Source organism: Hermetia illucens, chromosome 6, assembly GCF_905115235.1.
Source record: "Hermetia illucens chromosome 6, iHerIll2.2.curated.20191125, whole genome shotgun sequence".
NCBI classification, from domain to species: domain Eukaryota; kingdom Metazoa; phylum Arthropoda; class Insecta; order Diptera; family Stratiomyidae; genus Hermetia; species Hermetia illucens.
In genome coordinates this window covers 41,752,553-41,860,575 of record NC_051854.1, presented here as the reverse complement: position 1 = coordinate 41,860,575, position 108,023 = coordinate 41,752,553, and the positions used below count along the sequence as shown (strand labels likewise).

The following is a 108,023-nucleotide window of genomic DNA, read 5'->3' as shown; positions in this document are numbered from 1 at the left end:
ATACTGGTTCCGTAAAAAAATCACTCAGGTTTTTGAAGCGTTTTCCAGTAAGCATCATCATTCCATTTTCTTTTATGAAACCCTTTAGTTTTATGGGTATATAAGGATTTATAGCGCAATAGCAGTTGGGTTCATGTAAGCTTAAATAATATAAGCTGCAACTATAATATATATAAATATATATAACTATAATTTTCAAAATTGTATGCCGAATAATCCGAAACGATTCCATGTTCTCTAACGCTATCTGGTAAATGGAGCAAACTATGAACATTGTATGTAACACTGTTTTGTCCGTATACCACAGGAAAGTTTTGTACGAAATAATTAATCATCTCCTGAATATTTGCGATATTTAGCCGATAATTCTTTGGACATAGTAAAAGTCGGTAAAAACAGTAAAGTAATAAAAAATGATAATATAAATCGACATGCACATTGTCCTTGAAAACCACAATTCCAGTGTATAAACCGAACTGTCTGAACTCTGTTGCTTTGAATCTTTGAAGCTCAGAAAGGATACTTCTCGGTTTTCTGGAAAATTCCTTTGGAATAAAGGGCCGCAATGAGACCAAGTGATCCGATATCTTTTTTTTCTTTTCTTTGCAGATCTTGTAAGCAGTCTTGTTCTCAAATAATCGGATCAATATTTTTCTGATTATTCCCAAGAATAAGAGATGCATGACATCTAATGGGAACTGCGATATCATACGAACCCCAATCTTTTCCAGTGGTGTTTTTATGTTTCGAAAGCATTTCTTGTGAATTTCTGGAAAGATTCTCTCGGAAAAGTGGTTATCAGTGACTATCTCGCCAACTTCTGTTTGAAAGGTTGTTACTCCTTCAATAGATTTCCCCTTTTGTGTACATCTTATGCATCCGTTTAAAGCTGTGTGACCTACTGTACCACAAATAAATGCTTTGGCAGGAGCGTCGCAAATAAATGCTCTAATTTCAAATCTTAAGGTTCTCCCATTTATTTCTACACCGTTTTGCGTCAAATTATTTACTTCGGTAACAAAGTCGAGAAGATAGTGTTTCAGACTATTTGGTTTACTTGGTCCAAGATATGTCCCGATGAGGAATACTTTAATGGCATTTTCATTTACCACTTTCCCAAGAATAGGCCATACACCTTTATTCGAACTTTTATACAAGGGCAATCCATCGATTCCGATGTCCAAAACGACTTTTTCCCGGTCTTTAAACAATTCTTTTACTTTTTGAAGTTGTTGACATATTCCATAATGCCTGTACTCCCCAGGAGGTACATCTTTTACCACATTTTCGGTTGAATTTCCTATTATGGTTTTAGTAGATTTAGGTACATCTAAATGTTCTATCCTGAGAATTTTTAACAGCTCATCAAAAGCCTGCCTTGATGGTGAATACTTTATGTACCAGCTCCTTAAATTATCTTTCAACGATTTTGTTCCTGTTTCTTCTAGATTATCTTTAATTTGCGAGATCTCTTCTACAACCCTTACTCTTTCCCGAATTTCAATGTCATTTTCACTAAAATGTGAAAAATCACTTGCTTCATCATTTACTAATTTTTGTTGCAGACTTTCCCTTTCTTCTTTAATCAAACGGGACATAGTTCTTTTACTTCGACCAGATCGATTCATTGCTGTTAATTACTATCTTACTATATTTTAGCTAATTATTAATTTTGTATTAAATTGGTACCTTCTTACGTTCAGTAGATAATAATTTTATATTCAAATCACTTTTCTTTCTCTTAACAAACTTTCTTTCCTGCACTTGTCAGAACTTCAAATATGTTATTAAAGACGACGTTTGATTGTTAACTTGCAAAGCTCTGAAAAATACTAACGCGTGAAATGTAATTATTGCATCAGAAATGTTTCTAACGGAAAATAATTTCATAACACTTCCTGCACGCGCATGCAGCATATTCTAACATCGAACTCATTACCCACTGCATTACATTTAATGTAATTTCAATGCAAAATGGAAGTAATTACTAGCGCCTAGCAATGGAATTAATTCTAGCACTAGTTACCAATGTAATTCCTTGCCACTTTTCCTTGTGGGACGTTGCTTGTCCCGTGTAACAGTGTCCATAACCAGAACAAACGGGAGTGGTGAGAAGGCGTTTCCTTGAAGAACACCAACAGAGACACGATGCGCCACACTTCGAACTTTACTTTTCGGTTCGTGGTAGAGCAACCCAGCAACCCAGCGCACGAGTTCTTCTGGCACTAGATGTTGTCGTAGAGGATACCAGATGAGTTCGTGCAGCACACGGTCAAACGTAAACACCTCTTCGAAATCCAGCAATGCAATGTAAAAAGGGAGATGCTTCTCACGGGGTATCTCCATGAGTAACTGCGCAGTGTGTATTACGTCAGTAGTCCCGCAGTTCTTTAATAAACCCAGCTTAATTCACAGTTATTTCAACGATTTGGCGGTTGACAAAAATACGTTCAGAAATCTTCATGGTATGGGACAGCAACCGGATTGGACGGTAATTTGAACATTCAACAACATATGACCCTTTTTAGTATAGGTAATTTGAACATTCTGCTGGACTACCTACCTTCCATATTGGAACTGTCAGTCAGATGATATTCTACCTTCCTGAATAGCCCGATTGAAGAATTCACTGAACGACAGTATTTTGCCTCAATTTTTCTCTTTCCAGAGCTGAAATCCGATATTGTTAGGCTTTGTGGCTTTCCTCGATTTCATTTGTTTTATTACTTTCTCGGCGGCAATGCTTGTGGACGCCATCTATCCGTCGCAACTCGTCGGTGGGTAAGCAAAGTGCCGTTACTGTAACGCAACAGAAGTGTTCGATATCCTGTGTGCGTTGGTGTCGGCTTTTGGCAAGTCAATGCAGATCTCTCTCTCGCCATTCCGAGTGTCCAGTTTATAGTAACAATTTTTTTAATGGACCGCCCGGGTGACAGCGATAACTTTCTTTGCTTCACGGCTGACATTCTTATAAATTTGCCTATTGGCCAGCGTTTTATTGTCGAGAAACTTGTGGTAGAAATGTTTTTTTTTTTTTGCACGGACCCTTCTTTTAAAGATCGTCATTCCAAAGCCAAGTATCTCGGTTGATGAACCGCTTGGCTTGGTGTCCCCGAAGGTTGCATGGACCGTTTTGTGGAACGCGTCTTTTACTTGGTTCCACAATTCGTCCACACTCGTAATGGTTGGTGATCATGTAAGTGAGATCATTTGTTCTTTCTTCTTACGAAATAGCCATCATTTAATCCGCGGCGGGCCATTTCATATTGAAATTTGTACACATTTTATTCACACCACATTTCACTTTATAACTTTTTTTCTACAAAACCTTAAAATGATCGTTTCGACGTGTACGGTACAAGATTGCCCTGTAAACATACCTACCTACAAACATACGTACAATGCTCATATTGGTTGCATTTGCAAAACAGAAATCTATCCACTACCGCACCGCATCAATTAACCTTCCAATATCGCCCCCCAATTGAGTCGACTCTCATCTCTGTAAATCGGATATGTAGCGTGCTCATTCTGCCGTTGAGATTGTGCTGATGTGCTATCACATCAATTAAGGTGGATCGATGTCGCATCAAAAACATGGTAACATCAGGTAGCGGGGGAAGGATCCAAGCGAAAGTGGAAACCCGCCGTTACAAGTGACACCTAGCCGCAGAATTATCGACCTGCAACCAAAGGAAAGAGCGCAGAAGAAAGACGGTGATCCGCTAGGGAATCAGAGGCACCTAAGGGGAAACAAGCCAAATTACTACTACTAACTAGAGCGGAACTAAAACTATGGGAGGCAGGAAGCCTGTGCCCCAAGTGCACGCGTCGGGAACTGAAGCGAAACCTATGAGGAACGAAAATGGTGAATGGATCAAGATCGTTAAAAAAAGCAAATAAGAAAGCAAAGGTGTAAATTCGGCCATAGACTATGTGTACGCACCTCTAGCAAGGGTAATTTCCGCGGAGATACTAAACAAGTCGGGAAATCGGAAGCTGCACGCTTCAGGTATGAAAGGTTTTGTGTATTTCTTTTATAGAAATATTTCAGTGTGCCTTTGTGCCATTAGTACGTAGCACGTAATATATGCATATATTGTGTGAAAATATCCACTTTCAAGTGATATTGACATTCAAAGATTTGAATTTGTAAAGAAGCGATAACTTTGACCTATTATAACTTTGTTAGTAATAGTGCGATTTCCGCCAAACTTGTTAGGATAATGCTCTATATTGCTGAAAAATTTCATGGTACTAGAATGAATATTAGGGAGATTTTCCAGCCAATTACTAAAAATTATAGTAATATACTAGCATTAACTTTATTCGAACAGATATCGGTATGCACGGTACCTTGGCACCTAGGCACCATGCAGCGACAACCTCCTGGTTTTTTTTTCAGATATTTCAGTTGGGTAGATTCTGAGAATGGGTCCGTTAAATAAATGACCATTTGTGACCAGCCGCACTCCTCACCTTTCCAACAAATAACAAAACTAAGACCGGCTTCGCAAATTACTAATCGAGGCCTTTCATTTGATACCCCACCTGACTATATTTGATGAAAAAACATTTACACCCCCTTTGGCATGTATAGGAATATCCGCCCCCCCCCCCCTGTATGCGTGAGGGTTCACAGTTCCCACCTTCCCACCAAATTAGGTGTGGATCGCTACAACCGTCTCCGAGAAAATTGCGTGTGATAGGCAGACAGACAGACCCCCTGTGGGGCGTTGCCAGATCTCCCATCAGGTGCGACCACAGTTAGCAATATGCCCAAGATTGGGGCATACCTATTAATTTATAAATATGTGTTCATGCACTTTTTCTTCTGATTGTGCACGGGCTAGTGCTTGCTCACCTCTGGATACCCATAAAACCATCATGGAAGATGAGGGAAGGAGGAAAGCTACGATCCAGGGGCTCGTAAACTTTTGGGAGTAAGCAAACGGGCTCCCGATCATCGATATCCCTCGACCGTAGTGCCTTTTTGGTGGACAACTTAGCTACCGTGACATATAATGGTACATATGATTTGGATCTGGAGAAGGTTTTCAAGCGAAGTACGACCTTACCGAGAACACCAGTAACAAGACCAAACAAAGATGAACTGAAGGCAGATCGTTGTACGACAAAAACCGTGATAACACCCTCCGCATATATTGAAGAGGCGCGGCAGCAGGAGGTACTTCAAGACCAAGAAACAGACCCATTCAAAAGGAGCTCGTCAACTATGAGATCTCGACGAATGTCAAAGATGGTAAAGGATAAGTAACAGGCAAGGTTAATAAACGCCAAAAGTGAAGCAGCGAGAGTCCCGATCCGGAGGAATTATCCTTCTTCAGCTTGGGCCAATAATAGTTGAGCGTCAGAGTTTATCAAGCACGTGCACAAGCTGCACCAAGTCATAAAGAATATGGCGCTATGGGCTATTAGAGTCCTTTATAATCACAGATCAGTCACAGATGGAGAAAAAGAATAATAAGGGTACGCCAAACCCTGCTATATCACCAGTGTCACAAGCGACCCAAGTGACGGAGAAAATTTTACTGCTTTGAAGGAGCAATTCAAGTTGGAAGAACTTGCAGAAGCTGTTGGCGGCCGGAAAAGTTCGGATTGGATGGGTAGTCTGCTGTTTAAGTGAGCTAACTTCACTAAAGAAGTGCTTTAAACGCTTTATGTTTTAGCCCTCCGCGAAGACATGCACCAGATCAGGTCGATCAATGCAGGAGACGTGGAGAGAAAGTGCCAGAAGTTGGTATTTCTGCCTAAGCCTGGTAAACCTCCAAGTGAACCATCTTTATACAGACCCATATGTCTTCAGGACATTGTGGGGGAAATGTTAGAGCGGGTCATCTATAATAGATTACTCCCGATTGTTGATTCATGATTTCAGATCGGCAGTATGGGTTCCGTAAACCCAGGTTGGTATTCCCGCCTATCTCGCTGCTATCGTCGATAGTTATTTAGCTGAAAAGGGGCTCTGGTATAATACCGATGACGGACCCCAGGAGTACGTTGTTACCGCGGGTGTTCCTCAGGGCTCCGCATTGAGCCCACTACTGAAAACTGGAGCATCATGCACAGCGATGTACTTAATCTTCCTCTTCCGGAGGAAGCCACAGTGGTGAGTTACGCTGACGTCATAGGTTGTTGTCCCAAAGCATTTCGAAGTTGCTGAGTTATACTTAGCCGAGGCAATTGGCTGAAGAGTTCTGGTCTGACGCTTGCGGGGGGAAGAACGAAAGCGGTCTTAATCACCAAGCGCCGGAAGAGAAATCACGGCTGTATTAGAATCGGGAATCATATCATAACTTCAAAGCCGACTATCAAATACTTGGGAATGGTAATAGACAGGAAGTTGCCATCAAGGAGTGGTTGAAGGGACGACATGGTGAGATTAATCTCACCCAGTTTCTCACGGGGCACGGAGGATACCGCCAGTACCTGCACAGGTTTAAACTGGACGCCTCACCCGACTGTCCAAATTGCGATGGAGTCCCAGAGGACCCAGAGCGTGCAGTGTCCAAGATTTGTGGAAGAAAGGAAGAATCTAGAGGAGACTCTAGAAAAGGTGCTGGTATCAGAAAATCTGGTGCCGAGAATGGTAGAAAAGCACGGTTAAGTACGCCGCTTTGAGAAAAATAGCGACGAAGCTAGAGTGAGCTGACTCCGACCCGTGATTTAATACCTTATGGTGGTTCCGCGGGGCAGGAGGGGGAGAGGGAGAGTTGTGGATGGCTTTAGTGAGTAAAAATTCCTCAAACTACTGTGTCCAGGCCAGTGTCTTTTGAAGATTTCCACCTCCTAAAAAAAGACAGATAAACGAACAGAGACAGTAAACCGAAGAAAGAAGAAATTTAAAGTGCGGTAGGGATAACGGCAGGAGTCGCCTGACTTGATGACTGAGCCAAGCTCCCGTAATGGACAGCACGACAAGCGACACCTCAGCAGGTTCGCGTATGCAGCGGATGAAATTGGCTGACGATATGAATCTCTTTAGTATCCGCTTCTACTACGAAATAACTGGGGGGAGCAGGTACAACATCCTACCGTCCCTTGTTGCACCTGAGAGTCTTTGAGCGCTTCCCGCAATATGCGCACATGATTGCAAAGCGAGTTCCAGACCAGTGCCGCATATTCGACTTTGAGGACATCGCGGAAACTGGTGACCAAGCGTCGATGATACCACGCCGCATTGGAGGCAGCAGTGCCAGTACTCGCTGAAGCACTCACCGTCCAGTTGAAGAGAGCGTGTTTTGAATTTTGAAATGGATCCTTTGCATAGACCAAAAACTCCGAGAATTCTTTCTCAAATCAATGATGAGATTGCATATTGACTGTATGATGATATGTCGCTTCTGCAACTACAATCAATTGTGTATTATGGTGCAGTTACGGCTATCACATTACACGGTCAGAAAATTCAGTTTCGCGTAATTGGTTTGAGTGACCGAAGGGATCCACCATGGAAAATTTGTCTGGAGCGTCGGCGGGACTCACTACGGCGGCACATTGCTAGGCTGGTTCAAATCAGCACTGGCAATGCCAGCAGATGGATGCAAATAAAGTGCAAAGGGTTTACCGGAACTATGCCATCCCCAGTGAGATGCCGGTAGTTGAAATTCAGGACACACTAAAGCAGAAACTTTCTGTCATATGCAGTCGGTTACGACGGTATGGCGAAAGTCACTCCAAGTGTGTTCAGAATGCAACGTACGCGAAGAACCGGCGGAGCTTTTTCAAATGACTCAACGAATCCCAACAGAGTGTCCAGATAGTGTAGTTTTTGGTAACGGAAGCGAAAGAATATTGGAGAGAACTTTGAGGCTTACTCACCCAACATGCTGAGTGGATCACCACTGAAGGCACCTGCCATGCGACTAAGCCTGGCATAAATTTTGCGGATGTTACGCAAGAGGAGGTTCAACGAGCCATAAACAGCTGGAAGAACTGGAGGGGCCAGGTCTGGATCGGGTGTAGAACTTTTGGTACAAAAAGTTCACCAGTATACGTGGTTGGTTGACACATATCATAAACAGGTCGTTAATCGGCAGGAGGAATTTCTACCCTTCCTCAATGTGGGGATTACCAACCTTAACTCTAAAAAGGACACGATGCAGGACCCCGCAGACATAAGACCGATTACTCGCTTACCAACCCTCTACAAATTCATAACGTCCATTACTAGTGGAAGGGTCAACGCGCACCTCGAGACGAATAACATTCTGCCCGAGGAGCAAAAGGACTGCCGAGTCGGGTTATGGGATTACAAATAGCAACTCATTATCGACTCGGTGGTTGTAAGACAAGCAACTAGAGACCAAAAAAATCTCTTCAGTTGCTATTTCGATTATTCTAAGGCCTTTGACAGCGTTCCGCACACCTGACTAATCGGTGTACTACTGACAAAGGTTGTGTCCCATAATTTTATACCTTCACAAAGTGAAGTGTCATCAGATTTCTCAAATTTCACGCTCATACACTGAAACATCGACATAAAGTGTCCCTCTCGTTGTAATCCTGCCTTTCTTTTAATAGAATCAATTAGTAAGTACCCCGCGACTCGGGGAGAACCATAAACTTCCTGTATTTGGCCGAAACGGCTATATGCCTCCATAAAGATTCCAATGTAGCGGTTTTCTTTTGGGCCATTTCATTGAAATTGCGATTCGCATTTTCTCATAGAACGTGCGCTCCTTGTACAGAGATGAAGCTGACCAGCAGCTAGCCGATACCCTGTCTGAATATAGGGCTGATATAACAGCGTTGCAAGAGATGCGATGGACAGGGACCGGTTTCCTGGAGAAGAGCCACTACACCATATATTATAGCGGTCATCCAGTAAACCATGTGCTCGGAGTAGGTTTCTTAGTCAGCCAAAAAATGAAACCTGCTGTTATCGGCTTTGAAAACATAAGCGAACGGCTATGCACTCTGCGCTTGCGAGGCAAGTTTAGAAATATAAGCCTCATAAACGTTCACGCCCCTACAGAGGAGACTGCAGAGTCGGAGAAGGATACCTTCTACGAGGCAGTAGAAAGAGCCCTCGAAGCCTGTCCCAGATATGATATCAAAATCATACTTGGGGATTTTAACAGCCAAGTAGGGAAGGAGCCCGTATTCAGGCGATACGTTGGCTCCCATAGCTTACACGAAAAAACAAATGATAACGGACTGCGGACTATTCAATTAGCAGGGTCACACGAAATGGTTGTTGGAAGTACCTGGTTTGCGCGGAAAGCGGTCCACAAACATACGTGGGCCTCTCCAGACGGGACCACTTTCAACCAAATTGACCACGTGTTGATCGAACGCCGCCACCTCTCAGCCTTGATGAATGTCAGAACATATAGGGGGGCCAATATAGACTCGGATCACTATCTCGTTGGCATGGTGCTCCGAGCTCGAATAACAATACCACCTAGAATCCCCTCTGACAATCAGGTGAGAGTGAGCACTGAAGCCATCCACAACACAACCCTCCGCGACACCTATAAGACGGAAATGGATGCCGCAATAACCGCAGTCAACAGAGGACCTGGAGATGAAGCATCAACAAATGATCTTCACAATCACCTGAAGAACGTTTTCATGGATACGGCCACAAACAAACTTGGCCCCAGCCGCAAAAGGAGTCGGAACGGCTGGTTTGACGATGAATGTAAGCTAGCAACGGAACGGAAGAATGCCGCATACCGAGTAATGTTGCATTCTCAAAAAAGGGGGGACGCGCAGAGACTTATCACGAACTCCGACGAGTGGAGAAGCGACTTCGCAGACGGAAAAAGGAAGCCTGGGAGAACCAACAAGTCTATGAACTAGAAAAGTACAGGGAGCAACCGCACCAGGCGCGCAAGTTTTACCAACAAGTCAGCAGGATGAAGCCTTATACACCTCGATGCTCATCCTGCCGAGACAAAGAGGAAAATCTGATTTCCGACAGAATGGGCATATTAGAGCGATGGGTTGAGTACTTTGATGAGCTACTGAACAACCAGAACATCGGCGAGTTGGAGGTCCCGCCAACTGAAGACGACGGACAAATACTGCCACCACCAAGTTTAGCAGAAACAGTCTGTGCAATTCATCGGCTAAAAAATCATAAGTCGCCAGAAGCCGATGGAATTACAGCCGAATTGGTTAAATATGGAGGCGACCAGTTACACCAAGTGGTTCATCAACTTGTGCTCAAAGTATGGGACAGCGAATCAATGCCTGACGATTGGCAACGAGGCATTATCTGTCTCATACATAAAAAGGGAGATATCATACAGTGCAGCAATTATAGAGGTATCACGTTGCTGAGTACCATCTATAAGATATTCTCCACTATCTTACTAGGCCGGATAGCCCCATACGCCCAGAACATCATTGGCCCATACCAAAGAGGCTTCACTCCAGGCAAATCAGCAACAGATCAGATTTTCTCTCTGCGGCAAGCGATGGAAAAACTGTTGGAATATGGACAACAGTTGCACCATCTGTTCATCGACTTTAAAGCCGCCTATGATAGCATAGCCAGGGTAAAACTGTACACGGCCATGAGAGAATTCGGTATCCCGACGAAATTAATAAGACTGGCTAGGCTGACCTTGACCAATGTGCGAGGCCAGATAAAAGCAGCAGGATCACTCTCAAGACCATTCGATATCAACAACGGTCTACGACAAGGGGATGCGCTGTCATGCGTCCTCTTTAACCTGGCCCTCGAGAAAGTGATCCGTGATGCCGAGGTAAATGCAAGAGGTACGATCCTCTTCAAATCCACCCAACTACTGGCCTATGCTGACGATATCGACATCATGGGAAGAACGACCCGAGATGTACAAACTGCCTTCATCCAGATCGAGAAGGCGTTGATTGGCGCGAGATCTTGGGCTGCACATCAATGAAGGCAAGACAAAATATATGGTGGCAACGTCGGCACCGAAGACGAATCAACCAACAACATCAAACCGCACTGGTGAAACACAAACACGAAGAAGAATAAGGATAGGAGAATACAACTTTGAGACCGTTGACAATTTCTCCTATCTAGGGTCGAAAATCACAACCGATAACAACTACGATGATGAAATCCGCGGACGGTTGTTGTCAGCCAACAGAGCCTATTTCAGCTTACAAAGACTGTTCCGCTCGAAACGTCTCACCATAGGGTCAAAGTTCTTACTGTACAAGACTATGATCTTGCCAGTCCTCATGTATTCCTCGGAAACTTGGGTTCTTAGCAAGAAAAATTGCGAACTCTTGGCCGCGTTCGAGAGAAGAATCCTCCGAAGAATTTTTGGCCCCCTACTTGAGGATGGACGATTCCGTAGCCTACACAATGACGAAATCTATGAGCGATACCATGACCGTCCGGTTGTGGATAAAATCCGGCTCAATAGGTTACGGTGGGCGGGTCACTTAATCCGTATGGATGAGGATGATCCGGCCCGGAAAGTCTATAAGGGCAATATCTATGGTAGAAAAAGAAGACGAGGCAGACCCTGCCTAAGATGGAGCGATGGCGTGGGTCAGGACGCCAGACAGCTTTTAGGGATATCGAATTGGTGGACCTCGGCGCAAAACCGGGATGTCTGGAGTTCCTTATTAAGGCAGGCCTAGACCGGATACCGGTTGTTGCGCCGTTGATGATGATGATGATGATGTTTTCTATAAGGGAGTAGCAAAGTGATCTCCACTCTTACTCGAAAGCGTTAGGCTTACGTCAATGTTTCTTTGCGACTTACCCTCGGGATATTCTGTTATGACACAATTTTGAATGAAGAACCCGTGGACGTGTGGAAGATAAGACGAAAGTGGTAGTAAATTAGTGAGGCGTTAACAAAGGACAATAACTTCATTGCTGACTATGCATACACTATCCCCAAATTGCCAACCAGGGGGTCTTCCCAGATACACAGAGCTCAGAACAGTGAAGAAAGAGTGCAAGCTTCTCGGGAAGTTCTGGCGGGAGGTGCAACACATCTTATCGAATCGGCAACGATGGTGCATAGACGTGGTCAACGGACTATGCTCCAATTAAGGCACATTAGCAACTATATTCATTCACCTTTGTACTTCAATGAGCAACACAAATAGTACATTATTTTCGATATATTCACAGCTTTCTTTAATCCTACATTTTCTGTCACTTATGATAACTCACTTCTTAAATTTACATTCGACTTAGCCAATAAATCTACATAATTATCACAATTCTTGGTGAAATGTTTACGTTATCGGAGACCTTATCACGCATTCGATAGGGGGTTGAACATATGCAGTGACGATGCAGTCCCGTACTTGGTATTATTTCCTAGCGATATTGTGTAAGGGAAGTGTTTTGTACTTTGAAAGGTCCACTAGGAATCGTCACTCCGCCATTGCCTTCAGCCATTCCTGTGGCAATCCTTCGAGCTCTCCTGTCGCTGGGTTTCTCGTAACATGCACTGGGTGGTGAAAGTCAGTCGGAAAACTCAGAACCTCGGGTTGCGACTTTTTCCTGAACCAGTTCTTGAGCTTCTGATATGTGCTGATTGAGTGTTTTTTCAATTGTTCGTTCTTTATGCGCATTCGTTCGTGGAAGGTCTTATCAATTGGATAAACCTCGTACAAACACTTCACACCTTGGTCGTCTTGATAACCGGATTCGATAGCGCGCACCCACGATAAGGGCAGTCCTTCTAATGCACCCGTCTCTGAATTATGGTAGACATGAATCCGGCGTTGCACATCGACAGGATCACTTATTTCGGAGGCAACCGACACCCTCGAGCTGGAGGTTGTAGACTTCCGTTTGAAGCTCAACGTCTTCCGCTTGTCCCGTCTCTTCACTGTATCCAAGGAGTAATTTTGCGTTGATTCTGTTATCGAAATCACGTCATATTCACCTTGCATCGAATTATACTGTGAGTCATAGTACGAACTGCGGTTCATTATTCTGATCTTGTATGGCAGCTTTCCCCGGACACATAACACTCTTCACCTCACATACTTTTTTGTTTACTGAGTAATGTTACTCATTGCAGGAAGGTAGCTTCAGTGCACGCGAATGTAAATATGGAGTGACAAAAATTGAAGCCACTTATTTGGGCTTCAATGGAACATAAAACTTTCTGGCGATCACTTGTGTCGGGCCAATCGTAAACTGTGCAAAATTGATAAGATAAGATGTCGGAGGTTCGTTTGAGATATGCACGCCAACGTGAATTGCTTTAAATTTAGTGTATGATCAGCATTCCAGTGAAATTTGGAAAAAAGATAGATAATAGCCCAATTTGATTGTGGTCTGAATAAAAGGAGTCATATAAGATGAATTTTTAACACTAGTCAGCCTTTGAACGAATTTGTAATGACAAGATGGGGTGGGCGATGGTCAAATGACCATCTTGAATGGCCGAAGATGGCCAGGAGGAGAGCCGCCTGCAAATAGTGAAGCTCCACCAAAGTGCTCCGTCGACAGGTGCTTGCATGCCACCGTGCTAGCCAGGCTCGGGAATGGGGGGAGGTCTCCTCTCAGCATTTCGATTCCTCCCGTGTCATTGTACAAAAATTCACGTGTCCTTTCCGTGACAGTTCAGTGCGCAGTGATATTTCGTCCTAAAAAGCTCAAAATCAAATGATTGGCAGAAATGCCGCATGATACAATGCAATCGAATATTGAAGTTCTAGGCCGGGATCGGCAAGAGCAGGAGCTAGCGAGACCGAAACCGGCTCATTGGGTTGGCAGCTGATTAGCGGGATTCAGCACAGGAGATCGTTTTTGTCTTTAACAAAGTTCATTGGTCAGAAAATATTCGTACCTTGGTAGGTTACGTAATGGTACATTGAAAGTAAAACTGAATTTGTAAAGTGAAAAGTAAATAATATCATCATCATCATCATCATCAACGGCGCAACAACCGGTATCCGGTCTAGGCCTGCCTTAATAAGGAACTCCAAACATCTCGGTTTTGCGCCGAGGTCCACCAATTCGATATCCATAAAAGCTGTTTGGCCTCTTGACCTACGCCATCGCTCCATCTTAGGCAGGGTCTGCCTCGTCTTCTTTCTCTACCATAAATATTGCCCTTATAGACTTTCCGGGCAGAATCATCCTCATCCATACGGATTAAGTGACCCGCCTACCGTAACCTATTGAGCCGGATTTTATCCACAACCGGACGGTCATGGTATCGCTCATAGATTTCGTAATTATGTGGACTACGGAATCGTCCATCCTCATGTAGGGGGCCAAAAATTCTTCGAACGATTCTTCTCTTGAACGCGGCCAAAAGTTCGCAATTCTTCTTGCTAAGAACCCAAGTCTTCGAGGAATACATGAGGACTGGCAAGATCATTGTCTTGTATAGTAAGAGCTTTGACCCTATGGTGAGCCGTTTCGAGCGGAACAGTTTTTGTAAACTGAAATAGGCTCTGTTGGCTGACAACAACCGTGCGCGGATTTCATCATCATAGCTGTTATCGATTGTGATTGTCGACCCTAGATAGGAGAAATTATCAACGGACTGAAAGTTGTATTCGCCTATCTTTATTCTTCCCCTTTGACCAGTGCTGTTTGATGTTGTTGGTTGGTTCGTTTTCGGTGCTGACGTTGCCACCATATATTTTGTCTAGCCTTCATTGATGTGCAGTCCAAGATCTCGCGCTCCTGCTCGATCTGGATGAAGGCAGTTTGTACGTCTCGGATGGTTCTTCCCATGATGTCGATATTGTTAGCATAGGCCAGTAGTTGAGTGGACTTAAAGAGGATCGTACTTCTTAAATTTACCTCAGCATCACGGATCACTTTCTCCAGGGCCAGGTTAAAGAGGACGCATGATAGGGCATCCCCTTGTCGTAGACCGTTGTTGATGTCGAATGGTTTTGAGCGTGATCCTGCTGCTTTTATCTGGCCTCGCACATTGGTCAGGGTCAGCCTAGTCAATCTTATTAATTTCGTCGGGATACCGAATTCTCCCATGGCCGTGTACAGTTTTACCCTGGCTATGCTATCATAGGCGGCTATAAAGTCGATGAACAGATGGTGCAACTGTTGTCCATATTCCAACAGTTTTTCCATGGCTTGCCGCAGAGAGAAAATCAAATCATGGCAATCGATTGTCTTAAAAGCGGTATGAGTTTCAGCGCGTCCATCCCACTGTAGATACAATCAGCACAGCGACGTGCCTGACAAAAACGCTGTGAATTTTGGAAGATGCTCAGCTTTGGACCCAAAGTAAAAGTTCAATGAACTTCTAGGCGACTAAGGCTCGTCCTATTTCCCGAGGCCAAAGCGGTAAGACAGTTCCATGGTGGAACCGAAAATTACAAAGAGTCAGGAAATCAAACAGACGGCTTCTAAATCGTACTTGTAAAAGCGATAAGACTGAAAACTGGTTAAACTTCCGGAACTTACAGGGTCAATATAAGAGGCTCGTTAAGTGTTCCAAACGAGATTCCTTTAGAGCGCACTGTGAGGAATTTGAAGGGGAAAGACAGAATTCAAGGTTGCATAGGGTCCTTAAAAAAGATGAGTTAGGCAGGTTGGACTCCAATAGAAAACCGGATGGTACTTTCACGAACTCCAGACTGGAATCAGTATAGACCCTCTGGAAGTACACCATCCAGGAGAACTGGTGAGAGGAATGGAAGGGTTGGCGGTTCTTGCAACCCCCCAACACGCAGGTGTTACAAGGTGAATTGAAATACAGCAAGAGCGATTGTCACCAATGAAAAGAAGAGAGTTAATACTTCAAATCACCTGCATGAATCACATCTGTTCAGCAATGCTAAAGGAGGGTACAGAGCACTTACAGCAACTTCCAAGAAATATTTTTCGAGGGTGTCTTGCTGTGGATTACGTACCTTCCTCTCCGCAGAAGGTTATGGAAGTCTTCATACCCAAATCTGGAAAAGATGACCATTCAAATCCAAAGAACTTCAGGCAAATCACCTTAACATCACTTTCGCTGAAACGTTTGAAGAGACTGGTCGAACGTCGAATTCGTGATAAGATGCTGAGGTCGCACCTACTAAATGAAAACAGATCCACTTACCAATGTGGAAAGTCCTGTGGGTCTGCTCTTCATTCTTCGGTTTCAAAGATAAAGAGCGCAACTCTGAAAGGCGAGTATGCGACGATGGTGTTCATGGACGCCTTTTTAAAATCTCTATGATGACGCCAGAGAACATGGTGTAAATAAAACTTTAATTAAGTGGATCTATGCTATTACTAACCCAAAGATTGATGTGTACGGGAGTGAGGGTTTATCGCTACCTAACAAGGAGGCTTGTGAAGAACAAGCCTACGAGGAAATTATGGAGCACCCGGAGAACGAAGGTGAAAGGCCTCCACATCTATAGCTGCTATGCTCCACCCAGCGCTACACTTGCCGAGTATGAGCAGATGCTTGTCGCTCTGGTTTCGGATGCAAGAGGACCTTGGCTGACCATAAGAGCAGATGATTTTAATGCGGGGGCTCTTGAATGAGACAGCCGGACAACTAGTGTGAGGGGATGTGTTCTCCTCGAAGCATTTGCCGAGCTAGACGTGATACTGACGAATGTTGGGACCTCATACACTTTGCGGAGAAGGGGTCTGGGGTCAATAGTGGACCTGACATACGTCAATGCCACTTTCGCCAGTAGAGTCGCTTGGCATGTTAGTGAGAACTATACTTACACCGACCACCAGGCAATCTGCATGGAAATCAAGAGCTGATCGAGCTCGAAAAAGAGTTCTCGCAGAATTCCGGCTGGACGACGAAAGCTTTTGACAGGGAAACGCTTTCTGCGGCGCTCCAACCTAACATATCCTTGAATGGTACGGCTAGAGAGATAGCCACCCAACTCACCCGAAACCATTCGGAGGAGCAAAAAGAACTGCTCAAGCAACTTTGTGACCATGTCGACATAAACCCTTGGGACGAGGCCTACAGGATGGTAATGAAAAGGCTGCGGAGATCACCCCAGGTGATCTGTCCGCACCTCCTGAAACAGATTGTTACCACTCTGCTCCCTCACCACGAAAACAGAGAAAGGCAAATTGTTGTCCAGCTAAGGGTGCGTAATACTTTCAGTAACTGTGGAGGAGCCGCGGGAAATATATGGTAAGTTCGATGACAACAAGGCCCCACGTTTGAATGGTATTCCCAACCAAGCTTTGAAACAGGCAGCGAAGACTAGGCCTGACCTTTTCGCTAACACCTTCGAGGCGTGCCTAAAAAAAGAAGTATTCCCTGTCTAGTGGAAAAAGCAAAAGTTGGTGTTGCTTCCGAAACCCAAGGCTTGTCCCCTCAGGTACTCATTCACAGCTGACTCGACTGGAATCCGATGTCAAATCACGATACAAATTCCACTGCCACCAGTGAGATTCGAACCGCGACCTTCCGTACGACAGCCTTGTGCTCTAACCACGCAGCTATCCGGACATAGGGGAGGGATGAGCACCTCAAAGAGTATATTTTCACAGCCCAGGTACCACAGGGATCGGTACTTGGTCCCCTGTTGTAGAAAATCATGTATAATGGGGTGCTTGCTCTTCCCGTCCCAAAGGGGACTACGATTATAGGCTTTGCTGATGACCTAGCTGTGGTTATTAGAGAAAAACACCTAGAAGACGTGGAGGTCTACGAGACTGAAACAGTAGCGCGGTAAAGTCCTGGCGGAAGCGGTCTTAGTAATGAATCGCAGGAAAAATAACTTTGTGAAAGTGGAAGTTGTTGGATATACGGTCGTATCAAAGCCGACTATCAAATACCTGGGGGAAATAATTGACATCAAATCGACCTTTAGGGAACACCTAGAATATGCATGCCAAAAGGCAGCCAGTCCCACCGCGGCACTTGCAAAAATGTTGCCGAATATTGGTGGGCCTAAACACTGTCGGAGGTTGCTTCTAGCTGGAGTGGTGCGTTCCATCCTGCTTTACTCGTCACCTGTGTGGGCAGAGGCGCTTGCAAACTCTCAGAGACTGAAGCTGGTGAACTCGGTTTACTAGCTGATGGTTTTGAAGGTTTGCAGTGCTTTTACAACCACATCAGATGAGGTAGTATTGGTGGTGACAGGAATGATACTTGTCGACATTCTGGCCAATGAAATGAAAGTGATGTACCATGCAAGACGTATGGAGAGGCACACAGATCGTATAAAAGGGCCAAGGTCAGAGTCGCATGATCTCTGGCAGCGCAGATAGACGCACAGACTCACTCCCACCATTAGGGTAAGGCTTGAGCGGGAGCATGGAGAGACCAACTAACACATTACCCAGTTGCTGACGGGACACGGTAGTTGCTACAACCAATATCTGGGTTGGATGATTCTCCGAATTGTCCTAGATGCGATGGCATATCGGAGGATTCAGAGCATGTGATGCTTCACTGCCCAGGATTTGTAATGGAGAGGAGGAACCTAAACCAAGTGCTGGGCAGGAGCGTGAGCCCGGTGAACTTAGTTGCGGAGGCGCTAAGGCCTGAGAATTGGCTTACGGTTTGCTCCGCAATCGTGAAAATACAGGAGGAGTTCCTGATGAAGCAAAGAAAGAAGAAAGCCGAAAGGTGGAGAAGGACGAGTGCCTAAGGGCAAACCTACCCCACGAAGTAATACCTAAATGGTGGTCCCGCAGTTTTCCTTTCCAAGCCATAGAGTCGCTTTCATCAGTCATACGCCTGACAGTGCCAATCACGCAGTGATTCGCAAGTTCAATCCAACTCGATTCCAGTACAGCATAAGAAACTACGTCTCAAGTTGATTTTAAAAACAGAATATCTCAACGGATTATATCTCACTTCACGAGCAGCCATTTTTATGCGTAACAATTTTAATCTGCGGAACAGTTTCCATCTATTCGTTTGGGAAACTACTCAAACAGTTTCTCCTTCGCCTTTCTATGCACACAAATTAGAACTACTTTTTAAGGTTTACTGTCTGTCTTCCCCCCTCCCCCGATGGAAGGTGGAAAGCTTCAAAAGCTACGTTATATGGGAATCTTACCCACTAAAACCAACTCCTTCTCCTTCCACTCTCCCCGCGGGACTCCCATTTGGTATTACGTCGCGGGGCTGGATCAGAATGTTAATGTGTGTGTGTGTTAATGTTCCTCGCGTTCATTCTTTCGGATGACTTCTTACTGCTTAAGCTTCTTTCCGATGGCTGCAATCACTTTTTCGACTTCGGTACATATCCTCTTGGCTTTCACCATAAGTTCCATGATATTTTCGGGTGTAGAGTGCTCCCCGGTTGTAGCTTCTAATGTAGCCCTTTGGGCTTCGAATCTGGGGCAGTGAAAAAAGACGTGTTCTGCGTCCTCTGGAATATTTTGACACTTTGGGCAATATGGCGAATCATCACGCCCAAATGGATACAGATATGCTCGATAGCCTCCGTGTCCGCTCAAGAATTGAGTTAGGTCGAAACCTACTTCACCGTGAAGTCGCTCGATCCATTTCCGGATATCCCATATGCTTTTGTGAGTCCAGTGGCCTTTTTCTGACTCGTCCCACTTCTCTTGCCATTCCACGACAGTTTCAGCTCGTGCGAAAATGCATTATGCTAGTTTCGTCGAAGTCCAATTTTCAGAGTTTGATTAACTCATTGAAGGCAATTTTGATGACCTCTTCTTTCCTCAATTGTTATTCCGCCAAAAAATTATCCAAATGCTTATTATAAAAGAGTGGTAGTCGGTTGGTGAAAGGACCGGTGAATATGGTGGATGAGGCAGAGTCTCATACTGTAATTCGTTCAACTTCCCCATCAGCTTCTAGCCATTGTGCTGATCGGCGACGATTGTCGTATAATATCCACTTTCTGTGCCAAAAGGGATCGCTTCTGTTGCGGGAGAGTAAAGAACTGCAAATTTCTATTCGAAGCGCCATGTTTTGCTCCGTAAGGGCATACGGAACCCATTTGTCGAGCTTTTCACCTTTCCAAGTTGTTACAAGTGCCGGGAAACTGTCGAATAGTGTACGCCCAGTTTCTCTGCAATGTCTCTCACAGACTGACGTGTGTCTTTGAAGGTTTACGTCCCCTGACGGGAATTTTTCGAACCGCCGCCGTGTGGTTCGTTCGCTTGCCGTATCAGCTCCAAATGCGCTGTTAATGTTTTTGGTCGCCTCCGCCGCTTTATGACCGAGTTTGAACTCATACAGAAAAAGTATACGTTCTTGGCTCTTTTCCATCCTTTTTTTCGTTTCTATTCCCTGTTATCCCAACGATGGTCAAAGCTGAAATGACTCCTTTTTTGTCAACACATTCAATTTATCGATCATATTTGGTTTACGCATAGCTTATGACTAAACTTAATACTAGACTTATCTCTAACAGTTAATGTCGATCGTATGGGCGATTAAATATTATGAGTTTACCGTTGCGATAGCTGCTGTTCTGAGAGGACAGGGTTAGGAGGTCTGTAGAAAGGGAATAGTGTCGGTATGAGGGAATCGTGTTATGGTTGCGTATGTGGGAGTAAAACTGGATGAGGTTATTTTCGTGGGTTTGGCTTCTGGTGAGGAATTTGGTTAGTGAGGTGAAGAAGATCTGGTCTATTCGGGAGCACTTTATCTCGTCATAGACGGCTTGGTTGGAGTGGAGATTGGATTGGGAGTGGGATAGGCGAAAGAACCTCCTTTCACGCGCTCGTAGACGCTCCATTTGGGATGAGGAGACGTCGCACCATGCGTCGAATCCATATGTGATTAGGGGATGGATGAGCTGCTTATAGCAGTAGAGTTTGACTCTGGGGGAGATAGCCGAGTCTTTCTTGAGGATGGGCCATAAGGTTTTTAGTCCTGTTAGGGTTTTTGAGATAATGGAGTTTACCTGGGGCACATGTGATATGCGGGTATTGAGGGTTATTCCCAGGTATTTAGTGGATTGGACGGAGGGAATGGTGGATGTTCCGATTTTGATCGTGAGGTTGCGGATGTTGGCTAGCATCTTGCGGGTCAAGGTGGCTCTACCGCAGAAGACGATGGCTTCACATTTGCTGGGGTTGAGAAGGAGTTTCCAGGGTTGGAGGAATTTGTTGAGGGTTAGGATTATGGTATTGATGCGGTTTTGGGCGGATTGTATGTGTCAGGATGCTGTGTAAAGAATCAAGTCGTCAGCGTATTGGATGGTTTTGACCGTTTGGGGAGAGTTGGTGGGGTGTTGGAGTGGTATATCGACGGTGTATAGGGAAAATAGGGTTGCTGACAGTACTGAACCTTGGGGGATGCCTGCTGGAGGATTGTACGGGTCGGATAGGCTATCGTGGATACGTACTCGGGATTGACCGTCGGACAGGTAGTTAATGATGAATTTGCATAGTTGCGGATGAAATTTGAAAGTGTGGGAGAGTTTGTAGATGAGGCCTTCGTGCCAGACTGTATCGAAGACTTTTTGGATATCAAGGAGGCAAGCGGTGGTGGGGATGTTGCTAGACTGAAATGACTCCTTGATTAAATGTAGGACTATTTATACTTCAATATTCAACACCAACAGCGCCAACTGGTGGTGGTTTGATACACCAAAATCGCTATTAACTTCACTTGATTGCCAAAACGGCCATTTCATATGCAACAACCTAATAATTAGGTACTAGCACTGATGAAGGAGGCTCGTGGTCTCTGAAACAATTGTATACGGAAGACAAATAAAAATATTTACAATATAAGCAATAATAGTTCTTTTCTTAATTTATATATTAACTGTGTCACAGGGGCCGAGACAGAAATCAAAGTCTTTAACTGATTTACAAGAATTGTTTATTTCACGTTTTAGACACGGGACATATTGTGGTCCATATCGGTCGGCGTCTCGAACTCGACTCTTTTGCTACCCATCATTGTCGCGATTGCTCGTTTGTGACAGTTCGGCCACTCCTGACAAATCGGACTCCTGGCCGGGCACGTTCCCCGGGTCTTCTTCGTTGTCGCTCCCACCGGTATCGTTGTCGAGGAAAGGTGCAGCTGTGCACCACGGTTTAAGATGTTCGGCGTGGAACACCGAATTAAAGCGCCTTTGTCGACGTTGGAGACCTTCGATATCTTCAACGACGTATCGGTCGAACCTTAAGAGTTTCGAAATTACATACGGCCTTCGATATCGCGGCTCCAGCTTTCGAGAAAACCCCGTCGAAGGAGCAACGTTGGTAATCACGACCAGATCACCCTCCTGATATTGAGAAGGCTTCTTGCGCTGCCTATCGAATCGCTGCTTCCATTTTGTCTGCTCGGCTTCAATCGCTTTAGTTGCCCTTTCCCGTCGGATATCGATACTTTCTTGTGAATCGTTCGCTTCATCGTGGATGGCTTGTACGAGACGGTTATGAATAACGTCCCGCAATCGAAAATCGAATATGAGATCGTTCGGACTATATTTGGTCGTTGCATTTGTATTGCTGTTCAAAGTCCACTGGATGTCGCGGATAGCTGTGTCCCAATCTGAATCGCTTACACAGCTGGCTCGAAGACATTTGCAAACCGTTTGATTAATTCTTTCAATTGAGCCGTTGGCTCGAGGTGTTCAAACAGCTGTTTGAATGTGTTGGATCCCGTTTAATTTACAGTATTCGGCAAAGTTGTGAGAAGTGAAAGCCGTGCCTCGATCGGTGACGACAATAGCTGGTAGCCCAAAATACGAAGTCAATTCATTCAACGCTCGTATTACTGGCTGGGTGTTTACGCTACGGACGGCTTTTAAGACTGTAAATTTAGTAAAAGGATCGGTGATCCCCAGGATATATTGATTTCCTCGTGACGTCTTCGGCAGTGGTCCTACATGATCCAGGTGCAATCGCATGAAAGGAATAGGTTTCACTGTGTCGATGTATATCTGCCCTTCGGCCTTCCCTGTCACCGTCTTATTGTACACGCATTCCATGCATGCTGATATATATGATTTGACATATTTTCTCATTTTCGGGAACCAAAAATCTTTCCTCAATCGATCTAAAGTTTTCTCCGCAGCTTCAGCTCATTCCTTGAAGAACTTTGACAATATTTGCTAACTTCATATCCTGCAGCTGGATGGTCGTCAAGAAATCGTGTTCATCGAGTTCCACCTTAAGGACGAGGTCGGCGACTGTCTTGGTTGGGTTTGGAGGCTCTACGGGTGCTCTGCTCAGAGCGTCTACATGTCGCATGCGGTCAGCACTTCAATGGATGTATTCACAATCGAATTCCTGAAGACGTAGCCACCATCTAGCAATGTGAGGATGTAACGGCGTTTTATTTTTCGTAGATGTTATTGCAGCACAATCAGTAATGACACGAAACCTCTTTCCGATCAAAAACATTCTGAACCGTTCCAGGCTGTCGACTATAGCTAGAACCTCTAGCTCATGACTGTGATATTTCGCTTCGGTCTCCGAGCACTTCCGACTGAAGTACATGACAGGTTTTAACCCGTTGTCGCTCTCTTGAAGTAACACTCCAGCAATTCCATTCGAACTCGCGTCCGTGTGGACTTCGTGCTGTCGCTTGACGTCGTAGATCTCTAAAATCGGTGGATGATAAAGAGCTCTTCGTAAGGTATCGAATGCTTCCTGTTCAAGAAATGTCCATGTAAATGGTTCCGCATCCTTCGTTTTCAGCAATCGAGTTAACGGTAAAGCTATCTGAGCATATCCTTGAACGAATCGTCGAAAGAAACTAGTTAGTCCAAGAAACCGTCGAACCTCGGTTCGATTACTAGGTGTTGGGAATTTCTGGATTGCATCGGTTTTCACTTCACCGGGTAGAAGACCTTCCTTAGTGATTCGATGTCCCAAAAAGGATACTTCGGTCGCTAAAAATGTACATTTCTTTATATTTAATGTCATACCGATTTCCGCTAATATTCCTAAGAACTCATCCAACGCTTCCAAGCCTTCTTTGATATTTTTGCTCGGTATGATGATTTCGTCAACATAAGATACTACTCGTCGTTTCATTCTCGATGTGATTTTTCGGATTTCTCTTTGGAATTTGAATGGAGCGTTGGTCAATCCAAATGGAACTACGTTGAATTCATATTGGCCTATATGAGTGGCGAAAGCCGTATACTTTTTCGATGATTCGGCAATCGGGATTTGGTAATATCCTGAAATGAAATCCAGCGTAGTAAAGAAGGAATTTCCGGCCAATTGTGCCCCTTGCTCTTCCACACTGGGAACTGGGAATGGTTCCTTCACTGTAATCGCGTTTAATGCTCGATAATCGATACAAAGCCGGTCTGTACCATCTGATTTCGCGACCAGTATGACCGGAGATGAATATTCCGACTCGCTCGGTCGAATTATTCCAGCTTTCAGTAGCTCGTCGATCACCTTCCACTTTCAATCGCCTCGGGAACGGAACCTTGTAAGGCTGTCGACTGACTGGTTTGCTGGTTGTAACACGGATTTCCATTTCGGTGGAATTTGAACGACCGATCGTTGATAAATTAGTAGAAAAACACTTATGCCATTTTTCCAATACTTCAGACAGTTGTTCTTTATCGATTGATGATATTGGTCCGGTTCGTATGTTCTCGAATTCCGATTTCATTTTAAATTCACGACCACGAATTGTGCAGCACCTACCTTCTTGCAGTAGAATATCGGTTCCAATGAGTATCGGCTTATCCATCTGCTCGTCGTCCACGATATACAAAACTCCCTCCAGTATCACGTCGTCAATTCTGATTGTTGCAATTATTTTCTTATTGCAAAGGTATACAGCTCCACCGAACCCTTTAAGTTGTTGTGCTGGCTCGAATTGTTTAATCTGTCCAATTCGTTGAGCCTCAGACTGTCTGATCAAAGAACAGCTACTTGCTGAGTCCACAATACACTCAAATTCATCGTCGCCTATTTCCACTGTCTTCGTTAGCAATTTGTTGTCTGTGTGTTGTGCTATACGATTTATTGTCTCTCGGCGGTTGGCTTCTGTTCGCGCGGCTGTCGGGCAGTCATTCTGCGCATGGCCAGTTCTATTGCATTTCACGCATCGTGGTCTTCGTTGCGGCTTCGGACAGTTCAACGACAAATGCCCTCTTTCGAAACAATTGTAACATAGCCTCGAGTTTTGATTTGCAGCATTCAGCAGCGGCGGCGATCGGAGTATATTCGTTCGTTCACCCCGAACGCTATTGGAACTATCGTTCGTTCCCGGATCGTTCGCTACGAATCGTCGTATGGCCACTAGCATTTCGCTCGGCGTGTTGAAATGCATCGTGGCTATGGCAGTTTGTAATGGTTTCATACAAAGCCCTCGTCGTATGTAATACACGATCGTTTCGTCGTCAAGCTTCGCCCGTCGTCCCATTGCGCAGACGCGGAAAAAATATTCTTCGGTTGTTTCGTTGTGTGCGCGACGGCTGCTATCGAGCCGCTGTCGCATATCTTCTGTCGTAAATCGACTGGGGAAATCTGCAATTAGCGCTTTGGAGAGTTCATCCCACGTTGCAAACGTCGTTTGCAATCCGTCAATCCATTGTTTCGCTGGGCCTTTCAACTTAGCCTGAGCGGCAAACAGAACGAGGTATTCCTCCCAGTGATATACCTGAGCCAATTTTTCAATTCGGTCGATGAATTGTTCGGCTGATGGGGACACATCGTCGAGCGGGTCAAATGTTGGTAGAATCCCGATAACATCTTGTGGTTGAAATACGTATTCCGCGGTCGGTTGACGTCATCGTCTCGTTGCGCCGTCGTAGTGTCGGCTCGATATCGCCGAAAGCCGTTGAATGAGTCGGTGCGGTAATACTGAATGGTGTGCGTTGATGATGGGCTTCGGCAATAGCATCGTCGTCTTGGGGTAGGACAGCTGATGGAACGGGTGGAACAGGTGGTACGGGTGGTACACCGACTTGGCCATTTTTAATGGCCGCCATTATTGACACCACATTTTCCACCAAAGCGGAAACCGTCTGTCGAAGGTCGTCGTCATTGTCCTCGATTTCGTTGTCGGACAATTCGATTTCATCGCTACCTTCACTGTCGATCAACCGCTTCACTAAATCCGGTTTTCGCCCGGCCGATCTCAACTCCCGGTCGCGCAGCAACTTCCGTAATACCGGGCACGTTAAATCTGCGATTGGGAATTTTTGTCGCGGCATTTTGCATTCACCGAAACCGAAAAGGAAGATCCCACTTCTGATCTGGCACAGGGGCCGAGACAGAAATCAAAGTCTTTAATTGATTTACAAGAATTGTTTATTTCACGTTTTAGACACGGAACATATTGTGGTCCATATCGGTCGGCGTCTCGAACTCGACTCTTTTGCTACCCATCGTTGTCGCGATTGCTCGTTTGTGACAACTGTAAAAAAAACACGGAGATTAGTTTCAACTTGTTATTTTACTAAAGATATGAAACATTAACTTCGAGAAAACAATTAGATATCTGTTTCTATAGGTAAGTAAAATTGCTCTAAAATTGCATTCAAAAATTCAATTCTGAAAGATTATAATCTGCCTTCATAATGAATTTCCCTAATCAATTAATTTTTTATTTCTCTAAAATATATCCAGTCATATATGTTTTAATCAGATTACATTTTTTCGCAATCAATATTTCTCGTAAAAACACTTTAATTTCCAGTTTAAACGGTTTTCTGAATTTAACGAAATATCTCTAACAACATCCAGCTCAACTCGACTGCCAAGCACCTCTTAACACCAACTGACATACCACATGGCACTACTAAACCACTCTCTACTCCATTCCTCTCGCTCGCACGCTCTTTGTCAGATGCCCGACCAGACCGATTCGTCACTTTATTTTTATCGTCCGTCGTCTTATATGTGTCGTTTTTTTATTCATTCGCTCCATTGATGAGACTTTCTGTCGTGCCACTCCTGTTTTTCGCGTTTCCCTTGTCCTTTCGCAACGAACCCGTCTGGAGCCAGCGGAAAAGTATGCTCTAGTCGCCGCGCGAGTGTTTTGTGGATATTTCCCGTTCGTTTTCGCACCGTGGCCGCGTAAAAAGTGAAAAACATGTCAACGTTCAACAGCTTCAAGGGTTGGTTTAGCAAGAAATCCCAGATTTCGGAGATTGGAATGCCCACGAACTTCACACAACACATCCATGTCAGTCGGAACTTGATCACTGGCGACTTGGAGGGTTTGCCGCCAGCATGGCTTCGGCAACTCAATTCACAGATCACGCAGGACGAACAGAACCAGAACCCGGACGCTGCCTACCAGGCCGTCAAGTTCTACAATTACTCGATCAAGAAGAAAGACAATGCGGACGTGTTCAAGCCGTTCTTCACGGAGCAGACAATTCACGAGGAGTCGGAGGAGATAGACAAGTATGTGAACCTGAAGAGCGCCCACAAGAGCCAGGACTCGCTGGGCGAGAGCCTGGACTCGTTCGGCGGGGAGAGCAGCGAGGACAGCTCCAACGAGCCGCCACCGCCGCTGCCCGCCAAGAAGTCCATCACCTTGCCGCCGAAGCCCCAGATCAAGCCAAAGCCGCGCAATATTTCGCCCCACATCCCCCTCTCGAAAGGCGTTTCCGACTTGCGGATCATCGAGGAAATTAACACAGACACGATGATCATCAAACCGGCGCCCGAGGACGATGACTCGATCCTGCGCCGTTCGAAGGACAAACATCCGCACAAATCGGACGAGGAAGTCTACGACGAACTGCGAGCCATCTGCAACCTGGAGGACCCAACAGAGCGGTACAAGACGAAGCTCGAGGTGGGAAAAGGCGCGTCTGGGATAGTCTTCATCGCGACCGACCTACAGTCGGCGCAGGACGTGGCGGTCAAAACCATTGATCTCAAGAATCAGTCATCCAAAGACCTGATCCTGACGGAGATCCGAGTCCTGAAGGACTTCAATCACAAAAACTTAGTCAATTTCCTTGAATCATACTTGCTCGAGCCCGAGGATCAACTCTGGGTGGTTATGGAATACATGGACGGCGGGCCGCTGACAGACGTCGTGACCGAGACAGTCATGAAGGAGAAGCAAATCGCCGCCGTGTGCCGGGAGGTTCTCTACGCCATCAGTTTCCTTCACTCCAAAGGAATCATCCACCGTGATATCAAGTCGGACAACGTCCTGCTGGGCATGGACGGCTCCGTAAAAGTCACGGACTTCGGGTTCTGTGCAAACATAGAAGGCGACGAGAAGCGACAAACCATGGTGGGAACCCCTTACTGGATGGCTCCGGAAGTCGTGACGCGAAAGAAGTACGGAAAAAAGGTAGACATATGGTCCATCGGGATCATGGCGATAGAAATGATCGAGGGACAGCCGCCTTATTTGAACGAGACTCCACTCCGGGCCCTCTATCTTATCGCGGCCAATGGTCGTCCCGACATCAAGAGCTGGGAGAAACTGTCCCCGAACCTGCAAGACTTCCTCGATCGATGCCTGCAAGTCGAAGTTGACAAACGAGCCACCGCTGACGAGCTATTGAAGCATCCATTCCTCCAAGATTGCAGCGAACTTCGAGCTCTGGTGCCGAACATAAAAGCCGCGAAACGAGTGCTGCGCCGCCAGACGTGATTAGCGGATCATTGACGTTGTGATCAAGAATGGATTTAAGCCGTGAGTATTGCCCAGATTTCATTTCTCATATTTGGAAATCGTTGCAAATGCAAAGCACATTGCGATCGGAAAATCTCCAATGAGGCGAAACGGAACTTTCAGTTTTCGAATAAGACTTTCTCCCACACCTTATGCAGTACCCATCGTAGTGGCCGCAACCGCATGAAGTAAACACTTGAGCTCTCCATCAACTTCGATCTAGTCAAGTTCCGTGGAAACGGTCGCAATGACTCACCGCCCAAGCAGAGCTCTCATATCTATTATCCGCGATTCACGCACGTTCTGGATAATGAGGGTCAAAGTTCAGCCACATAATCTGGGGACTGCCTGCAGAGGTACGCTAGATTCATCGTACTCGCGCCATGCAGCACTACTAAGTGTCTCAAATTACCTAATTTATGAAGTGCTCGGTGCTGAAAACTTTCCTACGCCATTCATTACCACCGAACTCCGTCTGCGACGTACATATCCGCAAATTCCGTCGGGAATTAATTTTACTGCTTGGAATTTCCTCTTAGTGATCGGCGCAGACGAGCTGGAAAAGCGCAAGCACCACGAGTAGTCGCGACGGCGGACAATGTAAAGAAAATTTTGAAAAATGAAAATGTGTCGCCTCCTTGAGTTTTTGGACAGTGGCAGGCGGCGACGGCAAAGATTACTTTCTAGTGCGAGACGTGCGTGTTTTTATTTTCTTTGATTTTCGTCTGTGCGCCCATTGCGTACCGACACCCAGTCGGCCAGTCAGCAAAGTCATTATTGTTATGCTGATCAGCAGTAGGCGACCTTCAGTTTTCTTGTTGTAATGGATATTTGCGTTCCGCTTGTTTGGTTTCCATTCGTTAGTGTAGTCCCGGTGCCTCTTAGTGCCGACTTCATTTGTGATTGGGAGTCATCGTCGTAGAAGCAAGCGCCGCTTGATATTAATTAGTGGGGGATCTGCATGAAATTATCTTGTTATGATGTTTTGAGCGAATCGAAGACTTGTGTACATCCAACGACGCTTTCCTAGGTCCCATTGCAGTTCGAATAAATTGTTTTTTATTGAATGAATGATTTTCCTGAAGCAACTTAGTTACTAATGATAAAAACTGCCGTCGTTTCGCATCTAGGGACGTTTCCTAAACCGGTTAAAAGCGGAATGGAACTCGATTTTAGACACATTCTGATGTTAAAACAATAATTTTAACAATAAAATCTCTCTCTGGACTTTCTCTATTTTGTACTCTCTATCGCGTACTAACACCAAAAAAAATATTCGCGATTGACACTTGCGTGCGTCCGACACGTAAGTTGCTCGCTCCGCCACAGCACTTCATCTCCAGTTGAAACCAAAGAGGGCTTCAGCGAGAAAGCAGACACATGGCCCGCTTAGCTCCGCTGCCGCAAGACAAAACGGACGCCTCCTCTTGGTTGCGCTTTCTTGCTGGACGAAGGGCTTTATTCGGGCCAATGAGACCCGTTTGACCGTGCCCCTGACGTTGAGGCTATAATGGTGTCGACCTTGTTCGAGGGCTTCGAAGCGACCTTCGTAAGGTGGCTGTAGCGAACGCCGAGAGGCATCCGTCCTAATCCCATGATTGATGGTGACTTCAGCTTTCACATTGCGTCCTTGAGCAGACGCAACAGACCGGTAGCGGTGAGTCCCGACCTGATGTCGAGAACAACGTCGCTGGGTAATCTTACATTCCCCCGTATACCAGCTCCATGGGACTTGCAGTAAATTCTTCTCGGTTGGCTGCCCGGAGGGTAAGTAGAATGAATGGCAGGACTTGCGACCTGGATGGGTTGTCTTGGGCCATTATTGCAGTCTTCGGCATCTTGTGCCACCTTTCGAGCGTCGCACGGAACTGTGGGTAGTACGCGGTTGTCCGGTGGCATTTGAAGCCGAGGAGTTCACCCAACTCTGCATTCCCTGGTCGGTAATTATAATTGCCAGCACACCAAAGCGTGGAATCCATTCTCGACAGAGGGCTTCAATAAAAGATTTTGCAGAACTGCCTTTCAGGGGTATCGCCTCAGGCCACCGCGTGAACCTATCCATGGTTGCGAGGCAATATCTAAAACTATACGAATCTCGCAAAGGGCCAATGATGTCGAGGTGAATTGTGTGGAAACGCTTGGTGGACCGAGGGAACACTCCTACTTCTTGCCTCACATGCCTTGTAGTGTTGCACTTCTGGCATGCGACTCATTGCCTGGCCCAAAAATTAATGTCCTTATTCTTGGACCGCCAGAAATAGTTCGCAGTGACTAGCCGATTTGCTGTCCGAATGCCTAGGTGCGCCAAATCGTGAACGGCGTGAAAGACTTCCTTTCGGAAATCGACCAGAAAATATGGCTTTGGTCCCTTGTCTGAGGTCTCGCAGTATATACTAGATGTTGAGCCGAAGTTAGAAAACTCCCTAAATTTGAATTCGGAGTTGGTACTCAAGCTCTGAAAAACTGCGTCCTCTTTCTGCGCCTAGGCGATTGCCGGAAATTCGCCGATGGCAGGGATCTTGACCTCAGCAACATATGGCTAAGCGCCAGTAACCACGTTATCTTTTCCAGGCACGTGTTGAATGTCGGGAGTAAACTGGTTAATACGCTCAAGTGCCGAAGTTGGCGGGAGGTCGCGTTGTCGGGCTTTTATGTCAAAGCAAAAATGAGTGGCTTATGGTCCGTCGACAATATGAACGGCCTGCCTTCAAGGGAATATCGGTAGTATTATATTTAATTGCGAGGCATGCCGATAATGACTTACGATCATAGGTGCTGCCACAGCAACTTCAGAAGCTCATCACAAACCTTATCTCCGGCCAACTGCTTCAACTCCCACAGCAGTTGGCTTGAGTAACTATCGCCTAAGGTGAACTCCGTCAGCAAGTGATTCAGCTCACTTGAAGAGGATGCCCTTTAACTTCGAGTAAAGTGTCCTCTGATTGGTTCGGATAAAGTCGATGCCTAGGAACTTGGCGAGACTGTTGAATAAGTTTGACTTGAATTGACTTCCTTGGTCCGTTGTGATGCGTTGAGGTACATCGAATCTTGCTATCCAGTGGTCATAGAGTACCCTGCGATAGTTTCCGCTGAAGTTTCTTCAACTGGAATAGCTTCTGCCCAACGTGTGCATCTGTCGATCATGGTCAAACAACCTTTTTCCCTCGGACGTAGGTAAAGGGCCTATGGTGCCGATGTGGACGTTCTCGAAACGACCCGCTCATGTTTGGTCGGAAGTGGCGTTGAGAAACAAGCTTTCAAGTAGCTCGGAAGCCGGGGTGGTTGAGCCCATAAAAGCTGTGGAAGATGCTTCTTCTGAAGTTGAGTGGCAGGTACGGCCTTGGATTTGAGGTTGGTTTACACAGAATAGAAGTTTCCCTTCCAGGGGTGTCCAACCATTGAAGTCGACGGTTCGAATTAGCCTGTAAATCCCGTAAAAATGAATCGTCTCTCAGTGCGCTGGCTAGCCTAGTTGGATCTCTACATAGACTTATTTCTTGCACCCTGTAGTGCATCGGCGACTGTGTTGTTGTTTCCGCATGGTGCCTTATGTCGATGGTGCACTAGCTAATGTAGATGAGTTGCCTGGTTCTCATTGGCCCGGTATTTGTCTTCTGGGTGAAGGCGAACTACAAAGGTGTGTGGTCTGTGCTGATGGTAATTGCTGAAAGTGACATACGGCACTGTAGATAGCTAGTTCTGATGCTCTGAGACTCGATGAATACCTTCGCATAGAACCCATCCCACTGAGGCAGCACAGTCTAATCATATTTCTGCTTTTGAGTCTGAATGACTTAGTAGTGTAGCCTTCTGAGGATCTGATTTGCATTTTTCGAGGGCATCTACGATAGAAGTTCAGCATCCCGAAGGCTGTTCGTAGCTGGATTACCGTCCCCGGGTGTGTATAATCCTGGATTGCCTGTACCTCTCTAGGTGGTGGTAACACGCCTTGTGATGTTACCTTGTAGCCTAGGAAGTCGATTTCTGGCTGTCCAAAATTTAATTTCGCTGAGTTGAGGTTAATTCCTTGCTCTGAGGAGCTGCTCGTCCTTCAAATTGTCTTTTGAGGCAATAAGCAAATCGTCCAGGTATGCCAAGAGGAATGTCGTTGGACTGTCTGTACTGCATTCCGGAGACCAAAACACATTCGAGTGAATTGGAACAACCCAAATGGCGTTATAATTGCTGTTTTGGGTGTGTCACCATCTACCATTGGAATCTGGAAGTAGACTCGTTCCAGATCGAATTAAGGGAATGTATGTTTGTCGTGCAGTCCTACTGTGTTGGGCACACCGTATCTTCGGGTATAGTGTGTACGTTCAGCTGGTGGTAGTCGCCGCAGGGGTGCCGTTCGCCTTTTCCACGATGTGCAGAGGATTCCACCAAAGACTGTTGGTGAAAAGGCGGAATAGTGTGCCAGCAGCGGTTTCCGCCGTTAACGTGGATGGTTGGAATTGGTAATTTACACGCAGCGGGACATCTGCGTGCTTCTGCGCCGAATTTATGATGGTAGTAACAGCAGCCATCAGACAATTTATTAATACGCGTCCTCGCGTTGTTTCGATGCGGCGTTCTCGATCGTCCTCGGAGTTGTAGTTAGGCGTGGGTTGTACTGCACAGAATGTGGAACATGAAGAGTCGCTCAATTTATAGGTTAAGGGTCCCAATTTGTTTGTTTTGAGCCTTATAGGATCTCCTGTGGTACATTTAGGATACGCTCGGAACCAGAGTGGTCGCACGAGATTGTCGGTTATAAGTAACTAGAGCAACACAAAAACAATAGTTTTTATTCAAAACTAAGATTAACAAAGAGGATTAAAACCGCTTTTCTCAAAGCGACGCGTCTCTTCTGCAAGTTCGTACTCTGGAGCAGTGAGATGACTGATATCAACGCCAGTGTATCAACAGGAGACGTTCCTCAGAGCGTCAGCAGCCAAGATCCAGCAAGCATGGAGTTGGGAAACGTAAGCCCGGCCCCACTCATTCCAGTTTTCTGGAAAGCGGACCCAATCCTCTGGTTTTACCAGCCTACTAAGCTTGCCAATCCCATGCTTGCTGGATCTTGGCCGCTGTCACTCTGAAGGATTTGGTAATATGCCTTGATTATATCTAAGGGCGAAACAATGCGGAATGGGGTATCGCCTGGGCATTTAGACGTCTGTAATCGCCACAAGGTTTCTATTCGCCATTGGGTTTAGGGACGATGTGAGGTAGCGAAGACCCTGCTTAAGAAATTCTTCGAACTCTTTCCGTGCAATTGCAAGCTGCCTTGATGGATACACCTTAGAAAAAATAAGGGAAACCCTAGTGTTGATGCGTGGCTGAACATCATGCTTAACTGACTCATAGAGACCACGCTCGGTAGTGATGTTGCATAAGGGGGGAGGGGGTGTTTTCCACCAAGACTGTAGCAAATCTTTATCACCATCCCAACTGCTTCATCTTGCACAGCAGTTGGCTTACCAGACGATGACCAAGCGTTACCCTTATTAATAAGAAATTTTGCTTAGCTATTCCACTCACTGACAGGCGTTTAAAAATCTGCTCCTTCAGCCTTTTGCAGTCTTCTAGCATGTTGGAGAGCGAGCTCAATCGTGACCCCATCGAGCGTGTGAATAAACCGTGTGGCGTCGACTAAAGCAAATTGTGCATGAAGCTCACGGAACCATAATGAAGGGTTCCTTAGCCAAAATGGTGGCAGCCACACTCCAATGGCAAGGTTATTGAGGGTCCTGCCTCGACTCGAAAGACCAACAAACAGCAGGCTGGTGTCCGTTCCGAATTCTACATTACGGATCATTTTAGATCAATGCGCCGAGTTCAGATCTTCGCGTCACCTGCTCTTCATCGTTTTGGGGAAAGCATTCGAGACCGTGAACAGGGAGTTTATTGGGCGTGATCTACACAGGAGCGGAATTATGCAGAATCTAATAGTTACCATCAGAACGACATATGATTGCGCAAAATGTCACCTGCTGCATCGGGGAAAACCTCAGAGGAATTTGAGATGCAAAACGAAGTTCGCTAGAGTTGCAACTTGTCACTGATATTATTTGTTCTTGTTATCCCTGACATTCTTCATGGTACCTTGTCCGGAGGATGTGGAGGAGTTGAATGGTCAATGGCATCCTACGTCAAACACCCTGACTACGCTGATGACATCTGTTTGCTCTCTCACCGGGTAATGGACCTTCTCAGAATGGATGGATTTGAAAATAGATGCAAGTAGAGTTGGATTAAAGATAAACTCAGGTTCTCAGTCTGGCGGGTCATCGTATTTACACTAAAGGCGTTCATCGATTTGTATATCTAGGAAGTTACTTTCTGCTGACGACAGCACCGAACAAGATCTAGTTGAGACTGTTCTGTGCTAGTGTTCCCCAGCGACTTGGGGCGGTGGGGCGTCAAGAGCACTTGGCGCAGAAAAGTACAGGGGGATTCTGGATGTCTCGGAAAGTCCTGTGGGGAACTGAACTGCATTTCAGTAAACCAGATAAAATGGCTCGTAGGTGGGGCTAACCGTATACATATATAAATAACAAGATTTCTGGATTAATCTCTACCTGAAACCCCACATTCGAGAACAAAATAGGTTTCCTTTTTGCTTCCGTTTTGTCTTCTTAGTTCTGTCCTTTCTTTGTTCACTGATCAAGAAATCAGAAATGGGCAGCGAAGTCCCACTACAATTTCTTTGGACGAATTGTATCGAGAGCATAACAGTGATGCCAAATTTGGTACTTCTAGAATGAACCCCTTTTCGGGTAAATTTTTCAAATAGAGAACGTGGAGTGGAAATTGTTTTGTTTAGAGATAGCCTGAAACTGATTAATCGTGATCGTTAGCCAATCTTAATATATCCGAACTGGCCAGAGTTGGGAGCATAAAATTCCAACTTACTGATTTTACCATTTAAAGAAAACAAATCCAGTTCAGTAGTGAGTCAATGCAAATATAAAAAAAAACACAGATCGCCTTTCCAGACATGGAGAAAGGAGCGACTGTTATCTTTTAGATCAATGAAAGTTCGCAGAAACAGCAATAAAAGCTGTTCCCGCCTCGCTTCCTTGAAAATGATAACAGCGAATGGTTTCCAGTTATCTAACTATTTCGAGATTGATCACAATAAGCAAGATACTGATAATAAGTGGAAAAGTTCCAATGGAATGCTATTGCGCGGGCTCGTCCCAAATCATTCTGGTTATGTTTACCGGTTGATAACATCGACCGTGATTATTATATTAAACCGTGTATTTAAGAAAAGTTCCCCTGAAGACAGAATCTAATTTCCATTGGAATGTTGCTGGTTTAGTGCGGAGAATGATCAGCTTTGCAATTTGCTCTAAATGTAGTCGATCACCCAAGCAATTTCAAGGGTTTGCTAGATGGGACGATGCATTGTTGTGTACCAAAATCAATTCGCCATATCTTCGGGGCATTCCGGTAGTAGGTCCATCAATGGTTATGGTCAATGGTTTAAATTAATCATTTGTTGGTGACAGCGTTGTGTATTATTGATTTCGCCGGACTTCAAGAGTTCATAATACACAATCCCGCTCTGGTCCCACCAGACGCAGGGCATGGTCTCTTTGCCGAAGCGATTTGGCCTTGCTATTGAAGGACCGGCTTTGCTACGTGAAGGCCATGATTTTTTTAGCCCAGAGTTTCATATGAATTCATTTTTCGGTCCCTGTCACAATAACATGCAAAAAAGATTTCCTTTCGTATGGTTGAGGCAGCAATTTTACGATTTTTCACTTGACATTCTATCTTGGTGACAGGTCCCGTGACAAGTCGACCAACAAAATGCATCTAATGTCGTCCGTCGTGTCGCTCTCTATGGTTCTGAGTGTTGGTCGACTATAAAAGACAAAGAACGGCGTCTAAGGGTAATGGAAACGAAGGTGTTGCGTTGGATTTGTGGCGTGACACCTTTTGATCACATCCGAAATGAGGATATCCGTGATCGATATGGAGTTGAACCGATCGTGGAAAAACTACTAGAGGCGTTTTCGATGGTATGGCCACGTAATTCACTTGCCAAGATTGGTGTGAACATCGAAGTCGATGGTAAAAGACCAAAAGGCCGGCAGAAATAACGGTGGCTTGATACGCTAAATGGAGAGCCTTGAAATTGCATCCAAATCAGGCATTTGATAAAATAAAATGGCAAAACCGATCCCGACGAGCCGACCCCGCTTGTGAACGGGACAAAGGCTGAAGCAAAATAAGATTGATCGTAAACGATTGCTGATTGTTTGTTGTGGGACATTTAATGCTTTTTCCAATCACTACTGAGTTTGTGTTGAATCTTCAATAATTTCTCCAATTGCTCGTCATTGTACTTTTGTGGTCTACCAATGCGCTCTTTGTCTTTCACATAAAAATCACCACTTTTGAATTTTCGAAACCTTGTTTCACATGTTTGCCAGGAAATGATGGTTTTCATCAGCATAAAACCGGACATGATTACTGAATGATAAGTCGAGAGTTATGGAGTCTCGTGAGATTAGGAACGTCACTTTTTGCTGCACTGACGTTTCGCATTTCGATTGGTACACATGTTGGATGTGTTGCGGACGCGGGTTGAACGGACTCAAGATAGCAGGTGACTGGTGCTGGGTCAAGTGTTCTGCGACTGCAGTCGGCACTGCCTTTGAGTTGGAATCAGAGGTTTAACCTCACTCAGTGATGAAGAACTTGGTTTATTGACTGGTGTGGAATGATTGCCGAAACTTAGCCCCTGGTCGAGGAGCTGCATGCGCGTTTTCTGGTGGCTGGGAAATCGTGGGTGGCTTTTCCACTGGAGTTTCTAGTTGATTGCCGAGGAACAGTTGCGTTTGCAAATCCGCATCCGAAATTCGTGATGTGCTGGGCCTTAGTTCGAAAGGCCGTGTTGTTGGCTGACTGTATTCCGATTGCGACATCGGACTGTCCACATCGTATTCCAAGAAGGCTGGTTTCAGCCCCAGTTTAGATCCTCCTTGAATAATGCGGGCAAAATGCGGTGGATGACGCGGTGAGGTCCAGTGAATGACTTTTCCAACGATCATTTTACGGCATCCATCCTAACGAAGATGTGTGTACAGGACTTTAATTCCTTGTGCACAAATGGTGTTCGGTTGTTGCGGTGGGCGATGGTCGTTGGGTGAACCTGTCTGGAGGTGCTGATGGATTTTGCTGTAAAATACGCTGGAATCTCTCTCGACTTCCAAATACAGGCACCATTCACCTAGTAACCGTAATGGGGTGCCGAATATCAGCTCTGCTAATGATGCGTTCAGGTCTTGTCTGGCACTTGCCCGCAGTCCGCGGAGAACCATAGGCAAGATCTCTACCCAGCTACGATTGTCTTCCAAGCACATGATGGCAGCCTTAAGAGAACGGTGCCACCGTTTGATGCCGGATAATATGGAGGTGTTCTGGTCCGCTTGCATCCCAGTATTTTGGCTAAGGCAGTGAAAAGTGATGATTCAAAATGAGTGCCCTAATCCGTGGTTATAGCTCTAGGCGTCCCATAGCGCGACATCCACGTCGCGACGAAAGCTTCAGCTACGGAATCAGCAGACTGGTCTGGCACTGGTTTGGCTTCCGGACAACGTTAGAATCTATCCAGCATCGTCAAACAATACCTGTACCCGCGTGAAAGAGGAAGAGGACCCACAGTGTCCGTCGGGCACCTCAAATCGCTGGTACGGGTTTTTTATATGCTACCTGACTGGCGCGCTGACAACGTACAAGTCCATTACATTACGTCCCTTCGCATGCCTGGCCACACGATAGCATTGAGCGTGGCACGGCCTCCCGGGTGCGAAACACCGTGCGCTGTGTCGAAAATGCGCCTTCTACACGCGACTGAAGCGAATAGTCGGATGTACGAGCGCAAAGTGTCGCAAAACAACATATTCCCGTCACTGACGTCTACTGGTTCCACTTTGAGTGATGTTGAATTGTCAGCACGCACCGGTTGGAGTTGTTGATCCTTTTCCTGTTTCGCTATCAGCTCCGCAGTATCAAACGTTCTTGGTGGAGAAATAGCGTCAACGCGCGAATTCGCTTCTCCCCTGATGTGAACGATGTTGGTTGAAAACTCGGCTATGTACGTCAGGTAGCGTACCTGACGAGGCGATGCAGTAGATGGCCAACAGCTCTCTGTCGAAAGTGCTGTATTTACGTTCGGAGGTTAAAAGCTTCCGCTGGAAAAATGCTGTTGGAAGCCAGCTGTTGCCGTGTTGTTGTTCCAAGACGGCACCTACGGCCACGTCCGATGCGTCGGTTACCAATGCAATTGGTGCGTTCGTTTGGAAGTGCACCAACAGTGTTGCGTTTGCTAGGCTCTTTGTACAACCCTTGAAAGCCTGGTATGCCTGCGTTGTCCACGTAATGGGTGTTCTGTCCTTTTTTGCGTTCCTCACTAGGCCGTTCAATGGTGCTTGAAGCGTAGCAAGATGGAAACCAAACGTTTGTAAAAATTAAGGACTTCCAGAAATCCTGTGAGTTCTTTGGCAGTGGTTGGACGTTTGTAATTCTGGATTGCTTCGACACGGGACCAAGATTCCACGTTCGTTAATCGTTTGACCCAGGAACTCCATTTCGCTGGTTCTGAATACATATTTCGACATGTTCATCACGAGACCGTAATCAGTTAGACGCTGGAAAACCTTGCCCAAGTGTTTGGTATGTTGCTCCGGGGTTTCGGATAAGACCAGGATATCGTCGACGTAAATCCGACAAAAATACTGCCTCTTCGTCCATGAAGCGGTGAAAGGTCTGGACGGCGTTCGGTAAGCCGAACGTCATTACGGTGAACTCGTAAAGAGAAAGTGGCATTGTCACGTCGGTTTTGGGGACGTCCACCTCGACGATTGGAGGAATGCTTTGTGAAGGTCAATCTTGGAGAAAACGCGTTTTTTGTTGTTCTCCTGGATGTGTTGCATTGGATATCGATCCGGGACTGTTACCGCGTTTAATCTCCGGAAATCCCCATGTGGCCTCCAAGTTCCTTCTTGGGGGCCAAATGCAGAGGACTGGCCCAAGGGCTGTTCGACAGGCGACAATAACTCATCTTGGCCATGTACTCAAACTCCTTTCTCGCTACCTCCAGTCGATTGGGCTTCAGATGTCCAGGTCTCTCTGCAACGGATGGTCCCTTGGTAACAATGTAGTGTTGGACTCCATGTTGGCAATTGGTTTGAACGGAGGGCTTCGTTATGTTGGGGAACTCTTTGAGCAGCTGCTGGTACGTTAAGTTGCCTGCTAATGTAAAAACGATCGATACTCCACGCAGGCCAAGAATCCACGCGACGATAAACTTCCAGCCGAATTCCCTGCGCAGGCCAAGGCTAACTGTGATCACTTGCTGGCCGTATGTGTTAATACACGATCGGTTGGCGGCGAAAAGTTTGGTGTCGCCCTGCTTTGAGTTTGCGTATATTTCGCGGTAGCGGGATAACTGATACGACCGCACCCGTATCTATTAAAAATTTCAGTCCGGTATGTTCGCCAAGGATATGGGGGCGACTTTGTTTGGCGGTGCTTCCAGCCGCCGAATCTGCAAGCGCCGTAAGAGCTAGTAAGGCTGACGCGGAGTTTTTGTGCCGACTTGCGCAGGAACTACGCAGATGATGCGTTTGATTAGCGTTATTTTCCTCGTCGGGAGGTTTCCAATGTGGGAGCTTAACTGGATCCGGTTAAATAAAAAAACTTAGTTTTGGAATTAACATAGAAAGGAATAGCATTTAATATTCGCAACTTCATTACAACTCCAAATACAATAAAGTATGCAATAACGACGCCAGCCGGTTGGCTGCACCAATTTGACTGTTATGTTGCTAACCGAATGGCACCTGAAGAGAGGTGCGCTTGAGTCGCTACACGTCTTTTTCCCCATCGCCATCTTCAGTCAAACAGGTAGACGGCTAACAATAGTCCTCATTTTAACAATATAGAAACTCGGATAATTATGTTATCTCCTTAAATATAGTTGCACCTTTGGTCCATTTTTTTCTTATCGAAAGAGTCCATATTTAGAAAGACAAAATATCGCTGGGCTTTTTTTTTGATAGGGTAGGTGAATGCATTTACGAACACAGTCTTGGACTCCCGATTCGATACGTCGTCGGACTACCAATTAAACACCTTTCTATTGTCAGAGGGCTAGTCCCCGAACTCTCCCGCCTTGCGGAGCCTTCAAATCCGGGAATTCCTTTCTCCAACGGGAGTGGAGAGGAGGAAGGGAACTGTCAGTTCAAGGGACCCCTGCCATCGGACTCCTCCACTGGTCGAGTTCTATCTTCTTAGCAACGAGAAGGGCCTGAAGGTAATGGGCAACACGGTTCGGCCTGTCAGCAGTCCTCAGCATCTCTTCGACAATGTTGTCTGGAGAGATATCCCCTGTGTTTAAATAGAGCTGCTGACGAACCCCATCCCACCTTGCACAAGAAAAAAAAGTGCGCTGGGCGCCGTCCACAACTCCATTGCAAAACACACAATCCGGAGAACACGCTTTTCCAATCTTGTGCAGGTAAGACTGAAAACTTCCATGCCCACTTAAAAATTGGGTATGAAAATAGTCAGTCTCATCATGCTTCCGATTCAGCCACGCACCTAAGTTGCCGATGAGCCGCGCAGTCCATCTGCCACTAACTTCATTTTGTCACGAGAGCTGCCACTCGTCTAGAGTGCGTTGCCGTTCTTCGCGAGCAATCACCTTCCTTGGCTCATCTCCCTTGCGCTTGTATATGGCCTGACGTTCCTTAGCAAGAAGGGCAACGGGGATCACTCCCACGATCACGCGCCAGCCCATACCTCTGCACCGTAAAGCAGGACAGACTGTGTTGAACTCGTCAAGAGACGTCGCGTGCTAAACGTAGGACCCCCAATGTTCACCATTAGCCTACTTTACGCCGAGACTCCTGCTGCAGCCTTGTTCGCTGCTGCTTTGATTTGCGCGAGGTACTTTACCGCTGATTTTGACTCGATTATCGATTCGCCGAACGATATGGGACGCAGGTTCGGAATTCTCTTTTCAGTCAGGATGACTACTTCGATTTTTTCCAGTGCAAAGTTGAAACCATGAGTAGTCATCCATCCGCTTACCCATCAATATGCCGAGTCTGCTTTGCGCCTGTTCGACAGTGCGTCCAGCAACAAGCGCTGCCACATCATCTGCATAGCCGACCAGGTGCGGCTCCTCCGGCATGTCGAGTTTAAGTAGACTGTCATAGGTAGCGTTCCAGAGGTCCGGCCCTAGGATGGATCCCTGTGCTACCCCCGACGTGACCTCCATCCACCTTTGACCGTCTAGTGTTTCATAGAGCAGGGAGTGGTTCCTCAGATAGTCCCTCAATATCCGTAAGAAATAGTTCGGCACGTGGAAAGTATTGTCTAGTGTGCCTAGAATGTCCTTCCATCTTACGGAATTAAAGGCGTTTCTGACGTCAAGTGTTACGAGGAGCACCACCCGTCGAGTTCGGCGGCTATGTGCCTCTGCTCGTCGAACGGCATCCACGACTTGCATGACAGCATCAATTGTCGATCTCCCTGCTCTAAAACCAAACTGCCGGGAAGATAAATCTCCGGCAGCGGGTATCGCTTCAGCGAGTCTACTTCTGATGAGCTTTTCGAGCACTTTCCCAGTAGTGTCAAGCATACATAGTGGGCGGTATGAAGACGGCAATTCGGGGTTGCCTTTCCTTTTATGTATCAGCGCAAGCCTTGCAACCTTCCAACGAGCAGGGAAAATGCCCTCTTTCAGGCAAGTGTTGAATGCGCCGAGCAGTAGGTCTGGCCGGTGTTGGAATACCAGTTTGTATACCTCCGCTGGAATACCATCGGGTCCTGTCGCCTTCCTGTTTTTCATAGAGAGGACTGCCTGTTCCAACTCTTTTATAGAGAAAAGTGAACAGTCCTCTGCGCTCTCCGCGCCGACGTCATCATCCCATACGGAGCCTGTGACATTCCTTCTGGAGCTCTGCGATTTCCACTGTCCACCAATACATGGAAGGTTTGTCGCGCCTCGATGTCTTCCTGGGCATGGAGGCCCCGCAGACCATCGTTATTTGATTCATAACTGAATTAACGGCAGTGTCAGCTGCGGCGCCACCGCCCCCAGGAGTACCCTCCAGCGTGGCCTCACCTGTTCCCAGAGTTTCGACAAACTTCCCGGTGTTCACTTTCGCGACGTTCCATGCACAGAAAGATCGCCGGGGTGGCGCACACCGAGAATTTGTGTCCACTACTTCGAAAGCAATGTATTGCTGGTCATTTACCGAGAAGTCTTCCAGAACTCGCCACCCGTCCACCAGCGACATCAGTGATTCCGACGCGAAGGTTACGTCTGGAATGGTTCCCTCGCCGTCCGGGCGCCGGAACGTTGGAGTGGATCCGGTGTTTAAAACTACCAGTCCTGTTCTCGTCGCTATTTCTAGAAATCATTTCCCTTTGGAATCTGTGTGAGGCATGCCCCATTCAAGTGTCCTAGCATTGAAGTCACCGCCGACCAGGATCCGCCCATCCGTGCTTAAGATAGCGTCCTCCAAAGCATGAAGCCTCCGACGAAAGTCCGGCATCGTCTCATTCGGCATAAGATAGACACTAAAAAACGTTGTTCCTGAACACCGAATCCAGACAAAGCCGTCCCCTCGGCCTTGGGTAAGAACCCTAAGGAGGGTGCCGTCCCGAACCCAGATGGCAGCGGTACCTGATATGTCTGGATGCTATGAAACTGGGTCCTTGTTTTGGTACTGCTCACTGATGAGTACTAAATCAGATTTGGTCTCCACAGCGAACTGCGCTAGCAGCTCGTGAGCGGTTGCACTCCGGTGCATATTGATTTGTAGCATGCGAGTCATGTTGCGTGTCCTAGCTCTTTCCAGTTCTGCTCTGAAAACTGGACACCGCCCCGATCCCGCAGTGTGCGCAACGCTCTCATCAGTCGCGCCACGGTCCCCGCATAGGACGCAACTTTCCTTTTCATTGCAGGTGTCCGCTTTATGACCTGCCTGACCGCATCTACGGCATGTTGCCCTTCTGTCAGGTCCCCGATAGTTTGCAGATGTGTGCCAAACATCTGTAACATTTGGTTGGGGTGGCCCGGATTTGTATCCTACACACTACCCAATCAATTCTTATTCTCCCGCTGTTTAGAAGCTTCCTAGCGGATTGCTCGGCGATTTCCACCACAGCAAGTTTTTGGCATCGGGAGTTCGCGGAGGTGATACCAATCCGGACATTGGTTACCTCCGGACATTCGTGTTTAATGGCCTCTTCTATCTCGTTCTTTTCCGTGAGACAGTCAAGGTCTCCGATTTCCAAAAAACACGTGGGTTCCAGGCTGGAAACCAAAGCTTTTTCTCCCAGAAACCCCTTGACTGCTTCACAGAACGTGACTTTATTTATAGTCTTCGGGCCTAGTTCGACTAAGACTCCACCACCTTTCGTTTTACGTATTGAAGACACTTCTGCTCCGTTGTCTTCGGGTTTAATTTTGTAACGGATTTCGATAAGGACTTCCGCAAAAGTCTTGCCTTCCCTCGGCTTAATAAGCAAAGCTGACGGTCTACTCCTGCTTCGTCTCCCCACCTTTTTTTTTTGGTGCTCCGTCCTTCGTGTCCGCCTTAGTTTTAGGCAGAGGCGTTGTTGTCTTTTGTTCCTCTTCGCCTTCTTCTTCTCAGCCCTGGAAAGTTCCTGAGGGAAGTCTCCTTCAGATGTCCCTTCCTCCCTTCGTTTTTTACCAAGTTCGCTCTGCAATGGGCTGTCAGCGATCCGTTTGGTACTCGCGGTATTCTCGTCGGGAAGCGCGGTTGTTTCTGCTTCCTGCGGATTTTGTCTTACTTTCCATGTCCATCTATAGTATGAAATCCTGTCCAGGAGCTCCTCCATTAGCCCGTGTTTCACCCACTTGCCGACGTTTTTGCTTCACAATTGCCGCGCATTTCTTAATAGGCCTTTCCTCTTCAGCTTGCACCAGAGTAGTGGACAACCCTCCCACTCGACTTATATTCGAAGCCATTTGGTTAGTTTCGGAAGTTTCCACAGTGCCTCTTTCCGCAATTATAGCATTGTGTGGTATGGTCTGGGTTCCTATCTGTGTTGCAGGTGCCGCATCACTTTGCGAGTCTTTCTCTCCGTCTGTGCGTCCCGATGTCTCGTCGGGTATTTCAGCCCTTGTTGTGCCAAGTCAATGTGAAGACTGGGGATCATGGCCAAAGTGCTCTTTACTTCGGCATTTTTTTACGGTGATAGGTGCTCTGGATTGATCCCAGAGGTTCTCGATTTTTAAGCTAGATCAACAGCAAACAGTGGCTTTGAGTTTCGCCTTCCAAACTGTCACTATGAACATGAATCCAACATTTATTGACGATTTCTATCGGGTAAACCCCTTTTTCGAGTTGAAACATTTTCTATGAAAAGAAAACAAGGGGCCAAAGATCAGCGTTGTCGTTGCCTCAACTTGGCTCTATTCAGCCGGACAATTAGTACTTTGGATATCTAATGATATATTGTTGTTTAAACATAATTTCATTGTGTAAAATTTTGCAGGCCTGAATGCGATAAGTCTCGTTCATGAGTCAAGACTTTAATCATTTGGATTGAAAGACTAGAAATGATTGAGTAATTTTACGTTCGATTTATCAATAAAATGTCATTGGACGTGAACCTTAACCATTATCGAACGTTTTGAACTGCTCTGGACATTCTGAATATGAAAAATTTAATTTTTATTTATAAACAAAAGTTTACATTTCAAATAGTTCTTGTTTACATATACATGAAACTCGAGATGATGAGTGATGTTTCCCAAAAATTAGCGGCAATTTCCATGATCTTGAAATTCATTTTTCACTCCGCGAATATTTCAGTGGAATCTGCTAATAATCAACGAAATGTTCCTTGAATTTTGTAAGCTGTTCTAGGAGAATTGTTTATGCTGATCTTAATATTGTCGCACGCAGTATTTTTTTCTGTGTCCTCCAAAATATGGATCGAATCATCTACAATTTCAATGTTTGATCTGAACTGTAGACCATGCCTGTTTTGCTACGCAAGGTTGCGCCAGTGGCTGGGACTCTCATCCATAAAAACCACCCCCACTTCTCCGCCCATATCCCCGGGGGCCATCGTGAAGTATTACTTCGCGGAGGCTCGATGCAGCTCCCATAGCTTTATGTGTCTCGCAGTTCTTGGCTTCGTTTACCACGCTCCGTGCGTCCGACATCAGCAACTCCTCCACGAGATTATGGGGTCCGATAAGTACGCTAAGGACGTCGTTCAGCTTCCCTCTTTTAATCGCGAATATTTCAAGTCCTCGGTCGGAACAGTCTGAGGACTCGTTCAATCCAAAACGATACAAGCACTTCCTGTATCCACAGTATCCCGTGAGGAAGAAGGTCCCATGAAAAAACAAGCTCCCTCACCAGATACTGTCCTATATACGTTCAATATCTTTAGAAAGGCCTTTGACTATATTTTGGCCCTCCAATATTAGCCATCACCTTTACTAGAGTTGAACCAGTCTTTGGTGCTCTCTCTCGCGCATGGTCCAAGTGTCTCTTGAAGCTCCATTTGTCATCGATAATTATCCCCAGGTGGGGACCGGGGGGTGTATGCCCTGAAAATCGAACTTTTACACTAGCACATGCGCTGCAGCACTGCCATGACATATTATGTAACTTGGAAATACCATTGGTTAGCTGTCAAAGCCACAAAGACAATGTATTTTAAAACTTCGAAAATTGGCGAAAAAAGATACTTTTTTGCCAAGATAACTTTTGCCGAAAGTCATCGTTTGCTGGTGAATGTTTATGGCTACGATGCGCTAACCAGAACACAGTATTTTGAGGGGTTTAAACACTTCGGAAGTGGCGATTTCAACAGGGAGAACAAACAGTGCCCTGGTCAAGAGAAACAATTTGAAGACGAAGAATTAGAGACCCTCCTCCTTGAAGATTCGTGCCGAGCGCATGATGAGCTCGCTAAAGAACCAGACGTGACACAGGCAACCATTTTCAGGCGTTTGAAAGCATTGGGGTTCATAGACAAGATAGGAAATGGGATCTCACACGGAACTGCTGAAGCCAAGAGATGTTGAAAGGCGATTATGCATGTCTGAAATGTACCTCGAACGATACAAAAGAAAATCGTGTTTGCACCGAATTGTTACAGGCGGCGAAAAAGGATATAATATGATAGCCCGAAGCGTAAAGGATCGTAGGTGAAGTCCGGCCAATCAGAAATATCGATGGCAAAGCTGAATATACACGGCTCTAAGGTAATGCTCTGTATTTGGTGGGATCAGAAGGGACTGATGCATTACGAATTGCTGAGATTAGGTCAAACCATTACGGGGTAGCACTAATTCGTTTGAAGCGTCTGTAATTTTCCATCATGATAATGCTAGGTCACATGTTGCTATACCGATCAAAAATTGCCTGGAAAATAGGCTGAAAAGTTTTACCTTATCCGCCATATTCATCAGACTTGGCGCCAACCGACCAACCATTTATTTCGTTCGATGCAAAACGCACTCTTTGGAACACGCTTTACTTCTATATATAAACTCATTGATTAATTAAAACATGCGACGATTGTGCAAACTGCAATGGAGTTCCAGAGGGCACTGCCTAATTTTTGTAGAAGAAAGGAACAACCTAGAGGAGGCTCTAGGAGAGGTGCTGGTACCATTCGATGAATGTTAGCATGTCAAAAAGACTGGGATGCGATCGACTCTATGGTCGCATCTACCCAGAACGAATTGCGAAAATTAGAGGAGACCAGAAAAGCGCGGTCACGTACGCCGCGCAGAGACAACAAATCAGAGTGAGCTGACTCCACCCCGTGATGTAATACATTATGGTTGTTCCCCGGGGCTTGAGGAGAGTCGGGGTGGTTTTCGTGGGTAAAAGTAAAAATCCCACATACTGGCGTGTCCAGGTCAGTGTCTATTGAAGATTTCTACCTCCTCAAAAAAAGACAGACAAACAGATAGATAAATTGACAGACAGGCAATAAGCCTATTTTAATAAAGTCTCGTTTTACACAACACCTTAAAGGAGGGGCGAACTAGGAGCTTTGAAGTCCATATTCAGGGAGAACCATCGAATGTTACCGAATGTGAGATGGAGGCGCTATAGCGATCAAGCTCAACTTCAGAAAACAATTACAGATAGGGAAGGAAGTGCTTTTTCTGGTAACGGCAGTAATGGGACAAAAAGTTCAACATCAGATTTGAGTGTGGATCCCTTCATGGAGGAAAGCCGCCAGACGTCAAGGTTAGATCAGATCAATTGCTAATCCAAATTCCCATCTTCTCCAGCATAAGCAGCACCCAGTTTATAAAGCTGTTTAAAAGGGCGGTAGCGAACTGTCCGGCAATTGACAACATTCGGAAATGGCAGTACCTACTAAGCCATCTGCAAACGGAAGCGAAGAAGCCGTTTCGTACGCGTAGTTGTTCAGTAGTAACTATAAATCTGCCTATCTGATTCTGGAGGAACAATTCTTGGATAGTCTCGAAGCTGCCTGTAAATACATGGGCGTGATCCTTGACTTAAGTAGACACGGCTAGAGGTCTTCTGGCGTCATAGTAGACTTGTACAGCATATTATGACGCTGCCTCGCTTTTTCAAACAACCCGATGCGGTCCAATAGTGGTCCATTTAATTAGAAGAAGTCCTCGAGAGTGCTAAGAAAGTAACTTCTGTGAACTGAACTCCAATAGATACAACCTCAATCGGTGCAAATTCAGCCCTAAAGGAAAAAGGCATGTTGGAAATATCGTCAGAAATTTTTTCACTGCGAAAACTGCCTCTTCAAGCTCCTTTATGGCGTTTCAGTTCAATGCAAACTATCTGACTAGGGTCCCAAAGTGTCTGGCTCCTGATACACGCCCCAACTACCAGTTTAGCAGAATTAGCCTCAGATCACCTAATTCGGCAGAGAACAGTTGACAGCTCCAAAGGCTCTTAGTGAGTCCTGGCGTGTGCTAACCACTCCTCCTTTTGGGTTTAACATCCAAGTTTATCAAAAAAAGAGTTGACTGATGGCTTCGTCCAGTAGACGACAACAGAGGAAGTAAGTTGCTTACCAAGTGGTCCGGTCCGTCATCAAGCAGATGTGGACTCAGGACTCCCAGCATCCTAAAAAAAAATCACTTCGACCTGGTTTAGTTCTGAACTTACGACGGATTTCACTTCAATATAATTCGCAGCATTATTGTCAATGACTTCGCGATTACCAACCCAAATTTTAACAATATTGTCACCTCCGTTCTTTTCGTTGCCAGGTCCAATTTCACCATTCGTAACCATGCTTTTATGACATGAACGATTTCAATTCCATAAAATTCCATGTGCCCGGGGTGCTTTGCAACTACCACCACCGCCAGTTCGTCTGTGAAAGTAATCAACGTTGCACGCGAAGGCCAAGCACTCCATCTTCAATACGGATCCTTGGGGAACACCTGCTACCACATTTTCCTCTTCCTTGAGAGGCAACTCCCGGTTATTCGAGCTAAGTAACCAGTTTAGCCAGGATGCCTCTCATCCAACCTCAGTTGGCCGAGTTAAATTTATTCCTGATATCTAATGCTATCACCGCGCAGCGCTTATAGCCGACGCCTCCCTAGTCAAACCCAAGCCCGTTGCTATTACATCGACCGTAGAACGGGCTCTACGAAATCCATGCTGCCACTCCGATAGACTGCTAGCTGGATGAACGAAAGCAGCCTCGTGTATATTAATCGTGTCTAAAAGACAGGGCGATATGAAAAGCGACCTTAGCGCCGTCTCGCAAACCCAAAGCGGTGCAGATACTGCCTGTAGCAACCACCGTGTCCCGTGAGGAACTGGGTAATGTGGTAGTTGGTCTCCCCATGTTTTCGCTCAAGCCACACCCTAATGTTGAGAATGAGCCTGTGCGTCCACCGACCTTTCGTAGACTCGTCCCATCTGCGTTGCCAGAGATCAAGCGACTCTGACCTTGCCGCATTTCTGCGCTGTGCATGCCCCACCATATGTTTTACATTGTACAGGAAACTCATTTCTTTGGCCAGAATGTCAACCGGGATCATGCCTGCCACCACCAATACTGCTTCATCTGATGTGGTTCTAAAAGCACTGCAAACCCTCAAAGCCATCCGCCGGTAAACCGAGTTCACCCGCTTCCGTCTCTGAGAGTTTGCAAGCGCCTCTGCCCACACAGGAAACGAGTAGAGCAGGATGGAGCGCACCACTCCGGCTAGCACCAACCTCCGGCAATGTTTCGGCTCACCAATATTTGGCAACATTTTTGCAAGTGCCGTGGTGGCACTGGCTGCCTTTTGGCATGCATACTCTAAATGTTCCCTAAAACTCAATTTGGTGTCAATTATTACCCCCAGGTATTTGATAGCCGGCTTTGACACGACCGTATGTCCACCGACCTCCACTTTTACAGTGTTATTTTGCCTGCGTTTCGTTATTAAGACCGCTTCCGTTTTCGCGTCCGCCAAGGTCAGCCCGGCCTTTTCTAGCCAGGACTTTACCGCTCTCACTGTTTCCGTTGCGTAAACCTCCACATCTTCTGGGTGTTTTGCTGCAACAACCACAGCTAGGTCATCAGCAAAGCCGACAATCGTAGTCCCCTCTGGGACGGGAAGAGCAAGCACCCCATTATACATGATATTCCACAACAGGGGACCAAGTACCGATCCCTGTGGTACCCCGGCTGTGACATGTACTCTTTGGGGCCCTCATCCGTCCCGTACCAGAGAGTCCTCTCTGAGAGGTAGTTTTCCACCAAATTCGTTAAGTATCCGGGGACACCGCCCGTTTAATTCTATTTCAGTTGGCTGAGTTGAATGCGTTTTTGACATCCAACGCCACCACGGCACAGCAGCCGCCAGAAATCAGTGCACCTTTTGCCAGGTTTACCACCATGCCAATTGCGTCCACCGTAGAGTGGGCACGTCGGAAACCAAACTGGCGTTCCGACAAACCATTGCTGGCTTCGACAATGGGCAGGAGTCTGTTGTAGATGACTCTCTCCATCATCTTCCCCATTGTATCCAACAGGCAGATAGGACGATACGACGCTGGGTTTCCAGGTGGCTTGCCAGGCTTCGGAAGCAACACCAACTTTTGCTTTTTCCACTGGGCAGGGAATATTCCTTCTTTTAGGTACGCCTCGAAGGTGTTGGCGAAAAGATCGGGCCTAGTCTTCACTGCCTGTTTCAAAGCTCGGTTGGGGATGCCATCCAAACCTGGGGCCTTGTTGTCACCGAACCTACCACATATTTCCCGCAGCTCCTCCAGAGTTACAGGCGGTATTATGCCGTCATTTAGCTGGACAAAAATTTGCCTTCCCTATTTTCGTGGTGAGGGAACAGAGTGGTAATAATCTGTTTCAGAAGGCGCGGACAGGTCACCTGGAGTGATTTCCGCAGCCTTTTCATCACCACTCTGTAAGCCTCGCCCCAAGGGTTTATGTCGGGATGGTCGCTCAGCTGTTTGAAGCAGTTCTTTTTGCTCCTCCGAATGGCTTCCTTTAGGCGGCCACGCAATTGCTTGTGTGCCTCCTCTCGACCGTCGCCACCGGGTTTTCCCCTGAGCCTCTGGCAAAGCCTCCTTGCTCGAAAACATGCGGCTCGCAAACTTGTGATTTCGTTGTTCCACCAGCAGTTGGGTTGCCTACTGGGGAGCAATCGCCTTCTGGGCATAGTAGCATCGCATGCTTCCGTCATCCATCGAGTGATCTGGGTGACTTTCTCCCCAGCCGTACCACTCAGGGATATGTCGGATTTGAGCACCGCGGAAAACGTGTCCCCCTCGAAAGCTTTCACTATCCAGCCAAGCATACCACCCGGCATTCTGCGAAAACTCTTTTTCGAGCTCGATCCGCCCTTGATCTCTATGCAGATTGCCTGGTGGTCGCTGTGAGTATAGTCCTCACTGACATGCCAAGCGATTCTACTGGCTAAACTGGCACTCACGTATGTCAGGTCCACTATAGACCCCAGGCTTCATCCCCGGAAAGTGTACGAAGACCCAACATTCGCCAGTACCACGTCCAACCCTCCTTTAGCATTGCTGGATAGATCCATGCCATCCATGCCAGGTGCTTTGATGTGTTTAAATCATAGTATAGCAGCTCTCCCCTTTTTATTGGTAATAAACGCTCTCGCAGTGCCTCAATTCCCCCCGCAACACTTTCATGTTGAAAGGTTTGCAGAAGCCACCAATTCTCTTACTCTCATTGAGACCTATTATCCTGGGTGGTGTACTTCCAAGAGAGTCTGAATAGACTCAACTCTGGAGTTCGTGAAAGTATCATCCGGTTTTCTAATAGAGTCCAACTTGACGAACGCATCCTTATTAAGGACTCTATACAGCTTAGCAGTCTCCCTTTCACCTTCCAGCTTATCACAGTATGCTCTAAAGGAGTCTCGTTACGAACGTTTTACTGATTTGACTAACTCTTAGGTTTGTAGACATAAGAGTAGTGTTATATGAAAGCCGCCGCTAACTGAAATGTCTGCTGCGTTTAGTGTGGATCTCACCGGGGTTATCCTCATTCCCAACAAACTTCGGCTTCTTTCGCACCGCCGTTCGTTATCGTCGGTTGGAAGCCCTCCAAGATTAACGGTGTCCGAGCTGCATGGATCGGTTTCCACATACCAGAATAAGACCAGTTGCGTCCATATCACCAGCTTCCCTCTCTTTCGCTTTTCCTGGTAGAGGCGAAGGATAAAGTTCTGAAAAGCAAGCCTGTAATCCCTTCTCCTTGCGGCTAAAGTTCCCTTCTGCCGAGCCTTCCTCTCTCGGTTTTTAGAAGAGTTAGGCAACAGTGTCACCAGTATTCCTCTCGTTAAAGAAGTTTCTATACTATCCTTTCTGGCTGACCGCGCCGTAGACACCGGGTGCAGGTACTCCACTTGGGGAGTTACAATCCTTTGTTTCCATCTTCATGTGTTTTTGGAGAGAGTTAGGGTAATAGTAAACTACCACAGGCGAAGTAATTGACCTAACAATCTGTACCCCAAAATTGTTAGAGTTGATTACACACTGGCGAGTGCTAGACGAGGTCTCACTGTCAGATCACCGATATCTAGAATTGAATCTGACTATTGCGGGCGAACTGTCTGCAGTACAAAGACGGAACCCTAGGAAAACGGATTGGGCAAAGTTCAATGGACTTCTTGGGAATAAAGTACAGTTCCCTAGGCGGCTAAGAACTCCTTTGGTGCTGGAAGATGAATTGAAAACTCTGAACGGCACACTTTTAGAGTGCTATGAAGAGGCTTGTCCTATTTCCTGAGGCCAAAGCGGTAAAACGGTTCCTTGGTGGAACCGAGAATTGCAAAAACTCAGAAAATCAACTAGGCGACTTCTAAATCGTGCTTGTAAAAGTAACAAGGACTGGTTAAATTTCAGGAACTCACAACGTAAACGTAAGAGGCTCGTGAGGTGCTCGAAACGAGACTCCTTTAGAGCGTACTGTGAGGAACTGGAAGGCGAAAGGGAGACTTCAAGGCTGTGCAGAGTCCTCAAAAGGAATGAGTCGGCCAAGTTGGATTCTCTTAGAAAACCCGACGGTACTTTCACGAGCTCCAGACTGGACTCAGTATAGACCCTCCTGGAAGTACACCACCCGGGGGAACGGGTGAGAGAAGTGGTAGGGGGAGAGTTGACGGTTCTTGCAACCCCTTCAACACGCAAGCGTTGCAAGGGGAACTGGAACACTACGAAAGCGGTTGTTACCCATGAAAAGGTGAGAGCTGCCATACTGTCCTTTGAACATTTCAAAGCACCTGGCATGGATGGCATCTATCTGGCAATGCTAAAGGAGGGTATGGAGCATTTAGAGCGACCTCTAAGAAATACTTTCCGAGGATGTCTTGCTCTGGGCTACGTGCCTTCTTGGCAACAGGTTAAGGTAGTTTTCATACCGAAACCCGGGAAAGATGACTATTCTAATCCAAAGAACTTCAGACATATCAGCTTGACTTCATTCTTGCTGAAAGGTTTCGAGAGACTGGTGGAGCGTCACATTCGTGGAAACGCACTTAGGTCACACCCACTTAGTGAAAACCAACATGCTTACCAATGTGGAAAGTCCTGTGAGCCTGCTCTTTATTCTTCGGTCACAAAGATAGAGGATGCAACTTTGAATGGTGAGTACGCGATGGGGGTGTTCGTGGACATTGAAGGGGCTTTTGACTGTGCGCCTTTTCAAAAACTTTGTGATGCCGCCAGAGCGCATGGTGTTGATGATGCTTTAATTAAGTGGATTCATGCTATGCTAACGCAAAGATTGTTGTGCGCTGCGGTAGGGGTCGATCGCTACCTGACTACGGAAGCAACGAAGGGCTGCCCCCAAGGAGGTGTGCTTTCGCCGCTTCTGTGGAGTATGCTGATCGACTCACTGCTATGCGAACTGCAAAATTTGCCAATACACGCTCAAGCTTATGCTAATGACGTGGCTGTACTTGCTGTTGATCGGGATCTTGGAACTGTGTGTAGGAATATACAGCGTGCCGTTGATTTGATAGACAGCTGGTGCCTTAGACATGGTTTGTCAGTTAAATAAAACCACAATGGTTTTATTCACAAAAAGGAGAAAACTGGATGGACTTTGTCTCCCTGAGATGAGGGGTACTATCCTTCAACTCTCTGAAGAAGTGAAATATCTGGGGGTCACTCTAGATAAAAAACTTCTTTGGAATAAACAAGCTTATGGGCTGTGCAGACGGACCTTTGCCTCGACATGGGGACTCAGGCCTCATGTGGTAATGTGGATATACGTTGCCATCATTAGGCCGATGTTCGTATATGCATCCGTAGTATGGTGGGTTAAGGTGAGACAAAAAGGTTTTCACCGTAAACTAGACGCTGTTTGTCTGGGTATCATTGGTGCCATGAGCACGACAGCCGGTGCAGCTCTGAATGCACTACTCAATTTGCAGCCCCTGGATATATTTATTCAAAGCACTGCAATGAGAGCAGCTCATAGGCTAATTCGATTAGATCTATGGGGGGCACAGAGCATTGGAAGAGTTACTGGGAGGACTGAATCCAGTTCTTACAATGCCTTCCGATTCTCGTGTCCCCATACATCTGTTTGGTAGAAGATATGTAGTTACCCTGAAGCGTAGAGAGGACTGGGAAGACCCAGAGGAATGCGTGGCGGGATATACGGAAGTCTTCTACACCGATGGCTCAAAAACAAAAGAGGGTTCTGGAGCCGGAGTCTACCTCTCGAATAAAAACGAGAAGTGGGCTTTTCCTTTGGGACAATATGCAACGGTTTTTCAAGCCGAAGTTTATGCGATCCTAAGGGTGGCAAACTGGGTGATTGACGAGCGGTTGAAGGGCAGGCGCATCGCAATCTGCAGTGACAGTCAAGCTGCACTGAGGGCATTGAGCAGTCCTTTGATCACCTCGAAAATCGTTCAGGAATGCAGAAACCGTTTGAACTCTATGTCTAGATTCAATTCGGTGGAACTACTCTGGTCACTGTGGCATAGAGGGAAATGAAATCTCGGACGCTTTAGCGAAAGAGGGGTCAATCTCCCCTATGTCGGGACCGGAGCCAGAAATTGGGGTATCAGTAGCATTGGCTAAATCTGTTTTCAAAAACTGGGAACAGGTTTCCCATAACGACAGGTGGCAGAGCTTAAATGCTGCTCGACACACCAAACTTTTCCTGCCAGAACCGAATATACGTACCGCAAAGTTTATCCTGTCGAAAAGCAGGAGGACTTGCAGGTGTATTGTGGGCATTCTGACAGGCCATAATTCACTAGCTGGGCATACGTTCAGAATAGGAATTACCGAAGATGATACGTGTCCCTCCTGTAATGAGGAAGCGGAAACCACGGAGCATTTCCTATGTGAATGCCCCGCCTATGGACACATCAGGCATCAGATCTTTGGTGCCGATGTCCTCCAATTGCGACGGGTAGCATCACATCCACTAACGGAAATCCTGCGATACGTTAACGAATCCGGGATATTCCGTTAGACGGGGGAGGCGAGTACAATGGGCCAACACGACCTGAGTGCTCAGAAGCTGTAGCTTCTCCCCCACCATACACACACACATCACAGGCTTCCCCACCACGACAAGGTAGTGTCCGAAGGATAGTATCGTAACCCCACTATCATCTGCTTTCGTACTAATAAGTTCAGCAGTTCCCGAGTGAATTGCATGTGATATGTGGACGGAAGATAACCAAGGTTCGATCATTGGTCCTGGTTTTCACTGAATACCGGGTTAGCATATAGCAGATGAATGCATCAAAAAAGGAAAGTGTAGTATTTCTAAATTCTTTACTGTTTTTTATAGAAAATAATTTTCGTATCTATTTTCTAATGACTCCGTAGAAAACTTTCGATTGTTTATTTGGATTCCTAAAATATCTTTTGGAAAAAAGCCTCAAGCCAACTCAGAATTGAACCACATCACCATTAGCGCAATCAGTCAATAGCTTAACATCCGAAACATCTCTTTGCTACCGTTTCGTAAATATTTACTCTTCCCACAAAAACTGGAAAATCGTATACAAAAGTTATTCTATACACTTTGTGCCTAGTCTAATTTCATAGCAAAACAGTTACCTAAACACTTCATTTCTCCATAAAAGTTTGTATAAAGTTTCGACACGATGCGAATTAATTTGAACCGTTGTCGGGCAATTACATGCATATTTATGTGTAGATCTTCATCAAGTTTATTACGTGATTGTTATTCGCATTATAGTTATTTTTTGGACGGGAGACATGCCTATGTATTACGTATTTGATAATCTTATCAAGTGGTTAGGGTGTCGAATAATAAATGGTGAAGTTGTTTCACTTTTTTGTACCTGAATCTAAAAATATTCGGAAGATAAGATAATGTATGAAGAACAGCACCATGTTCGGAGTAGCGTGTAAACGCAAGGTATTAGGAGATACGAACATGTCAATATTTAATTTGATCATTTGATTTTCTCGTTTCATTATCGACAACTAGAAAATACGTGCATCGAAATTTTACCGGGGATATGTTATCCTGTGTAATAACGTTCCCCGAACAAATCGTTACGTTCAATGACCAGCTCTTATCGGTCGATGGGTACATCCATATGTAGCTACAAATTGAGGGGTACTCTATTTTTCAAAACTCATTTACACAAGTTCCTTCTGAAGAGTGCAAGCCCAGAGAAGGTCACATAAATTAACATACACACAAAAAAGAAGGCACCGTCTCCAACCCCGATTAAAACTCGTGTTATCGACTCGAGAAGAGATAGAAGGTCCCCTCCTCTCTAGCCCCGCTAAAAATTGTGGCCACAAAATTACAACTATTTTCTTGTCAAAATGGTAGGGTTCAACTTTGAATCCTATCCTCGCAGTCGGAAGGGTTATTAAGGAGGCTCATTCTGACAAGTTTAGTTAACTGGGGGGAGCCGCAGCTCCGAGCACTCAGGCCATTATTAGGCCCATTGTACTATGCCCGTAAGTTGCCTATTCAATGGCTTCCCGCCTACGGAGTTCGCAGGCTTTAGCGAATCTAAGAACATTCTCAAGAGGCAGAGAGTGTGCAGATTCTTCATTGAAGAAAACCTTGCCAAGGTGTCTTCGTCTGAGATCTGAAGATGCCGGGCAGCTGCATAAAAAGTGCAGGGCTGTCTCCTCCTCCTCCTCACATTGGCTGCACACAGCCGAAGCCACTACCCCAATCTTTTCCATATGGTAGTTTAAGGGGCAGTGCCCCGTCTAAAGCCCTACTAGGGTTTTCATGTCCCACTTCTTAAGGGACAACAAAAATTCCGCTCTAGTGGCCCTAGGCTCCTTCACAAGGATTTTCGCTTGCCGGCAAGAGTCCAAATTTCCCCACTCGGTTGCGTGAATCCTTGCAATTTCACCTTTCAGAGTAGACTTGACAGTAGATGGTCGGATTCCAAGAGCTGGTTCTGGGCCCACCATTGTGGATCCAGATCCTCGGCGAGCCAGTCTATCAGCCCCCTCATTACCGGCGATGTTAGAGTGCCCCGGCACCCACATCAGGAATGTTTCGTTCAGTCGGCCAAGTTTCAGCAGCACCTGATGACAACTCCACACCAACTGGCTTGATATGTTGTTGCCATTTAGTGCTGATAATGTCGCCTGACTGTCGGAACAGATTCGAATGGTGCGACCCCTCCATTTTTGTCGCAGACATTCTTCTGTTGCCAATGAAATGGCATATATCTCCACCTGGAATATGGTCGTCATTTTTCCGAGGGGTCGGGCCAGTTCTATAATTGGATTCTCCGAGAACACACCTACACCCGATCCATCCTCCGTGACTGACCCGTCGGTGAAGATTATTGGGTCTGTAATCTGAAAAGACTCATGACCACTTGTCGACCATTCTTCTCTTTCGGTGATTACGACAATGTATGTCTTTTCAAAGACGAATCTGGAAACCATATGATCGGTCGGCATCAGGGCTACCGGATGTTTTTCAAGGAATTTCCAGATAGACGCATGCCCGTTGGATTAGCTGCCTTTCCACGCCCCAATGGTATCGAGCCTATATGCGTCGTTGGCTGCTTTCCCTTTCATCTCCAAGTGAATGGGGGGTAAATTTAGGATAGCTTCAAGTGCCGCAGTCGGCGTAGTACTCATTGCTCCAGTAATACTTAGGCAACTAAGTCTCTGAATCTGCGTTAGCAGCTTCCTGCTGTTAGTAAAGTTCAATCTTGGCCACCAGACGATGCATGCACACATCAAAATGGGTTCTATTATGGATGTATACATCCAGTATATCCGTTTAGGTGAAAGTCCCCAGGTCTTACCTATCGCATTCCTACAGCACCAGGGCAATTTGCAGGATTTCTGGTATTGTTCCTGGATATGATGCTTCCACGTTAACTTGGAGTCGAAATGTACTCCTAAGTACTTGACAGTTTGTGCCAGCTGGATTTTCGCCCCTGCTAAGGTAGGTAGCGTATAGCTGCCCCACTTAACGTTCCTAGTGAACATAACTAGTCCAGTCTTCCTAGCGTTCACCGTGAGTCCATTGCGGAGGCACCAGCTGTGGATTACATGCAGAGTTGCATTCAAGCGGTCACATACTGTGTCCGCAAACTTGCCGGTAATTATTACGGCTAGGTCGTCCGCAAATGCTTGCGCGAAGACTTTTTTGTCCTCCAGGAGCCACAGCAGGGTATCCATCACCAAGAGCCATAACAGTGGAGAGAGAACCCCTCCCTGTGGGCAGCCCCTGAGACATCCTGCTTCAATAGACTTCTGGCCGACCGATATGTGGATTTTTGTCCACTCTAGCATGTGAAGGATCCAACTGATTAGCAGCGGTTCGATTCCATGCTGTCTTGCCGCAAATGAGGCATAATTGAAGGCACCTTCGATATCCATGAATGTGCCTAAGGCGTATTCTTTATCGGACATCGCCTTTTCAATTTTCATGGTCCATGGGGTGCTGTCTCCGTGGATTTGCCTTTCTGGTAGGCGTGTTGCCTATGGTAAAGTGGCCATTTAGGAATGTGTGTATTCCTTATGAATCGATCTACTAGTCTTTCTAGGCCTTTTAGCAGAAAGGACGTTAGCCTGATCGGTCGAAAGCTTTTTGCGTCTGTGTAGGTGGGTTTTCCTGGTTTGGGAATGAACAACACCTTCACATCCCGCCATTTAATTGGAATATAAGCGTGTGCTAGGCATGCACGATATATATTCCGAATGTGTAGACCCAGGGCATCCATTCCTTCTATTACTAGCGCAGGGATGATGCCATCCGGACCTGCAGACTCTCGAAACTACTCACCATCACCAAAAATCTGAGGAGAATGTCGAAATTGGGACCATTTTCTTGTCAAAATGGTAGGGTTCAGCTTCAATCTTCGCAGTCGGAAGGGTTATTAAGGAGGAAGCGGAAGTTCTCTCTCAAACCTCTTTGCAAAAGGGGAGGGGATAAAGAGAGAATGCAATACGAAGAAGAAGGCCTCTCCTCTCTAACATCGTTGGACAATCGTGACGGTCACTCCACGCACGAAATCGAGAAAAGGGATGGAGGCCACGATGATTGCTCTGCAAAGATCATAGTGAAAATTTTATTATATTAGATCCTAAAGTAGCCCCTTTCAGGGCCCGTAACTTTTTAAAGACTAATGACCGATATCGACTTTAGAGAAGGGAGTGGTTGCGGGTGAAAAAACGGTATATAATTTTTCCTCCCCTAATGGATGGAGTTGGAAAATCTAACTTTATCAGGATCGTATCAATTGCAACGCCAAAGTTTTTGAAATGGAGGGAAGGGAACCTTTTTAACGGAACTCGAGAGGAAGGATCTAGCGCTTCTCGTTTCATACCCTTCTTTATGGCTGCGGCGATTGGGTTCAAAATCAAACCCCACGGTTATGACATCAAAATAGCCCTACTTTGAGGCACTACGGCTTTCGGCTTTATATGGAGGGGATGGATTACCGCCGCAGTTGAAGGAAGAATGACCGCCACAATTCTTTAATAAGATTAGATGGAGATTTAGATAAATATGAACGGTTGATCGACCAGTTTTTACTGTCTCTGCAGTCCGTCATGTCAGACTCGGCCAATGAGTTTCGTCAGCGTTAACCTTCACGATCGTGAAGGATCGTTCACACTAAAATTTTCAGAATGACCTGTTAAAGCATCGGCACCATAAACTTTACAGAACCTCTCATAAGCTTATATCATTATCTATATTCAAACTCCAAAACTTTTTCTCCATTTTCAAATCTTTATAAAATTATAAAAATTCAATCAAATCACAGAATCTTCTGCTTATTGAGGAGGCGAAAGTGTCAAATGTTGAAGCAACTCGCGCTTATATTCTCAGCTAATTCAGCTTTTTCATCTTGAGCATGGTCATATTTTGAGATGGCTGAGTTTCTCGTTATGCCGGGTTTGAATCCCGGGTCGTCATGGGTGTTTATGTTCATCTTTGAAATTGAAATTAGTGGAATTAGGAGCGTTTCACAACGCTCGCTACGCCTTCAAGACAGTTCCACTTACTTCGACGACCATCCAAGCCTCCGTTGTTTTGGTCGGCCTTTTGGTCGCTTACCATGGATTTCGATGTTCAGACCAATCTTGGCAAGTGAATTCTACTTAGCGCGAATTTCGAGACCATACCGTCGAAGATGCCTCTCTCGCATTTTTTTCATGATCGACGCAACCCCATATCGATCGCGGATATTCTCATTTCAGATGTGATCAAGGCGTGTTACACCACTAGTGCAACGTAACATCTTCGCCAGACGCTGTTCATTGTTCTTTAGCTTCGACCAACACTTAGAACCGTTGAGGGCGACAGAGCGGACGACACTGCGGTTAATTTTAGATTTGAGACGTTTTGGTGATACGTCGATCACAAAGAACACCAGTCGTGAAACGCCACTTCATTCAGGTTGTGCAATTTCATGGGTGTTGTTCTCCATTGACTTATGACATTGATCCGCGATATTTAAATCGCTCAATTCCAGGCAGGTCATTGCCAATGACAGTGATGGTACCTGTTTCATGGGGATTGGTCGACAAGAATTCAGTTTTATTCAGATTCAATCTGAGACTGTTTTGCATGAGGACAAGTTAGTCTAGATCATTTTTGCTAGTAGATGCTAGGAAAACTTCATCTGCATAACGTAGTGCATGAGACACTGAACATTGGATGTCCTGTGTGACAGTATTCATAACCAGAACAAAGAGGGGTAGTGAGAGGGCGCTTCCTTGATGAGCACCAACCGAAACGAGAAGAGGTTTTGGTACACCGGCCGGATTTGTGGCTGATAGGTTGCGGCCGGATTTCAGCAAAGGCGATCTCATCAGACTCTTCCTCGCGCCTCTGCCCTACGGAGCAACGTGACCGAAAGCGGTTACAGATTGTGTTTATTCAGTTTATGTTCAATTCAAAACCTGACAATTATATCATTCGACACCGCCAGGTTTACAACCTTGACTGATTTCAGCTAAAATACATACTTTTGTGGTGGGATGAGGTCCTGAACCCGCCATTTACTTAATGGTTTTTCGCACTAATTTGAGAAATAAATCTTTCCTTCGGTGTAGTGCACGGACCTTTTCTTGGGCAACCTTTCTTTCTATTAGGTTGTTGCAAATGAAATGTCGGATATTTGAGTAAAATTTCAAAAAACTATAACTTTTATGAAAATTAATTTTATTAGTCAAAATAAGAACCAGCAGCTTCAATGCACTTCTCCCAACGAGATACAAGAGCATTTATTCCAGTTTCGTAAAAGTCTGGGCTTCTAGAGCTAAGAAATTCTTCAAAGGCACTTTTGACAGCTACTTCATTGCTGAATTGTTTCCCCGCCAAAAAGTGATCCAAATGCTTAAAAAAGTGGTAGTCGGTTGGCGAAAGGTCGGATGAATATGGTGGATGAGGAAGAGTCTCATATCGTAATTCATTTAATTTTTTGACCGTCATTCTGGAAACATGAGGTCGGGCGTTATCATGGAGCAGTATCACTCCATCTCTGTTGACCAATCTAGGCCGCTGAACACGTAATTTCTCGTGCATTTCATCAAGTTGGGCACAATATTTCTCTGCATTAATTGTTTCACCACGCTCCAAAAACGAATAATGAATAATTCCAGATGCAGACCACCAAACAGTTACCATTACCTTCTTCGGGTGAAGGCTCCGTTTTTGGCATGTGTTGTGGAGGCTGATCGGCATCTAGCCATTGCGCTGATCTGCGACGGTTGTCGTACAATATCCACTTTTCATCGCATGTCACTATTCTGCACAAAAAGGGATTGTTCCTGTTGCGGTTGAGTAGAGCATGTTTTCGCAGCGCCATGTTTTGCTCGTTGAGTTCATGCGGTTCCGCATGGGGTTCCCACTTATCAAGCTTCTTCACCTTTCCAAGCTGTTGTAAGTGCCGAGATACTGTCGAATAGTGTACGCCTATTTTCTCTGCAATGTCACGAATCGATGATCGGGCATCAGATTCCACTATCAAACGCAACTCGTCGTTGTCGATCGATGGTCCTGGGTGTCCACGAGGTTCACTTTGGAGGGTCATGTCGCCTGATCGGAATTTTTCGAACCACCGCTGTGTCGTTCGTTCGTTTGCTGCGTCAGCTCCAAATGCTCTGCAAATGTTTCTGGTTGCCTCCGCTGCGTTGTGACCAAGTTTAAATTCATATGGAAAAAGTAGACGTTTTTGACTCCCTTCCATGCTTTTTTCTTTGAGTTTTACTTGGAACTTCAATGACGATTGAAACTGAAATGACTCCTTGATCGAACGAACGACTATTTATACTCAATTATCCCATACCACCAGAGTCACCTTGCAGCAGTTTTAAACATTAAAATCATAACTAACTTCACTTCATTGAAAAATCCGACATTTCATTTGCAGCGACCTAATATTTACGATAAAACGTTTGTAAAGAATTAAATACTACATTCGTCTTTTTTCTCAGCCTTTGTCCGGTTCACAAGCGGCGCCGCCTTGTCGTGGTCGTTTTCGCCATTTGATTCTATTAAATGCCTGATCTGGAGGCAATCGTGATGCCTTTAAATCCCCATCTAGCGTATCAAATCACCGTTTTTTTCACCCTGCCTTCTGGTCGCTTATCATCGACTTCGATGTGCAGACTAATCTTGACAAGTGAATTCTTCTTAGCGTGAATGACTTGACCATACCAGCGAAGATGCCTCACAAGTTATCCACGATCGATGCAATCCCACATCGGATATCCTCATTTCGGATGTGATTAAAGGTGTCACGCCACTAGTCCAACGCAACATCTTCGTCTCCATTACCGCAAGACGCCATTAATTGTCTTTTATAATCGGTCAACACTCAGAGCCATAGAGAACGACAGGACCGACGACATTGCTGTAAATTTTAGCTATGAGACGTTCGTTTATACGTCGATCACAAAAAACACTAGTTGTAGAACGCTACTTCATCCAGGTTGCGTTAATGCGCGAAGCAATTTCATAACGTAGTTCTCCATTGGCAGAACATTGACCCGAGATATTTAAATCGTTCAGTTCTGGACAGGTCACTGCCACTGACAGTAATAGTGCCTGTTTCATGAGAATCGATCAACAAGAATTCAGTTTTATTCAGATTCAATCTGAGACCGTGCTTCATAAGGCGATCATTGCATTTTTGGACAAGTTGCTCGAGATCATTTTTGCTATTAGACGCTAAGAAAAGATCATTTGCAAGAACGTAGAGTGGTGAGAGAGTGGTTCCTTGATGAACACCAACAGAGACACGAAGCGGTTTTGATGGACCCACCACACTTAGAACTTTACTTTTGAGATCGTGGTAGAGCATTTTAATCCAGCGCACGAGTTCTTCTGCCACTAGATGTCGTAGAGCATACCAGATGAGTTCGTGTGGCACACGTTCAAACACTTTCTTCAGGTTCAGGAATGCAATGTAAAAAGGCCGATGCTTCTCAATGAGTAACCGCACATCGTGCATTGCGTCAGTAATTCCGCAGTTTTTGACAAATTCGGCTTGATTCACGATTATTTGAACTATTTCGCGCATACGGTTGTGAAAAATACGTTGAAAAATCTTCATGGTATCAGACAGCAATCGGATCGGACGATATTTGAGAATTCTGCTGGGCTACCTTTCTTTTTCCATATCGGAACTGCAGTGCTTTCTTCCCAGTCAGATGGTATTCTACCTTCCCGAATAACCCGAATGGAAAGTTCACTTCACTTCCTTGCTTTCCCCGATTTCATTCACTTTATTGATTCCTCGACTTCAGTTGCGCTGACAGTTCCGTCTTTGTGGTTAACGTGAGCACCTGTCCAGTGGACTTAATCCCACGGTCTTTTTAAGATACGGATTGATTTTGTGCCCACAATCAGAGGCCCGCTGAGGCAAACACAACGGTACCAGTCTATACTGAGTGCATGGCTCAGCATTCATACTAGTGAATGCAAGACCTACCTAAATCTCTACCCAACTAAGGAAGGTGTCTATTCGTTCGAACACAGCCACAACTCCCATGAAACTCCCACTAAGGGGCCAATCGCAACAACCGAGCTGAACACACAACAGAAATTCTCTTGAGGTATGTGACTTCAGAGGCCATCTCAGTTCCCATGGTACCAATATACCCCTGGTAAGGTTTCGTGACCTACTGCCACTTTAGATGCGTTCCCGTGCATCAGGACTAACAAACCAAAGTGATACAGCGTCTCCCGGTGCCACCTCTATGGAGGTTCTCCTTGGTCACTTCGTTTTGGTTTGGCCAATAGGGTTGCCACCCCGTCTTCCTCACCGCCACCTCTAATGTCTCATGTCGGCAATGATTGTGGAAGTGGAAAATGAACAAATTCTTAACTTGAAATCTGTTCGAAATATTGTCACCAACATTGCGTGCTCCAAACCCTTTTTCCCATGGCAAATGCTCCCCTCTGCCTTTTCTCCCACATGACCATTATGGTCGCCTGCAATGATGATATAGTCATCAGTAGGCAAGTTACAGGTCTTTGTATGCAGAAGTTACCAGAAGGCATCTTCCTCGGCATCAGGTCGACCTGTCTGTGGTGCATATGCTGTGAAGGAGTGAATAGTGCTTCTTCAGCCGGTCATCAAATCGTCCGTCTTTTTTAATGGCATCACAGAGAGCCGCTGAGATGGTAAATATCAATGCCCCTTTTCCGAAGGGCTCTTGCGAGTTCCTCGGTCTTTCCAGTGACGGTGCCAATATTTAGGGTACAGACATGTATTTGTTTTGCTCGGACTCATTTACTTACGTCCTGACACCGTCTATGCGTCAAGAACCCTATCCCATTTCTCGACATGAGTGGGGCCCTTTCTGCCGCGTCGACTGAGGTGAACGCATCGTTTCGAGGCTTAGGACTCAACAAGATCATTGGATCGTAGTGTGTTGATGTGGTCATTGGAGGAGGATCTGGGAAGGGCTTCAGATTTCCAAGATTTTCGTACGAATGGAAGTAGCAGATCTACACTAACTGCAGGTGCAATTATAAACAACTCTGCGGAGAGATCATCAAACCTAACGTCTTTACTCCGTTTGAGTGCATTTATGGCCGAGATGATCTCTCTCCTGCTTAGAGGAACAGTCCATTTCCGCTGGCTTCCACCTCTTCAATTATTCGTCATCGTGGATGAAAAGTCGACCGTTAACGTCCTTTGCAATAGCATCGGAAGATTTGCGACAACATGTAAGCTCGTTCGTGATGCGGTATAGACTTCTGATATCACTGCGTTCTGCGACATCTTCCGCTTAACCGTGATGCTGGACGGAACTACCACATTTTTCCTTCCAAATACGAATAAATAAAGTAATCGAAATTATACTTTTAGAGAAAACCCCATCAAAGTGGTTGCAATTTTGGACCAGATGCCAAGTTGCCAGCACTTTTCTGTGGTAAGCTTCGTATCGAAATTCTTGACAAAACATTTTCTTTAACCTCGTCCCGTAATGCCCTCCAATGCCATATGAACGAATTTTATCAAGCCTAAAATAGTAATCAAACTCAACCGGAAATTCCCGGCACATATTTGTCTGGAGAAACGCAGCGCTTTATCAGAGTTTTTTCATTCAGTATATGTACATACGCTTACCGAATGTGTGGAGCGGAATTCTTTATTTACAAACGTTTTCTGTATCCAATTATCTATTTATTATCAAACTGTGACGAGAATGGTGTACAATGCTAATCACAAAGCAACACCTGTCTAATTTATTATTCAATCAATTCCATTAAACTCTGCTCTCAGTGGTCTATGCAAATAAATAATGATTACATGCATAATCGCAGAAATTATAGCTTTTCCATTGCTTGTTATCACGTCCATGCATTTATTTATAATATCGCTGAAAGGCCTATTGCATTGCTCAGCAGCTTCTCTGTTCGTTCCATATGAAAAAGGGGCTAAGCCTCGTTTGTTATCAGATAATGTCATAACGAAAAATGAACAGAAACTCGGCATTGATTATGAGTACATACATGGGAATGTGTAGAGACAACTGATTGACGTTCACAAGTCAGAGGATAAGCTTAATGACTCGAATAATTAACGGAGTTTTCGCTAAATGTAGATGAGAGTGCTAATCCTAAAACCTCTTGACAACTCCGAATGGTGGAAAGCTGCCTTATAATTCCTTCGTATAAACATTAATTAACAACACTCGGACGTGCAGTAATGTGAATATTCTTCAGGAGCAACTTCCTACTTGGACCATTTATTATATTCTTCCGATTCTAAAAGTACCCAACACAGTGGATTCTCGATAATTCGTACATCGAATATTCATATTTCCGGCTAATTCGTACAAATTTGTCGGTCCCCAGGGTTAATTTTTTTTATTTTACACTCCCGATAATTGGTAATGCCGATATTTCGTATCAAATTGTCAGTCCCTTGACCATACGAATTATCGGGATTCTACTACCCTTCTAGCAAGCGGGTGACAAAGTAACATGAGCGAATGTGATCTTATTTTCTTGTGGGGCTCCAGGATACCTTAGGAGAGACTTCAACTCAAAAGTGCAGTGTCTGATTTCCCTTGAGGAGGAAGTGCAGTGTACCAGGTTGTTCAATAAGTTTTGCGGTTCGATAAGAAAAACACAGTTTTATGGTTTGAAATACATTTTATTATTCAGTGTAGTCTCCGTGAACATCAATACACTTGCTTAAACGAAATTCGAATTTATAAATTGCATTTCATGAAGTGAGTATCTGAAAGGGCTAAAAAAATACGCATCCACAGCTGTTACGACCTCATCATTTGATGAAAAACGCTTTCCACGCATGATTCTTTTAGGTCTAGAAACAGATCGAAGTGGGTAGGGGCCAAATCTGGTGAATACGATGAATGCTCCAACAATTTGAACTTGAATTCATGGATTTTAGCCATTGTAAAATTGCTCTTGTGACACGGTGGATTGTCCTGATGAAAAAGATTTTTTTCTTCTGGAAATCTGGTCTTTTTTTCACGAATTTTCCTTCAGTTGGTCTACCAGGTGTACAAGCTTAAATCCGCTGTTTGCTCACAGATGGCGTCAGTAAGTGTATCAATGTAGCGACATGGTAATGACATGACAGCACCAACATGGCAACGCCTCTCAACAGCTGATATGCTCAACAAAGTAACGTCACTATATGCATCGGCAAGGATAGAAATTCGACGCCATCCGACTCTTTTACACATTCTTTCTCTCGACCTTCTCGGTGTTTGTTGAATAAATGGGTAGAACCTTAAAAACATACTTTTTCATGTTTCTACATTGGTGACCCCGACGTGATGAGTTAAAATAAAAAGTGCAGTGATCTTAAATTTCCATACGTTTAATCGATACCAAGCGCGAGTTTCAAAATGGCCACTGAAGCCAAATCGCCACAGACGCCGAAAACATCCCTTCAGAGTGATTTCCTGCCGCCGATAGCTAATCGACCAGCAGGCGTATTCGTGGAAGCGGCACGCATACAAAAATTTCCGTCATTTTATCGACCCGACCCGGCATTTTGGTTTGAGCAGGTAGAGGCTGCGTTCCACACTAATCACATCACGTCGGACGAAACAAGATTTAAGTACGTGATACAATTTGCCGAGCCGGAAATCCTTCCGCATGTGATCTCGATAGCACGCAATCCTCCGGCAACAAATAAGTACGAAGCCGTGAAGGAGAGGATATTGGCAGCATTTGCAGAATCCGCCGAATCCAAGCTGCGACGACTTTTCCAAGGGAAGAATTTGGAAGGAAAGAGACCATCGCATTACCTGCAGGATTTGCGAAACACTGGCGGAGAGCAGGTAACTGACGCCATGCTAAGATCGTTGCTACTTGAGCAATTGCCCGAAAATATTCGAATGGTGTTAGCGATTTCTAACGAAGCAGACGTCGATAAATTGGCGAAAATGACGGATTTAATGATCGAGATGCAACAACTGCCTTGCATTTCCACCGTTCAGAAGGCATCCACGGAAAATGATGTCTTGGAGCAAATATTGAGCCGAATTGACCGACTAGAAATCACGACATGCAACCGGTCCCGATCCAAACAACGGAGCACCAGAAGGCAAAGATCAGGTTCACGGAATCGAGGGTTTTGCTTCTTTCATCAACGGTTTGGGAAACAAGCGCGTAATTGCCGTCCGCCATGTAAGTGGCAAAATAATTCCGCGACTTCGGAAAACTAAATTCGTCGTCCCGAATTTCGGCGGTCGAGGACGACCCCTCTCACAGTAAATCCAGCCGATTATTAGTACTCGATCGGAAAAGCGGCATGCATTTACTGGTGGATACCGGTGCTGATATTTCAGTTTTGCCTAAAGACAAAAATCAGCACACGCCAATGCAATTTCAGCTTTATGCCGCCAACAATACGCCGATCAAAACATATGGACATCGCATCATAACGCTCGACTTCGGCTTACGACGACCGTTTACCTGGAGGTTCGTTCTAGCGGATGTTCGACAACCAATAATCGGTGTCGATTTGCTGCACCATTATGGCTTATTAGTGGACCTACGCAGGAGGAAGATAATCGACGGAAAGACCAACTTATCCTGCATCGCAAAGCTCACCGGCACCATAACTTGTGGTATGACAACACTGAAGTCTAGCGAAAGTTATCATGACATTCTGAGAGATTTTGTCGACATCACAATTCCATCTGACCGAGCGAAAGTGATGGCTGATGATATCTACCACCATATCCTGACTAAAAGACCGCCTGTTTTTGACCGACCCAGACGATTAACGCCCGAAAAACTGCGCGAAGCAAAGGCCGAATTTGACTACATGCTACAACAGGGAGTTTGCCAACCATCGAGTAGCCCATGGGCGAGCCCGTTACACTTGGTACGAAAGAAAAACGGACAATGATCTGACGAGAGCATACCACCAGATTCCTGTAGCACCCGAGGACATTCCCAAAACAGCTGTCATTACTCCTTTTGGGCTTTTTGAGTTCCGAGTAATGACGTTCGGTCTACGTAATGCCGCACAAACTTTCCAGCGGTACATTGATCATGCACTCCGCGGATTGGACTTTTGCTATGCATACATCGATGACATTCTTATCGCTTCTAAATCGAACGAGGAGCATCGGAAGCACTTATTGACGATATTTAATCGACTCCGTGAATACGGATTATCCATCAATATCGATAAATGCAGCTTCGGAACATCTTCTACCGAATATTTAGGATATTTGGTGAGCGAAAATGGCATCAAGCCCCTTCCAGGACGAGTGGAAACCATTTTGAATTTCGGAAAACCGTCAACAATTGCCGATTTGCGACGATTTCTAGGAGCTATTGATTTCTATAGAAAATCGTTGCAGAATGCAGCCGAAATTCAAGCACCTCTTCACGAGTATCTCATTGGTGCAAGGAAACGGGATAAACGCAAAATCGAATGGAATCCACGAGCAGATGTCTCATTTGAAAAGTGCAAACAGCAAATTGCCAACGCTGCGTTACTACGACATCCCATTGAGAATGCACCATTGGCCATCAAATCAGACGCATGTGACACGGCTATGGGAGCAGTTCTCGAACAGTGGAACAACGATGTTTGGGAACCGCTCGGGTTCTTTTCGAAGAAGTTCTCCGATACACAACGTAGGTACAGCACTTACGATCGAGAACTCCAAGCAATCTACAGTGCAGTCAAGTTTTTTCGCTACATGGTCGAAGGTCGTCCGTTATTAATCAAAACCGATCATAAGCCGATAACGTTTGCCTTCCAACAGAAAACCGATAAAGCTAGTCCACGGCAATTAAGGCAACTGGACTATATCGGCCAATTCTCGACCAATATCATATACGTCACTGGCGAGGAAAACATTACAGCAGACGCCTTGTCCCGAATTAGTGCTGTTACATTGCCGGTTGCCATAACCACCGAAGAATTAGCTACAGCGCAACGAAACGATGAGGAACTCCAACATCTACTGCGTTCTGAAACGACCTTGGATTTGAAAAAGTTGCGAGTTGACGACAAGGATACAATGTTGTACTGCGACGTATCAACTTCCCAAATACGGCCGTATATCCCAATACTTCTCAGAAGGAGAATATTTGAGATTACTCACCGACTATCTCATCCAAGCGGACGCATCACGAAGAAGCTGATTTGCCGAAAATATGTCTGGCCTAGTATGTCCAAGACATTCTCGAGTGGGCACGAACATGTCTAGCGTGTCAACGAAGTAAGATTGGACGACACGCAAAACCATCGCATGGCCAAATCGATATGCCGGACACGAGATTCAGTCACGTACATATCGATATTGTCGGACCGCTAACGCAATCACAAGGTCACTCGTATGTATTGACTATGATCGATAGATTTACGAGATGGCCTGAAGCGGTTCCGATACGATCAATTACGGCAGATGTTATCGCAGACGCATTCTACACCAACTGGATTTCACGATTTGGAGCACCTACTATATTAACATCGGACCAAGGATCCCAGTTCGAATCCTTGATCTTCCAGTCGCTGACGCACTTAGTGGGTTGCAAAAAGATTCGAACCACTGCATACCATCCTGCTTCTAACGGATTGATTGAGCGATGGCACCGATCGATGAAAGCAGCTATTATGTGCCACAACAACCGTGAATGGGTCGAAGTTTTGCCAACGGTTTTGCTCGGTCTTCGTACAAGCGTTAAGGAGGATATTGGCGCAACAGCTGCTGAGCTAGTCTATGGGACAACGATTCGCATTCCTGGAGAGTTCTTTCTTGACGAGGAAATGCCTCCCGATCCGAAATTTTTCGTTGAGAAATTTCGTCACCATATGACGCAAGTTCGTGCAACGCCAATCTCTCGACATGATAGAAGTAAGGTGTTCGTCCACAAGGATCTTTCTACTCACACGTGTTCGTGCGGATTGATCGAGTAAAGAAGCCGCTAGAGCATCCGTACGAAGGACCATATAAGGTATTAGAAAGACTTTCCGACAACGTTTTTAAAATGGAAATTCAGGGCAAAGCAACAAATATCAGCGTCGAGCGACTAAAACCTGCCTATTTCGAAGTAACATCTGATCCAACGGAAGCAGCCCAACGACCAATAAGTTTGGCTCCCAAAACGTATGTAGGACCAAGAGCGAAACCAGCGAGTGAGAGGCGAGTAATATTCGATACGTAGTTTTCCAGCCGTTAAACGTCAAAACTACTCAGAAGGGAGCAGTGTAGCGACATGGTAATGACATGACAGCACCAACATGGCAACGCCTCTCAACAGCTGATATGCTCAACAAAGTAACGTCACTATATGGATCGGCAAGGATATAAATTCGACGCCATCCGACTCTTTTACACACTCTTTCTCTCGACCTTCTCGGTGTTTGTTGAATAAATGGGTAGAACCTTAAAAACATATTTTTTCATGTTTCTACATCAAGCTGCTATGAGTACGCCATATTTTTTTTTTAGTTCGACATTTGTCAACAATTGACAGTGTATATTATCAGCAATTTCATGCAAAAACCTTTTTTTTTTTTCTCTCTTCAATAATCATGTTCAGTTTTGTTTGTTCCCGGAAAGAAGCATATGCGGGAGGCTTCAATTTGAAGAAATCAGCCACTGAATTGCATTAAATGCTTATGGAGCCCTACGGCGACAATGCTCTATCGGACACAATGTGTCGAGACTAGTTCTGTCAGTTCAAAGATAGCGATTTCGATCTGAGCAACAAGGAGCGTGAAAATCGGCCCGGGAAAGTTAAGGACCGCAAATTGGAGGCTCTTTTGGACGACGAGGATACTCAAACGCAGAAAATGCTCGCCAAGCAATTAGGTGTCTCTCAACAAGCCATTTCCATGCATCTACGTGCAATGGGTAACGTTCAAAAGATCATAAAATGGGTGCCGCATGAATTGAACGATAAGCAGATGGAGCCGCGCCAAAACACATGCGAAATCTTGCTTGCCAGACACAAAAAGAGATGTTCTTTCATCGGATTGTGACTGGCGACAAAAAATGGATTTATTTTGAGAATCCTAAACGAAAAAAATCGTGGGTTTATGCCGGCCAACCAGCGACATCTTCTGCAAGACCAAATCGCTTCGGACGGAAGACGATGTTGTGCGTTTGGTGGGAGCAGCGGCATATTGTCTACTATGAACTGTTGAAACCTGATGAAACTATCGTTATCACCAACAACTCATCAAATTGCATCGTGCTCTGAATGAAAAACGGCCGAAATATCAACAAGGCATGAAAAGCTGATTTTCCTCCATGATAATGCTCCGTTGCACACGTCGAAAAAAATTCAAAACTACTTAGAAACGCTCAACTAGGGGATAATACCCCACCAGGATCAGGATCATGGTGATTGATCCAAGTCTCATCCATAGTCATGAATTGACCAACAAAATCCACTTTATCCTTTCGAAAATGCTCTAGATGTTGCTGAGAAAATTCGAATGTGTTTTTGTTCCATTGTTAGTGAATGTGGCACCCATTGTGCACACAGTTTTCTGAAACCCAATAGTTTATTCAAAATATTGCTTACACTGTCCATGATGAGATGCCTAGAGTTTTTAGTAAATTTCTTCCAGCTACTCGACGATTTTCCAATACGATATGCAGTATTTTTTCTACGATTTCTGATGTTGTTCTTCAGGCTTCACGTCTTCAAGGCTTGTACGACCAAGTTTAAATTCAGCAATCCATCTTTTTACTGTAATAATTGGATGCGAAGAGTCCTTATACACTTTCAACATTCGTTCATAAATTTTAAAGTGTAAACAAGTCGGGAAACCGGAAGTTGGGCGCTTCAGGTATGAAAGGTTTTGTTTGCTTCTTGTGTGAGCATATTTGAGTGTAGAACTATCCCATTTGTAAGTAGCCCGTTAAGAATATGCATTTAGCATGTCAGATTTAGTACTTTGGGTTGTAAATTTACACGGTAAAGACAACTTTGAGCTAACTTTGTTTTCGGTTGGGTAGTTTCTAAGAATGGGTCCGTTAAAGAAATCATCGCTTTCCACTCCTCCCACTCCCCGCCTTTCTAACAAATCTTAAAGATCGTACTTATCGAGACCTTTCATTTGATACCCTGACTATATTCGGTGAAAAATTTTGTACACCCCCTTTTACATGTATGCGGACCTCACCTAAATCTCAACGTAGAAGGATATCACTCACTGCATGTCTTGCGGTCCACAAGTCCCATCTTCTCACCAAATTTCGTGTCAATCGTTATAGGCGTTTCTGAGAAAAGTGCCTGTGCCAGACAGATACACGGACAGACATTGAATCGATTTTAATAAGGTTTTGTTTGTAAAACAAAACCTTAAAAATGGCATTTTGAGAAAAATCGATTTAAAAAAAGGGAGAATTCTTTATGAAAACTTGGATAAAACTATTCTTACCAGTCTGAATCAATTCCCGGGTCGTACAGTACTGCATTCTCTTCGATTGCTTCCTCCTGGGCTCTTTTCCTTGCTTCTCTAAGGGAGATCCTCGCGTCTTTTGTTGCAGCTACTGCTGGCATTTTTCTTTTCCATTGCACTGAACCGTGGGCTTCCTATAGTCACCACACCTAACTTTCCCATGATCTTCATGCATTTTGATTAGATGCTCCTACACATCTTGTCGACAACTCCTCTCTTAAAGAACTAAAACGTAACACCGTCTCCGTCGCTTGTAGTGATTATTTATTATTAAGCAAATTTCGATATTTTGGGAACAGCTTGTTCCCTTTTTCAGTGCACGGGTGTATACACCCGGCGGAGACGGTGTTACGTTTTAAATCTTTAAACCTTTTCGTTAGAAACACCGCGAATTACACATTGATTATAACTCTTCTCTGGTTAGGTCCTTATAGATTGGTTCCATTGCAGCTATAACTTCATAGGGAAGGACATCCTGGTGCTTGTATTCTTCATTTTTTGTCGTAGCCCGCTGCCAACCACACCTTGAAGCTTCATTTTGGGGGCAGTAAAAGTGCTGAGGGTCACTCTCAATTGAGGCACGGTGGTAATAGGTGGCCATTATAGCCTTTCTCATTTCTTCTGCCTCAAAACGGTTGTTTCTAATTGCATAATATCTATCTATAATATTTGGACAACTTGTCTTTCTGCGCTCCAGTCAATTTCCCTTTCCCTTTCAAAGAAGTGGTTTACTAAGTTCCTAAGTCAATTTCCCTTTCCCTTTCAAAGAAGTGCTTTACTAAGTTCCTAAGTCTCAAGTCCATTCTTTTGCTAACATGGTTAACAAATTTTTTTTTAGCAGGATGTTCTTCTCCATATAGTTTAACCTCAGAGATTCCTTTATGATTTTTTTGTGTCACAATCAGCTGTGTAGTCCAGATGCGAACACCTTTCAAGTCCACTAAACTTTTAAAAATTTCAAAAATGTCTTTGACCTCCATTCCTCCATTGTTCCCTTCATAGTTAGTATTGCACTCAGGCCAATGCGTATCGATGAAGTCCTTATATTCTTCAGTGCCAAATTTCTTCTCCCAAATTTCACATGCTTTGCAAAACATATTACACTTTTGCTGTCAGTACTTGTATAGCAACTACAACGCTAAATAAAGGAGAAAAACCTCTCTTCATCAAGAATCTACCAATTGAAATTGCAATGTCTCCTGGCTTATAACCTGGTCTGAGTATAATTTTCTTCTTTTCCTCTGTAGCAGCTTTACTCATACAATAATCTGCAACTACACTAGAAGCTTCTCGTTACTTCTTAGTTACCTCATAGAAGTAACTTTTGGCGACTGACATGCGCATGTCCATAATTCCACAAAAGAAAGTAACACCAGCATAACCTATTCCAAGCAACCTCATAGTAAAACACAGTCTTAGGTTGACCTGATAACCACTCTTTACAAAGGGACAAGATGGTATCTCAACGGATTTGCACTTTCGTGAACTGCACTGAACGTTTGTTTTAAATTCTAATCGATGTTCTTGAAGGACTACGAACTGCATTTTTTCATGACACTTTCCACAACTAACGGTTTCCTTGTTTTAATTCCTTTACGATCGATCGAACCAAGTTCGGACATTTTTATTCACGGAATAATAAAAATTTGCCAAAAAGAAGGAATTTTTTTAAGACCAAAAAAATCGATATTTTTAACCCTCTGCACTGTACTCCCCCCTTGAGTTGATGTTGAGGCATTGTATCGGCGCTGGCCGTTCGTTGAAAACCCATGGTTGGAGTTGAAACTTCTAAGTGTACAGATTCCGCCTTCCCGCTAATGTTGAGTACATAATATTCGTTGCTAGGACGGACGATGATGCGATAAGGGCTCTCATTTGGAGGCTACAATCTTTTCCACCCTGACGAAAACATGGGTGCTTTCATGAAGGTTTTTGAAAATGAAAGAGCTACTTTTTTGCTGATGAGTTTTTCGATCCAATCGTTCATCTTGTGGCATGTGAGACAATCTTTAAATGAGTGGTACGAACGCTCAATCATATCGTTCTCCGCCGAGCTGTAAACTTGATAGTATCTTCTTAGAGCTGATGAGTTTGGCGTGCGACTGGAAAATGATCGTCCCAAACTATGAACCTGGACCACTTATGATGATGCCAAACCGCAAAATCCATGTCGCCATGAAAACGGCAGAAATATACGCGTCGATTTTTTCGAGAGGAGTCGCTTATTATTTGCTGTGCCCAGAAATCTTGCTGCGATGACAAGGCAGACAAGTCCGGGCCCATGGTGAATGGTGTAGATTAGTACTATGCACTGTGCATGATGTCTGTGAAGGTATATAGTAATGTAGCAACTACAATGTAATTCTGTAGAAGCGTCGCAGTATACTGGTACATCCACTCTCAGCTTTATAGGTATTGATGTCCGCGTCCTGAGCTATCTTGAGCTCCATTGCAACTGGGACGTCACTAGTCTGGCCAAAGGTAGTGACAAGAAATCTTGCTGTGCTAACAAGGCAGTCAAATCTGGTCCCATTGTGCGTAGTGTAAATTATCTTCCTGCAAGCTTTCGACCGAAGTGTTATATCGATGACTTCCATGGGTCGGCAAAAAATAAGATTCGGGTGATTGAGTCTTTGAGGTTTAAGTGTTTCTTTGTTGCGTCACCCTTTTATTGAAGTGGTCTCCGCAGAGCTAAAAAACAAGTAAGATTTTTGGCAACTTTTTTCACAGGAGCGCCGTAGAAGACATGTGATGAAATCTACAAGTTTGAACCTCTAGGCCTGCCTTATTAATGGACCTCCTGGTTTTATCATGGTCATTTTCATCCATTCGGATTAAGTAATGCACCCACCGCAATCTATTAAGCCGGATTTTATCCGCAACCATATCGCTCATAAATTTAATCGTTATTGAAGCTACGGAATCATCCCTCCTCATGTAGGGGGCCAAAAATTCTTCGGAGGATTCTCCTATCGAAGGTGGCCAATAATTCGCAATTTTTCTTGCCAAGAAGCTAAGTCTCCAAGGAATACATGGGGACTGTCAAGATCATTGTCTTGTTGAGTAAATGCTTTCACCCCATGGTAAGACGTTTCGAGTGAAACAGTTTTTGTAACCTGAAATAAGCTCTGTTGGCTTCCAGGGCCAGGTTAACGTTGTGGTTATTGCAACATCCATTTCCCCCTTATAGGTGTTGGGGAGGGCTGTGCTGTGGATGGCTTCAATGTTAACTCTCACCTGATTGTCAGACGGGATTCTAGCTGGTGTTGTTATCTGAGCCCGGAGCACCATGGCAACGAGATAGTCTATATTGGCCCTCCTATATGTTCTGACATTCATTAAGACTGAGAGGTGGCGGCGTTCGATCAACACATGGTCAATTTGGTTGAAAGTGGTCCCGACTGGAGAGGCTCACGTTTGTTTGTGGACTGCTTTCCGCGCAAACCAGATACCTCCTGGTTAATACATTCTTTTTTTTAATAGGATGCCTTTCTCCATATAGCTTAGCCTTAGAGATTGCTTTTTTTGTCACCATCAGCTGTGTAGTCCAAATATTGAAGCTTCCAGGTGTACAGATTCCTCCTTCTCTCTAATGTCTAGTAGATAATATTGTTGCTATGCGATAAGGGCCCTCATATGAAGGTTGCAATCTTCTCCACCCTGACGGAAACGTGGGTGTTTCGGGAACTGTAGGAGTAGGCTGAATCGAACACATTCTCTACCGCTGTTTATTGAAGAATGTAATCGGATTCTGAGAATAGTCGGCGTCGAAGAAAAATTCTCCAAGCACACGGAGAGCTTGGGGGGGAAGTTTCCGACCCAATCGTTCATCTTGTGGCATGTGAGACAAGCTTTGAGTGAATGGTACAAACGCTCAATCATGTCGTTCGCCGCTGAGCCGATGAGCTTGGCGTGAGACTGGAAAATGGTACTCTCAAACTATAAACCTGAATCATGCCGCCATGAAAGCGTCAGAAATATTCTCGTCTATTTTTTCGAGAGGAGGGCTTCCTGCCACTGACTGAAACGGTCAACGCAGGTAAGCAGATAAAAGTATCCGTGCGACTATGTCGATGTCCATGTCTGACTATATCGTTTGCAGTTCCGAGAAATCTTGCTGCGCTGACAAGGCAATCAAATCCGGGCCCATTGTGTGTGGTATAGATTATCTCCCCGGTAGCTTTCCCACCGGAGTGTGTCAATGACTTCCGTGGGTCGGCAAAAGTTAAAAGTATGGTGATTGGGTCCTTGAAATTTAAGTGTTTCTTTGTTGTTGTCGAAGTGGTCTCCGCAGAACAGAGCTAAACAACAAGTGAGATTTTTGACCACTTTTCTCACAGGGGCGCCATAAACGATATATGGTAAAATCTAAAAGTTGGAATGACATGGTCATCAATGCCTACATATTTTCAATTATCGTCAAAGGTGCAACAACCGGTATCCAGTCTAGGCCTGCCTTAGTAAGGATCTTCTGATATCCTGCTTTTGCGCCGGCTTTTCATCCTCCATCCATCCGTCCATCCTCATATAAGGGGCCGAAAATTCTCCCGAGAATTCTTCTCTCGAAGGTGGCCAATAGTTCGCAATTTTCCTTGCCAAGAAGCTAAATCTCCGAACAATACGTGGGGACTCGTAAGATTATTATCTTGTTCTGTAAATGCTTTGACCCTATGGTAAGACGTTTCGAGTGAAACAGTTTTTGTAACCTGAATGATGTTCTGTTGGCTGCCAGGAACCGTGGGCTGATTTCATTGTCGTGGCTGTTATCGGCTGTGATTTTCAACCCTAGAGGAGGGCAGGAGAAATGATCAACAATCTCAAAGTTGTAGTCTCCTATTTTCATTGTTCTCGTTTGGCCAGTGCGATTTGATGTTGTTGGTTGGTTTGTTTTTGGTGCTAACGTTGCCACCATACACTTCGTCTTGCCATCATTAATGTGTATTCCAAGACTTCGCGCCGCCTGTCCGAACTAAATGAAGGCAAACTACATTTTGGGTTATTCTTCCTCCAATGTCAATATCGTCAGCATAGGTCAGTAGTTGGGTGGACTTGCCCCTTAAACTACCACATGGAAAAAATCGGAGCGGTTGTCTCGGCCATATGTAGCCAATGCGAGAAGGAAGAAGAGACGGCCCTACATTTCGTATGCAGCTGCCTGACCTTCTCCGACGAGAAAATGTGTATTCTCTGTCTCTGGAGAATGTTCTCAGATTCGCAAAAGTCTGCGAACGTCGTCGGTGAGAGGCCGATGAATAGGCGATCTCCAGGGATAGTACAATAGGTCTAACAAAGGTCTGAGTGCTTGGACCTGCGGCCTCCCCTGCTGAACTGAACTAACGATGAACGCAAGTCTTCGACAACTTGAGTTGACAGGCAATCGCACGTTAAGATTTGCCTACGTGGTGTAAAACAACTATGACAGCACGAGTTTGACTGTTGATTTCGCGAACTTTTCCCATTTTAAGATGTCTTCACTGTAAGAACGATGAGCTCAGTCTTACCAAGATGGATATGCAAGTATTCAAATTAGCTCTTTTCATATGTACTTTTGAAATATTTTGTTGGTGACAAAGATATTTGCATGCGGTATTAAACTTTTTGCCGGTAGTGTATGCACATATATTTTTTTTATATATTATAGAACAGGACCACATTCCAAGGAATCAAAAACCATGAATCATAGCTGCGGCTGACGCGTATAGCTGTGGCGTAGGGCGTATAATGCCCTATAGGAATTTATGGCAATTTAATATAGTATTGTGTTGACGGCACACAACTAAGCTTCCTCTAAAATTTCTCATATTGATATGACAATAACCACAACCTTGGCAATTTGCGGGCACCATTGACAGATTTTACAATATAGTGTGTGGTATCAGAATCATTCTTACTTCTACTTACTACTTGCCTTACAAACAACCCTATGCTTCTCAAACTTTTTTGTCGCATCAAACTCCTCCCATTATCACAGGGTATTGTCCCTTCCAGTTTTTTCTTCTTTTTATTTTTCTTCAGCTTTTGTCTCGTTCACAAGCTGGATCGGATCGTCGTAATCGGTTGCGTCACTTTGCTCTACTAAAAGCCTGATCTTGATGAAATTGGGAGGCTTCAAATGCCCATCCAGTATCAAATCACGGTTGTTGTTGTTGACTCAGACGTTCAGACCAATTTTGGAGAGTGAATTCTCGTTAGCACGATTGCACGACCATACCATCGAAAATGCCTCTCTCGCTTGCCGCAAACAACGTTCATTGTTTTTTATAGTCACCATCACTCAGAACCATAGAGGAGGACAGGGTGGAAGACATTGCGATAAATGTGCATAACAAGAACAAAGAGGAGTGATGAGAGGACACTTCCTGTTGTCCTCTACACACATGTCATCCTTCTAACTTTACTTTCCCGATTGTGGTACAGCAGTTCAACCCAGCGCACGAGCTCTTCTGGCAGTATTATCGTTGAGCATACTAGATGAGTTCTTGTGGCACACGGTCAGTTAAGTCCTTGAGGGTTTGCGACTTAATCCCATGGTCTTCTTAAGACACGGATTGATTTTGTGACCACAATCAGAGCCCCGCTGAGACAAGCAATAACGGTACCAGTCTATACCAAGTGCATGGCTTAGCATTCACACTAGTGGATGCAAGACCTACCTAAATCTCTACCGAACTAAGGAGTATGGCACCCGTGTTGAAACGCAGCACCACGTCGAGGCCCGAAGGTTTCTTCTCGCTCGAGCACAACCACAGCCCCCATGAAACTCCCACTAGGGGGCCAACCGCAACCAACCGAGCTGTACTCAAATACGACAGGAATTGTCCTGAAGTTTAAGAGTCCAGGGGCTACCTCGGTTCCCATGGTACCAGTATACCCCTGGTAAGGTTTCGTGACCGAAGCCACTTCAGATGAGTCCCCGTGCAGACTCGGGTCTGATCGCCCTCCTCGAGTACGTGGGGACGGCACTCCCCAACGGGTTGGCACACGGTCAATTGGAATTGCTCGAAATATCGGCAATGGTTGTTGAAGTGGCGGATGAACAAATTCTTCCGTTGAAATCTGCTCGAAATATTCTCGCCATCTATCCGTGGCGGCTCGACGGTCGGTAAAAAAATACCGTTCTTGTCATTAACACAACAGAAATGTTCGATATCTTGTGTGCGTTCGTTTCGACTTTTGGCAAGTCGATACAGATCTCTCTCACCATCTCGAGTGTCCATTTTATCGTAAAGATTTTTGTAGTTGTCCGCCACCGATCGGTTTCTGCGCTTCTCGATTGGCATTCTTTCAAATTTGCCAATTAGCATTTTAAACTTGTTAGGCTTGTGGTAAAGGCATTTCTTTCCACGTAGCTTCATTTAGACATCGTGATTCCAAAGCCAAGTATCTCGGTTGATGAACCGTTTAACCGGCTTGGAGACCCCGAGCGCTGCTCTAACTGGGCTCAAGGATTCTTCCACATTTACACCGTTTATGGCGCAACGGACCAGTACGTTCCTCACGCTGTTTTATCGGCAGCTTGATTCGCAAGACGGCGACCAATGGCCAATGTTGAGATGCGATGGTCTCATAAGGAACAGCTTTGTAATCAGTAACGATGGTAAAATGTCGGTCTCTTATGAGAATATAGTCGATTTGCGTTTTACTGCTCCCACTATAAAATATAGGAAGATGGGGCAGTCGTTTGATGGACCATGTATTCATATGTACGAGGTTATGGGTATCTGCAAAATCGAGTATATACTCGCCACCCTCACTACACGCTCCAAACCCGGTTCCTCACCTGTTACCGTCTGCCTTTTCAACCACATGACCATTAAGGTCGGTTGTTATGATGATATAGTTATCGGCAGGCACATCGCAGGTCTGTGTATGGAAAAGTTGCCACAAGGCATCCTTCACGGCATCAGGTCGACCTGTCCGTGGTGCGTACGCTGTTAAGAAGTGAATATTGCAATCAGCTGGTAAGTTTCATCAGCCGGTCATTAAATCGTTCGACTTCTTTAATGGTCTCCTGGAAACCCTCTGAGATTTAGTATTTTATTTTTGTTTTACTGTTGCCTCAAACCCTCCTCCTTTACCTAGGCTTGGGACCAGCATGCTATGTAAATAACATGACGGAGTTTGGCTTCCAGTTTCTTGCTATATTTTTGATAGGTAAAGACGTGTGCTTCTTTCTTTTTCTCTCTTTCAATTCCCCATTCTGTCCATCTAATTTTCTGCCGAGTGAATCCTTTCCTCACTGAATTATGTACGTCTTCGGGCATCACGAATCTGCTCTCTTTTAGGGAAGGATAAGGTCTGCTCGCTACATCTTTGATTATAAAAAAACATTGAAAATAATTAAACTGTACATAACAACATACTCTCGGGCATAAAGGGCTCGGAAACAGATACAATGGCGCCTTGCTTTTTGAAGCTTTATTGTAAACAAATCCTTATGAAAATCGGTTTAATCTCTGTCTGTCTGTCTGTCACACGTGCTTTTCTCAGAAACGGTTACTCCTATTGATATGAAATTGAAGTGGGAAGTCTGCATGTCGACACATGCAGTGAATAGCATTATCCGTTACGTTGAGTTCAAGGGGGGGATCATACATGCAAAAGGAGAGTATACATTTTTTCCTTCATCGAATATAGTTATGTGGGGTATCAGTTGAAAGGCATCCATTAGCACTTTCCAGCCTCGGTTCAGATATTTGATGCAAAAGTGGTTTGTGCGGGGGCTGGAAACTGATCATTTCTTCCACAGGCCCATTCTCAGAACCAAAAAAAATCCCAAAGCTGATACTATATGCTTTCTAGATTTGCAGTAATATTGGCTTCAATATACAACATGACATCACTAACTTTGGTGGAAATCGGACTATTACTACCAAAGTAATAATACGTCAAATTTGTCCAATATAGAATATATTTATATACATTTCGAGTTAAGCACTAATGAGTCATCCGAACCAGAAGGAAACTGCTTTTCTACGTTTCAATTGTTGCTGCTTCAGTAACCATGGAGTAGTAAACTTGAAGTAAGAATACCAGAAAGATAAGGCAAATTCACTAGCATCCACACTCATTGACCCAACGATATTCAAATTTCTGCGGTGAATTACATTCGGTATGTTCTGCTATTAAAGAGCATTCTCAGAACTGAAATTTAAAAAACATGTCTGAACAATATTCAGCCATTATTCTACCAGGAGATCCTAACCCACCATTTATCACTGGTTGGCATGGCACTGTTCTTGGAAGTACTCCTTGGCCAGTGCCGTCAGTGGGTCTTCTGGGGGATGAAGATCTTTCATGGGATTATCTAAAGTCAAAAGTTTTCATCGGAAAAGCACACACTTTCAGAAAACTAAAGGTTATTTTGTCCTATTTTATTTTCAATGGGACTCCACTTCAGTTTCATTGTCATGACACTTAATGTTGTGCAAGTAATAAGCCCACAGCAGTGAGATGACACAAAGACGAATACAAACACCCATGACTAATTGTGATTCGAACCCGGGGAACCGACTCAACCAACTCGTCCATCACACCGTCAAAAAAACAAATTAAATGAAAATTCCAATTTCCAAGGATTGGTCAACAAAATTCTGTTTAGGTAGGTAGATAAGAATAATAGGGTCATAGTTCTAAACACTCAGGCCCCAATAGGTCCACGGTACCGTCCCTTAATGCATCTGGTCATATAGCTTCTTGGTTACGAACTGCCAGTTTAGTCCTAAGCGGATTAATTTAATTAATTGTTTCGTGTTCTCGGTTCAAATCTCTGTTTAAGCCGCTGATCTTTGTGCTTGTCTTTTTTTTATGGCTTACCATGCAGGCTAAGATCCTCAAATGACCTTTTTTAATATTACTCAACGAGAAAGTGTGTATATTCCACATGGAAATGATCATGAAAATTTTACGTAATTGTGAATCTATCTTATACTCAAAGTCGAAAAAGATCTGTACACTTTTAGCTCTTTCGTTACATTTTTGATATGATTATAAAATAACCCAAAGTTCAACTAGCTTAATGGCCTATATTTATTTTGAGGTCATCCGCTTAATTAGTCATGACCAATTCTACTTGTCATCGCAATATTAATGGCTCTAGTAATCGACATTCATCATTTGATAAGTTAATTTTTTAAAAAGCTTTGTCAACAGGTGATATCTTATCGTCTTCCCGTCTACGTATTTTTTTTTTGGCTATCGATACAATCTTACCAAAATTAATTTTTCTACTTCCGTTCCGTTATTTTATTACTCTTCAAATAATTTTCATTAAATTTCTGGATTTAAGTCAGGAAATTGGGAATTCAGTCCATCATATCAACGCACTTAATGTTTGTCAATATTTTTTTTAAAAGTATTATTATATAGTGTTTGTCAAGTAAAGAAGTTATGCATCTCGGTAGTTGCTCAGAACCTTTGCTTGCCTGAATTTTATTCAATTTGTTGGGAGCGGAACGTGAATTTTTGATAATCATTGGAGAGATAAAGTTGACCGATCTCCCAAGGAGCTCAAACTAATAGGTCCGATAGAAGCAAAGCGGTTAAATTGGGTGAAGCAGTGTTCTGATAAAGAAGTAAGCTTTTTTAAATGCATTCCTCTCGGCCAGGGTCACCACCACGCAATATTTACTGGTACTGCCCCTTCCGTGAATTGCATTTTTGGCCAAGCTAGTAAACATTTTGATGGCATCAATGGTTGATCTAGCTTTAAGGAACCCACACTACCGACCTGAAAGGCCTCCTTGGTTCTCGACGATCGGGAGTAATCTGTTGTAGCTTACCCGCTCCAACATTTTCGCCATAGTGTCTAAAAGATATATGGGTCTCTAATAAGATGTTTTACCTGAAGTTTTACCAGCCATAGGCAGCAGTACAAGCTTTTGCCGATTCCAAGCTGTAGGTAATATCCCCTCGGACATGAGCGCTTCGAACAATTCAGCGAACATGTCCGGTCTGAATTTTACGGCAAGCTTAAGGGCTCTGTTCGGTATGCCGTGCAGGCCCGGAACTCCGTTGTCACCTAGTTTGCTGCAGACATCGAAGAGTTCATCCGGGGTTACTGCAAGAATTAGAGGAATTCTTTTTTATGCAAAATGGCGTCTTTTGCCACGTAACCCGGCCTGTAAAAATATATTTGCAAAAAAAATGTTCCTTTGTTGGATTTTGAAGCGACTAAAGATGTCATCACAACCAAACATGGTTTTTGGAAAAAATCATTCAAGTGCCAAATCATCATATGCAAATACCAGTTGTACAGAATTGAGGCTCTTAGAGCAGCAAAAGGAGGCCCTACAAAATATTATAAAATGTTATCAGTGTATTATGATTTGTTTTATGACAATATAGATAAATATTTTTTCAAGGATTTGTGTTTAATAGATTTGGGCCGGTTTTCGGTAAAGACAATCGATCTCATCAGACGGTTTCTCGCGCCTCTGCTGCGTCCAGAACTTCGTCTTCAGTTACTGAAGCAATGTCCTCGGCACTTGTTAATGTCGTTGGGAAAGTAGTTTCCGGGTTTTGGGATCGCACAGCAATCCAGGGTGCATTATATATATTAGGAGGAGGTTTTTACCTTTTATAGCTGACTTTACCGATTTGTACGCACCTCGCCATGGGTCAGAATCTGTCTCATCACAAGATAGCTTGTTTTTACTTTCTATCGTTATTCATAATCTGACGTGTTTCTTCGCCTTCTGACCTTAAAGCACTCCGCACGCCTTTTCGCAATTTCAGCGTTTCACCAGTAGTTGTGGTTGCACTTCTGAACATCACATCATCAACGGCGCAACAATCGGTATCCGGTCTAGGCCTGCCTTAATAAGGAATTCCTGACACCCCGGTTTTGCACCGAGGTCCACCAATTCGATATCCCTAAAAGCTGTCTGGCGTCCTGACCTACGCCATCTCTCCATCTCAGGCAGGATCTGCCTCGTCTGCTTTTTCTACCATAGATATTCCCCTTATAGACTTTCCAGGCTGGATCATCCTCATTCATACGGATTAAGTGACCCGCCCACCGCAACCTGTTGAGCCGGATTTTATCCACGACCAGACAGACGGTCGTGGTATCATTCATAGATTTCCATCGTCCATCCTCATGTAGGGGTCCAAAAATTCTTCGAAGGATTCTTCTCTCGAACGCGGCCAAGAGTTCGCAGTTTTTTTGCTAAGAACCCAAGTCTCCGAGAAATACATTAGGACTGGCAAGATCATAGCCTTGTACAGAGAGAGCTTTGATCCTATGGCGAGATGTTTCGAGCGAAACAGCTTTTGTATGCTGAAATAGGCTCCGCTGGCAGCTAACAACCGTGCGCGAATTTCATCGTCATAGCTGCTATCGGTTCTGATTTTCGACTCTAGATCGGAGCAATTTTCAACGGTCTCAAAGTTGTAGTCTCCTATCTTCATTGTTTTCGTTTGACCAGTGCGATTCGATGTTGTTCGTTCTTTCGGTTTTGGTTTTGGCGCTGACGTTCTTCTTGCCTTCATTAATGTGCAGCCCAAGATCTCGCACCGCTTGCTCGGTCTGGATGAAGGTTCTTCCCATAATGTCAATATAGTCAGCGTAGGCCAGTAGTTGCGTAGACTTGAAAAGGATAGTGTCTCTCGCATTTACATCTGCATCACGAATCACTTTCTCGAGGGCCAGGTTAAAGAGGAAGCATGGTAGGGCATCCCCTTGTCTCAGACCGTTGTTAATGTTGTATGGTCTTGAGAGTGATTTTGCTGCTTTTATCTAGCCTCGCACATTGGTCAGGGTCAGCCTAGTCAGTCTTATTAATTTCGTCGGGATATCGAATTCTCTTATGGCCGTGTACAGTTTTACCATGGCTATGCTATCATAGGCGGCTTTACAGTCGATGAATAGATGGTGCAACTGTTGTCCATATTCCAACAGTTTTTCCATCGCTTGCCGCAGAGAGAAAATCTGATCTGTTGCTGATTTGCCTGGAGTGAAGCCTCTTTGGTATGGGCCAATGATGCTCTGGGCGTATGGGGCTATCCGGCCTAGGAAGATAGCGAATAATATCTTATAAATGGTACTCAGCAACGTGATACCTCTATAATTGTTGCACTGCATGATATCCCCCTTTTTATGTATGAGACAGATAATGCCCCGTTGCCAGTCATCAGACATTGATTCGCCGTCGCATACTTTGAGCATCAGTCGGTGAACCGCTTGGTGTAATTGGTCGCCTCCATATTTAACCAGTTCGGCTGTAATTCCATCGGCTCCTGGCGACTTATGGTTTTTATCAAAATTCTCAACTTACCGCTCCAATATGCCCATTCTATCGGAAATCAGATTTCCCTCTTTGTCTGGGCAGGATGAGCATTGAGGTGTATAGGGCTTAATCCTGCTGACTTGACTGCTGTAAAACTTCCGCATCTGCGGTTGCTCCCTGTACTTTTCGAGTTCACAGACTTATTGGCTCTCTCAGCCTTCCTTTTTCCGTCTGTGAAGTCGCTTCCCCGCTTGACCGAATTCAAGATAAGTCTCTGCGCGTTCTTTGATAATGCAACATTATTCGGTATGCAGCATTTTTCCGTTGCTAGCTTACATTCATCGTCAAACCAGTCGTCCCGACTTTCCTTGCAGCTGGGGTCAAGTATCTTTATGGCCGTATCAATGATAATGTTCTTCAGGTGGTTGTGAAGAACATTTGTTGATGATTGCTTCATCTCCAAGACACCTGTTGACTGCGGTTATTGCGGCATCCATTTCGCCCTTATAGATGTTGCGAAGGGCTGTGTTGTGCATGGCTTGATTATTCACTCTCACCTAATGGTCAGAGGAGATTGTAAGTGGTATCCCTATGTAAGCTATGGGAGCCGACGTGTCGCTTGAATACGGGCTCCGTCCCTACTTGACTGTTGAAATCTCCAAGTATGATTTTGATATCGTAGAAGGCATCCTTCTCCGACTCTGCAGTCTCCTTTGTAGGGGCGTAAACGTTTATGAGGCTTATATTCCTAAATTTTCCTTGCAAATGCAGAGTGCATAGCTATTCGCTTATATTTTGAAAGCCCATAACAGCAGGTTTTATTTTTGGCTGACAAAGAAACCTACTCCGAGCACATGGTTTACTGGATGGCCGCTATAATATATGGTGTAGCAAAGAAAACTGACAAAGACTAAGTTTCATCAGCCATTCCGTTTTCTTTCTCTAGAAACGAACAAATTCTGCGTCATATATCTGTCCACAGTATGGCCCTACACTGTCACTGAGAATATAAGTACATTCATACTCGTCTTCGGTTTCAAACTTTAGGAGCTCTTCTGTAAATTAGGTTCTAGAAAAAAAATCGTTTAATCGCTCGATCAATATGTTCGACCAGCATTTCAGTTTATACCGTGTCTCTATATTCCCTTAATAGCCGTTACGCGGAGTTTTGTTGGCAGTTCGTAGTAAAAGTTGCAGTCTTGTTTAAATCCTGGTGTTCCAATTACAGCTCATAGCATTTTATCTTCATACGATATCTATGTAGAAGCTTCAATATTATTAGTACTGATATAAGTTGTCCTGTATAAATCTCACTTTTTGTGCAAACTTCACCAAACTCATATCTACAAAAAAATTGTTTTTCTTCATAATATATCTAAATGTGTCTTACTTTTCTGTAAAAAGGTTTTGCTTTCCTAAGTTGGTTAATGTCATTAACATTCCAGTGATAAGTTTTATACATAGTTCATGGCTTTTGAGTGTCGGTTATATTATGGGTGCATTTTGTTTTCTTGATAAGATTCGAGTTATTGATTGCATGGCATATTTGTCATGAACTGCTTCATAGATTATATGTTCGTGTTCATGATTGATCGAGATTTACGATCTGGGAGCACATATAATATTGCGGATATTTTTCCGCATGTGGTTAATTTACCCATACCTTAATTAAGGGCTTCCTAAGTCGCCAAAACTTATCCAATCCTACAAGCGCTCAACAATTTATAAACCTTTTTAGGGGTGCAAGTGCTGGAATATAATTCCCTCGGTTTGCACTACACTAAATTAAGAAGGCATTTTCGTACTCAATGTAACTCTATTTGCCTCTCTTTCCACATCAAGACTCTTTTTGGTCAAGGTCCATGACCCGGTGAAAGAGCAAAATGATGCCATGTCGACGTGTTTAAAGACAGATGTCATAATCCATTGAACTCCTACACGCATAGAGAATGCCACCAATAACAAGAAAACATAATATCGCTTACAAGATGCAACTCTAGCGAACTTCATTTTCGACTTCAAATTTTACCTCGGTGCAGCACATAACATTTTGCATTTATCGCCATCATATGTTGCTCTGATAATAGCTATTACATCCCCCGGAATTTCCTTCCTGTATATAGCACGGCAGATACACTCCCTGTTCAAGCTGTAGAAATTGATGAAGAGCAGGTGAAACGAAGATCAAAATTGCGCGCACTATTCTAACATGATCCTCACAGTGTTCATGTGGCCAATACTGGAGGATTGGGAGCCGAAACTAACCTGTTCTCTGTCGATCAAATTTTTGAGATGTTATTTAATGCGTTCCAGGATTTTTTTTTTTGCGCAGAATGTTGGACTTCCGCAACGGTGCGCCGTTAGACTACCAACTAAACAACTCATCGTCAGAGATCCACCCTGAAACCATTTGTCGCATTACTTCGGGCTAGCTCTCGAACCAGTGGAAGGAACCCCTTGCCATACGGCCGCTCGACCGGTCGAACTTTATCTTCTTTGCAACGAGAAGAAATCAAAATAATGCGCATCGCGGCTCCACCTCAACGTAGAGAGATCGCCTGTGTTTCAATAGAACTGCTGACGGATCCCATCTCACTTTCCACAAGAAAACAAGAAACAAAATTGCAAAACACACACAAGTAAGACTGAACATTTCCATGCCTACTTAGGAGTTGGGTAAAGAAATAGTCAGTCTCACCATGCTTGCGATTCAGCCACGCACCTAAGTAGTCAATGAGCCGCACAGTCCATCTGTCTCTAGTCTCACTTTGTCAAGAGAGTTTTCACTCATCTATCATAAGATGCGTTCTAAAATTCCGGCCCTAGGATGGATTCCTGCGCTACCCCCGACGTGACTTTCATCCTCTTCTGACCCTCTAGCGTCTCATAAAACCGGGAACGGTTCCTCAGATAATCCCTCAATATCCGTAAAAGTTAACTCCACATTTGGAAAGTATTATCTAGTGTGCCTAGAATGTCTTTCCATGTTACGGCATTTCTGATGTCAAGCGTTGCGAGGAGCACCACCCGTCGAGCTCGGCAGCTGTGTGTCTACGCTTGATGAACGGCATCCACGACAGCATCAACTGTGGATTTCCATTTCTAAAGCCAAACTGCCGTGGAGATAAGTCTCCAGCAGCAAATATCGCCTCAGAATCTACTGTAATGAGCTTTTCGAGCACTTTTCCGGTAGTGTCTGTATACTTGACACTGTCGAGAAAGTGTTTGTTGTGAAGGCAATTCAGGGTCATCTTTCCCTTTGCTGATCAGCGCAAGTTTTACCACCTTCCAACGAGAAGGCAAAATGCTCTTTTTCAGCCAAGCGTTGAATGTACCGAAGGGTAGGTCTGACCCATGTTGGAACACCAGTTTCTATACCTCTGCTGGGATACCATCGGCTCCTGGCGCCTTATTTTTTTATAGAGAGAAATGCATCTTCAAATTCTTTTATAGAGAAAAGAGTCCTTGGCACTCTCTGCGCTGCGGTCACCATCCCGTATTCGATGTACAGGGGATAGAGCCCGTAAAATACAGGGTTTCCGCAAAACCCCAATTTTTCGGGTTATTAGTTTGTAACCGAATCTCCACGGGTTCTCATTTTTCTATTCATTGTGGTACATATGTCCTCATGGTCCTTTAAACGTGACACTCCTTCCAGAGCGCTGCAATTTTTGCTGTCCCCCCAATACGTACAAGAGTTGTCACGTCTTGATGCGCTTCTAGGCATGAAAGCTCCACAGGTCGTCGTTATCAGGTTCATAACTGAATTTACGACGGAGACAACTCCAGGATCATCACTCTAGAGTTACCGATAGCAGCTGTACCTGATATGTCAAGATGCCATGAAGTTGGGTCCTTGTTGCCATACTGTTCCTTGATGAGCACTACATCAGCTTTCGTCTCCGCAGCGAACTGCGCTAGCAAATTGTGAGCGATTGCACTCGCATGCATATTTATCTGTAGGATGCGGATCATATTGATCGCGTCCTAGGTCTTTCCAGTTCTACTCTGAACACGACAAAACATTGAGCACGCCGCGTGCACAATGCTCTCATCAGACGCGTCACTATCCCTGCATAGAACGCTGGTATTCGCTTTATGGCTTGCCTGGCCGCATCTGCAGCATGTTGGCCTCCTATTGGGTCCCAGGCGTGTTGCAGATATCTGCCGATAATCTAAACATTTGCAACGTTTGGTTGGGGCGGCTTAAATTCGCACCATACATATTACCCAACCAATTCTAATATTCCGGCTGTTTAGAAGCTTCTTCAAGTATCGCTCCACAACTTCCACCACAGCAAGTTTTTTGCCTCGGAGTTTGCAGAGCCGATACCAATCCAGACATTGGTTACCTCCGGATATTGGCGATTTATGGTCGCTTCTGCTTCGTTTTTTTCTGTGAGGCAGTCAAGGTCTCGGTTTTCCAGAGAGCACGTGGGTTCCATGCTAAAAACCAAAGCGTTCTCTCCTAGTAGCCCCTTGACTGCATCACATAACGTACCTTTATCTGTTATTCTCGGGCCTAATTCGACCAGGACTCCACTACCCTTCGTTTTCCGAATTGAAGACATTTCCGCTCTGTTATCTTCGGGCTTTATCCTATAACAGATAAGAACTTTCGCAAAGGTCTTGTCTTCCGTCGGCTTAATAAGCAGGGCTGGCGGTCTAGTCATCCTTCGTCTCTCCATCTTTTCTTTTAGTGCTCCATCCTTCGTGTCCACTTTAATTTAAAGCATAGGTTTTTCTGGTGATGCAGCGGTTTGCTGGCTTTTGTCTCTCCTCGCCTTTTTTTTTTTAACCCTGGAGGGTACCTAAGAGAACTCTCCTTCGGATGCCCTTTCCTCCATCCATTTTTTTTCCAGTTCGCTGTCTGCGATTCGTTTGGCGCTCATGGTGTTCTCAGCGGGGGAACCGGTAATTTTTGCTTTTCACGGATCTTCGGTTATTCTCCATGTTCTCCTGTAGTATGAAATTCTATTCAGGAGCTCCTCCAGCTCCATCAACCCATTTTTCACCTTAGGATTAATCTTATTAGTTATTATCTTTATGACGGCCGGGAGCACGTAGATACCCCTTCAAGTGTCACACTCGGAGTGGGTGCCCTTCTTTGGAATCTTAATAATCGTCCCCTACTTCCACTTTCTGAAAAAGATTTCGAAATTCCAAGGTTTTCTTGCGAGTGGGAATAGCAGATATGCGGTAGCTGACTTTTCTGCAGTTGACGACAGGACCATCGAAAGATCTGCGACCACATGCAAGCTATTTCGTGATGCGGTATACATTTCTGAAATCATTACGTTCTGTGACATGTTCTGCTTTCTTCTTTTGTTACGGCATACTCTACGCTTCAGGGGATTTTGCTCGGTGTCGGAGTCGAGCGTGTCACGCTCGCTATTACATCATCGCCGCGATCAATAAAGCCTTCAATTTCTTCCATTCATCGATCCGCTTCCATGATTCCGCAGTCAGTCCTATCTGGCGCCCCTTCGGGAGTGGTCGACGACCAGTGTACCACCCGATAAAAGGGCATTTTTGATGGCGTTCCAATGCTCATCGATATTCTCAGACAGGTTACTCAGTATAGCTGCCGTTCGATCATCAAAACAGCTCTCTCACTGGCGTCATCAGATGCTGATCTCTTTTAAGGCGGATGTCAGTGCCTCTCTTGTTACGTACATCCAGCAGACAACTTCTAAATCTACTGCTGATCGGAAAATGATCAATCTGATTGCTTGTACGGTGTCGGTCAGTTGATACCTAACTGACCTTATGGCAGCCTCTGTGCTCGCACAATACGCCACCAATGACGAGGCGATGAAAGCTGCAGAAATCCACAAACCTGCCACCATTGTCATTACAATCGCCAAGACCGTGTTTCCCCATCACATACCCGAGCAAGTTGTTATCAGAGCCCACCTTGGCATTCAGATCACCCATTACGATCACAATGTCACCTTTAGGAAACTCTCACCTGAACTGTGTGTAATTTCTCGTAGCATCCTTTTCTACTACAAGGTGTCTCAAAACAGATTTTATATTTAGTGGATCGATTAAAAAAAAAATAAGCCGTATATAGTATATACGTATATACTTTTTTGGGATTTATTTCTTAAAAATAATATCGTCTAAATGTAGGCCCTCGCGTTGTCGGTACTCATTTAATCGAACAGTAAAATTACTTATGACGTCTCGACAGGTGGACTCAGGGATAGCTGCCATTTCGTGACGGATATTTTCTTTCAAATGCGCCAGTGAAGTTGATTTATTGGCGTAAACTTTAGATTCAACCTACCCCATAGGAAAAAGTCCATAGGGGCTAAATCTGGACTGCGTGAAGGCCAATTTATGTCACCTCCCCGGGAGATCAATTTGCCTGAGAAAATTTCACGAAGACGTGGCGTGTGTGAAATTGCTCCGTCCAGTTGGAACCATGTTCTTTGGTTATAACCAGGAAAGTTTTGCAGTTCAGGTACCAAGAAGTTGTCTAACATCTCCACATAACGCTCTGAATTCACTGTAACTGCACGCCCCCTTTCGTCTTCAAAAAGGTCAGGGCCGATAATTCCTCGCGCCGATATCGCAGCCCATACGGTCACTTTAGGCGAATGTAGGGGTTTCTGATGTTTGCGTTTCGGATTCGCTGCATTCCAGTAGCGACAGTTCTGCTTATTTACGTGGCCGTTAAAATGAAAATAAGCTTCATCCCAAAACAAAATGTTGGTAAACGTTGAAAATCGCTCAATCACCTGATTTACGAAATTAAGCCTCTGACTGGCATCTTGGGGCTTTAATTCTTGCACCAATTGAATTTTGTAGGGGTGCAGCTTTAGGTCTTTGTGCATAATGCGATGTAATGATGATCTATGCACATTTAAAGCACTTGCGCGCTTCCGAATTGAAAGGTTCGGGTCGTCATCAGCTGACTCATTAACATTTTTCACGTTTTCTACCGTTCTTGATGACCTATTATACGTTGCCCGGATTTCGATTTATCTAGCGCTGTACCAGTCTCTTCAAACTTTTTAACCCATTGTCGAATGAAAGGAGTGCTTGGCGCATCATTTAAGTGGCGAAAACCTCAAATACTGCAGAATTTTCCACGCGCTTCAGTTGCCGAATCGCCGTTTTTGTAAAACTCTCGCACGCACAACGCGCGGTCTGCTCCTGAGAAACGCTCCATAGCGACTGAATTCCCAAGAGCCAGGCTATCGATTGACATAACCCCCTCGGGATACGTTGCGTTCATGCAGTAAGCTAAATAAATATAAAATTTCTTTTGAGACACCTTGTATATCAGAGTCTCCGTTAGTGCATAGTACTGTACAGTTACGATGCTCCTTAACCTGGATCGGAAACTTGCAGTCAAAATCCTGTCAGAAACCGGCTCCCAACTCGACACCGGAGTCGTTCCGCGGACATTCGAGAGCTAAAGGTCTTCGGCATAAGCTAGTCTCTATCCTAGGTGCCCGTTGTAGTCAAAAGTTTCAAAATTTGCAGGTTGCTAGCCCACAAATTTCTATCCCTATTCATCATCAACGGCGCAACAACCGGTATCCGATCTAGGCCTGCCTTAATAAGGAACTCCAGACATCCCGGTTTTGCGTTGAGGTCCACCAATTCGGTATCCCTAAAAGCTGTCTGGCGTCCTGGCCTACGCCATCTCTCCATCTTAGGCAGGGTCTGCCTCGTCTTCTTTTTCTACCATAGATATTGCCCTTATAGACTTTTCGGGTGGGATCATTCTCATCCATATGTATTAAGTGACCCGTCCACCGCAACCTGTTGAGCCGGATTCTATCCACGACCAGACAGACGGTCACGATATCGCTCATAGATTTCGTCGTTATGTAGGCTACGGAATCGTCCATCCTCATGTAGGGGGCCAAAAATTCTTCGAAGGATTCTTCTCTCGAACACGGCCAAGAGTTCGCAATTTTTCTTGCTAAGAACCCAAGTCCCCGAGGAATACATGAGAACTGGCAAGATCATAGTCTTGTACATTAAGAGCTTTGACCCTATGGTGGGACGTTTCGAGCGGAACAGTTTTTGTAAGCTGAAATAGGCTCTGTTGGTTGACAACAACCGTGCACGAATTTCATCATCATAGTTGTTATCGGTTGTGATTTTCGACCCTAGATAGGAAAAATTATCAACGGTCTCAAAGTTGTAGCCCCTATCTTTATTCTTCCCGTTTGATCAGTGTGATTTGATGTTGTTGGTTGGTTGGTTTTCGGTGCTGACGTTGCCACCAAATACTTTGCCTTGCCTTCATTGATGTGCAGCCCAAGATCTCGCTCCCATTGCCGCCTTCTCGATCTGGATGAAGGCAGTTTGTACGTCTCGGGTGGTTCTTTAGCCTAGGCCAGTAGTTGGGTGGACTTAAAGAGGACCGTACCTCTTGCATTTACCTCAGCATCACGGATCACTTTCTCGAGGGCCAGGTTAAAGAGGACGCATGATAGGGCATCCCCTTGTCGTAGACTGTTGTTGATGTCGAATGGTTTTAAGAGTGATCCTGCTGCTTTTATCTGGCCTCGCACATTAGACAGGGTCAGCCTAGTCAGTCTTATTGATTTCGTCGGGATATCGAATTCTCTCATGGCCGTGTACAGTTTTACCCTGGCTATGATGCTATCATAGGCGGCTTTAAAGTCGATGAATAGATGGTGCAACTGTTATCCATATTACAAAAGTTTTTCCATCGCTTGCCGCACAGAGAAAATCTGATCTGTTGCTGATTTATCTGGAGTGAAGCCTCTTTGGTATGGGCCAATGTTGTTCTGGGCGTATGGGGCTATCCGGCCTAGGAAGTTAGCGGAGAATATCGTATAGATGGTACTCAGCAACGTGATACCTCTATAATTGCTGCACTTGGTGATATCTCCCTGTCCCATACCTTGAGCTCAAGTTGATGAACCACTTGGTGTAACTGGTCGCCTCCATATTTAACTAATTCGGCTGTAATTCCATCAGCTCCTGCCGACTTATGATTTTTTAGCCGATGAATTGCACAGACTGGTTCTCCTAAACTTGGTGTCGTGGCAGTATTTATCCGTCGTCTTCAGTTGGCGGGACCTCCAACTCGCCGATGTTCTGGTTGTTCAGTTATTCATCAAAGTACTGAACCCATTGCTCCAGTATGCCCATTCTGTCGGAAATGTTGGTTCTGCCAGGCTTCCTTTTTCCGTCTGTGAAGTCGCTTCTCCGCTCGACGGAGTTCGTGATAAATCTCTGCCCGCGTTGTTTGAGAATGCAATATTACTCGGTATGCGGCATTCTTCCGTTCCGTTGCTAGCTTACATTCATCGTCAAACCACCCGTTCCGACTCCTTTTGCGGCTGGGGCCAAGTATGTTTGTGGCCGTATCCATGAGAACGTTCTTCAGGTGGTTATGAAGATCATTTGTAGATGCTTCATCTCCAGGTCCTCTGTTGACTGCGGTTATTGCGGCATCCATTTCCCTCTTATAGGTGTCGCAGAGGGCCGTGTTGTGGATGGCTTCAGTGTTAGCTTGATTGTCAGAGGAGATTCTAGGTGGTATTGTTATTCGAACTCGGAGCACCATGCCAACGAGGTAGTGATCCGAGTCTAGATCCGAGAGTAGAGTCCGGATAACGTTTCTCAAGCCATTGCTGAGCTTGAACAGTGTTTTTTCTCATTAGAAAACAATGTTTTATTAACACATGAAACTCGCTTTGGTCCATTTTTTTCACGATTGCAAAGGTAGCGTCACTTTAACCACTATCGCTTTCTTGGTTATGTTTCGAATTACATCAAATTTTGACACATCTTATCTGAAGGTTGGTACTTCTGAACCTTGGTATATAAATGACATTATTAGCGCCATCTCTATGCTAGTCCCGGGACTTATTGAACAATGTGTTATAGATACAATTCATGCAGAAAAAAAATCGATTTCTCCAACCCGACACACGGGATGACCCCCTTAAGTTCCAACTCACAGGGCTAATTCAAAAGAGCTGCGCTGCAAATAACAGCGTTTTAAAATAACTGTAATCGTATAATTTGAACCAATAATATTTTACTAATTTTTTTCTTTTTTTCTCTCTCTCTTTGCAGGGACCATAATCAAGTTTACATTGCGTGTTTTTATTTTTAAGCCAAGATAGTCGATATCAGAGAAATGTGCCTTTTCCTAATCAGATTGGTTTTACGAATGTAATCATCGAAGGAACTGCCATTCTACGTATTCAAACAGATCAAAACGTATTCGACATTCGAGCGTAATGGAGCCGATAGAAAACTAAATCACGAAAAATATTGAAATAAAAATTAAGGGAAAATCACTTCCCTTTGAAACATTAAAAAAATTTAAATAGTTTAACTATTTATAGCGAGAAATGTAAAATTATTTCCCATAAAATACGACACGGATCCATTCTGCTATAATTACATTCGATACAGTAAATAAACTCCAAGGTTTATAGTATTTTTATATAAAAAGAAATTAAATGTGAAAATCAAACACCAATTTTTCGATTTTTTTGGAAAGAAAAAAATGTGCATTGAGAGTAAGATCAATATTTTTTAGCTGTAATTATTGAAGTCATTAATATTTTGTAAATAGAAAGTTTTAAGAAAGATTTTTTTCTTTTATAATGGCAATAAGACCGTAACGAATTATTTTTACTACAGTAACAGATAAAAAGTATTGTCCGAATTGCACTTGCAAGTTTTCATGCATTTTCTTGAAACGAAAGCACAAAGTCATTCAATGATAACACAATTTTTATACAAATAGATTTATAAATGTTTACATTGACGTATATACACCCCAAATAAAAGAACTGAATTCTAATTGCATTCGTCTTTTGAACTAGATTCTCAGTTTGTATCCATTCCACGTTAGCTGTACCTATCCCTCCAGATTTTCGTATCATTTCGTCATTATTTTTCTTCATGTAAATTTCCATCAAGTTTGTTTCCTTGCATGCAATAAGGTAGAGAGCTCGGTTTCAAGCAAAGCCGAACAAATGAGACAAGCCTTCGGGAAGGGTAGTTTGCACTCTCCAAGTTGTAATGGAAATTTGTGCTTTATATTTCCGCATTTGTCATGTGGGTAACGATTTTGTCATTCGAATTTATCGGAATCCCGAATTTAACAATCAGAAGAGCGCCAGATACATAACTAATACTCATGTACCCCAAGATTGCGGACCTTTTTCCGAAAACTCTGGATTCCAAGCAGAGTCATCTGGCATTATTCTCAGCGTATCTTCTCCTAGTTATGTATATCGCTAAAATCGAACTGCGATCTAAATATTCACATCAAACTAGAATCTTTCTCTAATTTGCATAACCTTCGACAACGTATTTATGGTTCATTCGCCTAAGTTAATGTTAATATAGAAATGTTGATATGGAAATTGTACTCGTTTCAGTTAAGTGCTAGTAAAACTATAATATTGGAGTATACATGGACGTTTGTATATGATTTTTGTATATTAGTTAATTTTAAAAGTGAATGGAAATGCCTTTATGTTATAATTTAAACATGATTAGACGCAATGCATTTAAACACACATATACAACCTGTTTTCGTAGTATTAAAGTATTGTTTTAATGTATCTTTTTGTTTTATTTGATAGCACGCCTAGTTACAATTAAGTTATGCTTCTAATTAGTTCCAGTTATAGAAGCTCCTGCACTTCAATCAACCCGTTTTTTACCCCAGAATTAGTACAGGGTACGGCAGCATTTTTTAAAATGCGCGCCACTCAGTTAGTTGATGTCATAGCGGAGCGCTATTAACATAGTATGCTGGTCCCAAGTCCAGGTAAAGGAGGAGGGTTTGAGGCAACGTACTCTGTACTATCCTCAGTAAAACAAAAATAAAATGCTGAGATCAGGGAAAGAGATAGATAGAGTATAGTTGGAGTTATCCTACTATGCTAACTCCTACCTGATCCATCTTGGTGACAGGCCCCGCAACAGGTCGACCAAGAAAATGCACAGAATGTCGTTACAAACATGATGATCGGATTGAGTCACAAGCCTCGGGGAAATGCTAGCGCGTCCACCTCAGTCGACGCGGCAGGACGGGCCCCGGTCCTGTCGAGAAATGGGCAAGAGTTCTTGACGCATGGACGGCGTCAGGACGTAAGCAAGTTAGTCCGCACACAACGAAAAAAACAAATACGTGTCTGCACGCTAAATGTTGGTACCCTAACTGGAAAGACGGAGGAGCTCGCAAGAGCCCTTCGGAAAAGGTGCATTGACATCTGCGCTCTGCAAGAAACCCGATGGTCTGGTGTCAAAAGCTGCGACATTGAACGCGAACGCGGTAAAAATGGTTTCAAACTTCTATATTTTGGTAACCCACACACTCAATATGGTGTTGGCATTGCCATCTCAGAGGGTTTCCGTGATGCCATTAAAGAAGTCGAACGATTTGATGATCGGGTGATGTAGCTCACCATTATATCAGCTGATCGCACTATTCACTTCTTCACCGCGTATGCACCACAGACAGGTCGACCTGATGCCAAGAAAGATGCCTTCTGGCAACTTCTCGATGAAAAGACTTGTCACGTGCCTGCTGACGATTACATAATCATTGCCGGCGACCTTAATGGTCATGTGGGTGAAAAGGTAGACGGTAACAGGTGCCATGGGGGAAAGGGGTTCGGAGCACGCAATGAAGGTGGCGAGCATATAATCGATTTTGCGGACACCCATGACCTTGTACTTATGAATACATGGTTCATCAAACGATTGTCTCATCTTCCCACATTTTATAGTGGGAACAATAAAACGCAAATCAACTATATTCTCATAAGACGCCAACATTTTACCACTGTCACTGATTGCAAAGTCGTTCCCTATGAGATCATCGTACCTCAGCATCGGCCGTTGATTGCCGTCCTGCGAATTAAGCCACCGAAAAAAACAGCGTGAGGAACGCACTGGCCCGCCGCGCATTAAATGGTGGCGATTTGGTGAGAAGAATGAAGAAACGATCTCACTCATACGATTGCCAACCATTACGAATGTGGAAAAATCATGGAACCAAATGAAAGACACGATCCACAAAGCGGCCTCTGCAACTCTCGGGGTCACCAAGCCGGGTAAGCGGTACATCAACCGAGATATGGAATGATGATGTTGAAATGAAGGTCCGTGAAAAGAAACGCCTCTACCACAAATTTCTCGACGATAAAACGCCTGTTAATTAGCAAATTTATAAGAATGCCAACCGGGAAGCAAAGAAAGCGGTCGCTGTCACCCGAGCGAACCATTTCAAAAATCTTTACGATAAACTGGACACTCGGGATGGCGAGAGAGATCTGTATCGACTTGCTAAAAGCCGTGATGAACGCACCCAGAATATCGAACACTTCTGTTGTGTTAATGACAAGAACGGTACTTTGCTTACCAACCGTCGAGCTGCAACGGATAGATGGCGAGAATACTTCGAGCACATTTCAACTGAAGAATTTGCTCATCCTCCACTTCCACAATCGTTGCCGACATTTAGAGCAGTTCCACCAGTCAGCGCAACTGAAGTCGAGGAGGCAATAAAACAAATGAAATCGGGGAACGCAACAGGACCTGACGACATCGCATCTGAGCTCTGGAAAGCGAAGAGCTGGGACCCAACACTGTGGCTCAGTGAATTCTTTAACCGGGTTATTCAGGAAGGAAGAACACCATCTGACTGACAAGAAAGTAGCACTGTTCCAATATGGAAAAAGAAAGGTAGCCCAGCAGAATGTTCAAATTACCGTCCGATCCGGTTACTTTCCCATACCATGAAGATTTTTGAACGCATTCTTGACAACCGTATTCGCGAAATCGTTGAAATAACCGTGGATCAAGCCGGATTTGTCAAGAACTGCGGAACTACTGACGCAATACACGCTGCGCGGTTACTCATGGAGAAACACAGTGAGAAGCATCGCCCTCTTTACATTGTCTTTCTGGATCTAGAGAAAGCGTTTGACCGTGTACCACACGAACTCATCTGGTATGCTCTACGACAACACTTCGTGCCAGAAGAACTCGTGCGCTGGGTTCAATTGCTCTACCATGATCCGAAAAGTAAAGTTCGAAGTATGGCGGGTGTATCAAAACCGCTTCGTGTCTCTGTTGGTGTTCATCAAGGAAGTGCCCTCTCACCACTTCTCTTTGTCCTTGTTATGGACACCGTCGCACGGGATATCCAACGTCCAGCGCCCTACGCACTGCTTTATGCAGATGATGTTTTCCTAGTATCCGATAGCAAAAATGATCTCGAGCAACTTGTTCAAAAATGGAATGATCGCCTCATGCAACACGGTCTCAGATTGAATTTAAACAAAACTGAATTTTTGACGACCGATCCTCATGAAACAGGCACAATCACTGTCAGCGGCAGTGATCTGCCCAGAACTGAGCGATTTAAATAACTCGGGTCAACGCTATCAGCCAATGGAGAACTGCGTTATGAAATCGCTTCACGCATTAACGCAACCTGAATGAAGTGGCGTTCCACAACTGGTGTCCTTTGTGATCGACGTATCAACGAACGTCTCAAATCTAAAATTTACCGCAATGTCGTCCTTCCAGTCGCTCTCTATGGTTCTGAGTGTTGGCCGACCATAAAAGACAATGAACGACGTCTTGCGGTAATGGAGACGAAGATGCTACGTTGGACTAGTGGCGTCACACGTTTAGATCACATCCGAAATGAGGATATCCGCGATCGTTATGGGGTTGCACCGATCGTGGAAATGTTGCGAGAGAGGCGTCTTCGATGGTATGGTCACGCAATTCGTGCAAACGAGAATTCACTTGCCAAGATTGGTCTAGACATTGAAGTCGATGGTAAACGACCAAAAGGCAGACCTAAGCAACGGTGGCTTGATAAGCTGGATGGGGATTTGAAAACCTCGAGATTGCACCCAGATCAGGCATTCGATAGAGCCAAATGGCGAAGTCGATCACGACGAGCCGACCCCGCTTGTGAACGGGACAAAGGCTGAAGAAAAAGAAGAATAGCGGAGCGCTAGGGGTCTCGTTCAAGAGGGGATACTGTAAAGTTTTGTCCCGACACGGTTCAGTCGCCATCATACGTTGGAATAGTGAGGAGCGTGCCTTTGCCGTTGAGGTTTACTTTTCAAGCGGATGTTCGGTTATTGCAACACAGCGTGCATTTCGGAATCGCTTTAATTTAGCCCCGTTGGCTCCCGTCCCAGACCGCAAATCAATTGTTACATGGGTCATTACATTCAGACAAACTGCAAGTGCGACAAAAGGAAGAACTGGAGTCCCTCGGCCCGTTAGATCACCTGAGAACATTGGAGCAATGAGAGCGTCAATGTTGCGATCGCCACGGCGTTCTGCGCGCAAACACGCATCTGCCCTTGGACTATCCGATCGTTCTGTGAGAATTCTTCGTGATGATCTTCATTTTCATCCCTATAAGATGGCGATAGTACAGGAACTTTCAGAACGTGACTTCAATTCTCGGATGAACGCGTGTGAGTTTCTTCTTGATGTCGTTCCCGAGGGTGTTATTGTTTTTTTTTTAGCAATGAAGCCCATTTTCATTTGTGTGGGTCGGTTAACAAACAAAACATGCGCTACTGGGCTGACACCAACCCTCGAGAATTGCATCAAAAGCCTTTGCATTCACCCAAAGTCACAGTGTGGTGTGCAATTTCCTCAGTTGGAATTATTGGTCCCTGGTTTTTTGAGGAAAATGAGGTTACAGTGACAGTGAATTCGGACCAGTATGTAAACATGCTACAGAATTTTTTTTTCCCACGGCTAGAAAATTTGGATTTGGGGGACACTTGGTTCCAACAAGACGGTGCAACAGCACACACTTCAAGAGCATCGATGGCTGTTTTGAGGGAGCACTTTCCAGAGCGCCTTATCTCAATTAGAGGCGGTTTGGAATGGCCGGCACGCTCTCCCGATCTGTCCCCTTGTGATTTTTTTCTATGGGGTTTTTTGAAATCCCATGTTTATGTGAACCGTCTAAGAAGAAATTGCCAACATAACACCTGCTATGCTAACAAGAGTCATGACAAACGCCAGAAATCGGTTTACGCAATTTATGGAGAATGGGGGACGTCACCTAACAGATTTGATCTTGAAAACAATGTAAATAAAAACTTTAGACATGTACCTACATTATAAAAAATAAATAAATATTTTCCGATGCAGACAATAGTTTTTATTGAGTCTTGAAAAAAGGAAGTTATGCTGCGCAACCTGTATTATTAGATATTATTTCTATGACGGCATGGAATACATAGATACCCTTCCACACACTTAGAACGGGTGCCCTTCATTGGAATCTTCATAATCGTCCCCTACTTTCACTTTCTGGGAAAGATTTCGAATTCTCAAGATTTTTTCATGCAGATATGCCGTAGCTGCAAATGCAGGGATACATAACTCTGCGAGGACTCAGAGGCTTCACTTCGATTGGGTGCTTGATAACCGAAATGATTTCTCATCTGTTTGGAGGAACACTCCGTATCCACTTGTTACGGTGACAAACCATTTTATCGAAAAGAGGAGGAACCAATCCGATGTGGTACGGTTAATAACGGTGGTGTAGTGTTCCTCCCACCTCCTCAGCTGCTCGTCATGGTTGATGAGGAACCGAACGCTAACTTCCTTCATAGGACCATCGGAGATTTGCGACTACATAGAATTTCGTTCGTGATGCGGTATACACTTCTGAAATCATTTTCATCATCATCATGTTCTGTGGCTCTGCTCTCCTGACTAGCACAATAGCAAATCTCCTTTTGTAACGGCGTACACTGGATTTCGCTCGGTGTCAGAGGTCACGCCCGCCATCACTCACAGTGGTTAGTAGGAGCCTTCAACCCCTCCCACGATTATCAATCCGCTTCCACGATTTCATTCAGCCAGATCTTATGACGCCCTTTCGTGACGTAGTCAACAATCTGTGCAGCGTCCGAGAAAAGAGTATTTTTGATGGCGGCCCAATGCTCATCGATATTCTCAGCCGGGTTAGGCAGTGTATCTGCTATCCGATCATCAGGATATCTCTCCCACTGCCGAGCGACAGCTGGATCATAAAAGCGGCCGATGGTGAATTTGAGGGGTTGAAACTTCCCAACACTGCGAGGAGACAACTCCTAAATCTACTGTTCATTGCAAAATGGTCAATCTAATTGTTCGTACGGTGTCGATCAGTTGAAGCCCCACTAACCTTACGGTAGGCTTTCTTCTCGAACAATGAAGAGGCAATGAAGCTGCACAAAGTCGCAAACCTCTCACAATTACGTTCCCCAAGACCGTGTTTCCCCATCACATATCCGAGCAAGGTGTTGTCAGAGCTTACCTTGGTCAATGTCACCTTTATGAAGCTTCGCTTGAACTGTTTGAACAAAAGATTCGTTTCATTTTATTTCACTAATTCCCAGTGAACAATACTCTAAATGCCTAATTATGACTTTCATTAAGGGGACTGAGCTAACAAATAAAAGCCCACAAACGATTGTGCAGGGCCTGGAAGTCATGGAAATGGGCCTTTTGTCATAAAACGTAGACGCAAAGCTTGGAATGTTATGAATTCACGAATTAATCGCGAAATCGCGGAATGAATAAACTAATGTAGAGAAAAATATGAAAGTTGATTAGAACTCTGAGTTAGTCATATCTTCGAGTTTATTTCTTTTTGTGTTATGGTGGGTAGCCGAGTTGTAATACTCTAATAATATAACTGAACTTGTTGACTTTTAATTCTTATCAATACTTCCACATTAAGGGGCCTTTCCACGCTTAGAATTTGTCTTTGTATACTAGTTCCACGAATATAGTCCCAACAATCACTTCTCAAAATTTCAAATCGAAACTCGCAATAGTTTTTATAGTGAAGACATGTCCAGAAATTTTATATAAGTCTAACAAGAAAACACAAAACAACACATTTTTCGTATGAATTGTTCATGACGTTTTCCTAGATACTTTTTGAGATTGTTCTGCTATTTATTAGTCGATTTGCTTGGTTCTTTTTTAAGGGTTTGTGTAAAACAAAATCTTATTAAAATCGATTCATTGTCTGTCGCACGCACTTTTCTCCAAAACGGCTAAACCGATCTGAACGAAATTTGGTGAACAGATGGGAACTATGAAATCCCACGCATGCAGCGAGTGACATAAATTTAGGTGGAGTTTAAAGGGGAGCTCGCTATTTATGCAAAGGGGGGATTTCACCGGATATAGTCGTGTAGGGGATTCTCAGCAACAAGCCAACTAACCTTCAAACTGCAAACAGCAGTCTACTCAATTATTACTACCCACAAAAGACCGTTACATACGCAGAAGCAGCCAGAAACCCCCGGGCAATAACAGCAGCCAAACAGAAATACTAACCAAACCATGATCACCCTTAAAATGACACATTTGACATGATTGTCAAAGGTATAATTACCCATAAAAATGAATCGGAAGCCTTCTTAGATACCAAGCAAATTGGTATCATGCTTATCTCAGAAATCCACCACACCACCAAAAATCTCAATCTCATCTCAAAATTCATGATTTTACGTGCTACAATACCACCCACAATACCCGGAGGATAAACCACATGGAAACGCGTCGCTCCTTGTGAGAAACCGGATTAAACATTGTCCAATTGTTTGCAGAAGCTGCAAAACATCCATTACATAGCAATTAACGTTCAAGATCGCTTTGGTCATATCTGCGTCGCCGCAATCTATTGCCCTCCCAAGCACAAAATATCATCGGAACAATTCGATAAACTCTGTTTACCTCACTAGGAACTAGATTCATCGCAATAGGAGACTATAACGCCAAATCCTCCCACTGGGTAGTCGGGAGCCCCAGTGGGAGGATTTGGACCACCCCTAAAGGGAAAGAGTTACTTAAACCAATATTTAAGAATAAATTAAATTGCATAACAGGGGGCTCGAACCCCTACTGGCCTTCTGACCCTAACAAAAATTCCCGATATCATCGACTTTGGAGTTGCAAAAAACGTCAACTCACACCTAATCAAGGTTGTAACAACCAACGATCTCTCATCAGACCACTCACCAACAATAATAATTCTGAGCGATGCCCTTACGCTCGCCTATGAGAGGCCAAGGCTAGTGAACAGTAGGACAAATTGGGTCTAATATCTCAACAGCTTCGATAACACTTTCTGCCCGAAAATTAGATTAAAAGCAAACGAGGATATAGGCAACGCGATAGACTATCTTCTAGCGGCAAATAAAGATTGCGCGGAATTAGCCACCCCAACAGCCCACAATAACGAAACCAGAACTTATAAGCACTGCAATAGCCAAAATCTTCTCGAAGGAGTTGTCCTTCGAGCGAAAAGAAAAGCCAAAGCCGATTGGCAGAAATATAGATCCCCTAGCTCCAAAAAAACACGCAACGATACAACTAAACTGCTTAAACGAACTTGATACAAAAAAAAACAATAAAGTAAAATACTTTTTGGAAAACTTGGACCATAGCGCCGACCGGACTATTCAACCTGGAAAGTGACTAAACGAATTATAAAACCAATACAGGTTGACACACCTATCAAGGACGCTAAGGGTAAATGGACTTAACTTAACTTATTGAGCCGGATTTTATCCACAAGCTGACGGTCTTGGTATCGCTCATAGATTTCGTCATTGTGTAGGTTGCGGAATCGTCCATCCTTATGTAGAGGGCCAACAATTCTTCGGAGGATTCTTCTCTCGAACGCGGTCAAGAGTTCGCAATTTTTCTTGCTAAGAACCCAAGTTTCCGAGGAATACATGAGGACTGGCAAGACAATCATCATCATAGTCTTGTACAGTAAGAACTTTGACCCTATGGTGAGACGTTTCGAGCGGAACAGTTTTTGTAAGCTGAAATAGGCTCTGTTGACTGACAACAACCGTGCGCGAATTTCATCATCGTAGCTGTTATCGGTTGTGATTTTCGACCCTAGATGGGAGAAATTATCAACGGTCTCAAAGTTGTATTCTCCTATCCTTATTCTTCTTTGTGTTTGACCAGTGCGGTTTGATGTTGTTGGTTGATTCGTCTTCGGTGCTCACGTTGCCACCATATATTTTGTCTTGCCTTCATTGATGTGCAACCAAGATCTCGCGCAAATACCCGCCTGCTCGATCTGGATGAAGGCAGTTTGTACGTCTCGGGTGGTTCTTCCCATGATGTCGATATCGTCAGCATAGGCCAGTAGTTGGGTGAACTTGAAGAGGATCGTACCTCTTGCATTTACCTCAGCATCACGGATCACTTTCTCCAGGGCCAGATTAAAGAGGACGCATCATGTTCGGGGCGTATGGGGCTATTCGGCCTAGCAAGATAGCGGAGAATCGATTTGTTTGGGTTTTTTTTTGATTTTATTCTTAAGATTTGGCTTTAGAAAACTGTATTTAAGCCTCTTTTAGAAATTGGGGAGTCCTAAGTTCGCATCCACTTGATGCCGGACCGGACCAAATGGAGAATAACTTGCTCCCACTCTTTGCCGCTCACGGACTCCTCTTTTTGAGTTTAACACCCAAGGTTCAAAAAGTAAAAGAGGGGTGAAGACGGCTACGGCTTCGTACCAGGGCAGAGGCTACTCATCAGACGCTGGCTCACCTCTGCCCTGGGAGCAGCGTGACCGAAGCGACTCGTAGATGTTATACGCTCCCTTTTAAAATTCGCAAAACACGACAAGGGTGCGAATTATATTCAACGTAAATCCGCCCACAGTCTAGCCGAACTAGAGACTTTTTTTAGGAAGGAAACTTAGGAAATCCGGAAATCTTAAAAAGTCATATCCTCGCGGGATCTACATGAAGTATTACTTCGCGAGGAGGGCTCGGGTTTACACCATCACAAGTAAGTCAGACGTCCATTGCGCTTTCCGCGCCCATTCCAGTTCCTTTCTAGCTTCTCCTATATCGCAGTTACTGTTCCGCTTATCGCACTTCAGTTTGC

General features: G+C 44.7%; 3 protein-coding genes across 3 annotated transcripts; 1 reads left to right on the top strand and 2 right to left on the bottom strand.

The window, feature by feature from the left end:
- Positions 1-12,090: 12,090 nt before the first annotated feature.
- On the bottom strand, positions 12,091-13,138 carry LOC119660489. Its single transcript, XM_038069077.1, has 2 exons — positions 12,882-13,138; positions 12,091-12,824 (listed from the first exon to the last, which is right to left on the bottom strand). Exons 1-2 carry the CDS (start codon positions 12,925-12,927, stop codon positions 12,364-12,366), a joined length of 507 nt encoding a protein of 168 aa, XP_037925005.1. The 5' UTR covers positions 12,928-13,138; the 3' UTR covers positions 12,091-12,363.
- A 9,966-nt stretch (positions 13,139-23,104) lies between these two features.
- Positions 23,105-26,028, bottom strand: LOC119659115. The gene is made up of 3 exons (XM_038067038.1): positions 25,581-26,028; positions 24,122-25,510; positions 23,105-24,030 (listed from the first exon to the last, which is right to left on the bottom strand). The coding sequence occupies exons 1-3, from the start codon at positions 26,026-26,028 to the stop codon at positions 23,105-23,107; spliced, it is 2,763 nt and encodes a 920-aa protein (XP_037922966.1).
- A 617-nt stretch (positions 26,029-26,645) lies between these two features.
- Positions 26,646-97,900, top strand: LOC119658721 (serine/threonine-protein kinase PAK 3). Its single transcript, XM_038066370.1, has 2 exons — positions 26,646-28,481; positions 97,161-97,900. Exon 1 carries the CDS (start codon positions 26,910-26,912, stop codon positions 28,437-28,439), a length of 1,530 nt encoding a protein of 509 aa, XP_037922298.1. The 5' UTR covers positions 26,646-26,909; the 3' UTR covers positions 28,440-28,481; positions 97,161-97,900.
- Positions 97,901-108,023: the final 10,123 nt, after the last annotated feature.

Bases quoted from the DNA above. Each gene is read 5' to 3' on its own strand.
- LOC119660489 (XM_038069077.1), bottom strand. From the start codon at position 12,927: ATGAACCGCAGTTCGTACTATGACTCACAGTATAATTCGATGCAAG. The intron at 12,825-12,881 runs GTGAATATGACG...CCTTGGATACAG, and splicing joins ACAGTATAATTCGATGCAAG to TGAAGAGACGGGACAAGCGG.
- LOC119658721 (XM_038066370.1), top strand. From the start codon at position 26,910: ATGTCAACGTTCAACAGCTTCAAGGGTTGGTTTAGCAAGAAATCCCAG.
- LOC119659115 (XM_038067038.1), bottom strand. From the start codon at position 26,028: ATGCCGCGACAAAAATTCCCAATCGCAGATTTAACGTGCCCGGTATTA. The intron at 25,511-25,580 runs GTATTTCAACCA...TGTCCCCATCAG, and splicing joins GTCAACCGACCGCGGAATAC to CCGAACAATTCATCGACCGA. The intron at 24,031-24,121 runs GTGAAGGAACCA...ATTTCATTTCAG, and splicing joins GAGCATTAAACGCGATTACA to GATATTACCAAATCCCGATT.